The sequence below is a fragment of the Zalophus californianus genome, chromosome X, assembly GCF_009762305.2.
Source record: "Zalophus californianus isolate mZalCal1 chromosome X, mZalCal1.pri.v2, whole genome shotgun sequence".
Classification (NCBI taxonomy): Eukaryota; Metazoa; Chordata; class Mammalia; order Carnivora; family Otariidae; genus Zalophus; species Zalophus californianus.
Genome location: NC_045612.1, coordinates 31,532,074 through 31,676,252, shown reverse-complemented (window position 1 = coordinate 31,676,252; position 144,179 = coordinate 31,532,074). Strand labels below are relative to the sequence as shown.

At 40.0% G+C, this 144,179-nt stretch overlaps 3 protein-coding genes across 4 annotated transcripts; 2 read left to right on the top strand and 1 right to left on the bottom strand.

The window, feature by feature from the left end:
• Positions 1–9,516: 9,516 nt before the first annotated feature.
• Positions 9,517–11,452, bottom strand: LOC113930489 (histone deacetylase 2-like). The gene is given in 4 exon segments (XM_035725429.1): positions 9,517–9,987; positions 9,989–10,955; positions 10,957–11,282; positions 11,285–11,452. Coding segments are annotated over 4 exon segments (1,638 nt in total). The 3' UTR covers positions 9,517–9,810.
• Positions 11,453–33,133: 21,681 nt separating this feature from the next.
• On the top strand, positions 33,134–33,323 carry LOC113930732 (thymosin beta-4-like). The gene has a single exon (XM_035725560.1). The coding sequence runs from the start codon at positions 33,189–33,191 to the stop codon at positions 33,321–33,323; it is 135 nt and encodes a 44-aa protein (XP_035581453.1). The 5' UTR covers positions 33,134–33,188.
• Positions 33,324–55,810: 22,487 nt separating this feature from the next.
• WDR44 (WD repeat domain 44) lies at positions 55,811–141,556 on the top strand. 2 transcript variants are annotated; one of them, XM_027609368.2, is made up of 21 exons: positions 55,811–56,277; positions 85,309–85,342; positions 91,360–91,434; positions 96,511–97,147; positions 97,627–97,757; positions 98,855–98,950; positions 100,839–100,975; positions 101,884–101,967; positions 102,248–102,354; positions 103,113–103,264; positions 107,577–107,715; positions 108,969–109,033; positions 120,783–120,896; positions 132,702–132,824; positions 136,779–136,970; positions 137,151–137,252; positions 137,467–137,582; positions 138,457–138,584; positions 139,139–139,273; positions 140,437–140,561; positions 141,230–141,556. In XM_027609368.2, exons 1-20 carry the CDS (start codon positions 56,201–56,203, stop codon positions 140,529–140,531), a joined length of 2,739 nt encoding a protein of 912 aa, XP_027465169.1. In that variant the 5' UTR covers positions 55,811–56,200; the 3' UTR covers positions 140,532–140,561; positions 141,230–141,556. The 2 variants fall into 2 exon arrangements, with proteins under 2 accessions (XP_027465169.1, XP_027465168.1); XM_027609367.2 differs by having other exon boundaries at positions 140,437–141,556.
• Positions 141,557–144,179: the final 2,623 nt, after the last annotated feature.

Genomic DNA, 144,179 nt, shown 5'->3' with positions numbered 1-144,179 from the left:
TTGACTGTGGTGCTGGCTATAGATCTCTGTGAACACACCGAAACAATTAAAGTATACGCTTTGGATACATTTGGATACACAATACAATGGATAAATTGTACTGTGAACCATATCTCATGAAAACTGTTCTTTGTTTGTTTTAAAGATTTTATTTATTAATAGAGAGAGAGAGAGAGCACAAGCAGAGGGAGGAGCAAAGGGAGAGGGAGAAGCAGGCTCCCTGCTCAGCGGGGACCCCGGGATCATGGGATTGAGCCCCTCAGTGGGCTCCCTGCTTCTCCCTCTCCCACTCCCCTCCCTTGCTTCTGTTCCCTCTCTCGCTATGTCTTTGTCGAATAAATAAAATCTTAAAAATAAATAAATAATAAATAAAAACGCATTTTACAGACCTAGACGAAAATCACAAAACTGAAAATAGAAAAGTAAGCATAGAGATGAAATCAAAGAATTACTGTACAATAATTTACTCAATTCTATACAAATAAATTTGAAAACAGGTGAAATGGATTATTTCCTAGGAAAATTTGAATCACCAAAATTAGCCCAAGAAGAGATGAAAAATAAACTAATTACTATGAAAGAAACTGGAAATGTTGTCAAAGAATACCCTAACAATCAAGGAGCCCAGAAATGTCAGATAAATTTTACCAAATCTTCAAGTACTGAATAACTCTGATAGGATTTCACCCATTTCATGGCAGGGAAGAATCCAAATTATCTTCTCAAATTTCAAGGAAAGGTTGGGCTCAATCTCACTTATGAGTATCAATGCAAACAGATTATACCAGACATAAATAAATAGAATTACTTAGCCTACTGAAAGAATTACAACACCAATCACCAAGTGGTCTATTTATGAAAGAAAAAAATTTTTAATGTCACGAAATCCATTAATATAATTCACTATATTAATAGATCAAGGAAGAAAAATATTATGATCATCTTCATAGATGCCGAAAAGGTATTTGACAAAATTCAACATTGCGTATTTCAAATGCTCTTAATAAACTCGGGATAGATAGAGACTTGCTTAACATGGTATTTAAAACTGTTGGATACTGATGCATAAACAGAAAGACAGACATACCAACAGAACAGAATACAGTCCAGAAATAGAGACAAACATATATGGGACTTGAGGAATAAAAGCCACATTTCCAATCAGTGGAAGAAATGGTTATATTCAACAAATGGCATAGTGACAACTGGCTAGACATATACTAGATCCCTACCACATTCCTTGTACCAAAATAATTTACAGATGGGATTAGTTCTGAAGAAACTAAAATATATTAGGAAAAATTAACTGGATATGTTTATGACTTTAGAATAAGAAAAGTCCATTTAAACAAAGCATAAAATACAAAAGCCCTAAGGAAAAAATTTTATATTCTTTACAACAATAAAAATTAAAATTTTCTGCAGGAAAAAATACTCCTTACCTCACAATGATTCCAGATGGATCAAAGATTGAAACATTTTTAAAAATCATAAAAAATAATTTTTTAAAGGTTCTATTTATTTATTTGACAGAGGGAAACAAAGCTAGAGAGGGAACACAAACAGGGTGAGTGGGAGAGGGAGAAGCGGGCTTCCCACTGAGCAGGGAGCCGGATGTGGGGCTCGATCCCAGGACCCTGGGATCATGACCTGAGCCAAAGGCAGACGCTTAACGACTGAGCCACCCAGGCGCCCCCAAAATAAAGAATTTCTTAAAAATAATTCCAAAGTGGGGAAGAACTTTCTTAACCGTGCATAAAATCTAGAAGCCATCAAGAAAATACTGAGAAATTTGCATGCATAAAAATTTAAAGGTCCGCCTAGAAAAAAACACTATAACCAAACTTAAGACAGGTTTGACAAATATTAGCAATTCATATCACAGACAGCACTAGTTTCCTCAATATATAAAGAAGCCCTACAATTCAAAAAGGAAAAGATCAATAAAAAGACAAAGGATATGAACTGACAGTTCACAAAAAAGGAAATTGCTTTTAGAATGTCAAAATTACTGAAGTTCACTCATATTAAGAAGACGCAAGCTTACAATGAGATACCATTTCCCCCTTTTAAATTGTGAAAGATCCAAAAGTTTAATAACACTATTTTTTATGAGGGAGTAAGAAAAACAGGCACTCCTAAATATCTTTTTTTTATTATGTTATGTTAATCACCATACATTACATCATTAGTTTTTGATGTAGTGTTCTATGATTCATTGTTTGCATATCACACCCTAAGTATCTTTTTTTTAAGATTTTGTTTATTTGAGAGAGAGAGAAAGAGAGAGCATGAGCGGGGGGAGGGGCAGAGGGAGAGGAAGAGGGACAACCAGACTCCCCGCTGGTTGAGCATGCAGCCCAACGCAGGGCTCCATCCCAGGACCTCAAGATCATGACTGGAGCTGAAGTCAGACACCTAACCAACTGAGCCACCCAGGCACCCCACACTTTTATTCCTGATGGGAGTGTAAATGGGTACAACCAGAATAGAGAATAATTTAGCAATACCTATCAAGATTTAAGGGGCACCTGGGTGGCTCAGTTGTTAAGCGTCTGCCTTTGCCTCAGGTCACGATCCCAGGGTCCTGGGATCAAGCCCCGTATCTGGCTCCCTGCTCGGCGGGGAGCCTGCTTCTCCCTCTCCCACTCCCCCTGCTTGTGTTCCCTCTCTCGCTGTGTCTCTCTCTGTCAAATAAAGAAATAAAATCTTTAAAAAAAATTTTAAATAATTGACCTGGCAATTATATTTCAGAGAATTTATACTACTGTTATATTCCCATATGTATGAAATGACATATATATGGGGTTATTTATTGCAGCACTGTTTGCAACAGCAAGGGTTGGAAACAACCAAATGCCCATCAAATAGAGGACAGTATAAATAAATTAAAGATCAGGGCACTTGCTGGTTCAGTCAGTAAAGCACGCAACTCTTGATCTCAGAGTCATAAGTTCATGCCTCCACACTGGGCATAGAGCTTACTTAAAAAAAAATAATAATAATAAATAAATAGGGGCACCTGGGTGGCTCAGTCGGTTAAGCATCCAACCCTTGATTTCAGCTCAGTCATGATCTGAGGTCAGCTCAGGTCATGATCTGGGGTCCTGGGATCAAGCCCCACATTGGGTTCCCTGCTCAGCGGGGAGTCTGCTTGAGATTCTCTCTCCCTCTCCTTCTGCCCTTTTCCCTGTACTCATTCTCTCACTCTCTCTAGAATAAATAAATCTTTAAACAAATAAAAATATAAGTAAATAAAAGATCTATATGATTATACAAGCGATCTCTAGAGGACACATGAAAAATGGTAAAAGTAGCTATTTCTGAGGAAGGAAACTGATGGACTAGGCTTCAGTAACTACAAAGAGATTTACTTCCTTTAGCATACATTTTTCCAAAATACTCCTTGAGTTTTTTACTATGTCCATAATTTACCTATTTTGGAAACCATTTTTTATGTATTTAATAAGCAATTAGAAATTGGCATATGCCCGGGTGCCTGGGTGGCTCAGTGTTTAAGCATCTGACTCTTGATTTTGGCTCAGGTTGATTTTGGCTCAGATCATGATCTCAGGGTCTTGAGATTGAGCCCCATGGTGGGCTCCACACTCAGCAGGGAGTCTGCTTCTCTCTCTCTCCCTCTGCCCGCCTCCCCCCACCAGGCTCTCTCTCTCTCAAAAACAAAAAGAAAAAAGAAATTGGCGTGTGCCAAACACTACCAGCTTTCTAAATATTAATTTCAGGTATTTTTCATAACAACCTTATGAGGTAGGTACTATTGTTATCTCCACTTCACAGATGATAAAACCCAGGCACATGGGATCACATTATGACTTCCATGGGCCCTAGATATTTTGGTTGTTGTGGGACACTTCCATCATAAACAAATATTGAAAATTATATTTTAAAACTGTTTTTATATATAACAGATATAATATCAGGCTGGATTCATTATTATATACTCAGTTTTATATTCATTTTTACATCTGTTTTTTTAAACATTTATTTGAGAGAGAGAGAGCATGTACACGTGCACACACAAGCTGGAGAGGGACAGGAGAAGGAGACAGAGAATCTCCAGTGGACTCCCCGCTGAGCGTGGAGCCCCATGCGGGGCTAGATCCCAGGACCCTGAGATCATGACTTGAGCCAAAATCAAAAGTCGGATGTTTAACCAACTGAGCCACCCATGCACCCCTACTTCTGATTTTAAAAGAAATTAACATTTCACAGGCTCCTAAAAGTATAACAAGTCCTAGGCAAGGTGTCTCCTGTAGGCAACAGGGAAGTTAAGTAACTTACCCAAGGTCACACAGCCAGTAAGTGGTAAATCTGGAATTTGAATCCAGGTAGTGTGGTTTCAGAATCTGTATGCTAGATAAATAAAGCAAATCACAGGGGGGAAATTATGTAGTATATATATTGACATGGAATTACCTAAAAACAAATTAAGTGAAAAAATCATGGAGGAAAATAGTGTATATAATATGTTTTGTAAAAAAGTTTTCCACACACACTATGTCTGGAAGAATTTTTTTTTTTTTTTGAGTGAGTGCACAAGCAGGGGGAGGGGCAGAGAAAGAAGGAGAGGGAGAAGCAGACTCCCCGCTGAGCACAGAACCCAATCTGGGACTCTATCCCAGGACCCTGAGATAATGCCCTGAGCCCAAGTCAGATGCTTAACAGACTGAGCCACCCAGGCACCCCTGGAAGAATGCATTTTAAATGTCTGGAGGAAAGGACTGGGAGCCTGAGGAACTTACTTTTTCACTGTATGTCCCTTTGCACTATTGGATTTTTTTCTTTTTTACCATGAGCATATATTTACCAATGAGGAAACTGAGGCTCAAACAAGGTTAAGTAACTTGCCCAAGGTTACACAGGTAGTAATGAAACTAATAATACACAAGTAGGAACTATTCAGCCAATCAATAATACATTGCTGTTTCTAAGTATAGACCTTTGAACATATCCCTGTTAAATTTCATCATTTGTATCCATAGGACCAGTTGGCCAGGCTCTTTTTGTATCATGATTCTGGATCCATTGCATTCATCTTTATGATACCCTTAAATCTGGCAAGCATGCTTTCCAAGTTTCCACCCACATTATTTTTTTTTTCCACCCACATTATTGACGGAAATGTTTAACACATGACAAGGCTTTAGCAGAGCTCTGCTGGTGAGACTAGGATCCCTCCAGGATCTCATCAATCCATCTCTTTGGATAATGAAGGAGCTACCAATCCAATTGATTGTACCATCTATCAATTCCACTCACATCCCCCCATTTACCCTTGCCCAGAGGTTATCTGAAGAGCCAAATGTTTTACTACCAAGTGTCCATAGCATTCCCTTGCTCAGTGAGCTATTCTGAAACCTCTTTTATGGTGGGGATTTAAAATTAATAAATGATTGGTTTCTTTATTATGTTCTGCAGGCTTCTGAAGTTTACAACCTAGCCAATCCCCCAGAACTCAGACAGTTTCAGGAAGACTGATCTCCACCCCCAAATTTCTCATAACACATTTGAACAGAACATTTTAAAAAGCAGAGATATACAACTGTTTCCCCACTGGAATCAACCCACTGCCACCCAAAATAACCCAGACAACTGAACACAACAGCTGGCGAAAGGACAGCCGTCTCTAGTCATGGGGGGAAGGGAGCTAAATGCACGCTAGGGCAGAAGTGCTCTCTGCAACAACCCCTTGCTCTATTTCTAGCTATAACACACAGGCTATAGTCAAAGTCAAAGAAGACCATAGTTTCTGCCTTCCCCTCTAATCACACACTATGGCACTGAATGTACATGGGTAACCTTAACTGAACACAACTGCTAAGTTTCTGAAAAGTTTACTGTAAAGCAGAATTTAAGGAATTCATTTTTTCCTTGACTTGCCCACCAAATTGGAGTCACACTGCCCTGCAAAGAATTTTGTCCCCTGATGATTAAAAAAAAAATTACACTCGGGGCGCCTAGGTGGCTCAGTCGTTAAGCATCTGCCTTTGGCTTGGGTCATGATCCCAGGGTCCTGGGATTGAGCCCCACATTGGGCTCCCTGCTCTGCGGGAAGCCTGCTTCTCCCTTTCCCACTCCCCCTGCTTGTGTTCCCTCTCTCGCCGTCTCTCTCTCTGTCAAATAAATAAAAATTAAAAAAAAAAAAATGAGGGCAGAATAAATTATTTAAAAAAAATTTAAAAATAAAATAAAAAAATTACACTTACAAATGCAGCAGAATTTTCAATTACATATTTTAGAGAAAAACAACATGATTAATACTAAAATAAAAAATAACATGTTTTACTCAAAATGTCACAGAATAGAATGACTAAAAGCTAAAACACAGTAAAATGTCAGAGATTCCAGTCATAGGATGACTTAGCTAATATTGTCTCACATGTTGTTCCACTATGAAAGCTCAGTTTTGCACCATTTCTAATATTTTCCCCATTTTAGATTTGCTATCCCCTTCTCGGAACTCTTCATCAGATGAAGTCCGTATCGTTTGTTAAAGGATTTGCTTTAGGGGTGTCTGGGTGGCTCAGTCGGTTAGGTGTCTGCCTTCGGCTCTGGTTGTAGTCTCAGGGTCCTGGGATCAAGTCAATGGGCTCCCTGCTCAGCAGGGAGTCTGCCTCTCCCTCTGCCCTTCCCCGCCCTTGTGCGCAAGCACGCGCATAAGTGTGCAAACTCTCTCTCAAATAAATAAATAAAATCTTAAGAAAAATTATTTGCAGGGCACCTGGGTGGCTCAGTCGGTTAAGCCTCTGCCTTTGGCTCAGGTCGTGATCCCAGGGTTCTGGGATCCAGCCCCAAGTCGGGCTCCCTGCTTAGCAGGGAGTCATCTTCTCCCTCTGTGCTCTCTCTCTTGCTCTTTGTCTGAAATAAAATATTTTTTTAAACATTATTTGCTTTGATGGATGATAACAATGTATAAAATAGGTCTGTTTAGGGACGCCTGGGTGGCTCAGTCCGTTAGGCAGCCACCTCCTGTTGGGGTCATGATCCCAGGGTCCTGGGATCCAGTCCCGCATGGGGCTCCCTGCTCAGCGGGAAGCTTGCTTCTCCCTCTGCCTGCCGCTCCCCCTGCTTGTGCTCTCTCTCTCTGACAAGTAAATAAAATCTTTAAAAAAATAAATTAAATAAAAATTAAAAAATAAAATAAAATAGGTCTGTTTAAATATGCAGTTGACTGGCAGCTGCTTAATGTCCCAAAAATGATTAGTAAACTAAACTGTGACTCTACTATTCCCAACCTAATGGTTAAAATGGTTGTATTGCTCACTGAGCCATATTAATGTACCAAAACAGTGGCTGTTGAGACTGGCAAAATGCCGATCAAAGTTACTCTTTGCTGTCATTTATCATTCCGGGATAGAATAATGATAGCTAACTTTTACTGAGCATTCACTATATACTATATCCCAGATACTGTGGGAAGTGTTTTACGTGTATTTTCACATTTAGGGCTGATAACAACCCTATAAAATAGAAAGCACTGTTATCCCCATTTTATAGAAGAAACTGAGGCACAGAGGGGCTAAACAATTTAATGAAGATCACATAGTAAGTGGTAGAGTCTCATATGAAGCCACACTAATTTCAGAGCCTGAACTCAACCACTACTCTAGGAAAAGAATGGGGCCTTTCTTTCTTTCTCTCTCTCTCTCTTTTTTTTTAAGATCTCATTTTTAAGTAATCTCTACACCCAACATGGGGCTTGAACTCACAACCCTGAGACCAAGAGTCGCATGCTCTACCGACTGAGCCAGCCACGCCTCTCCGAATTGGGCACTTTTGTTGATGACGGATGGGGGAATAGATATAACAGCAGCAACTTTTTTTTTTTCTTAATGACGTTGCAAAAAATACACACACATACAAATGAAGTTGCTGTTTGTATTTACTAAATGAATTTCTTGATTTCGGAGTTTCTCTAAATCAATCAATGACAAATGAGAGAAACCCATCTACTTCAGTTGGACTCTGTCAATGTATCTGTAAAGGGCTTTTAATTAGATTACAGCTGAACTCCAGCACCTCCACTCCAGTATTGTAGCTCTGATGTCTTTAGGATAAGTGACCCACAGCACATTTTTTGAGAAGGGCTATAAAGAGAAATGGGAAAAACTGTTTTCCTGAAGCTTGACTGAGGGGTATGCCAGGAAAGGCCTGGATATACATTTACCAGGAGCACTTCAGTTCAGTGCTCTTAAGACGCAACTCTCTTTTGCATATAAATTATTGAAAATCCGGGGCACCTGGGTGGCTCAGTCGGTTAGGCATCTGTCTTCAGCTCAGGTCATGGTCCCAGGGTCCTGGGATCGAGCCCCACGTTGGGCTCCCTGCTCAGCGGGAAGTCTGCTTCTCCCTCTCCCTCTGCCCCTCCCCTCAGCTCATGTGCTTGCTCTCTCTCAAATAAAATCTTTAAAAAAAAAAAAAGAAAATCCTTACACAGCTAAGAATAACAGTCCTCCCTCTACACTATATTCAATAGAACACAATTCTAACTAAATATGTTAATATACCTAATACTGATATTTTAGATTATTGTTTTATAGTTAAATAGTCATATTAGAAAATAGGGATTCTAGGGCGCCTGGGTGGCTCAGTCAGTTAAGCATCTGCCTTTGGCTCAGGTCACGATCCCAGAGTCCTGGGATGGAGTCCCACATCAGGCTCCCTACTCAGCAGGGAGCCTGCTTCTCCCTCTCCCTCTGCCTGCCAATACCGCTGCTTGTGTGCGCATGCTCTCTCTCTCTCTCAAATAAATAAAATCTTAAAAAAAAAAGAAAGAAAATAGGGATTCTAAAACAATGATCTTTTTTTTTTGAGTGATGTACTTAAAAATATATATACTAACTTGGGCGCCTGGGTGGCTCAGTCTGACTCTTGATTTCAGCTCAGATCATGATCTCAGGGTCATGAGATCGAGCCCTGCATCAGGCTCCACATTGGGCATGGAGCCTGCTTAAGATTCTGTCTCTCCCTCTCCCTCTGCCCCCCCCTCTCAAAAAAAAAAAAATCTATATAGCTATAAACACACACACACACACACACCCCAATTGAGCTGCATCCTGACCTCTGAATTACATACAGGTCCTTCTTCCAACCCCCCAGTTTCCAAAATAACCTCTCTTCTCCATAAAGTCTCTCAAAGTCCCTCTTGAATAACAATTGCCTGACTAAAACAAAACAAGTCCTACATCTTTTCCCCTGAAGCATATGCAAATCACCGATCTTTCACTCTCGCTCTAAAATAAATCTACTCTCCACATCCCAAATCAGAAACTGCTTTTATGCTGTGTCTCTTGATTTAGGAGAGGTAACAATTATTATTATTTCTAGTATTAGTCATGGTTTCCAGAGAATAGCAAGGCTATAATTCACGCTTTACTGCAATTGGTAAATAGGGCAAGTGAAAAACAGCAGAAGCCCATAATTTAAATCCTCTTTAAGTTCTTTTTTTTTCCAAGTACAATTTTTTAATAAAGATAATTATAAAAGATGGAAAAATCAGCTCAGAAAGGCCAATTACTTCTTTAATAGATCAGTTTTTGACATAATAACTCACATCAATTTTAAATACTATCACATAAAGCATGGTGGAGAAAAGAAATTTTGCTTCATAATTAGAAAACTCACAATAAAACTTGCCAAGAAAAACAAAAACAAAAAAAGCCATTTTGAAAATAAATACAGTCCATGCCAAAGTAGTATAAAATGAAGCCAGAAGTCTTCAAAAAGAAAAAAATTTTCTTCCCAATATTTTCTCTTTTATGGTTTCTGAAATTGGTGAGACATTCAAATTCAAGGGTTGCTGAGCTGTTCTGGTTTGGCTCCCTTGGTATCTGTTTTTTCACCACTACTGTCCTTGGATTTATCTTCTTCCTTAACATCTGCTTTTTTGTCCTCTGTTTCCTTCTTGTCTTCCTCAATTCTAGCTTTCTTTGCTCCTTTCTTATGATCAGCCACATTTCTACGTCCCTCCTTCTCCTTCATCCTCAGAGTCTGAGAATTCTTCATCACAAGCTATCCATTTGTCCGATGCTCGAATAGAAATTCTCTTGTCTGGATCTTCTCCATCTTCATCTCTGCTGTCTTCATGAACAGCATCTTCTGGAATAGCTTGCATCTGGATGCCAGGTGCATGAGGTAACATGCGTAAATTTTCAAATAAACGCTGTTTTATCTTTTCCATGTATTCTGGAGTGTTCTGGTTTGTCATGTTTGAAGGACTAATATGCAGTCTGAAGTCCGGGCCAAAATACTCAAAGTAATCATTATATGGCAATTCACTGGGAATCTCACAATCAAGGGCAACTGCAGTCTCTTATGTCCAACATCGAGCAACATTACGAATTGTGTATTCACCTCCCCCAAGCATCAGTAATGGTAAATTGAAAGTTTTCACAACTTCTACACATTTAGCATGACCTTTGACTGTCAGATTGAAGCAACCAAGCCTATCACCAGATAGTAAGTCTGCTCCACACTGTAGCACCACAGCACTAGGTTGATACATCTCCATCACCTTTGAGATAATAGGCTTAAATATCTGCCCATAGGACTCATCATCTATACCATCTCTCATTGGAAAATTGACGGCATAGTATTTGCCTTTTCCTCCACCAATATCCCTCAAGTCTCCTGTTCCAGGAAAGTATTCCCCGTATTTATGGAATGATACAGTCATTACACGATCTGTCGTATAAAAAGCTTCTTCAACACCATCACCATGATGGATATCAATATCAATATATAGGACTCTCTGATGATACTTTAGTAATTCAAGGATGGCAAGTACAATATCATTAATGTAACAGAATCCTGATGCTTCTGATTTCTTGGCATGATGTAATCCTCCAGCCCAGTTAACAGCCATATCAGTTTGTTGTCGGTTTAACTTCACAGCCCCAGCAACTGAGCCACCAGTTGAAAGCTGACAAAACTCAGAGTCCATCAAACACTGGACAATCCTCTCCAACATTAAATCTCTGCATCTGCTTACTATACTCAGACATGTTATCTGGTCTTATTGAACGGAGAAATTTGATGTACTCATCACTGTGGTATTTTGTCATTTCTTCAGCAGTGGCTTTATGGGGCCTATATATTTCCATTTTTCTATATAAGCCATAATTTAGCAGCAAGTTATGGGTCATGCGGATTCTATGAGGTTTCATGGGATGACCCTGGCCATAATAATAATTTCCAATATCACCATCGTAATAGTAGCAGAATTTCTTCTTGCCGCCTCCTTGACTATACGCCCTGGGCTCCCCGGCCACCGCTGCCTCCAGGCTCTGGCTCCTCCTGCTGCTGAAGCTGCTGCTGGTGCCGCCGCGGCTCGGCGGGGAGAGAAAAGGGCTGGGGCGAAGGTGGGGGTGGCAGTCCCCCAAGGAACGGCTGGCCGGAGGGAGGAGAGGAAGGGACGCCGGGAGGACTCCATACCGCCCGGCCGAGGGGCCGAGAGCGCGGAGCGGGGGGGGGGCGGCAGCGGCACCAACTCGCGACACTGGGGAGGGGGAGGGGCAATCCTCTTTAAGTTCTTAATCTAAGCCTCTGACATTTGAATTAGGAACAGTAATATATGGTTAAAATTAAACCATGAAGCAAGCCTATATAAATTATTATAAAATCTAACTCTATCACCCAGAAACTCATAAATTAAGAGATTAAAACTCTGCTTTTAATTCTTAGTATTATACCTTAATACTGCAATATATAACATGTTAAATAGATGGATATTTTGTTTTCATTTAAATTGCCTGTTATATAGAGTAAGGCCTTTTGATCTTAACTAAAAGCCAGCAATTTGCAGCTGACAAGTTATTCCTCTGAAAACCTATTTTTCCAATTAATAAAATTCCAGAAAGCATTTTTATGTCATCAAATCTACACTCCACTTATTCTAAGTAAAAGGAATGATATCCTCTTTTCTCTTAGTTGTGATTTAGGTCTAGACTCTTTCCCATCCTCTCCTCTTCCCCTTTGATGCTGGCTTTCTAAGAAGCATGGATTAGCTAAATTGTATGAGATTGAAAACTATTGCTTATAAAAAGAAAAATTACCACACTACTTCAGAGGATGCAAGGGTAGGTGGTCTTTGATTCTGTGTTCCCCAAATTATGTATGGATGGCTGCCGCATTGGGGTGGCAGTCACCATTTCCTCTCTGTTCTATCACAGGACACCCCCCCCTTTACCAGCCCCTCTTTGTCCTGGGGCTAAGAGTACCTCTTCCACCCAGCCCTGGTCCCATCTTGCCTAAGTGCTGGCAGGCAAATGCAGACAGGAAAAAGAAAGGGATGCTACTGACGTTCCTTGAATACTTTTTGGTGCCAGGAGCTGGGCCAAGCATTTTTACATGTCACTCCACTTATTTCTGTATCAGCCCTGCGAAATTGGAGCTATTAGCCTCATTGGACAGGTGATGCAACTGAGACCAAATGGAACCTTTAAGAAATGTGCCTGACACTTAACACAGCTAACCAAGGTCATAAAGGAAACAAGGGCAATCAAAAAACTAAAAGGAAGGGACGCCTGGGTGGCTTAGTCAGTTGAGTATCCAACTCTCAATTTCAGCTCGGGTCATGATCTCAGGGTTGTGAGATGGAGCACAGTGTTGGGCTCCACGCTCAGTGGGGAGTCTGTTTGGGAATCTCTCTCTCCCTCTCCCTCTGCTCCTCCTTCCCCTACTTGCATGCGTATGCTCTCTCTCTAAAATAAATAATTAAAGAAAATATTAAAAAAAAAAACGAAAGGAAGGCAAATTCTGCCCACCTGACTCCTTACCACATCTCTCCAGCCCTCAACCCCGGGGCTCATCTCTGTGGGACTAGAAGGACCAGTTGTCTCCAGCCTAATGTTCTCAGTGAGCCTTCACCTGTAACTCTGAATAGTCTCTTAAAGTTAACTCTTAAATGTTACCGACAATAAAGCCGTACATACAGCCTCAGAGACAAATGAAGGGATGGAAAGGTCTTTGGACTTCCATTTTCAGAAATATGGAAGACTAAATCTCCTAAAAAAAAAAAAAAAGATCTCCTTAGGGCACCTGGGTGGCTCAGTTGGTTAAGGGTCTGCCTTCGGCTCAGGTCATGGTCCCGGGGTCCTGGGATTGAGTCCCGCATTGGGCTCCCAGCTCAGCAGGTAGCCTGCTTCTCCCTCTGACCCTCTCCCCTCTCATGCTGTTTCTCTCTCTCTTGCTCTCTAATAAAATCTTTAAAAGAAAAAATCTCCTCCTACAAAATAATTAGAAATGCTGTAGTTTTATTTTTTTTAAGATTTTATTTATTTATTTGACAGAGAGATAGAGAGAGAGCACAGGTAGTCAGAGCGGCAGGCAGAGGGAAAAGCAGACTCCCCACCGAGCAGGGAGCCTGATGCAGGACTCCATCCCAGGACTCCAGGATCATGACCTGAGCCAAAGGCAGATGCTTCACCGACTGAGCCACCCAGGCACCCCTGTAGGTTTATTTTTAATTTTTTCGATGTGTAACATAACTCAGCCATCAAGAAAGAGGAGGAAATCTCCAAAGGTCAAACACAAAAAAGATGCTGATACCAGAACAGTAAGCAGATGTTAATGCTTCAACAGCCCTGGTGTTTTTACACTTGTCTGTAACTAATATTCAAAGAGATATTAACAGAAATTTTCTGAATTTAGGAAAGTCATAAATCATCAGATTCAGAAAGCACAAACTATAAACAGGATTTTTTTTAAAAAAAGAGAAATTCCAAATTGTAAAGGAAAAACTCAGACTTGTCCTTCCTATGTAGGGAAAAACCTGTCTAGTCTACCTTGTGTTTTGGGAAAAACCCAGTTCTTCTCACCTGTGTTTCTTCTTTACTTTTACAAAGACGCTATCCTCACACAAGACTCCTCCCTTCCGACACTCCTGGTCCCCAAATGTGTGGAGGTTTTTCCCCACACCAAGCAACTCTCTGTGACACCAGCTTGATGTCCCATAATCTGACTCAATTCTTTTTTTTTTAACTTTTTAAAGATTTTATTTATTTATCTGACAGAGAGAGAGACAGCAAGAGAGGGAACACAAGCAGGGGGAGGGGCAGAGGGAGAGGGAGGAGCAGGCCTCCCCGCTGAGCAAGGAGCCTGATGCAGGACTCGATCCTAGAACCCTGGGATCATGACCTGAACCGAAGGCAGACGCTAAACGACTGAGCCACCCAGGCGCCCCAATCTGACTCAGTTCTAACACTATCTTTGAGATAGTGCCAGACCCCACAGGTTAAGGGCTCAGGTCCCACAAAACTGCTCACCCTCCCACTGCCTACTTCAGATGCCAATGCAAGTAGTAGGTGCCCAGATTACCCACAACTTCCATCCAATTTGGCTGCAAATGGGAGGTTGCCATGACTCCCTCCTCAGGTTCAATTAATTTGATAGAGTGGCTCACGGAACTTAAAGAAACACATTTACCAGTTTCTTTAAAGATATGACAAAAGATACAGCTGACCAAACCAGATGAAGAGATATACAGGGCAAGGTCTCGGAGGATTCCCAGAGCAGGAGTCACCCACCCTGTGTGGTTGTGTTTGCCAACCTGGAAGCCCTCTGAACTGCCTACTAGTGGGATTTTATGGAGACTTCATCATGTAGGCATGACCAATTATTAACTCCATTCCCAGCACCCTTCCCCCTCTCTGGAGGATGGGGTTGAGGCTGAAAATTTCAAGCTACTAATCATCACGGCTTCGTCTTTCTGGTGACCAGACCCCGTCCAAGAGCCATCCAGGAACCCACTCACAGTCACTCCAGTAGCACAAAAGATGCTCCTAGTGCTCTTACAACTTAGGAAAATACAAGGGTTTTAGGAGCTCTATGCCAGGAACCAGGGGCAGAGGCCAATATATATATTTTTTATTATCTCACACAAATCTAAATACTTTGCTGGGGCGCCTGGGTGGCTCAGTCATTAAGCGTCTGCCTTCTGCTCAGGTCATGATCCCAGGGTCCTGGGATCGAGCCCCACATCGGGCTCCCTGCTCAGCGGAAAGCCTGCTTCTCCCTCTCCCACTGCCCCTGCTTGTGTTCCCTCTCTCACTGTCTCTCTGTCAAATAAATAAAATTTTTTTTAAAAAAATCTAAATACATTGCTGTCAAATATCAAAGCAAAATATCAGGGTGCCTGGCTGGCTCAGTTCTTAGAGTGTGTGACTCTTGATCTCAGAGTTGTGAGTTCAAGCCCCACGTTGGGCATGGAGCCTACTTAAAAATACATATATGTATGTGTGTGTGTGTATGTATATATATATATATATATATATATATATATATATATATATATATATATATATATCTTAGAGCAGCCAGAGGGAAAAATAGATTATTATAAAGATAAGCTGACAACAGGCATCTCAACAGCAACAAGAAAAACCAGAAGAAGGGTGCCTGACTGGCTCAGTCAGTGGAGCGAGTGACTCTTGATCTCAGGGTTGTGAGTTCGAGGCCCACATTGGGCCAAGAACTTAATTTTTTTTTAAAAATTTTAGGGACACCTGGGTGGCTCAGTTAGTTAAGCATCTGACTTGGGCTCAGGTTGTGATCTCAGGGTCCAGGGATAGAGCCCTGCATCCGGCTCCCCACCAGTGGGGAGTGTGATTGTCCCTCTGCCCCTCCCCCAACTCATGTGTGTGCTCTCTCGCTCTCTCGCTCTCTCTCTCATAAATAAGATCTTTAAAAAATACATACATACATACATACATAAAATGAAAAAAAGTTTTAGGGGTGCTTGGGTGGCTCAGTCGGTAGAGTAAGTGACTCTTAATCTCAGGGTCATGAGTTCAAGCCCCTTGTTGTGAGTAGAGCCTACTTTAAAAAATTTTTTAAAGATATATATGTCAGAGGTACCTGGGTGGATCAGTCGGTTAAGTGTCCGACTCTTGATTTCAGTTCATGTCTTGATCTCAGGGTCGTGAGTTCAAGCCCCATGTTGGACTCCACGCTGGGTGTGGAGCCTACTTAAAAAAAAAAGATATGTAGGTCATATAACTTTCAACCTTTTTTCTCATTTCCAAAACTGCCTATATAGTGTACGTAAGATAAATCCTTATTTTATACAAACCCAGCAATTATTCTGAACAATTACACTGCACAGTATTGTCTGTCTTAAGAAAAAGCATTAATCTGTTAAATGCATACATTTGAAATATACTACAATTTTATCATTTAACATGTATTTTTTAATATATCCCAAAGAATAAAATTGGCCAGGCTTCTCTCTATCCAAGAGTCCTTGCTCCTCGTCACACATCCCTCTTCAACCACCTTTCCCTTTCCCCCAAATTTTGTTCTAATTTTTCACCTTTCTATTACCACCACCCCATTTCTTTCTACAGAATTCTCAGGCTAGGGGTCCTCAACTCAGGAACCTGTCATTTCTACCTCCCACCCCTACTCAGCCTGCCTTCATCTTACTGAGACAGAACTACAGACCAGGGAAGCTGTCACTAGCTGCTTGGACTTGGGCCATTTCCAGTCCCGCTTGTCAGGAATCGATACAGACCGTAGAACTGGCGTAAGGAGTGCCACCTTCGCAAGGTAGCAAGATTTTGAGAACATACTTTTGCATGAGGCTGAAGTCAAAGCTTAGTAACTACCTCCAGAGCGGGGAGGAAAACGCTGGTAGATCTGGCTAAAGTTCTCACTACACATTGGTAGGACAGGTCCCCCCCCACTTTTTTTTTCTGTCCAGAACACAATCATGGTCACTGTTAGGAAACATGTAGCTCCAGAGACCATAGGTTGGCTCAATGCGGTACTGCTAACAAATACTAGTCCTTAGTAGAAGTCAGGATAGGTTGGAGTGGATTCCAGATACACACGGGGTAAACTAGCAGCTTTGCACACCAGAGCAGAGAGGACCGATCTGAGTCCCAATGATGTATGTCACTCCCAACTGTTCTGCAGCTGGTAGAAGAGACACTGCTATAGCTTCATGAGTTGCTTGGGCCAGCGGTATCTAGAACCAGGCTTCCTCCCTTTGTGACCACAAAGCCAAGTTCAAGGGAGTACAATCTGTGCAGTCACAGGGAGCTCCCACTCACAAGGGCCAGTGCTTGATTTAAGGCTCTGCTATTGTCATCTTGAAATTCTTAATATTTTTATCTTTGAATTTCTGTGTTGTAAGTTAAGTTCAATGGGACAATGGACCATTCATGGGAGCCAAGAAGACAATATGGAAGAAGAAAGCTTTGTATTTTAGTACTTTTTTAAAAAAAGATTTTATTTCTTTATTTGACAGAGAGAGAAAGAGCACAAGCAGGGGGAGCAGCAGGGCACAGGGAGAGAGAGAAGCAGACTCCCCGCTGAGCAGGGAGCCCGATGCGGGACTCCATCCCAGGACCCTGGGCTCATGACCCGAGCTGAAGGCAGATGCTTAACCGACTGAGCCACCCAGGCACCCCTGTATTTTAGTACTTTTAACAGCTTTTTTTTTCTTGCTCTTGAAAAAAAGCATTTTCATTTTGTACTGAGCTCGGCCAAAGAGGTAGCCAGTCCTGCATGACCACCCCATTTTTCCTGAAAGACATCAGCAACTACCACAAATCTGCCAACCAGATACCCTAGCTCTGCTGCAAGGAATCTGGAACTTTAGGACACTTTTTGCTTTTTTATTCCCCTTCATTTCACAAAAGACATTTATTAGAAGGAAATTAGAAAATATGTTTCCTCAAAAAGAAAAATATAGGGATGAATGGGTGGCTCAGTCGGTTAAGGGTCTACCTTCGGCTCAGGTCATGATCCCAGAGTCCTGGGATCAAGTCCAGCATTGGGCTCCTTGCTCAGCAGGGAGTCTGCCTCTCCCTCTGCCTGCCGTTACCCACCCCACCCCGCCCAAGCTCGTGCTCTCGCTCTCTCTGAGAAATAAATAAATAAATAAAACCTTTAAAAAAAAAAGAAAAGAAAAGAAAAATATACCCAGATCATTGCAAATCCCAAGATCCAGAGCTAAACACTTTAATGTGTTGGCATCTCATTCCAGTGTTGTTTGGAGAGTAAGCTGGCTCATGTTCCCGTAACTTTCCAGAGCCTTCTCCAGATCTCAGCTACATCGATCTTAGTGTCATGGGAAACTAGGGGATGGTTTTTTTTCTTTCTTTCAATTCACCATACCATCATGTACTTTTTAACCTTTTATCTCGGTAGCATCATGTTGGACAGGATACTTCTCTAGGGGAGCCTACCATTTTCCCCACCTGCATTTAGGGTGCAGGCTGCTCTGCTGCTTTAAGAATCTCTCAAACTTATTTGGGACCGCTCCACTCTCCTTCCTAGGCCACCTCCTATAGGAACCCGAAAGGGTTATATTTTACTCCTTCCTATCTGGACAAAACAAAATGTCCCTTCTCAAAGTGGCATTCACTCCACTCTCTCCATTCCCTGGGCACTTAGTGATGGCAAGGTATCACATTATCCATAAGGAAACACATTGAGAGGTATTTCAAACACTATCCATGTCACATACATTTTAAGGTCTTACAACTTATTACCAGATTACCCTACAAAATATAGTACCAATTTAAACTGCCAGTAGCAATATATGAGGTACCCTTTCTCACAGTCCTTGAACAGTGGACACTAAACTTGGCCAAAATGTGCAAAATCTAGTTATTTCAATCTTTTAGTTTGCATTCCTTCAAGTATTAGTGAAGTTGACAAACTATGTTATGTTTATTTGTTCTTTTGTGAATTTCCTGCTCAAGATCTTTTCCTATTATTCTACTCACCTTTTTATGTTTTTCTTATTGATTTATGAGAGCTCCTTATGTCACCAACTAGACCCCAAGACCTGGCCTTTACTGCCCACCTGCTTGTACCCACTAATCTTTGTCTTACATTTTCCTCTAAGCTCTTCCTTCCAGCTTTCCTCTTGACTTGGGCAAATGAAACCCAAAATGACCCCCAGGGTAATGGCAACTGCCTGACAATACCTCACCAGCCCAGACCACCCAGACCTTTTTTTTTTCTTTTTATTAACATACAATGTATTATTTGTTTCAGGGATACAGGTCTGTGATTCATCAGTCTTACACAATTCACAGCACTCACCATAGCACGTACCCTCCCCAATGTCCATCACCCAGCCACCCCATCCCTCCCACCCCCTACCACTCCCGCAACCCTCAGTTTGTTTCCTGAGATGAAGAGTCTCTTATGGTTTGTCTCCCTCTCTGGTTTCGTCTTGTTTCATTTTTCCCTCCCTTCCCCTATGATCTTCCGTCTTGTTTCTCAAATTCCTCATATCAGTGAGATCATAATTGTCTTTCTCTGATTGACTTATTTCGCTTAGCATAATACCCTCTAGTTCCATCCATGTCGTTGCAAATGGCAAGATTTCATTTTTTTGATGGCTGCATAATATTCCATTGTGTGTGTGTGTGTGTGTGTGTGTGTGTGTGTATTATATATATATATATATATATATAATATATACCACATCTTTTTTATCCATTCATCTGTTGATGGACATCTAGTCTCTTTACATAGTTTGGCTATTGTGGACATCGCTGCTATAAACATTGGGGTGCACATGCCCCTTTGGATCACTACATTTGTATCTTTCCACCCAGACCTTTTGAACTAAACCTGACATGCCCCTGTGCAGATGGACCATGAAGTGACCCCTGGAATGACCTCCAGTTACCTTTACCTCATTATAATACTAAAATCTCTGCCCAAGGAGGAGCCTCAGCCTCATTTCCATAACATACAATGTATATATAAGCATGTTTCCTTAAGGCGCATGCATGACTTTCTGCCGGCCTCTACACAGGATGACAAGGCTTCCCTATCTAAATATTCATCCTAACACTAAACAAAAGGAACCCATTCACCCTCTCTCAGGAAGTCAGGGCTTTAGAAGCCATGCCCCATGATCTCATTTGCTGCAAATAAGGTTTCCTCTGTGGGACGACTCAACCTGGTGCCACTGGACTCACCAAGGAGCAAACTCAAGTTGATTCACTAACACTTATATATAAAAATATTAACAAGTTTGCCATTTGTCTTTCAATTTTATTTATGGTACGTTTTGCTTTTCAAAATTTTTAAAAATTTTATGACATCAAATCTATCATTTTTTTTCCTTTTACATTTTCTTTGTCTTTGTGTTTAGAAGGGCCTCTACACACTGATTATATGAATACGTATCTACATTTCATTCTGTACTCTTGTGTTCTACTGTTTTCATTTAAGTGTATATTTTGGTGCAAGATGTTAGGTAAGGCTCTTTGTTTCACCAAATGATTAACAAGTTGTCATAATGTCCTTGTGCTCTTTGTAAAGAAGAAAAATATAGTGCCCTTGATTTTCCAGGACACTGTGTCTTCAATGTATTAACTGTAAGTGACCACCATAAACTTATTTTCTGACATGATACCCACTCTGAGGCATCTAGGTCTAACCTAAATTCAATCTCCTAAGGCTCATGATCATCTGGACTTGAGTGAATGTGGTAAATACAAAGTGACCTTCCAGATGTATCTTAGAGAGGTAGAATATCTGATAACGCCCTCCACCCTGACCATTTTCCAAAGACCAGTCGCTGGGATTTCTCACAATGTCCTGGCCAGAGTCTCACAAATCTTGAAGAACTCTCTATATTTCTGCTGTCACAATGTATCATTCCCGAGCCAATCCAGAAATATTTCTTTTACTAGGCTTAGAAGTACAAAGCACAAGTTCTTCAGGGCTGAGGTATCCTCAGGATGCTGGACAAAGTATCATTATCTTGGGAGTGGAAAACCCCCTAAACTCTTAAGGACATCAAACAATTACTGGAGTTCCCCCAGTTTTCCATCACCACCCTAGTAACCTTACTAGCAGACCTTGAGAAGGAAAGCTTCTACCTAATCCCTGGCTGCAGTCACCACATGCCAGCAACTGAAATCTTTGTTTTCCTCTGCCTTTACCCTTGCCTCCCATACCCCAACGTGCTCCTAAGTTATTAAAACCAAACTCCAATTCAGGGTACCTGACTGGCTCAGTCAGAAGAGCATGCCACTCTTGATTTCGAGGTCATGAGTTTGAGCCCCATGTTGGGTGTAGAGATCACTTAAAGAACAAACTTTAAAAAAAAAATCAAAGGGGCACCTGGGTGGCTCATTCGGTTAAGCATCAGACTCTTAATCTTGGTTCAGGTCATGATCTCAGGGTCGTGAGATCGAGCCTCCGCATCAGGCTCCACAGTCAGAGGGGAGTCTGCTTGGGATTCTGTCTCTACCTCTCCCTCTGCCCCTCTGTCCTGCACTTTCTCTCTCAATCCTTCTCTCCTTTTCTCCCCCCCCATAAATAAATCTTTAAAAAAATTTTTTAAATAATAAAACCAACCTCCAATTCTATGGAGAGATGCATTAATCACAGGTTTCCTCCAAAATGTATTACCTTACTCTTGTACCTACATCTTAAAGAATCTGGCTTTGGCTGAAATTAAGAACATAGTATGAAAACAGGAATTCCAGTCTTTTAGCTGTAGACCTACTACTTCAAAGTCCTCAGGTCCTTGTGATCCTAAGGTTAGAACACCATTGGCTCAGGTAACTAGGCAAATCAGAAAACTGTTTTGACAAATAAGGAGGGCAGTATTTGTAGATATATTTGTTTCCCATCCAATATAGGCAGGACCACCCACCAGATGCCCTAGCACATAAAGCCAGAATACCAGGGAGTCTCAGAGATCACTCTACCCCCAGTGATCCCCTGGCCTAAAAAATTATATCTACCTAGCGTCATGTGGATGCATGGCTGAGGTACAGAGCTAGCCAGGGCATCATTTGTTGAGATGAAAGCAAACGGAAGGATGGGAGGGTAGATACTCTTTCCTAAGGACTTTCCATAGGTCTGAGAGAAGCCCACACATAACTGATGTACATCTGCCACAAGTAACTCCCCATTAGCTGCAAAAATTTCCTCCCCAAATACCTTCCCACGTACCCACACTTCCGAAACATGTACCCAGATCAAGAATGCGTTAATTCAACAAACACTTCCTGCGCATTGTTTATGTGCCATATACCAGGAGAGAGGGTGAGGATGCAGTGATGAACCAAACAATCATGGTTCCAGTCCTCACAGTTCAGGGGATAGTGAAGGTAAGGAGATATCAAATACATAATTATAATAGAGTTGATCACACTACTATGATTCAGAAAGTATAGGATAGACCCAGAAGGCCCAAAGGGTTCCTATTTGGGATTCTGCTCCCAATTCTAACGTGTGTGTTGGGGATGGGGGATGTTCCACCACACCACCAACAGGTAATGCTCCGGACATCAGCTGGGTGTCCTACCACTGAACTCAATTCTGATACTATGTAGCCGGAGATGACATCAGGTCTCCCAGGTTAAGGGTTCAGTCCCACAAGACTGCAACACACACACACACACACGCACACACACACACACACACACTCTTCAGACAGCAGAAGTGAGCACAGGTTGTTATCTGTGCTTCTGACCAGCGGGATAGAACAAGCCCCACCAACTCAGGATGCCAATTACAAGTCCAGGTTCTTACCTGTATATCTGATAGCTATAATCAGAAATTCCCCTGACCCCCTCCTTGGGTTCCTTTAATTTGCTAGAGCAGCTCTCAGAACTCAGGAAACCTGTGGTATCTCTCCCAATGGGATGGGGGCCCCCAAACATGGGGCAACGATCAGGTGGAAGCCTGTGGCACAGGCGGTGAAAGAATTCACCCACAACAGAACAAACGAGATAGAAGTTTATTGAATACACTGGAAAAGAGCTACTGGCAGGACAGCAAAGGAAAAACTGTCTGCAACAAGGAAGTGGGTGGGGGCTGTATTTAAAGTGGGAGGGTGAGGAGGAGGTATGGTGCCATATGCAATCTTCCCTTGTCTGGCAACTGTGCCTGGTTGTAAGTAGCCCATTGGTCAGTTCGGGCTGGATATTTTGAGATGGGTCACCTGATGGGCCTGTCTAGATTCAGCCAGGACTTGGCTGTGGGTCCTTTCTACATTCCATCGCTCAAGCCTGTTGCCTAAAAGCAGCCTCTACAAAACCCATTTACTTCTAGATTATTGGTTTAGTATGAAGGAATTAAATTCAGAAACAGCCACATGGAATGGATGCACAGGGCAAGGTATGGGGAGAGGGCAGGGAGCCTTCCATGCACTCCCAGTGTGCCGCTCTCCCCAGTTCTCCACAAATTCAAGACCCCAGAAGCTCTCTAAACCCTGTCCTTCTGGGTTTTTATAGAGGCTTCTTTACATAGGCATGACTGATTAAATCACTGGTCATTGGTGATGGATTCACCCTCCAGCTCCTCTCCTCTCCCTGGAAATCAAGGGGTGGGACTGAAAATTCCAATCTCCTATTCCAGGTTGATTCCCCTGGCAACCAGCCCCCATCCTAGGTGCATTCCAAAACTCACCTCCTTAACATAAGCCTAGTGGTAGTAGAAAGGGGCTTGTTCCAAATAACAAAACACCCATTTCACCTTTATGGCTCTGAAAAGATTTCAGGAACTGAGAAAAGAGACCAAATATTATAATGAAAGATGCTCCCATTACCCTTATGTTCAGGAAATTCCAAGGGTTTTGACAGGTGTAAGCCAGGAACCCGGAACAAAAACCAAGTATTTATGAGAATTATATTTTGGTCATCTGCATGACCAAATATGTTTCCTTTCTTTTTTTTTTTTTTTACAATTTTATTTTTAACTAATCTCTACACCCAACATGGGGCTTAAACTTCCAACCCCAAGATCAAGAGTCATATGCTCCACCGACTGAGCAAGCCAGGCACCCCTATATTTCTTATAAATCACAATATCATAGTTCCTCTACTTATTCTTAATTTCCAAATGTTCCAGAAAATTGTCTCTATTGATAATATCATGTAGCTCTCCTTAAAGCTATGATTCATCTTGCTGTTAGCAGAATCATCTTCCTAAAACACAAATCTGGTCATGATACAAATTTATTTCAAATTCTTTGGTGCCTACCAAATATATCAAGCTCCTTGGTTAGCTTGACAACCAACGACCTTCACAATTTGGCCACAATCTATTTTATTTTCAGGTTCTGCCATTTAGCACCAGATCTCTCTCAATCCACCATGCCAGCCCACACTAAACTACTCCCAAAAGATACTGTCAGGGAGTAAGACCTTCCTTTGCCCTATGGTTCTCCTAGATCGACTTAGAATCATAGTAACATGAGACTAAGTAACAGGAAAAAATCAAATTTAATAGGCGTACCTACGGGGGAGTCCACAAACACTTGGAAATTCCAAAAACAATTTTAGGCAAAACATGAAGCTTATCTGAGCTAAGGAGAGGGGTAAGGCCCTGAGGACTGTAAGAAGGTGAAAGGAAATATTTGGAAAAACCAAGTTTGCTCTATTATGCAGATAAGTTCCTTAGGTAAAGGGCAGTCTCAGTTAATAGCTCACTTCCTGGTACAGGCTCTCCTTTCCAATGTAAATTTAGGCATCTGAGGGGGAGGCAGAGAGCTTTTCCTGCATCAGCTGGGTTTTGATCACTTTTAACTCAAAATAATCCTTATGCCAAAGTGGCACCTTCTGGGGTGTCTCATCCTGCACCTCTCCAATACCATGTACTTTTAGGTTCCCAGCCAATCCTATCTTGGTGGTGGTGGGGATTGGTCATTGCTGCTGTTGTTTTAATTTTGCCATTCAAATCTATCCTCAACACAATGAACATGATGCTGTAAATGCACATCTGACCATGTAATTTCCCAGTGGTTCCCCTGCAAGTGCAGGATAAAATTCAAAATTTTTAACTTGCCATCCATGATCCAGCCTCCTCTGACTTCCCTAATTCCCTACCACTCTGCCTGGTATTTCATGCTCCGGCAACTCAAACTGCTTATAGTTCTCTACTTGTATTTTTCTCTCTGATTTGCTGGCGCTCTTGCCTTTAAGAATGCCTCAGCAACCATACGATCCAGCAATTGCACTACTGGGTATTTACCACAAAGATACAAATGTAGGGATCCGAAGGGGTACGTACACCCCAATGTTTATAGCAGCAATGTCCACAATAGCCAAACTGTGGAAAGAGCCAAGATGTCCATCGACAGATGAATGGATAAAGAAGATGTGGTATATATACACAATGGAATATTATGCAGCCATCAAAAGGAATGAGATCTTGCCATTTGCAACGACGTGGATGGAACTGGAGGGTGTTATGCTGAGTGAAATAAGTCAATCAGAGAAAGACATGTATCATATGACCTCACTGATATGAGGAATTCTTAATCTCAGGAACAAACTGAGTGTTGCTGGAGTGGTGGGGGGTGGGAGGGGTGGGGTGGCTGGGTGATAGACACTGGGGAGGGTATGTGCTATGGTGAGCGCTGTGAAGTGTGCAAGACTTGTTGAATCACAGATCTGTACTTCTGAAACAAATAATGCAACATATGTTAAGAAAAAAGAAAAAGAAGATAGCAGGAGGGGAAGAATGAAGGGGAGTAAGTCAGAGGGGGAGACGAACCATGAGAGACGATGGACTCTGAAAAACAAACTGAGGGTTCTAGAGGGGAGGAGGGTGGGGGGATGGGTTAGTCTGGTGATGGGTATTAAAGAGGGCACATTCTGCATGGAGCACTGGGTGTTATGCACAAACAATGAATCATGGAACACTACATCAAGAACTAATGATGTAATGTATGGTGATTAACATAACAATAAAAAAAGTGCCTCAGCAACCCCCCACCCCCTTGATCTGCCTCATTCCTACAGGTTCCTTAACACTCAGCTCAGATACCATTCCCTCCAGGAAATCTTCCCTGGTACCTTCTCAAGCATCTCTCGTACCTCCTCCTAGAATACAGAATGTAAAGTCCTATCACAGTTTGTCGTTCATTGTATTATAATTATATTTTTGTGCACCAGTGAGCCCACGTGATTGTAGTTTTCTCTAAAGGGAGACAGTGTCTCACCCTCCGTGTATCCCCAAAGTCTAACAATATGTGGCACACAATAGGCCTACAATAAATGCTTATTTATTAAATGAACAAATAGACTGTGTCCTCTCAATTGCTTGCCAAACCAATCTCCCTGCCCCAATACAAAACTGAAGAAATGCCTTGGGAGAGGTGAAAAAATGGAGGGGGGGAAGGGTAGGGAGAGGGAAGAAAGAAGTATGGAGAAAATCAAGGATGATTAAGGGTTTGAACCTGAACAGCTAGAACAATGGAGTCATTTGAACCCAAATAATAGAAATAAGGAAATGAGTACTAGGGAAAGGTCTGGGCAGGTGTGGGCAAATCGGACTTTACATTCAATTTTGGACATGCTGAGTTTAAGGTTCCAGGAAATATCCAGCCAACATTTAAAACCTAAATCTTAATTTAAAATGCAAGAGAGGCAGGGTGCCTGGGTGGCTCAGTCATTTAAGCTTCCATTCTTTTTTTTTTTTAAGATTTATTTATTTCAGATAGAGGGGGTGGGGAAGGGGCAAAGGGGAAGCTGACTCCCCACTGAGCGCAGAGCCCCACTCTAGGTTCAACGCAGGGCTTGATGTCCAGACATGGAGTTCATGACCTGAGCCAAAACCAGGAGTCGGATGCTTAACCGACTGAGCCACACAGGCGCCCCAAGCCTATTGATTTCGGTTCAGGTCATGATCTCAGCGTTGTGAGATGGAGCCCCACGTGTTGTGCTCTGCGCTCAGCGGGGAGTCTGCTTCTCTCCCTCTGCCTACCCCCCTGCGCGCTCTCTCTTTCTCTCTAAAATAAATAAATCTTTTTTTAATAAAAAAAATAAAATCAAGTAAAATAAAATGCAAGAGAGGGATGCCTGGCTGGCTCAGTTAGTAGAGCATGCAACCCTTGATCTCAGGGTCGTGAGTTCAAGCCCTATGTTAAGCCTAGAGCTTATTTAAAAATAATAATAATAAATATAAAAATAATTTAAAAAATACAATGAAAGAGATGCAAGCTTAACAGTCATCTATGATTGGAGCTATCAGGATTAAGTGACGAGAAAAAATATCCACTTTCACCATATTGATCTTAGTAAAAAAATTAAAAGAAGGAAGAAAATTGAGTGCTAAATATTGGAAAGTAAGAGACAACTTATTTGCTGGTAATATGATGGCCTAACTTGAAAAGGTATAAAATAAAATAAAAACTCATAAAATTATAGGAGTCAAGATAAAACATGAATACACAAAATCAATTGCTTTCAGTATAATGATAACTAACCGAAAACGCAATGAAAAAAACATTCATGACAACAACAAAACTATAAAATACCTAGAAAAACTGTAAAATCGATATCAAGAAAACTATAAAACGTCACTGAAGCACATAAAAGAACATCTTTAAAAGTGGAAAAACAGGGACGCCTGGGGGCTCAGTCAGTTAAGCGTCTGCCGTCAGCTCATGAGCTCAGGTCATGATCCCAGAGTCCTGGGATGGAGTCCCGCCCATCAGGCTCCTTGCTCATCGGGGAACCTGCTTCTCCCTCTGCCTGCCACTCCCCCTGCTCCTGTTCTCTTTCTCTCTGACAAATAAATAAATAAAATCTTTAAAAAAAATGGAAAAACAGGGGGGCCAGGCTGGCTCAGTCAGCAGAGCATGCAACTCTTGATCTTGGGGTCATGAGTTTGAGTACCACAATGGGCATAGAGTTTACTTAAAACAAAACAAAAAAAGAAGCCTAAAGAAATTTTTGGAAATGCTAAAGTTAATTATAGAATTCACCTGGAAGAGCATATCCCAGAAATTTTTTTTAAGATTTTATGTATTTATTTATTTTTTTATTTGACAGCGAGGGAGAGAGAAAGAGAGAGAGAGAGAGAACAAACACAGGCAGGGAAAGCAGCAGAGGGAGAGGGGGAAGTAGACTCTCCACTGAGCAGGGAGCCTGACACAGGGCTCAGTCCCAGGGATCGAGCCCCCGCATCTGGCTCCCTGCTCTGCGGGAAGCCTGCTTCTCCCTCTCCCACTCCCCCTGCTTGTGTTCCCTCTCTCGCTGTGCCTCTCTCTGTCAAATAAATAAATAAAATCTTTAAAAAAAAAATAGTTTCCTCAAATCAATAGGAAACCATCCAAAGAAAAAATAGGCAAACAGGTAATTCAAAGATGAAAAGCAGGAATTTCCAACAAGACATTTTTTTAATATTATTATTTTTTTTAAGATTTTATTTATTTGTTTGAGAGCGAGAAAGAGTGAGAGAGAACAGGTGCATGCGTGCATGAGTTGGGGGAATAGAGAGAGAGAGACCAGCAGACTCTGCGCTGAGCAAGGAGCCCAATATGGGGCTCAATTCCAGGACTCTGAAATCAGGACCTGAGCTGAAGTCAGTTGCTTAACTAACTGAGTCACCCAGGCACCCCACCAATAAGACATTTTTTAAAATTTTATTTATGTAATCTCTATACCCAACATGGGGCTCGAACTCATGACCCCGAATCAAGAGTCACATGTTCCTCTCACTGAGCCAACCCATCCAATAAAGCTTTTTTTTTTCATCTTTGAAAACTCATTTTATTATTATTCACTTTGGGATACTTAGAAATAACATTATTTAGAGTGTATTATGCGCTGGGTATTGTGGTAAGCATTTTTAAATGTTCAGCCTCACTAATAATGAAAACATGAAAATAGAAACAATGAGGCCTCTTCTTTTTACCATCACAATGGCAAAAATGAAAACAATCATGTAAACTAACTGGAATTTAAATAAAAACTAAAAAAAGGAAAGATAAAAGAAAAGAAAGAAAACAGCCATCACGGGCTTGCTCATATCCAGTGGTACTTACAAAGGTGTGGAGAAATGGACTCTCCTAAACCCTATTGATGAGAGTGACTGTAAATTGCTTCAAACTTATCAGAAGGCAAATTACCGACTATTAAAGCTCTACAATAAATTCTGTTAAAATGTTCATTATAGGGGCAGTTGGGTGGCGTAGTCAGTTAAGCGTCACATCCGACTCCTGACTGCAGCTCAGGTCCTGATCTCGGGGTCATGGGATCGAGCCCCATGTCGGGCTCTGCGCTCAGCATGGAGTCTGCTAAAGTTTCTCTCTCCCTCTCTCTCAGCCCTTCCCCACCCCCCACGCTGCTCTCTCTCTTTCTAAAATAAATAATCTTTAAAAAACACAAATAAAGTGTTCATTATATATTATCTATTTCAACTTCTCGTATGTATACCCACTCATCCAGCAGTTGCATAGTGTGTCTTATGGGTCCTATTTCCTTTAGTCACAACAGCGATCCAAACCTCTTGTTTATCATAATTTATATCTTAATTCACATACTGCACTCTTCCTCTTCTAAGATAACCAAAGCTCTCACTCTCCTTACCCTCCCAAAGTCTTCTACTGTGTCCTCTGAAACTCAATTATTATCAACATTAAACTTTGCTAAACCTCAGCCTCTTCCCTAAATGTTTCCTTCCCCTTGTTGTTCTCACTAAAATCTCACACTTGGGGCGCCTGGGTGGCTCAGTCGTTAAGCGTCTGCCTTCGGCTCAGGTCAGGATCCCAGGGTCCTGGATCGAGCCCCGCATCGGGCTCCCTGCTCGGCAGGAAGCCTGCTTCTCCCTCTCCCACCCACCCTGCTTGTGTTCCCTCTCTCGCTGTGTCTCTCTCTCTCTGTCAAATACATAAATAAATAAATCTTAATAAATGAATGAATGAATGAATGAATGAATAAAATCTCACACTTCCCTGAGCACACTGCTTTCCCCAAAGCCCTGTCAAGCGGAGGCTGTTTCTCTTCCACAGAAGTCACACAACTGGACTTGGACGTAAAGTGCTCTCCTTGTTGCCCATTGTCCTCTCGGCCATCTCCAGTTCGTTCCTCGTTCAAAATCACCCATCCCATACATTGTTGCTGTCATCTAGCCCTCAGTCATGATGACTTTGCCATCAGTCTGACATCTTGCTCTCCAAAGCCACTGCTGTCATTCGTGGTGACTTTGATATTCACACGACCATGATATTCACATGGATGATCACTGAATGCCTCTAGTCAATCAGTTCCTTGACCTGGTCACATCCAGCGATGTTTTTCTCCAGGCTACCTCAGCTGCCCACTTCTTCCGTCACAACCTAAACCTTGTAATGACTTTACCTGAACCACCTCTCCATGTAACACTGGAAACTGAAACACAATAGAGCAATGCCTTCAAAATTTGAAGGAAAACTACATCCAAGCTAAAATTCTATATGTGGCCAAACCATTAATCAAGTGACATGGTAAATTAAAACATTTCAAACAGGCAAGATCTCAAATAACCTCTGATGCCCCATCAGATGAGGATTCTCATCCCCCTTCTCCCGACGCGCACACACACAGAAATGTTACGTTTGTTTTTCTTTTGTTTTGTTTTGTTTGCCTTTAAAGATTTTATCTATCCATTTCACAGAGAGAGAGTGCCTGGGTGCACACAAAAGCAGAAGGAGCGGCAGGCAGAGGGAGAGGGAGAAGCAGGCTCTCCCTGAGCAGAGACCATCCCTTGTGGGCCTCGATCCCAGGACCCTGAGATCATGACCTGAGCCGCAGGCAGACACTTAACCGAATGAGCCACCCAGGTAAGTGTTACGTTTTGACCTTAAGAGCTGGAGGTTGACAATGGTGAGCTTAAAAAATATAGGGCAGCCTGGATGCCTGGGTGACTCAGTCAGTTAAGCATCTGCCTTCAGCTCAGGTCATGATCCCAGGGTCTTGGGATTGAGCCCCGTGTCTGGCTCCCTGCTCAGCAGGGAATCTGCTTCTCCCCCCTCTGCTCTTCCTCCCACTTGTGCTCTCTCTCTTTCTCTCTCAAATAAATAAATAAAATATTGGGGCGCCTGGGTGGCTCAGTCGGTTAAGCATCTGCCTTCAGCTCAGGTCATGATCCCAAGGAACTGGGTTGGAGCCCAGTGTCTGGCTCCCTGCTCAGCAGGAGGTCTGCTTCTCCCTCTCTCGCTGCCCCTCCCACAACTTGTGCACTTGTGAGCTCTCTCACTCACTCTCTCTCAATAAATAAATAAAATCTTTAAAATAAATAAATAAAATCTTTTTAAAAATCTTTAAAAAAATAGGGGTGCCTGAGTGTCTCAGTCAGTTAAGCAGCTGCCTTTGGCTCAGTTCATGATCTCTGGGTCCAGGGATTGAGCCCCACATCGTGCTCTCCACTCAGTGGGGAGTCTGCTTTTCCCTCTCTCCCTCTGCCTGCCACTCCCCCTGCTTGTGCTCTTTCTCGCTCTCTCTCAATAAATAAAATCTTTAAAAAAAATAAAAACCTTTTTTATTATTTTATTTTTAATTTTTTCCTTAAAAATAAAATCTTAAAAAATAAATGAAAGTAAAAAACCTATATCTGTGTGTTATACACATAAATAACATATATAAATGTTATATATATGCTATTTTTATGCTTTTTTCTATATGCTTTTCCCTCAAAATATTTTACTATGCTTTTATGTATGTGTATACATATGTTTTTTCAATATGGTTTTATATATGTATAAATATATAAAAACATATTATACACTAATATACAATAAAAATATATACTATATATGTATTAAAAAGCATATCAAAAAGGCAGATACATATGTACACACATAGATATAAAAGCATAGGACATTTTGAAGGCAACTCACTAAACTCTTATGGTTACCTCGTGTTGGGGAATGTGACTGGGTAACAGCTGGGGGAAGACTACCAAATACAACATTTAACTTCTGTATTATTTGAATCTTCATAAGCATGTACCTGAAGATTTCTTGTATAATTGTAATATAAAATGTTAATGTTTGCACAGTATTTGATAGGGAAATTTTTACAAAAAAATATGTTTGATAATTCTTAATTTAGTATAGCTTCAACTGGGGCTTCTTTTTTTTTAAGATTTTATGTACTTATTTAGAGAGAGAGAATGAGCAAGGGGAGGGGCACAGGGAAAGGGAGAAGCAGGCACCCCACGGAGCAGGGAGCCTGACATGGGGCTCGAACCCAGGACCCTGAGATCGAAGGCAGACGCTTAACCAACTGAGCCACCCAGGCGCCCCAAGTGGGACCTCTTTTAAGAGTAATCCAGATTAGTTTTGTCAAAGCAGCTTATGGATAATATGCGATCACAATCACAAAAGGGCATATCTCTGACGCCAATTCCTCTGCTCTGCAGAAGTTATAAATAACCCTTCTTAAGTTTTTCTCAGATATTTCTGGCAGTACGTCCTCAGAGGCTATCTCACATAAGCTCTATAAATGAGTCTGCTTTGCTGCTATGTGGTGCCTGCCATTTTTCTCTAGCAATGATGTCTCTTGTTCGTTTCATGACCAAGAATGCCTTGTATGCTAACAATGCCCATGAAGGCCACATGAGCTCATGTCTGAGCTGAAGTCACCGATGCTGGTTGTCAAAGACACTGAAGGTACCATTACTGAAAGAGCTACTGTCCTCAACAGCGACGCTGCTAATGTTGCTGTCACCATCACCTTCATCTTGATACCTCTCCCAAGCCCCCATGTCCCATTTATCTATAAGTTGTATGGACTCGGGTGCCTGGGTGGCTCAGTCGGTTAAGCGTCTGCCTTCGGCTCAGGTCATGATCTCAGGGTCCTGGGATCAAGCCCTACATCGGGCTCCCGGCTCAGTGGGGAGTTTGCTTCTCCCTCTGCCCCTCCTCACACTGGTTCTCTCAACCTCTTCCTCTCTCTCAAATAAATAAAATCTTTAAAATATATATATGCGCCAACTTTTTTCCAAGTCCACTATTAACATCCTAACCCAAGCCACTACCATATCTTATTTGTGCTATCGCAAATACCCTACTAAGTGTTCTCCCCATTTCCATTCTTTCTCCAATCCAATCCATTTCCCACAATAGTAGTAAGAATGGTCCTTTAAAATATAAATTAGGTTTTATCATTTCCTTGCTCAAAAACATTCAATGACTCTCCATCACGCTTAGATTAAAATTCAAACTTAACAACAACAACAACAACAAAACAAAATTCAGACTTCACCATGGCTTACTAGACTGCACATGATCTGGCTCACGACTACCGTTAGAACTTCATCTTATGCCACTTTCCTCAATCAATCCAGTCCAGCCACACGGCCTCCTTTCTGTTCCTTAAACATGCCAAGCTGCGGCATTCGGCAGCGGCCACTGAGCAGATCGGACTTCGCTTGTACGCGCACCTCGCTCCGCTTTCTCGGCAACCATGTCTGACAAACCCGATATGGCTGAGATTGAGAAATTCGATAAGTCGAAAGTGAAGAAGACAGAAATGCAAGAGAAAAATCCACTGCCTTCAAAAGAAATGATTGAACAGGAGAAGCAAGCCGGCAAATCGTAATGAGGCGCGCGCCACCAATATGCACTGTACATTCCACAAGCATTGCCTTCTTATTTTACTTCTTTTGGCTGTTTAACTTTGTAAGATGCAAAGTGGTTGGATAAGTTTAAATGACTGTGCTACCCCTTTTCACATCAAAGAATCGAGAACTACTGACAACGAAGGGCGCCTGCCTCTCCCATCTGCCTGTCTGGCTGGCAGGGAAGGAAAAGAACTTGCGTGTTGGTGAAGGAAGAAGCTGGGTGGGACGACAGTGAAATCGAGAGTAAAAACCAAGCTGGTCCGGGGTGTCCTGCAGGCTGTCAAATGCAGTTTAATCAGAGCGCCATTTTTTTTTTGTTCAAATGATTTTAATTATTGGAATGCACATTTTTTTTAATATGCAATAAAAAGTTTTAAAACCTGAAAAAAAAAAAACATGCCAAGCTGCTCCTGTCTTTGGGTCATTATATTTGCTATTGCCCTTGTCTACAATGTTCTTCTCCCTGAATTTCATATGGCTCCTTCCTTCTTGTCATTCACACGTTACTTTAGTTATTTGAGAGAGAGACAGAGGTAGCGAGAGAGAGCACATGAGTGGGGAGGAGAGGGAGGAGCAGGCTCCCCAGTGAGCAGGGAGCCTGACGCGGGGCTCGATCCCAAGACCTTAGGATCATGACCTAAGCTGAAGGCAGACGTTTAACCAACTGAGCCACCCAGGTGCCCCTCACACGTTACTTTAAAGGTCCCCTCTGCAGACAGCCACCTCCCTGACCTACCATTCCAAATAGACACTCATTCTCTATCATATCACTCCATTTAATATCCTGCATAGTACTTCTCACCACCTGACATTTTGTTAGTCCTTCTGCACCAACAAAACGACTAGAATCCATGATCCAAGAGAGAAAGGACCTCGCCAATCCTGTTTGCCACTGTATCCGTAACACCTAGACTAGCACCTAGCACACAGTACAGGCTCTCAAGAAAACGTTGCTAAAGGAGTCACTGTCACCATTACTGTCAGTGTTTCTGCCAATGCCAGAGCTGTTAACTCCTTATGTTCTAACAATCCTGCTGAGTTTTGGAGGACACTGTATTTTAGCTTTTACTCCTTTTTTTTTAAGATTTTATTTTTAGGTAATCTCTACACCCATCGTGGGGCTCGAACTCACAGCCCCAAGATCAAGAGTTGAACGCTCCACAGACTGAGCCAGCCAGGCGCCCCAGCGTTGATGCTTTTGTAGCTCCTTGGGTGTAGGTCTCAAGGATGGCAATTCAGGTATGGCCACAGGTAGGACTCCCTCCACCCCTCCAGGAGCTGAACCCAGGGGCGATTTGATTGGTAGAGCCTTGCCACACCCAGAACCACTCCTCTTCTGCAGCCTCAGCCAATATCCTTGACTCAACCCTGTGTATGGGTATGTTCTCATCCTTTGGAGCAGCAGTTTCTCAATCTCGGCTGTACAAAGAATTACCTGAGGAAGTTTAATAAATATTAATGCCTGGCCAATTAATTCTGATTAATTGGTCTGGGATGCATTGTGGGCATCAGAATTTTTTTTTAAGCTCTCCAGGTGATTCTGGTGTGTAGCTGAAGGTGACACCCACAGCTGTAGAATAAATTCTTCCATGGATGACTCCCTGATTTCTCATATAAATAGATTCCTGGTAGCTCAATTTCAAATCCTCTTGACTCTCCCAGAATTAGTATAAACAACAACTTCAAGCTCCATCTGAGACCCTTGCTGCATAGATGTGCCACCACACATGAATACCGGAATATCACTACAATAATATTTTGACCAAACTAGCGTTCTGAATATCCATTTCATGATCATAGTAACTAAGGTGAGGCACTTTTATGAAATGTAGTATGTACTTAATGTCACTAGAGGGCTGTCAGGTAAGGTAAGCAAAAGTGAAAAAAACAAAAGTTTCAAACTTCAGAGACTCTTGTTTACTCCTGATTCCTATCATTTGGATGAGTACAAATCTAAACTTTCTATTGCTTGGATCAACCACTTTTCAAATGTCCGGTCCTGTACATTCAAGTGCGTCCTGGCGATGCCTTCTTGCTCGTCCGTCCCTTCACATTTACCCACTGAAATCAAACATGTGCCTCCCCACACTGACTTCTGTTTCTGTCGTGATGTTTTTATTCTCCTAGTCACCCTAATGAGAAACTCTACAGTCCCATGCCTCCTTTTTCCATTTATTTCCTCCCTCTGTGCTCCAAGGTAACTTTACCTCCTAAGTATTTCTCACATCCATTTCTTCTACTTTATCCCCACTGCCACAGCCTTAGTCTAGCTAGACCCACAGGACTTCTCACTTGGATTTCTGTAATAACCACCTAACAGGTCTCTCTGACACAGTTTGGGTCCTCTACTCCTTCCTTAAAACTTCCACCAGAATAAGCTTTTAAAACCGAAAAGCTGGGGCACCTGGGGAGCTCGGTGGTTTAAGCATCTGACTCTTGATTTCAGCTCAGGTCATGATCTCAGGATTCTGGGATTGAGCCCCCCATCAAGCCCTCCACTGAGCCCCACATCAAGCCTAGCATCAGGCTCACGCTAAGCGGGGAGTCTGCTTGAGATTCTCTCTCTCCCTGTCCCTCAGCCCCTCTCCCTGCTTGCTCTCTCTCCCTGAAAAAATAAAATCTTTTTAAAAAATAAATAAAATAAAACTGAAAAGCTGACCATGATCATGGCAATCCCCTGCTTAAAACCCTTCAATGGCTCCATACCTAATAAAGTACATATCTCTTTAGGGCCTTTAAAGATCTGGCCCCTGCCTACTTCTCCAAATACAACTTTTTTTTTTAAGATTTTTATTTTTATTTATTTGAGAAAGAGAGAGAGTGAGCACGAGTTGGAGGAGGGGTAGAGGGAGAAGCAGACTCCCCACTGAGCAGGGAGCCCGATGTGGGGCTCCATCCCAGGACCCTGAGATCATGACCTGAGCCAAAAGCAGACACTTAACCGACTGAGCCACCCAGGCACCCTCAAATACATCTTTCATAGCCCCTTCTTTTGCACACTAGGATCTGATGTCTCCAGCCTTGCAGTTCCCCCATCTGTGCCTTTGTAAGTACAATTTCTTCTGCCTCTAAGGCCCTTCCTCTTCTTTTTAACCTGGTGAACTATTCATCCTTCAAAATTCAGCTACAGAGTTTCCTTCTCTTTCCAGGCAAAGGCCATCCCTCTGGTGCCATCTGGGCATCAGAATTTTTCCCAGCTCTCCAGGTGATTCTGATGTGTATCCAAGCTTGAGAACCACTGCCACCATATATCTCTAACACTACACTGCATTTCAATCACTTTTTAGCATATTTGTCCTCTTTTCTAAACTCTAAGGTCTTTGAGGAACTAAAATCTTACTCAACTTTGTAATCCTATGGAGAATAAATAAATGAATGAATGAATAAACCTTATAAGTGATATAAAAACACAAGTTTCCATTAATATTTATTTTGAGTAGGCTTTACACCAAACGTGGGGCTTGGACTCAACCCCGGGATTAAGAGTTCCATACTCTACCGACTGAGCCAGCCAGGTGCCCCTCCATTAATATTTTTGTTATAACCACATAAAGTTCTCTTTTGTAAAAATACGATACAATATTATCGTGTAAGAATGTAAAAATTGTCTTGCTGATTTAAACTAAATATTGTCACGAATAGTATAAAGAACATGACTGTCTTCACTGACAACTACCTCAATCTGCTCAAAGATACGGCCATAATAATTCTAGGTTCCTGTAATAATCTGTCATAAAACCATTGTAGGTAAACGAATAAATCTCTTCAGAAGCTATTTATAATTCTAGCTCATCCTATTTTGTGGGGGATAGATTTACTATTGGCATGCAGCAACATTCCAGGGCCCGGTACTAGACACAGAGTGCAACGAAGCCACCTAAAATTTTCTTTTTTAGATAGAACTTGATCCTGGCACCGAGGACAATTTATCCCCAAAGCAGCTTCCCTAGATGCCTTCACTATACCATCACATTCTTATCAACAGCTGCTTAGCTAAAAAGTCCTGAGGACAGCTCAGCCAGCCTAGCCCAAGGAACCCGAAGGTATTTCTAGGATTAGAAGGGAGCTAGTTGAGAGACCATGGAAATAGAGGACATCTGTTGTCATTCCACAACAAAGAAGACACCAGAAAACTTGAGCCTTTCTCCTAGGTAGGAGTGCCTAACCATGATTTGGAGGTCTCTAGCCACGGAGAAATGTGAAGGCCTCACCTGGGCTGGGTCTGAGACGCTAATCCGCATCCTGCTTTGGCAGGGGTGTCCCATTAAAGGGTCCTCTCAAATCCTTTCACCCCATTTACCTAGACACGCAAAGGGTATTTATGGACAGGGACCATTACCCCTTTCTAAAACAACAGATCCCTGAATATTCGACAAGGCCACGAACTGGCAGCAAGAAAGTGCCTTGGTGCATGTGTAGTCAGAACAAGAAAGCCTGGGTTCAGAAGTAGCTGGAATACATATCAACAAACTCACACAGAAGCTTTAGCTATAGACAGCCAGGAGGCTAGTTATTGGTCTCAGCCCTGGTCTAAGGAGGGCTGTTTGGATATAAAAACATTCTTCCTCTTTTCAGAACTTAAAGGGTGAGCATCTTGTTCTTCAAATGAAAGGTCTGTGGGGGTTGCTGATGGAATGAAATGGGCCTGGAGGGGTGTCTGGGTGGCTCAGTTGGTTAAGCGTCTGCCTTCAACTCAGGTCATGATTCCAGGGTCCTGGGATTGAGCCCTGCATCGGGCTCCCTGCTCAGCAGGGAGCCTGCTTCTCCCCCGCGCTCTGCCCCTCTGCCCCCCCCACCCCACTCGTGCTCTCTCTCGCTCTCAAATAAATAAATATGTAAAAATCTAGAAAGAAAGAAAGAAAAAGAGAAAGAAAGAAGGAAAGAAAGAAAGAAAGAAAGAAAGAAAGAGAAAAAGAAAGAAAGAAAGAAAGAAAGAAAGAAAGAAAGAAAGAAAGAAAGAAAGAAAGAAAAAGAAAAAAGGAAGGAAGGAAGGAAGGAAGGAAGGAAGGAAGGAAGGAAGGAAGGAAGGAAGGAAGGAAGGAAGGAAGGAAGAAATGGGCCTGGATACCCTCTAGCTGGGGTCCTCATTGTTTCTCTATTGACCAGCTCCCTTGGTCTATTCCAGATGCAAGTAAATTTAAAGCACTAAGAGGAAAATCGAGGGGGGAAGCTATTTACATTTGTAGTAATGGCAAAGTATCACTCAACTTGGCACAGCTTGAGCTACTAACTAGGTCCTTCCGGTAGTCGTGCTAATTCCTTAGAGTAGAGAGGACTCCCCATAGTGAGTAGACCCTGACCTGGAAGAACAATTTTTCTAATTAATTTTCCCTACTTGCACCTTCTAATCCCAGATTACGATACAAGCCTTTTGGTCTTTTGAGGAACAAAGTCTTTTCTTATCTCGCCTTCAGCAGACATGGTTTTGGGCTTTGGATTGAAACAGCACTAACTTTCTGACCACCTCTCAACACTCACAGGGCTACTTTCCCTCTGGCTGCTCCCAGGATGTCCTGTTTCTATCTCCTCCTCCCTGAGGCCCTGAACCCACACTGTTCCTATCCCTGCCCCTGGGATTATAGCATCCTGAATGGCCTGCAGTCTCTCTCTCTGTTGTCTCTCTCCAGGCTCCTTGGCTGCTGTACCTTCCAATTTCCATCATATATTCTGTACCCAGCTTTCTAAAGCTTCTTGCTGTCCCCAACTCTGGTTGTCCCACACATTTTCTGTCTCTTCTCTCTTTTTCAATAAACACTTCAGAATTTTGGATCCGTTTTTTGTGGGTTTTTTTGTTTTTTTTTTTTTTTTTACAAATCTACCCCTAGGTATCACACCCACCTCCCCCAACATATAGGGCTGCATTTCCTTACCTCACTCTAGTTCAGTTTTCCCCCTCATTCAGGCTTGAATGACATGTATCTTCAGAACCACCCCACATACATAGACTAACTGCCATCAACCATCTACAAAGACTTCAAATTCTTATATTTATATTTTAATAGTCCTGGGGTGCCCTGCTGGCTCATTTGGAGGAGCATGTGACTCTTGATCTCCAGGTCAGGAGTTTGAGCCCCACATTGGGTGTAGAGATTACTAATATATATATGTTTATTTCTAATATATATATGTTTATTACTAATATGGATATATATATTTATATTAATATATATAAAATAAGTACATTTATAAGTATGTAAGTACACTTCTATAAGAGTATATATATGTTATACTTAACATATATAAGTATAAATATACACTAAAATATATATATTTTTTAATAGTCCCACTTTTAGACCTCCCCTCCCCAATGTCACAGTCACTTTAAGAAAGGAAGGCATTTTTTCTATAAATGTCTCTGAGTATTTATGGCTGGACTCTTCAGTTCAATGACCAAATGGCAATTCTTAGGCGTGAAAACATAATGTGAAGCTTCTTCAAATCAACCTTGTTTAAAGTGTTGCCAAAGCGCCACCTGCATCACAGTCACTTGGGAGAAGCTTCTTAAAATGCTGATTTCAGGGACACCTGGCCGGCTCAGTTGGTAGAGCATGTAGCTCTTGATCTCGGGGTTGTGAGTTTGAGCCCCACATTGGGTGTAGAGATTACTGAAATAATTTTTTTTAACTTTTGAAAAATAAATAAATAAAATGCTAATCTCAGAGCCCTCTCAGAGATCAGAATTCAATAGGTCTAGGGTAAAGTCCCAGAATCTATATTTTAACAGGCTCCCCACATGAGTGTATAGTTTGAAAATCATTGCAGTAAGACATGCTGCTTACATAGTTTTGTTTACTTTAGGTGTCAGGATCTTGACTGTGGTCATCAGATGAGGAACCCATTAACAGGATGTGGAAAGGTTTGTTTCTTTCTTTGTTAGAGAGAGAGAGATAGAGTATGAGCGGCGGAGGGGGGCAGAAGGAGAGGGAGAGACAGAATCTTAAGCAGGCTCCACGCCTAGCACAGAGCCTGATGTGGGCTCGATCTCACATCCCTGAGAGCATAACCTGAGCCAAAATCAAGAGTTGGATGCTTAACCAACCGAGCCACCCAGGTGCCTAGAGTTTTTATTTTTTAATTTTAATTTTATTTTTTTACTTATTTTTTTTAGTTTTTATCTTTTTAAGATTTTCTTTTTAAAATCAGTTTCAAACACATAGAACCTCCATACTTCCTAGGCAGACTAGATACCCTTATACTCTTCCAGAAAGAATGGAGTCTCCCTTTCTACCCAAACAATGCTTGATCCCCTTTCTGCAATTTTCCATCCCAGAAAGTGTCCTCTTCAGGACCTGTTGCTGGTATAAGTAGTTAACGCACTACCTGCTCCAGGACCTCAAACATCCTTATTTTTTCAAAGACACTATAAAATCTGATGACAACATATCCATCACCACAACTATGTCATAGCCTGATCAATATAAACCCAAAGGCAGAGCTTCTGTAGAGTCAGTTTTACTCTTTGCCTGACCCACTGCCTCCATGACAATTCTCCCAGGACTTAGCCCACCTATCCAAAGCCCTGTCTTTCTGTGGAGCAGAAATGAATTGAGGTAATACAGCAACAGAGTTGGCTGAAGAAATACCTCTAGTATAGCACATCTTAAAATGATAGATGAGACAAAGAGAGAGGACAGACAATGTCCTTTTAAAGATTTTATTTATTTATTTTGAGAGACAGAGAGAGAGAGAGAGACAGAGAGAGAGAGCATGCATGCAGGGGGAGGGGCAGAGGCAGAGAGAGAGAGAGAGAGAGAAAATCCTAAGCAGGCTCCACGCTCAGCACAGAGCCCCACGCAGGGCTTGAGCTCAAGACCCTGAGATCATGACCTGAGCCGAAATCAAGAGCTGAGGGGCGCCTGGGTGGCGCAGTCGTTGGGCATCTGCCTTCGGCTTGGGTCATGGTCCCGGGGTCCTGGGATTGAGTCCCACATAGGGCCCCCTGCTCAGCAGGAAGCCTGCTTCTCCCTCCTCCACTCCCCCTGCTTGTGTTCCCTCTCTCGCTATCTCTCTCTCTCTCTCTGTCAAATAAATAAATAAAATCTTTAAAAAAAAAAAAAAAGAGGGGCGCCTGGGTGGCTCAGTCGTTAAGCGTCTGCCTTCGGCTCAGGTCAGGATCCCAGGGTCCTGGGATCGAGCCCCGCATGGGGCTGGCTCCCTGCTCAGTGGGAAGCCTGCTTCTCCCTCTCCCACTCCCCCTGCTTGTGTTCCCTCTCTCGCTGTGTCTCTCTCTGTCAAATAAATAAATAAAATCTTTAAAAAAAAATAAAAGAGTTGTAGGCTGAACCACCTGTGCCACCCGGACACCCCAGACCATGTCCTTTTAAATGCAGGCTGATGGTTGAGATGGTGGGAAAATAAGAGCCAGTAAGAAGACGTCAGCACTAATTCAGAGGAAAAAAGGAAGCTATAAAGCTGGCATTTACCTTGGGATAGCTACTGCTTCTTAGCAACCCCGGAGAGTAGTTTTAATGGGCCAATCAAGTACAAGGGACAAAAGGAACAAATCCGGGGGCCCAGGCAAGGTTACAAGTTGGATCAGGCACACAGCCTCTCCCTCCTTCTCTGCTTAAAGTCATATCCCCAAAGATGATGCCCTTAATGGATGAACAGGGGAAAAACAAAAAACAAAAAACCAACAACAACAAAAATACACTACCTAGAGGCAGATGGCAGAGATAGGCGCTTGTCTTGGTTTTGTCTCTGGATAGAATAAAAAAAGAGGAGAGAGAGAGAGAAATTCCCTTTAGACACCATAACCCCAAACCTGTACTCAGGCATGTTTGGGTCCAGAATTCATACTACCTATATGGTCAAAACACCGCACACCAGAAATTTAGCTCAAAATAGGTCTGTATTGGCAATGCAATTGATCCTTGAAAAACACAGGTTTGAACTGCATGGGTCCACTTATATGAAGATTTTTTTCAATAAATACAATATAGTACTGTAAATGTATTTTCTCTTCCTTATGATTTTTTTTAAGTAAACTCTACACCCAACATGGGGCTTTGAACTCACAACGCTGAGACCGAGAGTCACATGCTCTACTGACTGAGCCAGCCAGGCACCCCTCTTATGATTTCCTTTTTTTTTTAAGATTTTATTTATTTATTTGACAAAGAGAGCACACACAGGGGGAGTGGGAGAGGGAGATCAGGCTCCGCGCTGAGCAGGGAGCCCAACACAGGGCTCGATCCCAGGACCCGAGCTGAAGGCAGACACCCAACCGACTGAGGCACCCAGGTGCCCCTTATGATTTTCTTAATATTTTCTTTTCTCTAACTTACTTTACTGTAAAATACAGTATAAAATATGTATAATATACAAAATATGTGTTAATTGGCTGTTGATGGCATCACTAAGGCTTCTGGCCGACAGTAACCTATTAATTAACTTTTTGGGGAGGCAAAAGTTATACAGATTTTGACTGCATGAGGACTTGGTACCCCTAACTCCCAAGTTGTTCAAGGGCCAACTGGATTTCCAGGTGACTTGTAGGAGTAAGTGCAACTCTTTTCCAGGAGAATTCACTTCAAACCCAGATCTCAAAGAATCTCCAAAAAGAAAGGTCCAATGAAGGTGTGCTCACAAATAAATATCACATACACACAAGGAAAAATATGACGGACAGGTTAAAATATATAAAGGATATAATGAGAAGGACCGACATGCATCTAATGGGAATTCTAGAAGGAAATATTAAAGAAAATAAGAGAGATGCGGCACCCGGCTGGCTCAGTCAGTAGAGCATGCGACTCTTGGTCTTGGGGTTGTGAGTTCGAGCCCCACATTGGGTGTGGAGATTATTTTTTTTGAGATTTTTTTTTTAATTAAACAAAAGAGAAGAGAGAGACAATATCTAAAGATAATGGCTGAGGACGTTCCAAAAGTAGTGAAATAAAAAAAAAAATCCTCAGGTTTAGGCCACATTTAGGTAGCAGCCTTACTCTATCTACTAAACTTATTAGGCTAATGACAACCTTTCACTTGCCCACATGAGGTACCAAGTCATGTCTCATCCCCAAAAGGACGAAAGGACAATTAGTGCAGTTGCTTGAATAAGTCTCAGAAGGACTAGGCCATACCATTGTCAACCCACCACAGGGCACAATGCCTGGCGCATAGTAAGCCCTCAATATTAACATCTGTAGAATGAATGAATGGATGGATGATCACGCAACCACAGAGAAGCCAGATAACAATACTGGAAGGTCGGTAGTAAGATTAACATTGAAACTGAACCCAAATTCTGAATGCAAGCAGGTTCCCTCAAGAGTAAAAGACCACAGAAGCAGGGGATCAGACAGTCCCTAATATCACATGGGTAGCAGGATTACAAGGCTTCAGAGGAGATTTTGCAAATGGAGTTGAATTTGAGGTGCATTCTGTGTGTGAGTGTATGTGAAGCAAGATACTGCTTTCATATTGTAAATGTATGTTGGGTTATTTTTTATAAATTCACTGTTTTTCTTTTCCGTTACATTATATCTTAACGTTCACGCCAGTGTTACATTTATTCCCAAGTGCACTCAAGGACTTCAGAAAGCAAACAGCGTCTGTTGACCTATTACACTTGTTTTACCATGACCTACCTAGATCTGTCGTCCTTTTTTTTTTTTTTAAGATTTTATTTTTCAGTAATCTCTGCACCCAGTGTGGGGCTTGAATTTACAACCCAGAGATCAAGAGTTGCATGCTCTGCTGACTGAGCCAGCTAAGCGCCCTTAGATCTGTCATTCTTAACTGACAGAAGGAAGACAGAGATATTTATCCCTGTAATAATTCTGGTTTTGTTTTGTTTTTTTTTTTTTAAGTAATCTACGCCCAACATGGGGCTTAAGCTCATGACCCTGAGATCAAGAGTCACATGCTCTACCGACTGAGCCAGTCAGGTGGCCTTCCCTGTAATAGTTTTTATTGCTTTGTAACAAATCACCCAAAAGTTAGTGGCTTTAAAAAAATACAAATTTGTTATCTTGCAGTTGTGTAAATCAGAAGTCTGGGGACAGTTGTGGCCAGGGTCTGCTCAGGATCTTGCAAGGCTGAAATAAAGGTGTTGGCCAGTCTGCATTTTCATATGGAGCTTGGGGTCCCTTTTCCCGCTTGTTCAGAGTGTTGGCTGAATTCAGTTCCTTGCAACCACAAGACAGAGGGCTCCAATTCCTTCCTATCAGCAAGGGGCCATTCTCAGTTCCTAGAGGCCACATTCCCCACCTCATCAGCAGTTCACAGCATGTTTGCTTTCTTCCAAGCCAGCCAGAGTGCATTGCTCTGACTTCCTCTTCCCCACCAGCGAGAGAAAACTCGGCTTTTATAGGGCTCATGTGACTGGGTCAAATCCACCTGTATAATCTCCCAATCTTAAAGTCAACTGATTTGGGACTTTAATGACATCTGCAAAATCCCTTCCTGGCAGCACCTAGATTAGTGTTGAATTGAATAACCGGGAGGAAGGGTGAGCATACTAGGAGCTAGGAAATCTTGGGGTCTATCTTAAAATTCTGCCTACCACAACTCCCAACGTTGAGATGTACCCATTTAGATTAAGGATACCATTACAAAATGGGGGGGAAAAAAAGAAAGAAAGAAATATCAACTACTTGCTTTAATTTTTTTTTTTTTTTGGTAAGATTATAATTTCTGACACTTCACTTGTTAACATGGCTCAGTTGCTACAGGCTAGTAAGACTACAGCAAACTCTGGGGAGATAATGAATAAAATAAAATAAAAGTGTGACCTTGGGCTCAAATCTTAACCACTAAATGCTAGCTGTGAAACTTTGGGCATGTTACTTAACTGTTCTAAATCTGTTTCCCTACTTATAAAATAGCATATTCCTCATATATTATATGGATTAAGTGAAATAATATGTGCAAAGTACTTAATAAAGTACTTAGAACTAACTTAATGAGAGCAATTATTATTATTTTATTATCATTGAATGACATAAGAGATGTGACACTATCTCAGAAAGTATGGAGTTATTCTAATGTAATATAGAGTTATTCTAATATAAAAGTATACAGTTATTCTAATGTAATATAAAAAAGTAATATATTATTACTAGGTATACAGAGAGCATACCATTAGGCAGGTTCCCTATACATAGGTAGACACGTTTAGTATGTACACATATCCCATACTTATTTAATATACATTTGTGCATTTGAAATTCCCATTTGTCTTCGTCTCTGAACACATTTAGTGTAAACACATCAGTGTATATTCTCAAAATAAAAAATAATAAAGAGGACTGATAACCACCTTTAAATAGATTAAAGGTTTTGTATAGACTTAGTAACCAGAATTATAACCAGTAGATGTAAATTAGAAACACAGATTTGGGCTAAATACAATGAAGAAATTTGTTAACATTTATCAAAAGTGGATTGGGTCAGGGTGCCCTGGCTGGCTTAGTCAGTAGAGCATGTGACTCTTGATCTTCAGGTCATGAGCTCAAGCCCCACACTGGGTGTAGAGATTACTTAAAAAAATAAAATAAAATAAAGTAAAATAAAATAAGGGGCGCCTGGGGGGCTCAGTCAGTTAAGCATCTGCTTTTGGCTCAGGTCATGATCCTGGGGTCCTGGGATCGAGCCCTGCATCGAGCTCCCTGCTTGGTGAGGAGCCTGCTTTTCCCTCTTTCTCTGCCCTTCCCCCTCACTCATTCTCTCTTTCTATCTCTCAAAATGAATAAATAAAATCTTTTTAAAAAATTAAAAAATTAGGTCTATTCAGGTTTTCTATTTCATCCTGGTTCAGTTTTGGTAGCTGATACATCTCTAGGATCAATGGAACAGAATACAGAGCCCAGAAATGGACCCTCAACTCTATGGTCAACTAATCTTCGACAAAGCAACAAAGAATGTCCAATGGAAAACAGACAGTCTCTTCAACAAATGGTGTTGGGAAAATTGGACAGCCACATGCAGAAGAATGAAACTGGACCACTTCCTTACACCACACACAAAAATAGACTCCAAATGGTTGAAAGACCTAAACGTGAGACAGGAGTCCATCAAAATCCTAAAGGAGAACACAGGCAGCAATCTCTTTGACCTCAGCCGCAGTAACTTTTTCCTAGAAACATCGCCAAAGGCAAGGGAAGCAAGGGCAAAAATGAACTATTGGGACTTCATCAAGATAAAAAATTCTTGCATAGCAAAAGAAACAGTCAACAAAACCAAAAGACAACCGACAGAATGGGAGAAGATATTTGCAAATGACATATCAGATAAAGGGCTGGTATCCAAAATCCATAAAGAACGTATCAAACTCAACACCCAAAGAACAAATAATCCAATCAAGAAATGGGCAGAAGACATGAACAGACATTTTTCCAAAGAAGACATCCAAATGGCCAACAGACACATGAAAAAGTGCTCAACATCGCTCGGCATCAGGGAAATCCAAATCGAAACCTCAATGAAATACCACCTCACACCGGTCAGAATGGCTAAAATTAACAAGTCAGGAAACGACAGATGTTGGCGGGGATGTGGAGAAAGGGGAACCCTCCTACACTGTTGGTGGGAATGCAAGCTGGTGCAGCCCCTCTGGAAAACAGTATGGAGGTTCCTCAAAAAGTTGAAAATAGAGCTACCATACAATCCAGCAATTGCACTACTGGGTATTTACCACAAAGATACAAATGTAGGGATCCGAAGGGGTACGTGCACCCTGGTGTTTATAGCAGCAATGTCCACAATAGCCAAACTGTGGAAAGAGCCAAGATGTCCATCAACAGATGAATGGATAAAGAAGATATGGTATATATATATATACAATGGAATATTATGTAGCCATCAAAAGGAATGAAATCTTGCCATTTGCAACAATGTGGCTGGAACTGGAGGGTATTATGCTCAGCGAAATAAGTCAATCAGAGAAAGACATGTATCATATGACCTCACTGATATGAGGAATTCTTAATCTCAGGAAACAAACTGAGGGTTGCTGGAGTGGTGGGGGGTGGGAGGGATGGGGTGGCTGGGTGATAGACATTGGGGAGGGTATGTGCTATGGTGAGCACTGTGAATTGTGTAAGACTGATGAATCACAGACCTGTACCTCTGAAACAAATAATACATTATATGTTTAAAAAAAAAAAAAAGAAGATAGAAGGAGGGGAAGAATGAAGGGGGGGAAATTGGAGGGGGAGATGAACCATGAGAAACTATGGACTTTGAGAAACAAACTGAGGATTCTAGAGGGGAGGGAGGATGGGTTAGCCTGGTGATGGGTATTAAAGAGGGCACGTTCTGCATGGAGCACTGGGTGTTATACGCAAACAATGAATCATGGAACACTACATCAAAAACTAATGATGTAATGTATGGTGATTAACATAACATAATAAAATAAAAAAATGCAAAAAAAAAGAAAAAGAATTAAAAAATTAAAAAAATAAAATAAAATAAAAACAATACTGGGGCTCCTGGGTGGCTCAGTCATTTAAGTGTCTGCCTTCAGTCATGGTCCTGGGGTCCTGGAATGGAGCCCCGCATCAGGCTCCCTGCCCAGTGGGGAGTCTGCTTCTTTCTGCCTCCACCCCTCTCACTCTGCCCATCTCCTCACTGGTGCTCTCTCTCTCTCTCTCTCTCAAATAAATAAATAAATAAAATATTTTTTAAAAAAAACCAATAGTTTAAAAAAAAGTGGATTGTGTAAACAGTAAACTCCATGTCCCTGAATGACCATTTATCAGGGACGCTTGTAAAAGGAATTCATACTTCAGATATGAAGTCTGGACTAGTGATTTTAAAAGTCCCTTCCAGTTGTAAAAGTCCATGAAATTCTAGTTGTTGCTGTTGAGTGTGTATGCACATGTGTGTATTAGCCTGATGAGGGATATTTCTATATAAATGTTTGCCATTTGATTCAGTTTTAGCAATTAAAAATATATGTAAATGTCACAGGAAAAAAAAATCTTCTCTAGTTTTTGACCTTAAGTAATATTTTGAAGCATAAAGGTCACATGTTTTAGTTTACCCCTGCTTAGATCAGGCCATATATATTGCTTATTGTTCTGAAAAACAAAATTATGATTAGTTCATATTATTAGACGTGAACCTCTAATATTATACTTTGCCTCTAGAAGCTTCACATCAATCCATCATTTCATAGTTGCTTTGGAAATTCCCATTACCATTCTCTGTGTGTCAGGCCTGCAGTGCAAAAAAATAGTACTTTACACTGGTAAACTACCTACATTCCAAGATTTGCTTTGTGGGTATTTTTTCCAAGTTCAGCTTCTTAGTGGCACTTATTGAACTGGTCTAGAAGCTAAGTGTGACACCTGCAATAGGCCCAGGACTCATAGTTGTGTAGTATAAGGGCAACAAATCTCAGCTCTTTATTTTGTATTTAAGTCTACTGGTTATATATTTTCTTTTACTATTTTCCCTCACTTATTTTATTTCTTTAAATTTTTTAAAAGATTATTTATTTATTTATTTATTTGAGAGAGAGTGAGAGAGAGAGAGAGAGAGCATGAGCAGGGAGAGAGAAAGGGAGAAGCAGACTCCGCTGCTGAGCAGGGAGCCCAACGTGGGGCTCAATCCCAGGACCCTGGGGTCATGACCCGAGCTGAAGGCAGACGCCCAACTGACTGAGCCACCCAGGCACCCCTATTTTCCCTCATTTAAAAAGTAATATGGAGCACCTGGCTGGTTCAGTCAGGGGAGCATATGACTCCTGATCTCTAGGTTGTGAATTCAAGCCCTGCTTTGGGTGTAGAGATTACTTAAAAGTAAAATCTTAAAAAATAAAAAAATAAAAATAAAAAGTAATATACACTCACTGTAGAAAACTCAATCATTATATGAAGGTATAAATAAGGTACATATTTCTTATTACTTTAATCAGCAGCCAAAGACCATCATCATCAATCATTTCTAAGCATTATTCCAGAATTCTCTATGCTTATATATACATATACATAGATAAATGATTTTACATAAATGGGATTATTCCACATGCAGTATTTCATAACATCTGTTTTCATTTAACACATCGTGAGCTTTTGTCATGTCAATGAATACAGAGACTGAACCATTATTAACTGTGGTTAGCACATTGTTCCTGTCTGCTAGTAGCCCTCTTTTGGAAAAAACAGCCATTGCATATTCCATGTGGTCCTAGTGAGAAAGATACTCACAGTAGTCTCTCCCTACTTGGTGTGTAGCAGGGAATCAGCTGGCCTAGGCCTGACAAGAGTTCTCTATGCCCTTAGCTAGAGGAATTTCCTAAGGCCAATCAGCATCATCTCTGAGACTTCCTATACCACTACTGGGACAAAAAAAGTCTCACTTCCTTTGGGATTGAGAATTATTAAGACATTATAAACTAATGCCTGCAGCCCTCTTCACTGACTTCAAGAAGGAAGCTGTCTGTGATAGGAAAATTGAAGCCACATCACCAAAAGAAGCAGAGATAAGCAAAGATGAGAGATGGCAAGAAGAGAGAGAGTACTGATATATTGGACCCTGGATCCAGCCATACCTAAACTGCTTCATCTGGACTACAGTCAGAGCTGCCATGTGGTAGCATATGCTTTCCTAAAAATCACTCCACTACACAAAGTTGTTCAGTAGAAACCCCAGGGTTTATGTGGAAAATGCGGCTAGGAGTACACCATTCAAAAACTTTGTGTATAGACAGGGCACCTGGGTGGCTCAGTCAGTGAAGTGTCTGCCTTCAGTTCAGGTCATGATCTCGGGGTCCGGGGACCGAGCCCCACATCGGGCTCCCTGCTCAGCAGGGAGTCTGCTTCTCCCTCTCCCTCTGCTCCTCCCCCCTGCTCGTTCTCTTTCTCTCTCGCACTCTCTCTCTCTGAAGTAAATAAATAAAAAATATTTTTAAAAAAACTTTGTATCTAGAGATGTGAAGTCACTATATTGTACACCTGAAACTAACGTAACACTCAAATAAAACAATTTAAAAAAAAAACATACCAAGAAAACATGTGCTCTGAAAACTGAATAACACCTAACTACTCTAAAAAAAACCCCAAAAACCCAAACCAAAACCTTTGTCGGTGACACATACACAAAAACATACAAACCTAATAAAAATGGTAGTGACCGAGTTTTATACCTATTAACTGGTTGTGAAATAAACACATAAATAATGAAACACATAGAGCACTTTAGTTTGAAAAAGACCTGAAGTTTGCTTGTGGAAATGGGTATCAGAGGAGTTGTAACTTGTGAGTTATTGTGAAGTGGTAGAAGGAGGGTTATCTGAAATCAGACTCTGAAGGAAAGTTCTAACGCTTAGATATGGATGCGTGTGACTCAAAACACACACAATGAACTGAGGTAGCTGGTGGTTGTCTGAGGCAGATATATGTGTATTTTGTGCATTCCTATGTGACTTGATTCAGCTGGGTGTACTTTTCTGCTTTTACCTAGTGTTTCTGGCTGACAAAAATCACACTTAAGTGAATGCAAAATTCGCTTTATGCTCGAATTCTTCTCCAATACATTTATCACAAATGAACAGACAAGCGTTATAGCAGTCTATATTTGATTATGCAAATGAATAAATTCGTTTTTTTTGTTTTGTTTTGTTTTGTTTAAGATAATCCCAGTTAGCTTTATTCCAGAGTCCTGAACAGTATTCCACTACATAATAGTAAGACAATTTAAATCCCAAGCTGGCTTTTCTGCATCTTTTTTTTTTTTCTGCATCTCTTAACAAGTTTCTAGACTCTCTTTCCCTACTTTCAGTTCTCGTGCTCAGAGATTGAAAATTCATTTTAATATTAATATCGAGAAAACATCATTAGGAAAGTGGTATGGATGGACCTAAAAAAGATATAAAGATTCCAAAGCCAAATAGAAATGATTTTTTAAATATTTACCATCATAATCTGGAACACAGCTGACCTTTCAAACATAATTGAAGGTTGATGATTACAGAATTTTAGCTTGGTCCTGAGAAATTTTGGCCAGTTTCAGAATGATTTTCTTTTATGGATTCTGATACTTCAAAATCTATAAAAACTCTCCCAGAGATTGCAATATTAAATCAGTTCATGTCAATATTGTATCTCAAATCCTCTAACTTCATATATAAAAAGTTTTTCCCTGAGTTATCACTTCAGCTCTTGTTTGTAACAAAAGCCTACACCCGTGACAGTCTTGTCACTGATGTTCCCAGTGATTACCCTTGTGGTTGGAGGAAAATTGGCTCCAAGTATACTGCCAGTTTGTATTATTCTTGCCAAGTGAAGAGAGCAATCATCCCACAGACAAATTGTTCCATACACTGACTGTGACTTGTCGCCTTTGTAATTCCTAAGTAGAGTTTATGCTGTGCAGATAAGGAGACAGAAAAAGTTCCTGAAACCCACTTTAGCCTTAGACCTGGGTAGTTTTTAAAGCCACTAGGAATGAGCCGGGTGGGAAACAGTTTTATCCTCATTCTTATCTATATGTATGATTTTGTGGCATTATACAATTCTCTTGTGAAACTAATTCAAATAACCATTTAATATGCATGTACTTTCAGTTCTGGGGTACCCTAGAAAGTAGTATCCTATGGACCAAACGTTGGCAAAATTTTCTGTAAAGAGCCTGGTAGTAAATATTTTAGGCTTTGTGGGCCATACAGTCTGTCCTAACTACTCAACTCTGCCCTAAAAGCAGACATACAATACATAGACAACTAGGCCTGGCTGTATTCCAATAAAACTTTACAGTACTCCTCCTTTATCCATGGGGAATATGTCCCAGGACCCCCACTGAAACTGAACCCCGCAGTGCCTGAAACTACAGAGAGTACCAAACCCTATATATACTATGTTTTTTCCTATACACACATACCTATGATAAAGTTTAATTTATAAATCAGGCTCAGTAGAAGATTAACAACACTAATAATACAGTAGAATAATTATAACATACTAGTAATAAAAGTTATGTGAATGTGGTCTATCTCAAAATATCTTATTGCACTGTACTCACCCTTCTTCTTGTGGTGATATGAAATGATAAAATGCCTATGTGAGGAGATAAAGGGAGGTAAATGATGTAGGTGTTCTGATGTACTGTTAGATGACACGTCAGAAGGAGGAGCATCTGCTTCTGAACCACAGTTGATCTTGGGCAACTGAAACTGCAGAAAGCAAAACCATAGATAAGGGGGAATTGCTATATTTACAAAAACAGACAGTGGGAGAGATTTGTCCAGTGAACCATAATTTGCCTACCCCAGCTTTGGACCAGTAGCCTCCAGTTTTTTTAACGGTACCTTGGGGCAGTCTCTGGACCCTCAGGGACCTGAACTATTCCTGCTTCAGCTGGAGCAGTTATTCTTTTTATGATAAGTAGACTTTTGCCTGAAATTAGGTTTGATTAAAAAGTTTCATTTCTAATAAGGAGAAAAGCTTTAAAACTACTCCCTTGGACTAAACCTAAAACCTGCTGCTTTAAAAATTTAGATGATTCAGGCAAAGCATCTTTTATTTTTTTATTTTAAAAGATTCTTTTTTTAAATTTTTATCTATTGAGAGAGAGAATGATAGAGAGAGAGCATGAGAGGGTGGAGGGTCAGAGGGAGAAGAAGGCTCCCTGCTTAGCACGGAGCCCGATACGGGACTTGATCCCAGGACTCCAGGATCATGACCTGAGCCAAAGGCAGTTGCTTAACCAACTGAGCCACCCAGGTGCCCTGGGCAAAGCATCTTTTAAAATGATGACACGGGGTGGGGAGAGGTGGCTGGCTGGCTTACTTAGTGGAGTGTGTGACTCTTGATCTCAGGGTTGTGAGTTCAAGACCCACATTGGGTGTAGAGATTACTTAAAAAGAAAACCTTAAAAAAATTATGAGGGGTGCCTGGGTGGCTCAGTGGGTTGAGCATCCAACTCTTGGTTTGGGCTCAGGTCATGATCTCAGGCTTATGGGATCAAGTCACATATCAAGCCCCTGCCCCTCCCCCAACTCATGCTCTCTTTCACTCTCTAAATAAATAAATCTTTTTAAAAAATATTATGACATGTTGGGACGCCTGGGTGGTTCAGTCGGTTAAGCATCTGCCTTGGACTCAGGTCATGATCCCACGGTCCTGAGATGGAGTCCCATATAGGGCTCCTTGCTCAGCGGGGAGCCTGCTTCTCCCTCTGCCTGCCACTCCCCCTGCTTGTACTCTCACTCTCTCTCCCATGCTCTCTCTCTGGCAAATAAATAAATAAAATCTTAAAAAAAAATTATGACACTCAGTACACACGTGTTTTGATGTTACCAGAAACTCACTTCCTCACATAACTGATAAAAGCATTTAAACAGACAACTTTAATAGCTCTAAAATGTTTTCTGCTTACCATTTCTCCACTTTGATTTTTTTCTAAGCATAATGTTTAAGGTACCTTAAAAGGTCCAAGAGAGAAAAAAAAAAGATCCAAGAAAGGTGATATGGTATAGTGAAAAATAGTCACCAAATTAGGAATCCATATTTGGATCTGTTCCTACATTGTGAGCTCCTGGAAGACAGGAACTAAATTATCTTATTCATCTTTCTTTTTTTTTTTTAAATAATCTCTATGCCCAACGTGGGGCTCAAACTCACGACCTCAAGATCAAGAGCCACATGCTCTACCAACTGAACCAATCAGGCACCCCAACACCAAACTTAATTTTTAAGGCAAACATATATTCACTATTAGATGACTAGGAAGAGAATAAATTCAGGTAGTCTGTCTACTTTTATCTTTTCACAATCCATAAGGAAAAAAAGCATATCTTTTCTAGTGAGCAACAAAAATAAAAAGTTAGTAGTGGAGATACAGTTTTATACCTGGGAAATTAACATGGTTAAAACACATAAAAGCTAATAATTACTAGATTGTGACAAAAGGACACAAGGACCCAGAAATCACTTGTCTGCAATTTTGAAATCCAAAAGGCTCTGGAAACTAAAAATTTTGTTTTGTATTTTTAGTAACTTACTTGACAGTCAAATTGACCTAACCTAAGCTTATTTGGCAGGACTATCTGACCTGAACTGAATGAGGCTATTCACAGCTATTCATTTACTCCATATGAATAATTATATGGTTTGCTGCAAAAAAAAATATTACCATATTTGAACATGCAGTGTTTCCCCTGAATTCCCTGAGATGTTACAGAAGTTACAGTATACGGCATTTGGTTTTACTCAAGTACACCAGACAACGCCAGGTCTTTTCCTGGTTGCTTTACAAGGAGAAATTTAGAACTTCATTTCATTTTAGCCTCTGAGGCCAAGTGCCCAGACCCAATCCAGTCTTTCCTGCTGCCATCTTGAGCAGTAGTTGAGGCTGAGCAAACAGTTCTGAGAGCCTTCCTGTCATGACTTCAATGGGAAACAAATGTGATTCAGGGATCATATAGAAAGTCAATGTTATCACTCTGGTGGTGAATGATCCGAAAAAAAAGAACATCTGGTCTTTCCAAAAAGTACTTTCGCGGGGCGCCTGAGTGGCCCAGTCGTTGAGCGTCTGCCTTCAGCTCAGGTCACGATCCCAGGATCCTGGGATCGAGCCCCACATCGGGCTCCCTGCTCAGCGGGAAGCCTGTTTCTCCCTCTCCCACTCCCCCTGCTTGTGTTCCCTCTCTCGCTGTGTCTCTCTCTGTCAAATAAATAAAATTAAAAAAAAAAGTACTTTTGTATTTTCATCACTGGACATAGGGCAATCAAGGGTCAGAATTAAGTTACTAGCTCTTAGCTTTGCAACGGTAACTGTTCAATATATATTTACCATGGACTGATCCGCATCTTGGCCAGTCTGCAAGAATTTCTCTCACATTAAGTGTGGGCAGCAACAAATACTGTAGAGAAAGAGTAACTGGAGGCCTTATGCTGGCTCCGCTCCGGCAATAAATCCATCATTACTTCATGGAACTGGCACACTCCCCACGTATCTCTCATGGACCCCACCCTCTGGCCGGCAGGAGCGTATTTAGGGATCCCAATTAGAGATCCTGTAGTAAATAGGACGAGTTATTCCCGTAACACTCGAGGAGGTGGACCTGCCTACGCCCTAGGGTGGGATATTCCGGGCTGGGATAAATTAAGACGACGTAAATAAATGTAAACTACAGTGCCAATGCTTCCCGATAGCATTTCCTCTCAAGGGAAAAAAGCAGACTCAAAACCACCCCTCCGAAGATGCCTCTCTTTGGAACAGCAGAACTAGAGGTAAGACGATCAGCCGGACCCCACCTACGTCGGGCTCGCTCGCTCAGATCTAAGGCACCACGCCGCTCCTGCGCAGGTTGTAGGCTCCACCCTCCTCGGCTACTTCCGGCCGTCACCGAACGCCCTCAACGCGCTTGCGCCGTTTTGATAGGCCTCTCGGGTAGAAGAAATCTGAGCGCTGCCGCTCTGGAACCGCCCCCGCCTCCTCGTCGCCCCGCCCACGCTTTAACCGGCCCCTCCCGAAATCTCGCGAGGTTAGGTGCGCGTCGGTATTTTGCGGGCAACTGACTCTCCCAGCTGCTGTAACTGCTGCTGCGGGAGAAATTGGAGCTGCTGTTGTCGGCGCGCCCGCCCTCCCCCACAGAGAGCCACCGCCTCTTCTCTCGCTCTCCTTGTACACCTATCGCCCGGAGCGGCGGCTGCAACAGTTCCTGGACCCACCGCCGCCTCCTCAGGCTGCCGCTCGGCCGGTCATTCCCACAGCCCGGCAGCTGACGGCGGCCCCCCTGCCCCTCACCGGCTCCTCACTCTAGATCGTCTCCCCCGTCCCTCTCCTCGCCTGGGACCCACTTCCCCACGGTCTCGCCGGGGTGGAAGACGACGAGGAGGAGACGAAAGTCACCCTCTCTCCAGGCGGCGCCGGCCCCCTCACCCGCGGGTGTGTCCTATAAATGGCGTCGGAAAGCGACACCGAGGAATTCTTTGATGCCCCTGAAGATGTGCACCTAGGCGGCGGCTACCCTGTAGGGTAAGTAACTGGAGCTCTGGCCCAGAAGCCGGGCGCTCCAGTCCCCCGGCTTCCCCTGTGCCTTCCCCCGGCACCCCTCCCAGGTCCCTCTGTGTCCGCCACCGCTGCTCCTCTGTGTCTCACTCGGGCACTTCAGAGGGAGTCGGGGGAGGGGGAATCGCCCACCTGGGCCAAACCCCCTCCTTTTCTTGGTGAGCGGCCCCTGGGGCTAAGGAGCCCCTCTCTCGTCCTGTCCAGGCTTCTTCGAGGTGGGACAGCTTACGTGCCCGAGAGCCGGCGATTTGTATTTGTGGGGTTCAGCGCTTTACCTTCGAAACATCCGTTTTGGCCCTGGGGACCACAGATTAAAGGAGCAGTAACAGGAGAAATTGCGTTTCCCGTTGGTTTTTTTCTTTGCCGCTAACTTACCTGTTCGTTTCAGAGGTAGCTGTAACTCTGTGCCGTCCTCTTCGTTGCACAGAAAGAAAAGGAGCGGGGGAATGGTTGGGTATTTTACTTAGGAAAGTGCTCTAGCTGATGTTCTCTAGATCAACAGTGTTTTATTAAAATAGCACCTTAACGGTGAGGCAAAGGAAATCGGAGACAAGGTCCTTACCATTAGGGAGAATGCCATCCTAAAAGGGTAGCCGGACTCAGTTGTACATAACCAACTACAGAGATACAAACAAGTGCTGAGTAATCTGGTGGTTGGAAGGAGAGCCACAGCTTTGTTTTATTTATCTAATTCTGCAAGATGTTTTAGTGATGATTAGTATGAGAGATTCTGTGTAAGGAAGTGCAGTAGTTGGAATGCTTCGCTTGACTGAGACTTCTACTTACCCACTCTTCCACTTTTCAAAGTTGAAACAGGGTTTGAAGCTATATTGCCGAACTCTTCTACGGACTTGTGTGGAAGTAGAGGCAGTGAAATATATTTTCATGCTGTAAGAACTTGAGAGTTGGTAAAATTTGTATGTTAATGGAAGTAGACACTAATACGGTTACAGGAGTTCAACTGCCTACAATTCCCAAACTTACCCCCTGGAAGAAAGACCGTGTTTGATGCAAATAAAATTATCTGTACTTTCTAGAAGCCATTCTAAAGCCTAATATATTTTATATATAACATATACCAAAAAAGTTATAGCAGCAAAATCAGAAAGAAATGTACGTTGGTAGATCACAGATGTTTCCACCAACCTTCCTATCACTATTATGAGATTTTTGGGTGGCAGTGGCCAATCTTGAGGTGGCATTGAGTCTCCTTCAAGTTCAGCAAGTTAATAGCTAGATGTTAGAGGATTGAAAATACTTTTGGATTTCCAAATAGATTGGATTCCTTTGAAATTAAATTTTGTTTTTGTGATTTTCCCCTCAAAGTAGTGAACTGTTGATTTAGGTTAAATGACAGACCTAATCTTTTAGTGCTTTTGAGTGTGTGTATGTGGAGTGGGGGAAGGAAATAATCTATGTATATGATCGTAATCAGTTTAGAAATATGTGAATATTGTTTCTTTCAATGAATGAAACATTTAATTTTGAAGGACAGTTATATCAGGAGTGTCTATTGTCTAGCCAGCCTAGTACCTGGCACAGAGAAAGAACCCAAATGTCTATTCCCTTCTTCCTTTCTTGGAATTAACAAATTTAACTTCACACGGTGGTTACTTTGGGAGGAAGTATGCAGAACTTGGAGCTATTTAACTTATTTAAACCCAATGAGTCATTTTGATAGAATTGATAGAATGACTTCTTGGCTCATGGAATAATAGAGCTTCTCAAGCACTTTGATCCTTTGATAGTAGGTGAAAAGTAAAAACGTCTCTTGGGACCCTGCCTTCTCATTTTAACTGTGAACTCTCCAACCTCTCCAAATACTAATCCTGTTGAACTCTGTGGGTAAAGCTATAGTGTCAGTATGTGAATTTCATGGCTCCATTCTGTATTAGTGGGGGGGGGCGGGGAGCAGATTTGGATTCATCTGGAGACTTGCATCTGAAAAGAACTAGCAGTACTGGGAGGACTGATAAAGGTTGGCATCATTAACATTTCCTCTGTTCTTTGTGACTGGTTTTGTCTCTTGCATAAGGTACCGTGAAGAGAAATGCAGTGAGAAATCTTTTGATTTGTGGAAACAGATGCTATCACTAGATATCTGGTCATCAGAAATATCTTCTGTCCCTTGATATGAATTGGAGTGGCACACCATACAAACTCTTAAGAGGTTAACAGACTGAGTTTGCAAACTTTAAGAAATGTTCCTTGCTGTTGGGTGTGCCACGGTACACAGACCATCTTCATCAAATTGTAGTAAACTGATAGGCAAGTGAGAGTTATCTCATATGTTTTGTTAATCAGAATCCAAGTACACAATCTGTTTCCTAAAATTGTTTTATTTCTTGTTCCCCTCCAGTGGTGTCTTCAGCTTTGTTGTTCTGCTCTTTGAAAGTTCAAACTCAGCCCAGTTTTTAAATAGAAGGACTTGATTCCAGTACAGCCTCCTTTTCCACAGTGGCCGGTCTTCTCCAATCGCCCAGCTTTGCAATATTAGCACGTTTACTTTTTTTAATTTTTTAAAAGATTTTTTATTATTTATTTGAGAGAGAGAGAGCAAGAGAGCACAAGCAGAGGGAGAGGGAGAAGCAGGCTTCCTGCAGAGCAGGGAGCAAATGCGGGACTCGATCCTAGGACCCTGTGATCATGACCTGAGCTTGAAGGCAGATGCTTCACCGACTGAGGCACCCAGGTGTCCCTTATACCACATTTATAATGCTTTCTTTTGATTGATATATTAGGTCAGGTTTCCTTGTTTTCTCCATTTTAACATATGAGGAACCTTTGGCTCAGAGAGGTTAATGAATTGGCCTATGAGACACAGCTTGTGACAGAACTGGGATTTGAAGCCAGTTCTTCAGACTCCATGTCTAGTATTTTTTTTCCAATACATCATAGCTGTCCCACACTGTGTGTATGCATTTGTGTGTAGAGATTCTGGAGTAAAATGCTTTAGGACCAGCTTGCTGAATTGAACTGATGCATCTATTTAAAACTAGCAGCCCACTTTTCAGTTCTCTTGGCTAGAAATTCCCATTTTTCTCTTTCAGGAATGTTCATTTTGTTTTGTCAGATAGGAATTTTTTTTTTTTTTTTTTTTTTGGTGGGCAGCAAAGCAAAGTTTATGGAGCGATATTGAGTGAGAGTACAAAGCTCCCAAAGAGGGAGGGGACCCAAGAGGGTTGCCCCGACAGATAGGAATTTAATAAGATCATAGCATGTTACAGCTAGAAGGGGCATCTAGTTAAATTTCTGCATATAAATTATTGTGAAAACCAAAGCCTAAGGAGGGAAAGCGACTTGTCCAAGGTGCCACAGCCAATTAATGGCAATTAGGACTAGAATCCAGGTCAGTTTCACAGTCTAGTGTTCTTTTTGCTACTGTGCTGTCTTTTGATAAAGCAGGAAAGGGAGGAGGAAGTGTGGTATAGTAGAAAAAAGCCCTGGACTCTGAGTCATTTCATTTCCTCATCTTTAAATTGAGATTACACTCTGAGAACTCTTCCAACTCTAAAAGTCTCTCATCGTGTTGAGCTTTAATAGTGCTTTTATTGGTAAGTTTTTATTGGGAAATCTTGCCATGATTTTTTTTTAGTTTTTAGTTTTAAAAAGATTTTTTTTAATATTTATTTGAGAGAGAGAGAGCACTCGCACAATCAGGGGGAGTGGCAGAAGGAGAGAGAGAGAGAAGCAGGCTTCCCGCTGAGCAAGGAGACCCATGGGATCATGACCTCGGCTGAAGGCAGACACTTAACCAACTGAGCCACCCAGGCGCCCTTTTTTTTAGTTTTTAGTTTAACAAATGATGGTATTTGGTACATGATTCAGGACCCATAGATTTTATTTTATGTTTTTTTTTAAGGTCCATAGATTTTATTTTATTTTTAAAAATTTTTTAAAGATTTTATTTGAGAGAGTGAGCACGTGCATGCATGCACAAGAGGGGGGAAGGGGAGAGAGAGAAGCAGACTACCCGCTGAGCAGGGATTTTGATGCAGGGACCCAATCCCAGGACCCTGAGATAGAGACCTGAGCCAGAGTCAGATGCTTAACCACCCAGGTACCCCTAGACCCATAGATTTTAAAAAATGTTTACTGGGTAAATTATATATGAGATGAATGCTCTTGCTAGTTTGTGTGGATTTTACATACACATACTAAACGCTGGCAGTGAGAACATGTTATAAAAATAAATGTGACATTTTGAGCATTCTTTATTTTTTTAGTGGCAACCAAAATATTTTTGAGGCCTTGAAAGGATGGATAGAATGGTGACATTTTTAGGAAAGGATCAGAGATCATTCAGCCCAGCCCTCCCATTTAACTGAAAGAGAAACCTAGGCTCAGAGAGGGGAAGTCAACACATTGCTGATTAGTGGCAGACTTGAAACTAGAACCCAAGTATTCTGATTCCTCATTTATACCATATGGGCTGCCTTTTCTCTGGAAGGAGGGTAAGTATTGCTAGCTATCCCTGCTCTAGGTAACTGACACTTACCCTTTTGATGGGGGTCTTCCCCCCACCTTCTGTTAGTGGGATCTTAAGATGGTCTTCTATCTACTGTGATTCTATTTTGTTGCTGTCAGAGGACATGGACAGTTCTGTCTAGGATTCTAACTTTTGCCCACTAATTTTCTCCAAATGAGGATGAAAACTGGTGGCAGAATAGTTGCTTTAAGAATAGTGATTGTTATTTAGTTCAGTTTCAGTAGTCTAGTTAGTGTGAACCCCAGTCTATCATTTTTTTTTTTTTTTTAAATAGGCTCCATGCCCAACATTGGGCTTGAACTCATGACCCTGAGATCAAGAATTTCAGGCTCCACTGACTGAGACAGCCAGCTGCCCCAATAGTCTATCATTTTAGATTGGAGTAATGGTGAAATCGATTTTTAAGTCATGAGAACTGAGATCAAACTGTCCTGAAGAATTGTTCAATCTGAAAACAAAAAGTTGCATAGCCGCCTTTGTTGAAAACATAGCTTCTCACTTTATTTAGGCATTATTATTATTTTTTAAAGATTTTATTTATTTATTTGACAGAGCAAGAGAGCACAAGCGGGGGAACAATAGAAAGAGGGAGAAGCAGGCTCCCCGATGAACAAGGAGCCCGATGTGGGGCTCGATCCCAGGACCCTGGGATCATGACCTGAGCAGAAGGCAGTCGCTTAATCAGCTGAGCTACCCAGGTGCCCCTTTACTTAGGCATTAGAAACCTTTCCCTCTGAAGTGAAAATTGATACAAGTTTCAATAAAAAAATGTTTTTGCCATATGGGTTACTTTAGAAAAAAATCCTTAAAAGGGCTGTTCATGAGTTGGCATTTAATCAGATTATATTTATAAATCCTGGATTATTGTTGATTGCTTTTGGCTTTGTGGATTGATAGAACTGTATTTGTAAAAGCTGTTTATCACACCCACGTAACATGTTGAAGTTGGGGGGAACCTACATAAAAGGTAAATTCAGGCTCTAAATTTAGTGTCATGGAGGTAGGGCAGTCCGTTTTAGTATGGCAGTTTGGGGGCTCAATTTGAATCTGTACAAACTACTGTAAACTGAAAATTTGACTCGGTTCTTGTAATAACCTACTACATAAAATAGAGTAGATGAAATTTGATTTTTAAAATGTTAAAAACCTGTATAGTTTTAGGATGTTGACAGTTAAATGGTGGGCATACAGAACAGAAAATAGTTTCTAATTGTTGCTATTTGAGACTTACTGGGTGACCTTTATACTACACAACCATCCATGTTTTCTCTTTATTGTTTTAACTTTGACAAAGTCAGGTGAATTTGCCAGGCAAGCCCCTTAAAGACGCTGTTTGTTTCCTCCTCATACTCTGCCTGCAATTCTGGTAATTACTTCCTGGGATAGTGTAGGTGGAGGATGGGTTTGGTTGTTGGGGGTGTGGTGATTGAGGTAGAGGTGGCGAAGGTAGCCCCAGCAGCCGCTATAGAGACCAGGTTATAAGGCTGCTTCTTGGAGCATAGATAACTGAGATAAAACAAAGCACACCATTTAGTATTGTTTTAGATTCAAATTTACACAGTGTGAATTAAATAATCCTTTTTGTAGGAGATTAATAATAGCCCATAAGAAATACCTCAAACAAAATTTAGAGTAACAAAAATTATAGGTACTTTATGATGTCCTCCTGATAACTTGAATTGATAAATAACCTACATTTCTTTTTTTCTACTCAGAGCTAAACTAATTTCTATAAACTTTCACAAGGTCTATTCTCTTTTAGCTGTGGGATATTATTCAGCTAAACAGCTAAACCTTTAATTGGGTGCTTTCCTTACTCTTCAAGCAGAACCCCATTCTCTTATTTCAAACCGAGGGATCTTTGTGTTAGTTTGTCATCTCGTGATTCAAAATTGAGGAAAAAGCACATGAAACATAATGTGGGTCTCATACCTGATGGCAACCCCAATGTTTTTCCCCAGTCAGTATACAAATTTATCTTGGTTACCATAGCAACCAGCCTATCAGTTATTCCTCTAGCTCCTTTGCCTTGTCTCAGATACTAGGATTACCATATAATCAGGTTTTACTAAAGCTCTTCAGGTTTTAGCATTTTATTACCAGCTGCAGCTGTCGGGCGATTTACAGTTTGGCATTCCATCAGGGTCAATTAGTTTTAAGTCCGCAAAACCTTTTTGTCTCCAAACATTTTAAGCATACAGAATTTAACAAGAATGCATTTAGGCCACAGTTCTCACACTAATGTTCCCAGTTCCATTGTTAGTCATTGTCTTGAGGATTGAATACATGACATCACTGACATCCAATGGCCATCCTTTTGTAATATCAGCCAGAATAAATTTCAAGATCAAGAGTGACCATTTAAGAAATAATATTTGCAAATGTGATTTTAGACTCAGTATCATCAGAAACTAGCTGAAGTGACTTAAAAGCACCTTGATTCATCAGCAGCTACCAAATAAGTAATCTGGCTTCTAACAAAAATGATTTCTGTAGGTTATAGAAAGAATGGCCCTTAGATTAATTCATTTTAATTTGAGAAAATTGTTTAGAAATTTAATAGGAAAGGTTATCTTTCTTTTGCAGCCTTCAAATAAATAGGAAAGGAAAGGTAAAGACTGAATAGTGTGGGTCATTATTATAAGCCTTTCTATTTAGTTGACAAGTGCATTCTTTTATCTCTTAAAAACCTCAGAATTCATATAAATGAAATAGTTTTGAATTATAAATGTTTACTACTTGTCTTGCTGAGAATAAGGGGCATCTGGTGACTCTTGATCTAGGGGTCATGAGTTCGAGCCCCACGTTGGATAGAGTTTACTTTAAAAAAAAGATTTTGAGGACATATTTAGGATTGATAAACTGTTTATGTGTTAGTGTTTGTGTTACTGTTTGTTTTGGTGCTCATGCTTGTTAATACTGTGTGGTGTAGTAGTGACTTCTAAATATGCACGATTAATCTCTTGGGTTAACTGAATTGGACATGATTAATCTGATAATGATTTAGCCAGTATTGGTATCTGTTTCCATAGATAAGTAATGTCTTTTTAGAAATCAAAGTAGAATTTCAGTCTTAAGATTTTTTTTTTTACTTTTCAAAACATGTTTATCTTGTTGAACTAGAAAATTATGTAGTAAGATGATAAATTTGTGAAATGATTAAATTTTCCTAGTTTGAATTTTTGTTGAAATCATGATTTGAATGGCTTCATTTTAAGACTAGTATATCCTAATCAAAACTGTGGTTGAAGTCTGATAATGCTCTAGGGAGAACTTAATTTTAGTTGCACAAATAGATTTAGGGGCAGTAAAAGTTTTACTTTGTCCACAGGGCCCTAATCCTGAACATTTTTATATAGAAAGCGGGGGGGGGGGAGATAAAGAGTTTTGTTTTTAAAAGCGTGAAGCATAATATTTTTGGAAACTTCTGACAGAAAACCTTAACAATATTTTCCAGTAGGCAGCCTGTACAGAGCAAGCCATACTTGTGTAAAACCCACTTGAGCACTACTAATTGTCATAGACTGTTCCAGTACAGACTCATTGAATGTGGGCATTCTTAGGAACCACAGGTCAGACTTTCTAGAGAACCAATAAATAGAATGTAGAGCTGTATTCAAACCCACTTTCTCAGAAGCAAGCATCCTGGTTACTAAGTAGGCTCAAGAGAAGAGGTGGGAGTGTTTTTTTTCTGGCATTGCTCTCGAACTGGAAAAACGAGCCATGGATGAACTTAATATCCATAGTTCTCTTTCAAATTTGTTCCTGAAAGTCTGTTTAAATTGGGAGACTGAGGGAATCATTTTTCTGGTTATTAGCAGTACTATTAATAATTTGTGTGTTTTTAAAAAAATCTTTTAAAATGTGCTCATCTACTCATGTCAAACTGAAATGGCAGGTTGTTCGAACATTTCTCCAGCCCCAGTTCCACCCCATTTACCCCTATCTTTCTCCTTTGCTTACCCGATGTCATTAGTACAGAGGTTCACTAGCATATAATAACTTACTGTCCCTTAGGACTGAGAAGGGACCCTGATGGCTGAAATACAATGGGTGGGTCTTTGGGAAGAGTTAGGGAAAGATTGGTTAAATAGGGTATAGTGAATGTGTTGGTAAGTGGGATTGGTTAGCATCACAGGTGGGGGTAGGTTTATTGGGTTAGTGGAAGATAGGTGAGCAGAAAGAATAAATAGGTAGCTCGATAAAACTAGTACATTTGTGAGTGAAAGTGAGTAGGTTTGTCAATATTTTGCAATTGATATTTTATCTTTATTGGGTTGGCTTTAGAGATTAAAGCTAATGACTGAGATCAGTCTTTTTTCCTTTAGGTGAACTTTACTATCCCTATTTTGTTTCAGGTCATAGCTCTTGGCTGTTGACTTTTAACCTTTGCCTTATTTCCCAGCACAGAGATGTCTACAGCTGCTATGTAGTAGCAACAAAAGGTTTAGATGATGATAGGGATGGTAAGTAGGCATGCTTTGTGGTGTCCCACTTCTCTTCACATTTTCTTCTACTTTTGGACTTCCTAGTTCTCTCAAATCTGCACCCCCACCCCAGTTCCTATAAGAGCAAAGAGGGAGGAAATGGAGGGGGCTGAGGCAAGGACAATGGTTTGGATCTATGGAACGTTTGTAACTTGAGGACATCTTGTACTCAGCACATATTAAGTGTTAACAGTGAAACCTTGGGAGGCGTTGCCAGTTATCCCATAGTCATATCAATTTCTTGTTATCAACTTTTTCTTCCAGGGATGAATGGGTTCATAATAAGAAAGAAATAGTATAGTCCTACATGTTGTTACATATAAAGGATGGTAATGACAAACCATCAGCCAGTGTTGGGCATTAGTTTTCAAGGTACTTCTTTAGTCACATAATCTCTTCTAATTATCCTGCAGCTCTGTGAGACAGGACAATTTTTGTGAGATAGGTAGGACAATTATTATCCTAATTTTGCAAATAAAACTCAGCTCAGGGTAGTTAAAGGCCAGCCAACAGAAGTGGAACTTCACTACTTTGTGGTAATTAGATGATGGCTTTGAATGAAGATATAAAACATTAGGTCTCGGGGCACCTGGGTGGCTCAGTCAGTTAAGCGTCTGCCTTCGGCTCAGGTCAGGATGCCAGGGTCCTGGGATCGAGTGTTGCATCCGGCTCCCTGGGAGCCTGCTTCTGCTTCTGCCTGTCTCTGTCTCTCATGAATAAATAAAATCTTTAAAAAAATAAAACATTAGGTCTCTCCCTACTTTCCTTTTCTAAACTATAAACATTTGTGGTTATATTTTAAATGTGAATTATTAGAATGATAAGACTTACTCTCCTGCCATTTGCGTATGTATAATTTGTTTAAAACAATAAAAAGCAGTATTTTTTAAAAAGATTTTATTTATTTTGACAGAGAGAGAGCGTGAGTGCACATGCACACACAAGCAGGGGGAGTGGCAGGCAGGGGCAGAGGGAGAGGGAGGAGCAGGCTCCCCACTGAGGGAGTCTGATGTGGCAAGACCTGAACCAAAGGCAGCCACTTAACCAACTGAGCCACCCAGGTGCCCCTAAACAGTATTTTTAATGTTCTTTTTAAGCTTTGATGGTATTGATTATGGTACAGTAGCTAGGTCAGAAAATGACCTTGCTACTGCAAGAGCTGGAATCCCGGATACTGCTAACTACATTTCTTAAGGTATGTTCTTTGTTCCTAAGGGAAAACCACTCAAGATGTAAGCCACTGCTGATTGGGCTTCTGTACCACATCAGAAAGTCTTGATCCTAGATTTTTTTCCTGTATTTGTTTTGTAGATTGTCGTCAGTTGTTCACTTAGGCCACAGTTTTGTGGGGTTTTTTTTCTGTTTTGTTTTTGTTTTTGTTTTAGTATAACTGATTCATATTTTTGGCTATAAGCCACTAATTGGGAACACAATGCTTCTGTGTGTTTTTTTTTCCCTTCCCCTTCAAAGGTGTTTTCTAGCAGTCACAATGAATGCATGTGGTAGTTATTAATATTTTCCACCTAATCAAACCTCTGTTGGCTGTCAAATTAATGGGAAAAATGCATTCCTTGTAGCTAAGTAATTAGAAAAATAGCATCAGTAATTACTATTTAAGATCTAAATAAGATTGAATAACCTTTTTTATAATAAATAATAAACTTGCCACTCAGAATGTTTTATGTGGGTAAGCATTCTAGGTAATTTGAGATTTTTCTAGATTATTACCAAGTCTTTAATACATGTTTCATTAAAGAATGCAGAAGTAGAAATTCAAATACATAAAGCACAGTAATCAAATTTATAAAATAAAATGCTTAATATTAAATATACTGAAATATACTCCTTTTTCTATTATTGATGATATGGAAGGAGAACATGAATAATTAAAAGCTATCAGTTACACCAAAACCTTAGTTCAGTCATTAGTTTACAACCTCCTTTCCCATCAAGCCTTTTTGTCACGGATAGCAGTAAATTAAAAAAAAACTTAACAAAATAAATGGTTTGGTTTGATTTTTATTCCTCTGCCCATCTTTGGTGATGAGCAGTAAACTCCAAAAAGTAAAGAATCTCAAAGTCTGAATAATCAGTTCACTGATCATAGAATTGATTTATGTAAAAAATTTTAGAGCTGCCTGGGTGGCTCAGTTGTTGAGCATCTGCCTTCCGCTCAGGTCATGATCCCAGGGTCCTGGGATCAGCCCACATCGGGCTCCCTGCTCAGTAGGAGGCCTGCTTCTCCCTCTCCCACTCCCCTTGCTTGTGTTCCCTCTCTTGCTGTCTCTCTCTCTCTCTCTCTGTCAAATGAATAAAATCTTTTAAAAAAAAAATTTTTTTAAGGGGGGGTTGTGACAGATTCTTTAAAGCTCTAATTTTTATATAGGATGACCTTAGAAGTTATTGGCATTTACTTTTTTTTTCTTTTTTAAAGATTTTATTTATTTGACAGAGACAGCTAGAGAGGGAACACAAGCACGGGGAGTGGGAGCGGGAGAGGGAGGAGCAGGCTCCTGGCTGAGCAGGGAGCCCGATGTGGGACTCGATCCCAGGACCCTGGGATCATGACCTGAGCCGAAGGCGGGCGCTTAAGGACTGAGCCACCCAGGCGCCGCCGCCCTCCTTTTTTAAAAGTAAGCTCTCTGTCCAACATGGGACTTGAACTCAGAACCCAGGATCAAGAGTCGCATGCTCCACCGATGGAGCCAGACAGGCGCCCCTGGCATTTACTTTTTAAGATTAGTACACCATTGGATGTTTTAGATAACTTGCAAAATCATATCAGCACATTAACTTGCTAAAGCTTCTAATATGGCCTGTAGACCAACCTCTTGTTTGTTTACTTTTTAAAAAGTAAGTTACAGGGGCACCTGGGTGGCTCAGATGGTTAAGCGTCTGCCTTCGGCTCAGGTCATGATCCCAGGGGTCCTGGGATTGAGGCCCACATCGGGCTCCTGGCTCAGCAGGGAGCCTGCTTCTCCCTCTGCCTTTCTCCCTGCTCATGCGCGCGCTCTCTCTCTCTCTCTCTCTCTCTCTCTCTCTCTCTCTCTCTCTGTCTCTCTCTCTCTCTCTGTATCTCTTTGTCTCAAATGAATAAAAAAATAAAAAGTAAGTTACAAAGTGATTTAAGCATGACTGCATTGGTATTGACTAGGGAAGTCATAAATTTAGTTACCTGTTTCTTTATGATTTTACTGAAAATTACTTTAAATCATTAAGAGATGTGACTTTTATCCAACCCACTTTGACAAATTGGGGCATTGTGAGAGAGATGCCCTCTCCTGGAGTTATTGTTTTAATGTGGGTATTTATTGAATGTCTGTAAATGTGCAAAAAAGAATGTTTTTAGTTTAGAACTCTTGAGTAGGCCCAGAGAATGGATATATTTTACTGTTATTTTTGTCAGTAAATAGATTATCAAGATGTTCTTTCAGGAATATGGCATAAAACTACATGAATTATGTAAATGAGTTTTGAAAAATCAGGTTATCATTTTAGACAAAATACACATCCTTGCTTAAGGATCTACTTTAAGTTTGTAATTACTTTATATGTGACTAGAATTATATTTCTTTATGAAGTTTTCTTTGATTTTATTGCAAATTATTTATAAATGTTGCCGCAAAACCTACTTTCAAAAAACAGAACTGTTGTGCCAAATTTTCTTCACCATCTATTGCCATTAATATAATGGATAAAATAGTTATTAGGTATTTTAGATATGTTCTACTTCTTGGCTTTCATGGTATTTAAAACTTAAAATGGCCTTTCAAAGAGTAATCGAAGTAGTAATTCACATCTTGAGGATTCAGTTAATTCGCTATTTGATAATTATAACTATATTCTTGGCTTTTTGTTAATCTTGTTAATAAATCAGTGTTGCCATGTATCTAGGGAAATATGAATGAGTCCTATTTTCAACTGCTTAGTTAAAACATGACATTATGGGTTATACTAGGAAAATAAGACTCATTTGTGATTGCCTAACACCTTTTTTCCTGCTATTCCTAGACTTTTCAGGTTTAGTTGGGATTGTCATTTTTGGTACCAGCCAACTTAAAATAGAGTTGTGAGAATGGGTGTGGTGCTGTCACAAATGATTTGATTGATTTTTTTTTACAAATGATTTGATTTTGAAAGGCCAGCAAATGATTTTCTCTTAGATCTCATTTCTTTAATTTGAGTACTGTTATTAGTTGAAGGTGGTATTTGACTTACCACTTTTGTTTTTTAAGATTTTATTTATTTATTTGACAGAGAGAGACACTGAGAGGGAACACAAACAGGGGGAGTGAGAGAGGGAGAAGCAGGCTTCCCATTGAGCAGAAAGCCCGATGCGGGGCTCGATCCCAGGACCCTGGGATCATGACCTGAGCCGAAGGCAGATGCTTAACGACTGAGCCACCCAGGCGCCCCTGACTTACCACTTTCTATGGGTGATTTTATTGCTTCATATATGATTAGTAGAACTTACCATAAGAATGTACCTGGGGCACCTGGGTGGCTCAGTAGGTTGGATGCCTGACTCTTGATTTTGGCCTGGGTCATGATCTCAGGGTAGTAGGATTGGACCCCGCATCAGGCTCCACACTCAACTTGGAATCTGCTTGTTCCTCTCTCTCTGCTCCTTCCTGAGCGTGCTTGCCTGCGCGCTCTTTCAAATAAATAAATAAATAAAATCTTAAAGAATGTAATAAAATCAGTATATACACTTCAATTCTAATGAATAATACTGCATACCAAATTTTAAAAACAATACACTTAGAGCAAGATTTATTTATTTTTAATTTTTTAAAAAGATTTTATTTATTTATTTTAAAGATTTTATTTATTTATTTGAGAGACAGAATGAGAGACAGCACGAGAGGGAAGAGGGTCAGAGGGAGAAGCAGACCCCCTGCTGAGCAGGGAGCCCGATGTGGGACTCGATCCCGGGACTCCAGGATCATGACCTGAGCCGAAGGCAGTCGCTTAACCAACTGAGCCACCCAGGCACCCAAAGATTTTATTTATTTTTGAGAGAGAGAGCACAAGCGGGAGAGAGGGGCAGAGGGAGAAGAAGGCTTCCCGCGGAGCAGGGAGCCATTGTGGGACTCCATCCCAGGACCCTGGGATCATGACCTGAGCCGAAGACAGACGCTTAACGACTGAGCCACCCAGGTGCCGCTCCCCGCCCCCCCGCCTTTTTTTTTTTTTAAGATTTTATTTATAGAGCAAGATTTAAAAGATAAAACAGTATCATCTAAATTTGAACTATTTGCAATTTTTGTTCAACCCTGGGGTTTTTTTGTTTTTGTTTTTGGCTTTGTGTTTGATGTCATTTTCCTGCCTGACCTAAGTGGGGAGACAATCTTCACGTCAGGGTTTTCTGATCACCAGAACCCCTCTGATTCCTAATTTAGACCTAGCCATTTGCGTGTTGGTCTTTAGTCTACCATCAGATCTTCCTGTTTCAGCTTACTGGGCTTTAGAAATCAGAACTCTTGAATTACCTGCGTACTTTAATGACTTGGTAAGGCCTTATCTGTGCTCATATCCTAGTCACCTCAGGGGCCTTACAATCCCAGCACCTTCTTTTGTACCGGCAAACTGTTCTTTGTTCTGCTCGATTCCTTTCCCTGACAGACTGCTTAAGCTCATTTTACTTTTATCTTTGCCTGATGGCAAAGGCCAGAAGAAGAGGAGGATAAAAACAAAATCAAGCTATAGGGTAATTCTCTGTTAAGCCCTTGGTAGTCACCTTCCTATAAGAAAAATGTTTCCCCAGCTTTATTCCAGCTGACTCACTCTGTACTCCTCCTTCCATGTCATTGCCCCTTCTTACCTCTTTAGGAGTCTGTCAGGAATTTTGCAACCTGACAAGAGGCTTCTTCAGAGCCAACCACCTTTTTTTTTTTTTTCCTCAGAGCCTAGAAAAAGGTACGTCCTCTTACTGACAGAAGAAGACTTTGTCCATTTTTCATGTTGCCAAATTGTTTTGGTATATTCTTTTCACCCAGTAGAGTATAAAGTCTGGAAATGTGAATGTTAGGTGTGAGATTGCTCTTAATATTTTTTGTGTGTGTATTTTAGGAGGGGGGGGTCTTTGAGTTCCTAGTTGTTTAGCTGACTATGAAGCAGGTGGCAAATGTGAGTTTAGTTTGCACTCTCCTTCCTCCCTATTCTCAGAAGGCTTACAGATTGTGTTTGTTTGCTTTTCGGATAACCCTCAGGTAAGAGGTAAAGAAACACCAAGCCCAGAAGGCAGAAGGATCTGTCTTTAGCTAAAGGGTGAGAAACTAGAGGTAGGGTGGTTTAAGGGATCTGGCTCTTTGAAACCACAGAAATGCAGTGTTCTTTTCAAAAGCAGACTTAAGGGCGCCTGGGTGGCTCAGTTGGTTGAGCGACTGCTTTCGGTTCAGGTCATGATCCTGGAGTCCCGGGATCGAGTCCCGCATCGGGCTCCCTGCTCGGCGGGGAGTCTGCTTCTCCCTCTGACCCTCTTCCCTCTCATGCTCCCTCTCTCTCAAATAAATAAATAAAATCTTTAAAAAAAATTAGACTTAAGTGCTTTCACCATGATTTTAAGGCCTGATTACCCTAAAGCCATAGCACATGAGTGATGAAGATTTAACTTTAAAATTGGAAAAGGTGGGGCGCCTGGGTGGCTCAGTGGTTAAGCGTCTGCCTTCGGCTGGGATCAAGCCCCGCGTCGGGCTCCCTGCTTGGTGCGGGGCCGGCTTCTCCCTCTCCCACTCCCCCTGCTTGTGTTCTCTCTCTCACTGTCTCTTTCTCTGTCAAAAAATAAAATCTAAATAAATAAATAAATAAAATGTTTAAAAAAAAACAGTTGGAAAAGGTGATCCAATGATTGCCTGGAGAGAAACCACTTGCTGAAGCTCTGAAAAACCAAGACTCCTACCTATAGTCAGACATGTCAATACCTGATTTCAAAACGTGGGTTTTGCAGTAAGCCAGGCAAAACAGTGCATACAACTAGCTTCTATTTGGGGAATTTAATCTATAAAGGTTCTTAATACACACTTGTATTGATTGCCATTCAAATCTAGGAGCTATTAATGCTTCTGGTTGTGGAAGGATTTTGAGATTATGTAATGACAGACTTGGGAAGCAAATCCTTCATATTGCAGAAGACTCATTAGTATTTTGGTTGACAAATAATGTATCTGAAATATTTCTAGTATCCTTTTTATAAAATGAAGAGTGTTCTGAAAAGGTTTTATGTATATAGTAATTGAATCCCTTTTTATTTATTTATTTGGCACAAGAGCAGGAATGGGAGAGGGGCAGAGGGAAAGGGAGAGAGAGAGAATCTTTTTTTTTTTTTAAGATTTTATTTATTTATTTGAGAGAGAGGGAACACAAGCAGGGGGATGGGCAGAGGGGGAAGAAGCTCTGCACCGAGCCGGGAGCCCGACGTGGGGTTCAATCCCAGGACTCCAGGATCATGACCCGAGCTGAGGGCAGATGCCTTACCGACTGAGCCACCCAGGCGCCCCAAGAGAAAGAATCTTAAGCAGGCTCCATGCCCAGCACAGAACCCAAGCAGGGCTTGATCTCACAACCCTGAGATCATGACCTGAGCTAAAATCAAGAATCGGACGCCTAACCAACTGAGCCACTCAGGCGGCCTTACTTATTTATTTTTAAAGATTTTAGTTTTTTAAAGTAATCTCTGTACCCAATGTGGGGCTCAAACTCACAACCCCAAGATCAAGAGTCACATGTTCCACCTACTTAGCCATCTAGGTGCCACTTGAATCCCTTTTTAATGACAACATAATTATTTTTTAACAATTTTATTTATTTATTTGACAGAGACACAGCGAGAGAGGGAACACAAGCAGGGGGAGTGGGTGAGGGAGAAGCAGGCTTCCTGTGGAGCAGGGAGCCCGATGCGGGGCTCGATCCCAGGACCCTGGGATCATGACCTGAGCTGAAGGCAGACGCTTAACGACTGAGCCACCCAGGCACCCCATAATGACAACATAATTTTAATTGATATTGGCTATTGATGTTTATTTGACCTATATAGGTTAACCTCATTTTGAACATGTTGACTGAGGACAGCTTCAAAATGATATAAATATCTTTAAATAATGGTTATAAGTCAATTTACGTATCTAGAGATTTTGTCAGTTTGTTACAGTAGCCGTCTTTTTTTTGTGAGGTGACAATCTAAGCCAAAATAATTAAGCTATTAATATACCTTCCTACTCCTCACTGAGTGCTTTTGAAAAATGTACTTAACTGCATATGTACAGTAGTATTTGCATTTGGGCACATACACTAAATACACCGTCTGGGAAAGCTTTGACTGAATTCACAGATGTGCAAATTTTTTTTTTCTGGTCAGTGAATGTTGTTGAATACTTGGATGAATATTTATGCAATGATATTGGCCATTCAATTCCTCCCACTTTTTCCCTTTATCACACACTAACAGATCATAGGATTAATTGTCCACTTAATTAACTTGGGTGTGGGGTAGATTTGCCAGATAAAATACAGGACTGTCAGTGAAATTCCAATTATAGATAAACATACTGAAAATGTATTTGTTGTTTATCTGAAATTGGAGTTTAACTGGACAGCCTATATTTGTAGTTGCTAAATCTGGCAGCCCTAGGTGGGGGAGAAGCAGAAAGAGATTGGTGGTTATGGGCACAGTTTTGAGATTTAAATACAACTAGAGTGTGCAATGATAAAGGTAGCCTTTACTCTGACAGGAATACTAGAATTTTTATTTTAGTGCAATGTTTATTTTAGAGTCCAACACTTTTTTCTTTGTGCATCAGTGAAAACAAAGCTCAGAAACTTAACAATGTATTGTTTAGGGATACCTTACTTTTTTTTTTTTTAAGATTTTATTTAGGGATCACAAGTAGGCAGGGCAGCAGGCAGAGGGAGAGGGAGAAGCAGGCTCCCCGCTGAGCAGGGAGCCCGATGCGGGGCTCGGTCCCAGCACCCTGGGCTCATGATCTGAGCCGAAGGCAGACACTTCACTGACTGAGCCACTCAGGCGCCCCGATACCTTACATTTTTAAATAATAAAGTGAGGGAACAATAAATCAGATCTGGGCTAGTGGTTTCCTTTAATGGGAAGGCAGCCGATGGAATAGAGCAACACAGTAGCCGTACTGGTCTTGATGCTATTCTCATTCTCAGGTGACATGGTGAATCACTGTTCATTTTGTTATGCTTCGTAATTACATGCATATGCTACATATACTTTTTTGTACATATCAGATATAAAATAACAGTTTGGAAATTAAATTATGTTCAATGAGAAAATTAGACTATATGCAAAGTTTCACTTCCTGTACTCTCCAAAATAAATCCCAAATCCAGAGAGTAAAGAGGCATTCATTTCTTCCTTATCTTCTCCAGGTTAGCATCTGTAGTTCTATATATCATTCTACTTGCTTTCTAGAACATTCACTAAATTGGTTTCTCTTTTTCAGATAAGTTGTTTTATCAGTGCTTCTCTTAAAATGTATCTCAGTGGTACACAATATTCTTATATTTTTTACAGAGGGAGAGAGAGAGCGGGGTGGGGGGGCAGAGGGAGAGGGAGAGAATCTCAAGCAGACTCCCCACTGAATGCAGAGCCTGACGCGGGGCTCCATCTCATGACCCTAAGATTGTGACCTGAGCTGAAATCAAGAGTCGGACACTTAACTGACTGAGCCACCCAGGCATCCCTGGTACACAATACTCTTTATCAGTGTGAGGTAGATCAGAATTTACCACTCCCCTTGCCCTGGGCATAATAGTTCTGTTAACTCAGCCTAAGATTACACTAACTTTTTCGACAGCCATATCACAGCCTTTACTGAATCTAAGCAATCAACAAAAATAAATATTTTTACCTGGTTTGCTGTTAAGTCATGTCTCCCCAATCATGCATTTTACCATTACCCCTACTGCATTGCATTCTGTTAAGATTTGGCTTATTGTTCTAACGTTAAAATATTTTTGGGTCTTGTCAGCTAGTATATTCCCTATCTCTCCCACTTTCTGTCATCTGCAAATTTGGTAGATATGCCATCAGTGTCCATATTCAAGACATTAATACGAATAAGTAGGATAGAGGCGCCTGGCTGGTTCAGTCGGTAGAGCATGAGACTCTTGATCTCGGGGTTGTAAGTTCAAGCCACACGTTGGGTGTAAAGATTATTTAAAAAAAAAAAAATCTTAAAAAAAAAAAGGAAGTAGGATAGAGCCCAGGAGAAATTATTTAATAGTTCCTTATGGTTTTTCATTGATCCATTAATCAGCATACTTTGAATAATGTTCAACCAGTTACAAACCTACCTAAGTGTATTCTAGTCTACATCTCCTTGTTGTCTACAAGGATATTGTGGCTTGCTCAGTCGGTCAAGCATGTGACTTTTGATCTCGGGGTTGTGGATTTGAGCCCCACATTGGGTATAGAGATTACTTAAAAATAAAATCTTTTTTTTTTAAAAAGGATATTGTGTGAGTATTATAAAATTTAGTGCTTAAATCCAGATTTTTTGCATGTGTACAGTATTCCCTTTATATTCCAGGCCAGTAACCCTATCAGAAAAGGAAATTAGGTTAATCTCATATGATAGGCTTTCTGTGAATGCTTACTGACTATTAATGATTATCTTTTACCCACACCTAGGGCCCTTAAACCATTTAACAATGTGCTTAAGAATTTTGCTTAGGATTGAATCTGCTTATAGTTTTTAACATTTACCTGCTTTCCAGTGTTGACTGTCGAGTGTTTTTCTCATTTTCTTCCAGACTCTGATTCTTTAAAGGTTTTAGATAAGGGAGTAAGCTGTATAAATTCTCAGGGTATGCTGGGGTATAATTTGTCTTGGACAAGAGAACTGAACTCATTTAGATTATCTAGGTACTTTTATCTCCTTGAATGCTTTGGGATTCAGTTTCCTCATTCTATAATTTGTTTTTCCTTTTGTGGTTTGACCATCAGTAATCTTAATTGGGGAGAAAAAAGAATCGAGGCAGCCTTTTACATTATACTATTTGTCTATACATATAAGCAGACCTGTACCTTTTGTTTTTCTTGTTGTGAATATAAAGAAAATCTGTGTCTGATATTTTTTTAAATCCTAGCACATTCTGAGCACTAGTCTTTGTGATATTGTTCTTACAGGTTTTTGCAGTTTTCTTTGGATATGTGCCCATTCCATCCCTCCAATTTCTAAAATTTTTTTTTAAGATTTTTTATTTATTTATTTGACAGAGACATAGCCAAGAGGGGGAACACAAGCAAGGGGACTGGTAGAGGGAGAAGCAGGCTTCCCACGGAGCAGGGAGCCCAATGCGGGGCTCCATCCCAGGACCCTGGGATCATGACCTGAGCCGAAGGCAGACACTTAACGACTGAGCCACCCAGGCGCCCCAAATCCCTCCAACTTCCTCTGCATGTTTTCCTTTAAAATATTTTTTATGATATGGCATTGTGGAGATACAATCACCCAAATTCAGGCCATGAGAATTTCTACAGGATGAACAATGTAGTTTCTTTTGTTGTTGTTTGATTGGTTGGTTTTATAAGACTTTTTTTTTTTTTGAGCAGTTAAAGATTCACAGCAAAATTGAGAGGAAGGTACAGAGATTCCCCATTTACCTCCTCCCACTCACACATGCATATCCTCCCACATTATCAGCATCCCTCACCAGAGTGGTACACTTGTTACAGTTGATGAGTCTACACTGACACATCATTATCACCCAAAGTCCATAGTTTACCTGAGGTGAGTTCACTCTTGGTGTTGGACATTCTATGGGTTTGGACAAATGAATGACATGTACCCCTCATTATAGTATCATAAAGAGTAGTTTCATTGCCCTAAAAATCCTCTTCAGGATGAATAACATATTTCTTCAATACATGAACTGCAAGAAATAAGAGATTGGAGGGGAACCTGCTGATTGAGAGAGACATATCGACTGATTGTAACACATGGACCTTATCTGGATATTAATTGAAAGGAACCAACTGTAAAAAGTAATTGAGACACTCTGGGCAATATGAATTTGTGACTGTGTATAATAGGGTATTGTTAAATTTGATAATAGTATTGTGGTTGTGTTTTATATATATATATATATTTTTAAATTTTTTAATTTATTCGTTTGAGACAGAGATAGATCACAAGCAGGGGGAGAGGCAGAGGGAAACAGAGAAGCAGACTCCCCGCTGAGCTGGGAACCTGATATGGGACTCCACATGGGGCTCGATCCCAGCACCTGGAGATCATGACCTGAGCCAAAAGCTCAACCCTCTGAACCACCTAGGCGCCCCTGGTTATGTTTTAAATAGAAGTCTTTTTTAGATACGTAACATTTTTATGGGTAAAAATAAAACAATTGCTGGGATTTGCTTCAAAATAATCTGGCAGGGGTGTGGGGGAGGAGTATTCATATCATTATTGAACATGGTCAATATGTTGTACATATGGGTTCATGATATTCTCCAATTTTGTATACATTTGAAATGGCCACAATTAAAAGTTGGAAAAACTCCCCCAAAATGTATTTTTATGGTCACATTCATTGTTACTAGCAGATTCAGGACTAAAACTCCTATCTCCTGATTCCAGTTTATGTTATTTTACTATGTAGCTAAACTTCTAGCCCTTCTACTTCCAAATTGATGTCATGGTGCCCTTTCAGTCTCTGGGCCCCCCAGGTCTTCGCTGGGCAATTTGTGGTGATTCTTTGGATTATCAAGGCTTTAATAAGTGGCCAGTTTTACTTGATTGGCTACATACCCATGTGAAACCATGAAGCGTTTTTAGAATTATTAGGGTAAGTTCACAGGCTGCATGGGTTGTTAGAATCAGCCAAGAGACTCGTGTCCTAGTCCTAACCGGGCCTTTGATCTTAGCTTAAGCTCTAGGAGGGTCAGGATCATGTTGGCTTTGTTCACTGTTTTATACCCAGTGCTTAGCACTCTGCTGGTATATGGTAAGCAGTATGTAAATGTTAAATAAATGGATTAATGTCACCTTCTTTAGCCTCATTTTCCTCACATGTGAAATGAAATCATTGGTCTAAATGGTTCTTAAGCTTCCTTCAAACACTTAAAAAAAAATTATTTTTCCCATGGTACTGGGGTGGCTCAATTGGCCAAGCATCCGATTTCGGCTCAGGTCATGATACCAGGGTTGGGATATCTAGCCCCACGTCGGGCTCCATGCTCAGTGGGGAGTCTGCTTCTCCCTCTTCCTATGCTCCAACCCCTGCTAGCTCACCAACGTGCACTCTTTCTCTCAAATACATAAAGTCTTTAAAAAAAGTTATTCTCCCCTTTTGAGTGATTTTTTAAAAATCCTATTAGGATTTGGGGGTTTGGTTTTGTTCTCTTTACCTTTTAGGATTTTGAAAAGAATTACTGTAAATTTCTTTAACACTTGGTAACCTCAATAGATAGGTATACTCACTTCTGTCACCTGTGACAGGAAATCCACAGTTATGGTGCATCCACATCTCTTAAAAATAGCCTACGGGGGCGCCTGGGTGGCTCAGTTGGTTAAGCGACTGCCTTCGGCTCAGGTCATGATCCTGGAGTCCCGGGATCGAGTCCCGCATCGGGCTCCCTGCTCAGCAGGGAGTCTGCTTCTCCCTCTGACCCTCCCCCCCTCATGCTGTCTCTCTCTCTCTCAAATAAATAAATAAAATCTTTAAAAAAATAGCCTACTGCTATACATTTTCTGTAAGATTGATTTTGTTTTTCCAAAGTTAAATGAGTACTGTTCTTGAAATTACTAGAGTCAGGTTTAGCAAGTTCCAAAGTCAAGCTATCTAAGAGGGTTAATACAGCGTCCTGTTGCTTGCGTAATTTGTTAAGCTTTCACTGAAATTGTATTGAATGCAGTATTACTATATCAGAGCTTATAAAGGATTGGACATTGTGCTTCCTATGGAAACTTGGTGAGCAATTTTTAGGTAGATTGCAGTTAGACTTGGATCCAAGTCTAGTGACTGGGCACCTACCAGGGAGTAGTGACCTTATTATTCTAATGGAATTGTGCTGGAGGTATGTAAAGGCTATCGCTGGATCAGGTCAGAGTTTATAAAAGAAAAATAATTCCTGTACTGTCTTGCACAATAACAAAGCAATGTTTTGAAGCCATGTGAATTAAAAAAATAATATGCAGACATTAAAATGAATTGTTCTAAACACAAATGCCCTAGCTGCAAAAGGAAAACTATACTTAAAATGCTAAATGGATAGGGACTTTGAGAAAGCATCTGTCACACATTATTTTATATTCAAACATGAACGTTGTTAGTATAAACTCAACATAGCGAGTACATGAAAATAACTTTCTAATACAAAACAGGATATGATGAGGGGCGCGTGGGTGGGTGGCTCATTATATTAAGCATCTGCATTGGGCTCCCTGCTCAGGAGTGAGTCTGCTTCTCCTTCCTCTTCTCCCTCTGTGATCTCTCTCACTCTCTCTCAAATAAATTAAATTAAAAAAAAAATTGAATTAAGATACTCTATCTGTATTGATAGTTACTGAAGTACTAGTTTGAAAATTGCATTTATATTCAAAACGTAAGTGGCAGCACAGTAAAAATAATTTTAATGTTTGATCTGTAAGCCCTGTGGGGTTTTTTTTAGTAGAATACCAATACTTTTTTTTACAGCAGACTTTATTATGAAGCTGTCTTAGAAATTGCTTGTTTTTCATGTTTAAATTTAATAGTGCCATTGGTATATTGTATTCAATTTCAGAAACTTGCAAAATCAAAGATTTTCTGTGTTTGTAACTAGTATTAGTAATGTTGGAAGTTTTTCTTATGCTATTAGGTAATCAAGGAAGTTGAGCTTTTACTTTATATTTTTGTTCAATTTCATAAGAAGCACATTTATTATTTAAATTAAGCTTTGTCAGTCAGATATTTAAATGTGTTGAAAATATTTCATTTAAAAATACCCTATTGGGGAGCCTGGGTGGCTTAGTTGGTTAAGCATCTGCCTTTGGCTCAGGTCATGATCCCAGGGTCCTGGGATTGAGCCCTGCATCCGGCCCTCTGCTCAGAAGGGGGCCTGCTTCTCTCTCTCCCTCTGCCTGCCACTCTGCCTACTTGTGCTCTCTCTGTCAAAAGAATAAAATCTTTGAAAAACAATTTTAAAAACCCTATGATAAAATTTTCCAAATGAAAAAATGAACCTTTGAAGCTCTCATTTTGGTTAGGTTTTATTTAAGTGGGGTATACCACCAATACTTAAATATGTCTACCTGTTACTTCGGAGGGTTTTGTTGTTTTTTTAAAGCAGGCTCCGTACCCAATGTGGGGCTTGGACTCGGGACCCTGAGATTGAGTCCTTTGTTCTACTAGCCAAGTCAGCCAGGCGCCCCACTTCAGAAGTTCTTAAAGATTTCACTTGTGTGGAGTACAGTGAAAGTTATTTTATGTAGGCATTTAGACTTTTTCTGGGAAAAAATTACTGACCTTAACCTGTAAAAAGAAAGAGTCTAATTTACAATATTTAGTATCTACAGAAATTTTGAAGGAATATTTTCCTAGTTAACTAGATGTATCAAAATACTGGACATTTCTGGATGTGTATGTGTTAGATTATGTCAGTGTTTCCTACAGTATATCTCAAGTTTAAGGGAAATCAGAGTATAAAATTTAGATCATTAATCATGGTGTAAATTAACATCTTCAACTCCTGAACTAATGAAGGGTCTTAAAATTTCCTAAAATTATGGGAACTCTAAAAAACTCCTGCTTAAAAGGAGCTTAGTTTGTTGGGAAAACTTAGAGTAGAATTTAATTTTCTTGATCTCTAGACACTCATTTCTCCTGTCCCCAAACTTGAACATGAATAGTTTTCTTTAAGCACATAATCACCTTGAAATAGTATAATGTTGTTACCTCTACTTTGAAGTTAGAGACTGAGAAACAGAGAAGAGTTGAGCTGTTATCCAGGGATACCAAAGATTAGGGACCCCTCCCTTACCTGGCAGCCACTTCTTTGGTAATGGATTCTCCAGTACAGCTGAAAATAAAAAAATAATCACTTAAACAGTCTCTGACCAATCAAAAAAAGTGCCACAAAGTCCACAGTAAAGTCGTGTACAAAACTTCTCGTGGGGAGACCCTCACTCAGAATCTCTGGATTCTTCCTTTAGCATACAATTCCATTTTTGAAAACCTGGTTTCCCAGCTCAGTGCAGATTAGAAGCAAAAATTAGAAGGGGATGGGGCACCTGAGTAGCTCAGTCAGTTAAGCATCTGCCTTGGGCTCAGCTCATGATCCAGGGTCCTGGGATCAAGCTTTGTGTTGGACTTCCTGCTCTGAGGGGAGCCTGCTTCTCCCTCTCCCTCTGCCTGCCACTCCCCGTTCTTGGGCTGGCGCGTGTGTGCGTGTGCTCTCTCAAATAAATAAATAAAATCTTTAAAAAAAATTAGAAGGGGATGAGGAGAGAAGCTTTTAAAGGGAGGCACATGGCCAACTGTAAAAAGTAACCAATTAAAATGACCACTTAAATTGAGGAAAGAGATTCAAACTGTAAAACAGACATTCCAAGCGTGATAGCCTAGGGTCCTGTAGTGTGAAGACAAATAAATTTCCTGCAAATAAATGTCCCTCCAGGGCATTACTATATTAAAATGTAGTGTAATATTTGAGCATAATTACTCTGAGTCAGTAAGAAAGGGAAAATTTTATATCCTTTGTTTAAGAAGGTATTTTCAAGGGAAAGATTACTGAAATGGCAAGGCTTAGCCTATAATGTACTTATTTACAAGAAGCTTTTGAAATGGAAATTCAAAAATAATTAAAATACTTTCACAAGTTTGGCACTAAAAGAGAAGCTTCGTCTCTCTTGAAATTTTATATATAGAACATTTCATTGTTTTATTCCCTAGCAGTGCCAAATCAATTAGGTGTTAATTGTAGTGGTAAAAGGCAGATCAGGATTCAGAGCTTTTGACTTAATCAGTCTAGTCCAGCCGAAGAAGCAGCACTAATTGCCTCTACTTTGGTGTTCATTCATAGCACCAATTAGGTAAGATATTTTCATAATCATCATCTTTTAAGACCTTACCCAGAAAGGAGGCAATATTGCAAAGTATTTTAGAGAGTGGGCTCTTAGCATCAGACTGCCTGGGATCTAATTCTGGCCCTACTATTTATTAGCAGTGCAATTTAAATGACCTAATCTGACCCAAGCCTCAATTGTTTTGTTGTGTAAAGTAGGGAAGGTAATAAAACTACCTCATAGGAAAGTTGTGAGGACAAAAGAAGCTAAAACAAGTCAGGTCTTAGCAAGGTTTTGGTCACATGCTTAATAAATGATGGCCATTGTTTTATTATTATTACAATGCCCCATTAGGAACACTTCCTGTGGGAATACTAAATAATGATTTACTGTTTCTTAGGGTGAAACGAATTGTTCTTTTCTCATCTTGGCGCATGATACAAATCATTTTAGCCAACTTCACAAATTACAAATGGGCTTTCACTTGTTATTAGATGCCAATGTTCTATAAATGGTTCAAAAAATGAATCACAAAAGAATTCTGGTGTTACGGGCTACCCTGGTAAAGACAGTCTTAGGCTTGATTAGCCTAGAAGAAGGTATAGTAATCTGAAACATTTTACTGCCTACCAAGACCATAACAACTTCGTAACATTTAAAATATATTTCAAACATGAGTGTCTTTTGTTACTAGTTTTTTGTTTAACGGCATCACAAAACGTAAGCCAGATCCCATTTTAATCACCAGCTCAATATAATCTGACTTTTTTCACATTCCCTGTTGGTAAGTGGGCTGGAGTTTGACAGCCTGTAGGGTATCTTTTCTGTGTTCAGAAATTGGTCTCAGGCTCCCCACAGCTGACAAACTGCCAAAGTATCTTGGAGAAACTTGCTGAAGCTCATCATTTTTGAGTTTCGATGAAGCAATTTAATGCTGCTGAAGAAACTCCCACTTACTCTGCGTGCCCCATGGCTCTCACTTAATCCTTACAGAAGTTCTGTGAAGTAGAGTGCTTTTACCCTTTTACAGAGGAGATTGAGGCTTGGAGAAATTAAATGATTTGATCAAGATCACATGTAGAATAAATGGTATAAAGACTTTAAGCAGGGACCGTATGCTTGAAAGCTCTTGTTTTTTTCACTATGTCCCCATGGCTCTCAAAAGGAAGTAATAAATTACTCTTTATAGTTTGTACATGGCTATATGTAAAGTCCTGTCAGAATCAATCTGGAATATTTCCATGTGTGTCAACAATTGGCCTGTAATTTAGATCTGTGAATCAACAGCCAGAAAGTGTTCTTTATGAAATCTGTTACATAACAGATAAATGTGGCTCCCCATTCTGTTTTTTTTTTTTTTTTTTTTCTTTGACAGCTAAAAAAACCTGGTCAGATTTCTCAAAGTGAGGGTCATGGGGAAGGTAGATTTTCTTTTTCTTCCCTTCTTTACCTCATATGGGGCTTAAGTTTTTTTAAATCTTATTTCATCTTGCCGCTACACCTTTGAAGCAGGTAAATTTTTTTTCCCTAATTGGCATTCACAATATGTGCCACATAGAAATTCAAGCCCCTTCAAGGTGTTTTTGTTTTTATTTTTGTTCTTTTGATTGCACTTATATTGTTTTAGACATCCTTTGTGTGGAATCTTTTTTTTTCTTTTTTTAAAGATTTATTTATTTGAGAGTGTGCTTGAATGAGCAGGGGGAGGGACAGAGGGAGAAGGAGAGAAGCAGACTCCCCACTGAGGGTGGAGCCCAATGCAGGACTTGATTTCACCACCCTGAGATAAAATCAAGAGTCTGAGGCTTAACCTACTAAGCCAACCAAGCACCCCTCTTTTTTCCTTTTTTTAAAAATCAGAATAGCGTTGGTCCTAATTACCTCTGGATAAAGAGGATTTTGTTACATAGCAGTATAGGTTTGCCAGGGAAGTCATATAATTGGGAATATATTTTTCATTTCTGGAAATTGTCCTTTGTTAACATGAAGTAATATTGTCCAGGTACTACAATTAAATGGTAGGCACTATTTTATATAGCTACTGGGGGTTTTTTTGTTTGTTTTGATTTTTGTTTTAAAATTTACTTATTTTTAGAGAGAGAGAGAGCACATGACCTGGGAGGGGAGGGGCGAAGGGAGAGGGAGAGAGAGAATCTTAAGCAGGCTCCACACCCAATGTGAAGCCCTACTGGGAGCTCGATCTCAGGAACCTGAGATCATGACCTGAGCTGAAGTCAAGAGTTGGAAGCTTAACCGACTGAGCCCCCAGGCGCCCCTAGAAAACTTATTTTAAAGAAATTTATCATGGGGGCACCTGGGTGGCTCAGTTGTTAAGTGTCTGCCTTTTGCTCGGGTCCTGGGATCGAGCCCCACATCAGGCTCCCTGCTCAGTGGGAAGCCGACTTCTCCCTCTCCTGCTTCTCCCCCTGCTTGTGTTCCCTCTCTCACTGTGTCTCTGTCTGTCAAATAAATTTTTAAAAAAATCTTAAAAAAATTTATCATGGGGGCGCCTGGGTGACTCAGTTGGTTGGGCGACTGCCTTCGGCTCGGGTCATGATCCTGGAGTCCCGGGATCGAGTCCCACATCGGGCTCCCTGCTCAGCGGGGAGTCTGCTTCTCCCTCTGACCCTCTTCCCTCTCGTGCTCTCTATCTCTCATTCTCTGTCTCTCTCAAATAAATAAATAAAATCTTTAAAAAAAAAAGAAATTTATCATGGAGGAGCACAAAATTTTATTTACAAGGATGCTTGTTATAGTATTATACATCGTAAGTACCTGGGAAAACAAAAGGTACATACTCAGATCTCTAGATTGTAGGATTATGGGTCACTTGTATTTTCTTCTCTACTTTTTTATGTTTTCTACACTTTCTATGTGCACAGAAGACTTTTTTCAATCACAAACTATATAAATGTTTTTTTAAATGTGGGCTTCTCTTTAATAAATGTATAGAAATATTTCCCTTCGTGCTTCCACTATTCAACACCTCCTTCCTTTTATTTCTGTATAGGTCTCCAGGAAAGGTTGGGATTTCAACATTAAAGGTAAGTTGTGTTTTCTGAGAGTTATATTTCTATAAGTTGTGTACACTTCTCATTCATTTTACTATTTTATGTAAATCTTCATTTTCTTGCTTTTGCTGTTACTTATTTTTTGCTAAATAATATTGTCCCTGTATCTTACTAGGTGTGATTGGGTACTCTAGAAATAACAAATATTGTGCTATAAGGAAGGGACTGTAAATTTTTCAGATTTCCACCAATTTTGTAATTTTGGAATAGAAGAATACTATAAAATACATGTGTATGTTAATTGAAAAAATAATACTTGCATGACAAAAATGTGGAATAACCAAAACACTTGTATGGGCACATGCTTTGGTGTCATCACTCTATATAAAAATCAATCCCAGCCTTAGCTCCAAGCAAAGGAGTTCAGTATTGAGACATTATGCCAGTGAGAGCTATCTTAAGTCCAAGAATTTCCAAACAGAACTATTTACATCAAATATACACTGTATGTGTATGTTTGAGTATGTCTGTATATAATGTATGTATGATCTCAAACGTGCTGTATTTTTTTTTTTTTTTAGTACCAGTGTTCCTACCTTCTATTTATACACATTGGATACTGATCTCTTTGTTAAATTGTGGTATGTTCTTATGGCATAGTCTACAGCAGTAGATATGAATGAATTGGTTATATGCAATGACATAGATGAATTTGAGCACCATAGTGTTGAGTAGGAGAAAAGTCACAGTAAGATACATACAGTAAGATTCCATTTATATTAAGTTCAAAAACATGAAAAAGGAAAGAATATGTTGTTTAGAGATAGAAACACAGTAAAACTATAAAGAAGAGCAAGGGAATGATAAACACAAAATTCAAGGTATCCATCATCTCTGAGGGAGAAAGAAGGCAATGAAAATGGAGAAGGCTATGCAAGAGATTGAAAGCTAATGGTAATGTTCTTTTTCTTAAACTGAGTGCTTAAGAAAGGTTATATCATAATTCTTCATTCCTTGTATTTTATAAAAGTTCTCGTATTTACTCTATTTGATAAAAATAATTTTTAAAAATAATGCATGGACATGGTTAAAATTTGCTCAGTACAAAAAGTAGATGGTTGAAAATGTAGCTTCCCTCTCGTTCCTCATCCTCCACCTCCCAATCCCCATATCCAGAGACAATTGCTGTTTATGCCTGTAGGTTTTAAAAGCCACTTAGCTCTAAGATATTTATAGGTTATAAGAAAATAGATTTGTGAAATTTATTTTATCTCTAATTATAGATTGTGCTTAACTTGAATAAAATTAGTTAGAAAATATACATATTTAGTAAATAAACACAAAATTGGATATTGTTCTTTTTACTTTTTATTTTGAAATAATTACAGATTACAAGAAGCTGCAAATGTAGTACAGAGAACTCCCGTGTATCCGTCATCCATTTCACCCAGTGGTTATATCTTAATTATAGTACAATATCAAAACCAGAAATTTGACATTGGTACAATATGAGTTTATGGTTTTGCTTCAGTTTATTACATATGTATATTTGTGTAACTGCCACCACAAGATGCAGATCTTTTTCATCACCGCAAAGGTCTCCCTTGTGCTACCCTTTTATAAAGTCACACCCACGCCCTCCCTCACATCATCCCTAACCCTAGGCAGCCACTAAGCTGTTTTGCATTTCTGTAATGTCATTTGAGAATATCCCATAAATGCAGTCATATAGTGTGTGACCTTTTGAGACTGGCCCAAAGGATTGAGATCCAAATTGTTGCATGTATCAATGGTTTATTCCTTTTTATTATCAAATAGTAGTCTATGGTATTCAGACTATGTACTCAGACCATTGAGTACATATCATGTATAACAGCCTATCTATTGATATTAAGCAATCCAAAGAAAAGTTTGATATTGTCCTGAGTTTATGATTTTACAGTCTCACAGAAGAGGAATGTATATGAGATATTTGTGTTTGTAGAACAGAATAGACTTTAAGTGCTCCAAGGAGTTTGGAGGAGGAAGGGGGAGATAGAACAACAGGAGAGCGTAGGTACCTGGAATAGCAGAGAAAAGTTTCAGGGAGGAGGTAGAACTTGTGTTGGGCTTTGAAAATTGGGAGAGATCTGCATAGGCAGATAGAGAAAAATCCGGAAAGCATTGTATGTTAGGCAATAATATCAGCTCATTAATATGCAAAGGTATAGAATTTGCTGGGAGCATTGAAAGACTTGTGTAACCTATGTAAATGTTTTAGCAGTGAAATGATGGAAAAGTAAAGTTGGGCCAGATTTCGATGAACCTCAAATGTCAGCTTAAGAACTCTGGGCTTTGGGACACCTGGGTGGCTCAGTCGGTTAAGCTTCGGACACTAGGTTTCTGTTCAAGTCATGATCTTAGGGTTGTGGGATTGAGCCCCACGGGCTCCGCATGGAGTCATCTTGTCCCTCTCTCTCCCCCGCCCCCCACTTTTCTATAAATAAATAAATAAAATCTTTAAAAAAAGAACTCTGGGCTTTAAAATTTTGAAGCAAGACATTTTAAAAGTCAATTTTTATATGTCTTTAACAGTTGTGCTCTTCAGATTTTTTTTTTTTTGCTGGGGAATTAACAACAGCTAAGTGGTGGAAGGGTGGGAAGTAGTTTGGAAGAAAGACTAAGTGCAGAGAGAACTGTTAAGAGGCAGTTAGAATGTCAAGACTTGAGACTTGGACAAAGGGAATGTGTTGATAGGAATCGATGGACGGACGTGACCACTATTTAAAAGTTGTTTCTTGGTGATTTTTTCTTTTCCTCTTCTCAGCAAAAGAGAGTAGGGGTCACATCTCTCAAACATTTTTTAAAATTTCACTTTTGGGGCACCTGGCTGCTTCAGTCGGAAGAGCATGCAACTCTTATTTGATCTAAGAGTCATGAGTTTGAGCCCCATGTTGGGGGTAGAGATTACCAAAAAATAAAAACAATAAATAAACTTTAAAAAGTAAATAAGTAAATATATAAAATTTCACTTTAGTCATTGTGAATAGCTTTCCCTTCCTCACTAGTAAAAACTAGAAGTGACCTGAATTTTTTAATAACTGAATTTTTAGCTTTAGTAGATAATAATGAAAATTTCCTAGAGTGTAGGTTACTTTTTTTTTTTTGAAGATTTCATTTATTTATTTGACACACAGAGTACAAGCAGGGGGAGCAGCCGAGGGAGAGGGAGAAGCACGCTCTCTGCTGAGCAGGGAGCCGGTTGCGGGACTTGATCCGTAGACCCTCGGATCATGACCTGAACCGAAGGCAGATACTTAACCGACTGAGCCACCCAGGCACCCCAAGTGTAGATTACTTTTGTACAAATTATTTGTGAAAATGATTTTTTTTGTTGGGTGTGCTTATTAAAATTAAAAAGCTCAAATTGTAGAACTGAATACTATGAGAAGGGTACAAGCAGCTCTCTAATATCCAACAGAGATGGAGGGAAACAGTGGAGTGAATTGCTAGAAATTGAATGATCTTACCATATCTCTCTTTTTTTAAAGGTTTTGTTTATTTGAGAGAGAGAGTGCATGAGCAGTGGGGAGAGAGGGAGGAGGAGAGGGGCAGAGGGGGAGAGAGAAGCAGACTCCCCATTGAGCAGGGAGCCCGATGCGGCTCGATCCCTGGACCCTGAGATTATGACCTGAGCTGAAGGCAGACGCTGAACTGACTGAGCCACCCAGGCGCCCCCCGCTACCATACCTCTTAAGGAAGTATATTTCTGAGGTTGTGATAGGCATGGATTAAAGAAATGGCCTGATGGTGGGAAGCTGGGATTTGGTAGGCCCCGTGCTTTAATAATGCGGCAGCCCATCTCCAAAAGGAGGTAATAAATGAGGAGTGTCTGAAGTCTGAGTTGGTGTTGGTTGTCTGCAGGCACATTCTTGGCTTCCATTGCTTTACCTCCACAGCCTGATCAAGGTGCTAGGGAAAGGACCTGGACCTTAGACATCACTGAGAGAGAATCATAGATGACTATATATGCACTAAATCAGGTTTTACTAAGAAACCTTCTGATTAACTTCTCTAGAGATTAGATCCTCTGGTAGGTGCCCATATCGCCCCATTAAGCTTGTGACTTAACCACAGTTTACCTTGTAGAGGTTGATACCTTTCAAAGGTTCAAAGTCCAAGAGAGTTTTGTTAAAGCTACATAAAATAGAAGTCTAACCACTGCTTCCAGTTTTGATCAGTGTGAGAATGTTAATCTGTGATGGTTGTAAGTACTTAATTCAAACAAATTAAATTGAGGTACAGGAATTATTAGTGTGTATTTTTGCTTAGGTTAATTTCGGGAACATACCTATGGAATTAATATTGTATAGTGCTTCTGATTTTCCTACTAATGAACAGTTATTGGAGGATATTTGGATAAATATAGTTAATTCGTAAGATAGTTGAAGGTGTTTCTCTAATATGCATTAATTATACTTAATGACCATCAGCCTTTCAAGTATTCTCTGTCCTTCATCTTGTCAAGATTATCTTACTAATTGGTTTTGATTAGAGTCCTTTTTCTTTTAGTTTAAAACCAGGATTTGATTAAAGATATATAAACTTAAGATATGTGTATTTACTGAAGAAAAGCCAGAGCCATGCATTATTCAACATTCATTTAGAAATGATTACTTTTGCCTGGCACTCTTTTAGGTGTACTGGGTACATAGTAGTAGACAGAACAAAGCCCTTGCTCTCGTGGAGCTTACATTCTAGCGGGGCAGGGAAGAGACAAAAATATAAGTAAGTAGACAGGGTCATTTCAGATGGAGATAAGTACAGTGAAGAAACAGATAATGTGATAGACAGTTAAGCAGGTAAGGCTATTTTAAGGTGGTCAGGGAAGGTTTTTCTAATGTGATAACCCTTGAGCTATCACCCTAAGGATGGTAAAGAACCATCCAATTGGCCAAAGTGTGATTGTGGGGTTGTGGTGGACAAGGGAGGTGAGAAATAGAGATGTCAAAGATGTAGGCCCTCATGGGTTGTGGTAGAGTTTGGATTTTACCTGACACTTAAAATTCCATGAAACAACTTTTCAGCTTGAAGAGATCGGAAGTTCTACAGAAATTTCTTTAGCACATTAAGTCTTCAGCATTATATTGATCTGGAGTAATTTTATCACAGCACCTATCATGATCATATCCTAACATTTGTATAAGTGCTACCTTGATACTTACATACATCGTTATGTGCCTTAGGTTGCTTATCTGTCAGAAGTGGTTATTGTGACCTTTAACTCTGTGATGTGTACCAAAAATTATGAAAAGTTTTTTTTTCTCAGTATCATTACTAGCATTCAAATTGTTATACTTCTGTAAACATAATGACAATTTAGGATGGAGGTGAATACTATGTTTACATTTGCAAATGTATAATTGTCTTATTTTACCAGAATTTTTTTTTCCAGCAGAAAAGCCGTATCCATTTCTACCTTCTCTAACCTCCCAAATATATATATATATGTACGTATGTGTATATGAATGTATACGTAGATATATATGTATTTTTGGTGGGTTTAATTTCTTCTATTACTGTTTGGGGGACTTTAACTTCTGGTGTCTTGATTCCTTTCATCTAAAGCATGTAGCGTTTTTAAGAAAACTATTCTCTGAATGTGGTTTTCTGCATTATGTACTTTTATATTTATGCATTTTGTGGAGCAATATTCTGAGAAAAATAGCATTTCTGATTCAGCCGTTTGCTTTAAATCCTTCATCTTTTTAAGCTACGGAGGTACTTGGTAGTTTTTATCTTCCTATACAGTTTTTAATGTTAAAAAGATGAGCTCATTTATAGGAAAATAACCTATTGCTGTAGAAATATAGAAAATTGCTGACTTGGTAACCTTATACAAATCACATTGTCCCACTTTGCATAAAATATCTGGGCATCTTTCCTTAGACAAACATCTAAGCCCTTTATGGGCTTTGCTTTGTTAATGCTATGTTTTCTAATTTGTACCCATCTTAAACAATTTTAAAGAAAAGATGTCATCATTTGATCTCTTTTTCTTTTTAATATAGGAAACTGAGAATACTGCACACAAAGTTGGAAATGAGTCTCCTGTACAAGAATTGAAACAAGATGTGTCTAAAAAGGTTGGTAAGATTAAAAAAAAAAAAAAAGATACAATGTCAGCATTAGTTTAACAGATGTCATATATATGTATATCGTGTATTTAAAGAAAAATTTTCTATATTCTTTTAGTATAGTGCTTTGTACTTGGTGGATGTTCAATAAATGTTCCTTGAATCTTGAGTTTGAGATTGAAGACACATCAGGCTTTTTAGAGGTCATTTCATAAGCAAACTAATCCATAATTGTTCCTTGAAACAGTATTTTGAAAAAATGTTTTGTAATGTATTTTTATTTTTTATGCTTGTATTTTTATTAGAATAAGCTGTAGCTATTCTTGAAGTTACTACCAAGAGTTAAAGGTATTGAAAAGCTCAGCGCAGCAAATTCTGACGTCTTTAGCAGTTAGAGGTTACAAGAAGTCATTACTCTGAAAGTGCCTTTGATACCTTTTAAAGAATTGTTGCTTTAAAGCTTCAGAGTTTGGTTTACTAGAAGAGACTGAGCACAAGATAAAAATTTTGACAAAGGGTAGTTCACAGTATCAGGATAAAACCCAAGGAGAAAGGATGCTGTGTGTTCATTCAGTTATACTACTTGTGAGTATTTTCTGTGCCCTTGGCCCTGTTCTAGCCAGTGGGTTTCTGGAGACGAGCAACATAACACATTCTCTATCCCAGAGTTTCTCAATAGTGACACTTTGGGCTAAATAATTTTTTGTTGCAGAGGGAAGGAGAGACTTTTCTGTGCATTGTAGGATATTTAGCAGCGTCCCTGGCTTCTACCCACTAGATGTCAATAGATTCCTCCCTACCCGCACACTATCATGACAACTAAAAATGTCTAACAGACATCACCAAATGTCTGGGGAGGAGTGCTGGGCAAAATCGCCCTTGATAAAGATCCATTGTTCTACCCTTATGGAATTTATAAATTTAATAGACTCCATATTTTAAGTGTTATTTTAGTTTAGTTTAGTTTATTAGAGAGGGAGGGAGAAAGAGGGGGGAGGAGCAGAGAGAAGAGAGAGCATCATGCAGACTTCACGCCGAGCATGGAGCCCAATTCCACAACCCTGAGATTATGATCTGGGCCAAAATCAAGAGTCCGATGCCAAGGGACGCCTGGGTGGCTCAGTTGGTTAAGCATCTGCCTTCGGCTCAGGTCATGATCCCAGGGTCCTGGGATCGGGTCCCACATCGGGCTCCTTGCTCAGCAGGGAGCCTGCTTCTCCCTCTGCCTGCCACTCCCCCTTCTGTTCTCTCTCTCTCTCCCTCTGTGACAAATAAATAAATAAAATCTTAAAAAAAAAAAGTCCAATGCTGAACCCAGGCGCCCCAATGAACTCTCTCTATATATATGTTTTTAAAGATTTTTTTTATTTGTTTGAAAGAAAGAGTGAGTGAGCACCAGCGGGAAGGAGGAGCAGGCAGAGCAAGAAGCAGGCTTCCTGCTGAGCAAGGAGCCCCATGCAGGACTCAGTCCCAGGACTCTGGGATCATGACCTGAGCTGAAGGCAGACACTTAACCGACTGAGCCCCCCACGCGCCCCTGGACTCTATATTTTAATATTGATCAACTTTTTTCCCTCAAAAGGAATTTTTGGGGGAGAAATGGTATTGTGTATCAGTATAAATAAGATAACAAAAGTAATGCCATCTTTTTTTTCTTTTTAAATCAGAAGTTGCCCACAGTTCTACACTGTAACAAACAGCTGTCTTAATTTTTCAGCATTCCTTTCTGGGTCTCACCCATTTGCATGCATTTTTGTTTTGTTTTGGTTTTCTTTGCCTAATAATAGTGTAGATAGAATTCTATATTTTACTTTTTTCTCTTACCATTATTTTCATCATATTTCTATACAATTTCAATACTCAGTTTTCATTTGATGTGTCAGTTTCTATCAAGCAAGTATATTACAACGCATCTAGCCATTTTTATTGTTGAAAACTTGAAATGTTTCTATTTTTTTCCACTAGAGTTTTTCTTTTCCTTTTTAAGAAATTTTTCTTAGGGTAAGTAATAGTGGCTAAAAATGATTTTTAAGGAGACTTTAGAAACTGAAAAAATAGTAAACATTATGGAGCAGTTGATTGAAGCTTAAGACTAGGTCTCACTTTTTAAGTTCTAGTCTTTTTAGTTGATTTAAGTATCACATATGAATGAGATAAAGGCTGTGGGGATTTACGCTGCTCCAGGCAGGACACAGTCCCTGTCCCCAGGAGCTTATGTTTTAGTAGAGGAAATTAGTTAAACACAAAACTGAATGTAAAGTGTTCATATACTTACAAACTATTATAAGAACAGAAAGGGAGACTTGACTTACTGCTTGAGGATAGGAATGGGGAAGACCTCATGGAGGAAGTAACGTCTGAGCTGGTTCTTGATGAATGGATAAGATTTGGACAGGGAAAGATGAGAGTTGAAAGGCATAACCAAAGGCATGGAGAAGAGAGATGTGCAGAATGGTTGCAAATCAGACTAGAGCCCAAAGTTAGGGCCAAACTATGGGAATGCCTCTTATGTCATACTAAAACATCTGATTTCTATTTTACAGTCACTGGAAGATCAGTGAGTTTTTTGAAGCAGGGAGGCGATGTGAAGCTAACAGTTGCTTTAGCATGTTCATCTCTATGTTGGTCTTGATTTGCACTGTTCTCTTGGTCTTTCCCTGTTTGCTACCTCCTGAAACCCAGGGGGGGAAAAAAATACAGGGTTAGGTACTATACGTAGGTGCTATGAGGGCGTATCAAGAGGGAGAAAATATGGGCCTTGTGTTTCAAAAGCTAATTATCTGCTATGGAGAAAGTATTTATATAGAGCTAGCCCATATACTACTTTGTTTATATTATAGTTCATACTATAGTGAATGGTAAGATTGATAGTTCAGTGAAAGGATAAGGGATTGGGGAAGACTTGTGATTTTTAACCTCATTTTAATCCCTCTCTGGCATTAGCCTTTCCATTATGCATAGTGATTATTTCAGACCTTTACAGTCACTTCATGCTCACTGTGCCCACATGTATCCTGCTTGCTTTCAGCAGATAACCTTGTTTCTGACTGCACGTAGACATTAGAGACTAAGAAGCCTGTATTCACTCCTTTTCATCTGCTTTCACTTCCCTTACCTGCAAATTTGTTTTCATCTTTTGCCTCGTTTTCAAGTCTGAGAACTTAGTATTATTTTTTTTCCCTGTCCAAAGTAGCATGGTATAATATACAAAACACTGGATTTCTGAGAAAAACCTGGATTTCAATTTTGACTTTGTAGTTAACTAGCTGTGGGACCTTGGACAAAATTTTTTTTTTTCTTGGACAAAATTCTTAATGCCTTTACCTCAGATTCTTGTTTCTGTAGAAGGGAGATAATCTAGCTACCTCAAGGCCTGTGTGATGATTAAATAGAAAATATGTGTACTGGCCTAATTCTTTTCCTCTCCAGAACTTTGTTATCTTACTTTCTATTGGCTCCTTCCCCTCAGCTTTAAAAATGCTGGATCACTTTCTTGCAGCCTTTTCCATTTGTAGCCAAGCTTTTTGAAAACATAGATTGTGCTGGCTATCTCTATGTTGTCACCTCTTACTCATTCTTAAACCCACTGGCTTCTGTTATCACTAAGGTTCTCAGTGCTCAGTAACCACCGAATTGACAAAGTAGGTGGATTCTAGTTAATATTCCTGTGCTAAAAGTGTGATTAAAACTAAGATAAGGGGTGCCTGGGTGACTCAGTTGGTTAAGCATCTGTTTTCCACTCAGGTGGTCCTGGGATCCAGCCCCATGTCGGGCTCCCTGCTCAGTGGGGAGCCTGCTTCTCCCTCTCCCTCTGCCACTCCCCCCACCCCCGCCCTCCTGCTTATGCTCTCTCTCTTTATCAGATAAATTAAATCTTTTTTTTTAAGATTTTATTTATTTATTTGACAGAGAGAGACACAGTGAGAGAAGGAACACAAGCAGAGGGAGAGGGAGAAGCAGGCTTCCCACTGAGCAGGGAGCCTGATGTGGGCCTCCATCCCAGGACCCAGGGATCACGACCTGAGCCGAAGGCAGACGCTTAACGACTGAGCCACCCAGGCGCCCCAAATAAATTAAATCTTAAAAAAAAGAGACTAGGCTAAAAATTTGAAGGTTGAGAAAAATCATTATGTGGACTATGCTGGGAAATCAGGGAGGAGTATCCCTGAGCAGCAGTCATGTCCAGTTCAGGTCAGCATGAATTTGTGGTAAGCCCAGTCAGGATGGCTGTGTGACACGTTCTGTTAACTTTCTGGAGCCAAGGAATTGAGAAAGCAGAAGTCATCCATGGTTGGGCATGGTGGAAAGATAAGTAGACTGGGAGATTTTATGTGGTAATAATGACAGTACTAGGTAGAAAATATCTTTTCTTCTAAATGTTAGTAGAAGATATAGAAACCCCATCTGTATTTTTCAGCTACAGAAAAGAAATAAAACAGGGAAAAGGCAAGGTGAGCTGAGTGTCTGAACTCTCTTCATGGTCCTGCCATTTCTCTGAATAGTGGGGTATTAGGTGTAGTTTGTTTAAGAATGTTAATCTTCCTGCATCTGCTGGCTTTTTCTGTCTTAGGCTTCAGTTCAGAACTAAACAATCCGAATTCTTGTGCTAGGTGGTTTTGATTCTCATGGTTATGTTAACTAGGCCCAAAGCAGTAGGTTGTTACTGTAACTAACTTGGCATAAGTATGTAAATGAACAATGACATGAAGAGTCTGAATGTAAATTTAGGTCTGAACTTTATTTTACAGGGTTGGTTGAACTTTTGTAATTATACATACTAACAGATTCCCTATTATAATGGTTAAGAGTTCAGATTCTGGAACCAAACTCCCAGGATTTTTGCCAACTTATCACTTACTAGCTCTTTGTCCTTGGACAAATCACTTGATCCCTCTATACCTTTGTTCCTTCATTTGTGTAATGATAATATTAAGAGTGCTGTCTCATACGGTTATTGTAAAGATTAAAAATGTAAAGTGTTAAGAACATTCCCTGGCACGTAGTAAGTACTATGTAAATTATTAGCTGTTATGTTCGTGGAAATAGCCTCATTTTTTAAAAAACTGCTTTTTAACCTTTCATTAGATTATTGAAAGCATTATTGAGGAGAGTCAGAAAGTACTACAGCTGGAAGATGACTCGTCGGATTCCAAAGGAAAGGGACACTCTGACCAGGCTACTGGCAGTTCTCTTGTAGCTGGAACAGATCTTAGCAATATACCTGGACTGTTAGCCATAGATCAGGTACTACAGGAAGATTCCAAAAAGGCAGAGAGTCAGAATGCAATTGAAGAAACTGAATTAGAATCTAAAAGATGTTTTCCTTCTGATGACACCTATGAGAAGTCAGTAGATGAAATCACTAAGTTAACTGAAATAAGTTCAACTGAGCAGCATAATGTGCCTGAAACTGAAACAGAAGTATTGAACAAAGAAGCCATGGAAGTCAAAGGAAGTGATGTTCTAGAACCTGTGTCCTCAAACTCTTTATCTACTAAAGATTTTGCTGCCATGGAAGAAGTGGCTCCCGCTAAACCCCCAAGACAGCTTACTCCAGAACCTGACATTGTGGCTAGTACAAAGAAGCCTGTTCCAGCACGCCCTCCCCCTCCAACTAATTTCCCACCTCCTAGGCCCCCGCCTCCATCTCGACCTGCTCCACCACCAAGAAAAAAGAAAAGTGAATTGGAGTTTGAGGCCCTTAAAACGCCTGATCTAGACGGCAAGTATTTAATTGAGAAATAACTTTTTGTGAAGAGATTTTGGAGTTGAAACTATCTGACTTTCTGGTTTTGTTTCAGTTTATGCTGTATACAACCACATCGATGACCATGACCAAGTTACAGAAGTTATTTTAGTAATAAAAAGTGAAAATGTTTATATTGGTAGTAAGTTACTATGTTCGAACATTTTAGTAGACTTCAAACTTTCAAATCTGTTACCATTGGAAACTTAAGATCTGAATTCAAGATGTAGATCTCTTCGTGTATCAGTTGTATAGCTTTGAGGAATTGAAATAACTTGTTTGAACCCTGGTTTCTCCATATATAAAATGAGTAATAAAACCACTTTCTCATGGGATTGTTGTAAGAATCAGACAAAGGTTAAAGCACTTTTCAAGCTCTATATAAGGTCCTATATAAATACTAGTTGTTGCCATTATCATCATCACCATTATTATTATCATCATCGTCATTGCAGTTCCCAAAGAGAATATTACATCTGATACTCTCCTAAGTACGAACATGGCTTCAGAGAATACAGTCAAGGATTCTCAGCCTTCTCTTGACTTGGCAAGTGCTACCAGTGGAGATAAAGTAGTTACTGCCCAGGTTGGTGAATTCATGTTATATTTGATAGAGGCTTTAACAACTTTCTGTAGCTGTCTGGTTTGTTGCTTGTTGAACCTTCTTCTCCAGGCAGAATATTTCCTTGTCCTTAAAACCTGGCCTTACATCCCTTTTTTAGCTCTGCTACTATATAGCTAGGTGATTCTAACAAACTATTTAATATCTAAGTTTCAGACTTCCCATTGATAAAAATGAGGGGAAAACCTTCCTTGAAGGTATCTTGCAAGGATGAAATGAGCTAAAGTATGCCAAGTACCTGGCATGCAGTAGGCAATCAAAAAAAATGAAAGATGCCGCTATTTGTAATATTATTATGTTAATAAACATCAACTACAGTCTTCATTTACCTTACCTATGGTGGTCAAAACTGAGGACTTTTATTTATAATTTCCTTTACTAATCATGAAAAAAACCCTATACTAGGCTATATATCCATATATGAGGCAATAGAAAACACGTGATAGCAGGATTTTTTACTATAGCCCAGTTTCTGGGACTCAAGGCTTACTTACACGGTAGCAGTGGTAGGGACAGGTTAGCAGACTGGGAGATAAGGCCCTTCAGTCTTGTCATAGCCTTAGAGCAGAGACTGGCAGTAGCCTGTTTATCTAGAGTCCCTGAGCTAAGAATGGTCTTTACATTTTTAAAGGAGTGTAAGGAAAAGAAAAAAAAAAAAGAATATGTGACAGACACTATATGTGAAGCAGAAAGCCTAAAACATTTACTCTCTGGCTCTTTATAGTAAAAGTTTGCCAACCCCTGCCTTCGAGATAAGCACAAGTATAGCCCTGATTAATGGCACTCTGCTAATAGAGAACTGCTTTTGGGTCACGTTCAAGTAGAACATTTATTTGCTTTCAAGACTAAGACATTATTTCATGGGCAGCAATGGTTTTGATACCTAATGTTTTTCAGCATGCTGGGAATAATAAAGGACCGAAATGGAGTGTTTCATTTAAATTTTCAGTAGGCTCCATTATGTGAATTATGGGATTCTTTAGAACTGTGTGGTAATGAATAATTGAATGTTTATAGCAATTGACTCAGTCTACTTTCTGTTTATAAAATTGTAATTTTAGGAAAATGGAAAAGCACCTGATGGGCAGACCATAGCAGGTGAAGTGATGGGCCCTCAGAGACCTAGATCCAACTCTGGGAGAGAGCTTACTGATGAGGTATAGTTAGATTCTTTTTGTTCTTAACATAAAATATAAAAATCATAATGAGAAGATGAAGAAACTCTCAAGATGAATGGTGGTAATGGTTGTACAGCATTGTGAGTGTGCTTAATACCACTGAACTATACAACTAAAAATATTTTACCATGATTAAAAAAATTTAAGTTTATTGCTGTTAAGCAAAAAGAGAAAATGAAAATTGATTTTCTCAGTTTTTAAAAATTTATTATATTTCATTTATTTTTAAGTAAACACTACACCCAGTGTGGGGCTCGAATTCACAACCCTGAAATCAAGAGTTACATGCTATACTGACTGAGCCAGCCAGGCATCCCAGTTTGGGGGGGGTTTTTTGTTTGTTTGTTTGTTTTTGTTTTGTCTTTAAAGATTTTATTTATTTATTTGAGAGATAGAGAGAGTGACAGAGAACACAAGTGAGGAAGAGAGAGAGAGAAGCAGGCTCCCCGCTGAGCAGGAAGCCTGACTCAGAACTCATGATCATGGGATCATGACCTGAGTCAAAGGCAGATGCTTAACTGACTGAGCCACCCAGGCGCCCCAGTTTTTGTTTTTTTAATATGTTGGAGTTTGCCACTCTAACTTAAAATTACCTTTTTATACCATTATGTGGTAGAAGAAATGTATTGAAAACAAAGCCCAAATTTAATAGAAGGTGGGTTTAAAAAGAATTGATGTTATATGTTTTTATACTTGTTAGGTGATGTACAGTGTATGCAGACTCAGTGCTTACTTACCATTAAAATTTAGTATACATTGATTGACCAATTTATTCTGAATAAAGTTTTGAAGCAAAATCTTAGTTTTCATGTCTTTTTTTCTTTTTTTAAGGATTTTTTTTAAGTAATCTCTACATCCAACGTGGTGCTCAAACTGAACCCCAGTATCATGAGCCGCATGCTCCACCGACTGAGCCAGCCAGGTGCCCCAGCTTTCGTTTCTTTTAAATGATACATTTTAAAAAATTATTGTACTTTGGAAAACAGTATGGCATTTCCTCAAAACATTAGACATTGAGTTACCATGATCCAGCAATTCTACTCCTATGTATACACCAAATAGACATGAAAATATATGTCCACACAAAAAACGTACACAAGTGGGGCGCCTGGCTGGCTCAGTCAGTTAAGCGTCTGCCTTTGGCTCAAGTCATGGTCTCAGGATCCTGCATGGGGCTCCCTGCTCAGCGGGGAGTCTGCTTCTCCCTCTGCCCTTCCCCCTCCCTGCCAGTGCTTGTGTGCTCTCTTCTCTCTCTCAAATAAATAAATAAAATCTTTAAAAAAAAAAAAGTACACGAGTATTCATAATAGCCAAGTGTGGAAACAACACAAATGTTCATCTCCCATGAATGGTTAAATAAAATGTATATCCAGTCCATATGGACTGTTTTTTTGGCAATTAAAAGGAATGAAGTTCTGACACATGCTGCAGTGTGGATGACCCTTGAAAACGTGCTAAGCAAAAGAAGCCAATCACAAAAGACCACATACGGGATGATTTGATTTATATGAAATGTCTGTAATAGGCAAACCATAGAGACAAAAAGTAGAATAGTCGTTGCTAGGGGCTGGGAGGAGAGGGGAATGAGGTATGACATTTAATGGGTATGGGGTTTCTTTTTGAGGTAGTGGAAATATTCTAAACTTAAATAAAGGTGATTATTGTACAACTCTGAATTTACTCAAAATCATTGAATTAAATGAGTGCATTTTGCAATGTATGAATTGTATGTCATGAAAAAAGATAAAAATTATTGTACAGAGTACTGAAGGTGTCTAGAAAGTCCTTAGCTTAAATGTTTGAGGATTTTGCAGACTCAAAAAGATAATTAAATTATAGGTCCTCTTGGTGTTATTTTTTACCTCAGGAAATTTTAGCCAGTGTCATGATTAAGAACCTGGATACTGGAGAAGAAATACCTTTGAGTCTTGCGGAAGAGAAACTGCCAACAGGTATTAATCCTCTCACTCTACACATCATGAGAAGGACTAAGGAATATGTAAGGTATGGCCTATTGTTATTCTTTATCATTCGTAGTATTTCAGAGTGGTGAAGATTTCTCTGTTTATGAACTATAACAGTCCCTAATTTGGTTTCATTCAGTCTTCTTTTTTTAAATATGGAATTAAAATAGAGTTAGTTAATGTATGTATTCTTCAACATTATTCTCTCTTAAGACCATACAGTTACTTGGGGAAAACAGTATATATCTGAAATCTCATAGTATTTTGTTTTTCTTTTAAAATGATTTATATAATACTAGAGACATTAGTGAAACATATTGAGGGTAAAAAGCCATGTGCAATGAAGATCTGGTTTCTGGAACCTTGCTTTAAGACCACAGATTTTATAAGTATTATCTTATAATACTTATTATCTACTTATAGTACCTATTACCTTTGTAGGTCAGAAAATGGCTTTAGAGTGAGGTGATTGACTTTACTGTGAGATGTATGTAGATCGAAGAAATGATTATTGTGAAAGCAAATCTCAATAAAGTGTAATACATGATGTACCTGAAGAGTGAAGAGGTAGTTAATTTGTCATTTCTGTGCAGCACGTTTTGTCCAACAAAAAGCCTTGTTGGTAGTAGGTTTTCCATAAGTTCCTAAATTGCTTTCACTTACATTTTGTACGTTACATCATGCTTAAAGATTCTTTTCTTTGATCTCTCAAGTCTTACATTCTGAGGGTCATCAATAAAAGTAAACTTATATAGAACACTACATTAAAAACTAATGATGTAATGTATGGTGATTAACATAATAAAAAATTAAAAAAATAAAAGTAAACTTATATAAAGTATGTTAACATAGTTTTATTCTGAGTACCTGAGTATATAGTATACCTGGATTGTTGAGAGGTGTAGGGGAAATGGCTTCTTTTAAAATGCCTTCTTCCCCTTCTTGTAGTAATGACGCGGCACAGTCAGATGATGAAGAGAAGTTACAGTCTCAGACAACAGATACTGATGGTGGAAGGTTAAAACAGAAAACGTGAGTTACAGTACATCTCCTTTATTTCAAGCTTTTTAAAAAATACGAGAATTCGGGGCGCCTGGGTGGCTCAGTCGTTAAGCATCTGCCTTCAGCTCAGGTCATGATCCCAGCTCCTGGGATCGAGCCCCACATCGGGCTCCCTGCTCCACGGGAAGCCTGCTTCTCCATTTCCCACTCCTCCCGCTTGTGTTCCCTCTCTCACTCTCTTTCTGTCAAATAAATGAATAAATAAAATCTATAAAAAATAATAATTTTGGCTTTTTGTATCTTGGGTAAGGACTCAACTAAAGAAGTTCTTAGGAAAATCAGTAAAGAGAGCAAAGCACCTTGCAGAAGAATATGGTGAACGTGCTGTGAATAAAGTTAAAAGTGTTAGAGACGAAGGTAAGTGAAATAGAACATTGCAAATGAATATTTAATTGATTTGTGATCATCCAAATTTAGCCTATGATTTATAAGAAGCATTCTGTTTTATTGAAAGTAAGAAACCTTTGTAGCAGACATCTTAGCAGTTCAATAAATCATGTTATTCTAGGTATCACTTAATTTTATGAGCAGAAAGAAAAATAAATTTGTCATATTAAACATGAATTTGTACATATTTTGTAACTGTGGCAACCTAGAAGAAATGAGTGTTCATTAATCAATTGTAAATTAGTTTTATAAGTTTATTTAGTTTTTATAAATAGTTTCAAAATTTGGAAAATTTTCTAAATTTTACAGATCTTAACTTCCTGTGCCTTTGTTGTAATTGTACTCATTTATTTTATTTAATAAGCACTAATACAGTAGTTATTTTGTGCCAGACACTCTTCTAAGCACTTGGACCTGTATTCATTCATTTAACCTTCATAAAAACCCTATGAGGTAAGTACTGTTATTATCTCCCATTTTATAGATGAGAAAACCAAGGCACAAAAAGGTCCAGTGCTTTGGCTATGGACACACAGACAATAAATGACAGCTGGATTTGGACCCAGACAGTCTGGCACCAGATCCCGTGCTCTTAACCAATATTGCTATTTAGTAATAGCTATGCTTTTCCATTTAATAAATTTTCTTGGTAAACAGTAGAATGAAAATCTGATAGTAGCTTTATCTACATTAGCTAGTGATGATTTCTATATTGCTTTTCTATTCAGTGTTTCATACTGATCAAGATGATCCTTCATCAAGTGATGATGAAGGAATGCCATATACAAGACCAGTCAAATTCAAAGCAGCGCATGGTTTCAAAGGACCTTATGATTTTGATCAGATAAAAGTGGTGCAAGATCTTAGTGGTGAACATATGGTAAGCAACCTTTATATTTTTCAGGATTGTTTTCATTGAGAGAAGTACTTTGGCTTGTACACAGCCAATCTCTTATGTATATAATTTTGCTAACCTGACTCAAGAAGAGTAAATTAATATTAATAATGGTTTAATGCCTAGGTAATGCAGAGTCTGTCTCTGAATTATTTTTCAAGAACTGAAAGGTTTCTAAAATTTTTATTTAAATTTAACATGCTGTGCAGTATTGGTTTCAGGAGTAGAATTCATTGATTCATCACTTATATACAACACCCAGTGCTCATTACAGCAAGTGCCCTCCTTAATATACCCATCACTCATCAGGCCATCCCCCCTCCACCTCCCTCCATCAACCTTCAATTTGTTCTCTATCGTTAAGAGTCTCTTATGGTTTGGGGCACCTGGGTGGCTCAGTCAGTTGAGTGTCTGACTCTTGATTTCAGCTCAGGTCATAATCTCGGGGTTTTGGGATCGAGTCCCTCACAGGGCTTTGTGCTCAGTGGGGAGTCTGCCTGAGATTCTCTGTTTCCCTCTCCCTCAGCCCCTCCCTACACTCATGTGCTCTCTCTCTCTCTCTCTCTCTCTCTCTCTCTCTCTCTCTCAAATGAATGGATAAATCCTTAAAAAAAAAAAAAAGAATCTCTTATGGTTTGTTTTCCTCTCCTTCCCCCCCATTACTTCCCTTATGTTCATTTGTTTTCTTTTTAAATTCTATATATGGGGACGCCTGGGTGGCTCAGTCAGTTAAGTGGCTGCCTTCAGCTCAGGTCATGATCCTAGAGTCCTGGGATTGGGCCCCACATCAGGCTCCTTGCTCAGTGGGGAGTCTGCTTCTCCCTCCCCTGCTCTTGTGCTCTCACCTGTTCTCTCTCTCTCCCTCTCAAATAAATAAAAATAAAATCTTAAAAAAAATAAATTCCACATATGAGTGAAATCATATGGTATTTGTCTTTCTCAGATTGACTTAATTTTGCTTAGCATAATACATTCTAGCTCTATCCACGTCATTGCAAATGGCAAGATAGCATTCTTTCTGATCGCTGAGTATTATCCCATTGTGTGTGTGTGTGTGTGTGTGTGTGTGTGTACCACATCTTCTTTAGCCATTCATCAGTTAGTGGACATTTGGGCTCTCTCCATAGTTTGGCTATTGTTGATAATGCTGCTGTAAACATCGGGGTGCATGTACCCCTTCGAATCTCTATTTTTATATTCTTTGGGTAAATACTTAGTAGTACAATTGCTGGATCGTAGGGTAGTTTTATTTTTAGTTCTTTGAGGAACCTCCGTACTGTTCTCCAGAGTGGCTCCACCAGTTTGCATTCCCACCAACAGTGCATGAGGGTTCCTCTTTCTCCACATCTTTGCTAACACCTGTTGTTTCTTGTTTTGTTAATTTTAGCCTTTCTGACAGGTGTGAGGTGGTATGTCATCGTTTGTTTGATTTTTATTTCCCTGATGATGAGTGACGTTGAGCATCTTTTCATGGGTCGTTAGCCATCTGGATATCTTCTATGGAAAAATGTCTATTCATGTCTTTTGCCCATTTCTTAACTGTGTTGTTTTTGGGGGTGTTGAGTTTGGTAAGTTCTTTATTTATTTTGGATGCTAACCGTTTATCAGATATGTTGCTTGCAAATATCAAGAAGTGAAAGGTTTTCTTTTTTTTTTTTAAGATTTTATTTATTTATTTGACAGAGACACAGCAAGAGAAGGGACACAAGCAGGGGCAGTGGGAGAGGGAGAAACAGGCTTCCCGCTGAGCAGGGAGCCCGATGCAGGGCTCGATCCCAGGACCCTGGGATCATGACCTGAGCTGAAGGCAGACGCTTAACGACTGAGCCACCCAGGTGCCCCAAGAAGTGAAAGTTTTTGTTTTTAAAGATTTTGTTTATTTGAGAGAGGGGGGGCATGAGCGGGGGACGGGGGCAGAGAGAGAGGGAGAAGCAGACTTTGTGCTGAGTGTGGAGTCCGATGCGGGGCTTGATCCCAGGAACCTGAGATCACGACCTGAGCCAAAGTCAGATGCGTAACCAACTGAGCCACCCAGGCGCCCTCAAGAAGTGAAAGTTATTGAATAAGTAAACTCTAGGCCCGTATCATTAAGAAAGCGGTGTAAAGGTACCAGACTTTAAAGCAGTTAAATTTACAGGGTGGTCTGTGTCTTTGGAAGACATTTAAAGTATTCCCTGGGTATATTTTTAAAAGGTTTTATTTATTTATTTGAGAGAGAAAGTGAGCGATAGGGGAAGGAGCAGAGTGAGAGGAACAAGCAGATTCCATGCTGAGCGCAGAGCCCAGTGCGGGGCTTGATCTCATGACCCTAAGATCATGACCTGAGCCGAAATCAAGAGTTGGATGCTTAACCGACTGAACCACCCAGGTACCCTTCCCTGGGTGTATTTTTTTTTTTAAGATTTTATTTATTTATTTGAGAGAGAGAGAATGAGAGATAGAGAGCACGAGAGGGAAGAGGGTCAGAGGGAGAAGCAGACTCCCCGCCGAGCAGGGAGCCCGATGTGGGACTCGACCTGAGGACTCCAGGATCATGACCTGAGCTGAAGGCAGTCGCTTAACCAACTGAGCCACCCACGCACCCCCCCTGGGTGTATTTTAAATAATTAACACAAATATTACAGTAGGTCAGTGTATTTTGTTAAATGGCAGCTAAAGCTAGGAGAGAGAGGTACAAGTTTTCTACCAGAGTTAAAATGTACCAAAGTGGGTATAAAGTGCACAAGTGATAATCCAGTTACCCTTGAAAATGCTGGGAACACAGGGAAGCTGGTAATAAACTCCTGGACTGGACAGATGATGCTGTGGGTCTTTGATCAGGGAATCTATGTATCTATTTAGATTTTAATTCCAAAATGTGGCTTAACTGGAAGGAAGCAACCATAAACATATCAGACGGCAGCCAGATTGGAATTTAAACTTTGGTGCTTATAATCTCCATATAAAATATTTGACTTGATTATAGTAACTTCCTTAAGGAACTGATGAACTTCCTTGTACTGTTTTGATTCACTTTCGTTATTTCCAGTTTTAAGTAAAGTCTCATTGTAGTAGGTTACCAATAACAAATTTCTTAATGTACTTGAATTTTATGGAAATGAATGTTATTTCAGTAAATGAGCTACTGCCTCTAACTTGGATAATCTTTTTTTTTTAAGTTTATTTATTTTTAAGTAATCTCTATACCCAACATAGGGCTCAAACTCACGACCTAGAGACCAAGAGTTGCATGGTCTCCCAACTAAGCAGGTACCCCATAAGTTAGGTAATCTTTTTGATCTGCATAGATATGTGTTGTAATAGTAGTTATGACAGTATTTGTTGTAGTAGCATTTGGCTTTTCCAATTTAAGGGTTCATGTTCTTAAATCGTGCCACCCCCACCTCCCAACACATACTCACGCACTTCCCTATTATTAGCAGTATCTGGGAATTCTAACCATACACTGTGAAATCTTGTATCTGGGGGGAAAAACAGGATGAGACCACACCATTCCAACACTTGTAAATGCCCAGTGCCATGAGGGTCACTGCTAACATGGGCCTATGTTTCCCTCAGCCTTGATCAAGGGTGGTAGTAGTATCCTGAGGGCTCTGCCTCCTCCGATGTCACTCCCGCTTGTGTTCAGCTAGGAGACTGATATCCCCAACTAGGATTTTTTTTTACAATGATTTCTGGCCACCTTGGAACTCCATTTCCATTAATTTGTAGACAAGGCTTGGGGCTTTGAACTTGTTAGTTTAGATTATGGTAAACTGCTGCTATCTTATCCTACCTTTCTCCTAAAAATTCCTCTTTGTGCTGTTGTGACATCATTGAACTGTTGGCCTTCAGTGGTGTTAGTAATATGAGCATGATCTTAATATGTATAATTCGGAATAATTCTTTACTTTGGCTTTAAAATAATGTTTCAGGGCGCCTGGGTGGCTCAGTTGGTTAAGCATCTGCCTTCAGCTCAGGTCATGATCCTGAAGTCCCGGGATTGAGTCCCGCATCGGGCTCCCTGCTCAGCGGGGAGTCTGCTTCTCCCTCTGACCTTCCTCCCTCTCATGCTCTCTCTCTACCATTCTCTCTGTCTTTCAATAAATAAATAAAAATCTTTATATAAATAAATAAAAGAATGTTTTAACTCTTAGGGGTGCCTGGCTAGCTCAGTCGGTAGAGCGTGCGACTCTTGATCTTGGGCTTGTAAGTTCGAGGCCCACGTTGGGTGTGGAGATTACTTAAAAATAAAATCTTAAAAAAGAATGTTTCAACTTTTAAAGTAGTAATTCTGAACCTTCCTTTGTTTTCATAGGGAGCTGTTTGGACCATGAAATTTTCTCACTGTGGCCGATTACTTGCCTCAGCTGGACAAGACAATGTAGTGAGAATATGGGCTTTAAAAAATGCTTTTGACTATTTCAACAATATGCGAATGAAATACAATACCGAAGGTATTTTGATTTACTTGTGGGCTTTAAAACTCTAGAGACATCTGGCATTTTTACATTTTAGGTATAATGATGCCCTCTTCTCTGGCAACCATTTGCAGCAACCACTATTTTTAATAGGGGCCACAAACCTAAAAGTAGGACAGAAGTCAACACCAAAAAAGTATCTAAATCCCATGGAAAATGCTACCATAGAGCTTTTGACTTTATCCCTTTTGAAGTATAGTGCAGAGTTTAATTCATCAACTGTTGAGAACAAAGTCACTTGGTTTCCCCTGACAACCTTTAGTTCTCTCCTGGGTTTAAATGAAATAACCTGATTAATTTAGAAAAAGAATGAGGAGAATAATATCCATGCAGTAAGTAAAGAAAAAAAGGAGACCCAACCATGAAAAGGAAATGTGATTTGTCAGTACATCAGAGGTATATGAAAAAAGGTTAAATGGCAAAGAGAAACCTCAGAATGTGATGTATGTACACCGTGATTACAACTATGTAAAATATTTCTGTATATTGGTAACTTACCAGGAAAGCATGTGGAATTGATATAAATAAGAGCTTTATATTTATGGGATTCTTCTCTTATAATTATTTAACTGTAATAAATTTTCTCCACAAGCCCCTCCATTCCACTCCCATCCTCACCCTAGCCAACTAAGGCTGAAACCAAGAAGTTAAGGGATGGGAGAAAGGAGAATAGGTGGCCACAGGCTAGAGTAGAGAGTATGTTTGAATTACCAATTTGAGGAACATAGAAATCTGGGGAGATCCACTAAACTGGTAAATGAGGCCCTGTATACTTTAGTGGCCCTGTGGGTATTGCTTTTATTATGTTATACATACCTGAAGATGATAATGGGTTGGCAAAAACTTAAACTATGTTTACAATACATTTTTTTTTTATTGCCCTGCCTAGAGCAGAAAGACTACTTTCAGTGGCCCTTGAGACTTCTACCACCCCAGACCCTTTGTGCCCCTTTATTGTTCATCTTATTTGTATTCACTATGAATAATGAGGATTTTAACAATATTTTATTAAGTTGACGATATGGTTATAAAGATTTTATGATAAAAATGATAAAACCCGTTATTTTGTTGCCCAAAGAGTTAATGCCTCACTTATTTAGAAAATGTGTTTTTTTCAGAATGTTACATTGTATGACTATTAATTAGGTGTTCCTGTGTCATTATTTCTGATTGATGTTTTGTGTGTGTGTACATACATGCCTTTTTTATAATTATTATTTTGTTTTTAGGACGTGTGTCCCCGTCACCTTCTCAGGAAAGTCTGAATTCATCAAAGTCTGATACAGATACAGGGGTATGTTCACTATTTTATGGTTACTCTTGTTAAGTACTATAATTTGATTTGTTTACCATGAAATACCTTATTGTCTATCAGAAATTAAAGTTACATGAAAGCAGTTAATACATTACAAACAAGAGGTTCTTCTATTAGAATTGGTAGATGAAAAATTGTGATATTTAAAAGCTGTCATGATACTACAGCTACCAAACTACTAATGTAAACTTAAATAAAACAAAATCCCTTCCCCTCAAATCCATGTTACAATTTAAAAAAAATACTGGATACTGAATAAGGAGTGAAGAAGGAAAGAAAAGATACAGAAATATTTTAGTTTTTCCATCTTCTTGGTTTAATAAATGCTTTATCACAGTTTCAGGTAGTTTAAAATATCTTAATGGTTTTCCTTTGGTCTGATAGGTGGAAGGTTAAATACAACCAATTTTACACCTAAAAAGCAAACTGGAGAATATTATTCTAAGCTGTCCCATGTGCTTCTTGTGTATGGTGATGTAAACAAAGAACCTAAAATGTCCACCTGCTCAACAGTATTTTCCTGAAATTTCATTGTCTCTATGGTATTTGACACTAATGTTTCCCTACTCTAAACATATTCCTCTCAGCTTTCTATGGTTCTATTTTTCCTGTTCTCTTCCTACACCTTTGCTGTCTCTTTCTCTTTCTCCCATTTAAATGGTGCTGTTTTTCAGAGCTGTGTCCTTGACCATCCTTATTTGGTCATTTGACATCGGCTAATAGTCTAAAACTGAACTCCCTCAACAAATGTTTTTTGAGTGCCTGTCACATGTGCCAGATACTGCTAGCTTCTGCAAAATCAGATGAGACATAGTCTTTGCCCTCAGGGACTCTGCTGACTGGTAGAATAGATACATCCACAATTCTAGTATTGGATGGTAATATTCTACAGTAGGTACTACACAAGTATAGGAGTTATCCCAACAAATCAGAGCGTGAGGAAAATGTTCTGGAGGCTTTGTGTGTGAGCCAGGAGTTAACTGTGTGAGACAAGGAAGGAAGGAGCTCATCAGAGTGAACAGCCAGTGCAGAAACTGGAAACTGAAACGGCATGGCATGTTAATGATGCTGCCAGAAGTTCCATGTGGCTGGAGCAAAGCAGGCATGTGTGAGTTGGAGGAGAGGTAGGCAGGATTAGGATTTTAAATGGCCTTTTGTGTTAAACCAAGACATTTGGACTTTGTCCTGTAAGCTGCAGGGGAGGGGGGAGGGGGCTTTGAGGGGTTTCAATCAGAAGCTTAATTAAAATGTTCAGATTTTTGTTTCAGGAAGAGCATTGTGGTAAACACTGTAAACGATCGATTAGATGGGGGCTCCAGACTAGGGACGGGGAGACCACTTAAGCGGTTATTAACCCAGGAGAGAAACGGTACTTCGATTATGAAGCAGTGGGTCTAGAAACCATAATGATGAGCTGAATTTGAGAGATGTGGAAGAGGTAGGGTCTCTGGCACTTGGTGACCGACTAGCTGGGGTGGCAGGTGAATAGCCTACTACAATCCCCAGCTATCTGGCTTGAGTAACTGGTTAGACGTTAATGTTCACTCATGGAAATATTTTTATTACCTACCCACAACCCTGCTTCTCTCTTTGAGCTTTTAATATCATCACCATCCATAAGTTACTTTTTTAACTTCGTCAGAAAATACTCCTTTTTTTCCTTACATACATATCAAATGAGTTATAAATTTCTGTCCCCTTGCCTCCACCTACAAATGCCCTTGGAATCTGTCCCCTCATTCGCCATTGTCACTCACATTATCTAGGCCCTCAACATTCATTGAGGTGTTTGCTGTAGCTTCCTAATTGCTTTTTCTGTCTCCAGTTTCCACCCAATTTATTTTCTATGTTGCCACCAGCTTTTTTCCAAAATCCAGATCTGATGCCATTTTGTGGTTTAAAATCTTTTGCTGGTTCTTTGGCACCTATAGAATAAGGCCCTTTCTGATATTGCCTCATCTTACCCTTTTTAAAAAAAAAAATTTTATGATAGTAAATGCAGATTTTTTTTAAAAAGATATTACCTATTTGAGAGAGAGACAGAGCACGATTGGGGGGGAGGGGCAGAGGGAGAAGCAGACTCCCCACTGAGCAGGGAGCCTGAGGTGGGGCTAGATACCAGGACCCCAGGATCATGACTTGAGCCGAAGTCAGATGCTTAACCGACTGAGCCACCCAAGAGTCCCCACATCTTACCTTTTTAACTCAGTTCTAATTCCCTGGTGCCTATGCATCCTACTCACCATGCTGGACATAGGTCTGTACCCTAACCATTCTTTCACTTTCGTGCCTTTGTGCTGTTTGCTTTGCCCACATTGCCCTCCCTGTCCCCTTTTGTCACTGGGCAGAGCCCTATTCATCCTTCAAGATTCAGTTCAAAAGGAAAAAAAGATTCAGTTCAAATACCTTATTTTCTCTTAATATTTTCCCTGAATCAGGCAGGCAAAATTGTTCCTCATTTGTGTTCTGACAGAACGTTACAGGTATTTTGACACTAATATACTTACCATGTCTTCTTTGGCAGTTTGTCTCATTGGCTAGACTCTGGGCTGATTTAAAGCAAAAAACAGTACTTCACAGATTTTAGTGTTCTTGGAACCTAACCCCATGTCTGACTATGGTGGGCCTGAATCAGTGTTGAATTCCTGCTTCTGTGCCTCTGTTCCTATCCTCCTTATCTGGATACCTGTAATCTCCCTTCTTCCTGTTCAAAGCTTGCCCATTCTTCAAGGCCCACTTCCTCCATAAAGCCTTCACTGACTAATGTAGCGGTAAAAATTTTAACCACTTTGCTTTGGGGAAAAGGGTTTGCTTTTATTAGTTTAATTCACCATAAAGCTTCCAGGCATTAATTATTATTAAAAACAGGAACTATTTGTACCGTCTTGTATTATGCTTATTTCAACAGTCCTACTAACAGATTGTTTTATATATTTTTTAAAGATTTTATTTATTTTAGAGAGAGCGCAAGTGGTGGGGAGGAGCGGAGGTACAGGGAGAGAGAGAGAATACTAAGCTGAGCTCAGAGCCAGATGCGGACCTCAATCCCAGGACCCTGAGATCATGACCTAAGGTGAAATCGAGTTGGAAGTTCAACTGACTAAGCCACGCAGGTGCCCCTCTATTGACAGATTCTTAACTACGTCTATCCACCCCACCTCATCCCCCAAAAAACCTAAGTACCTCCCAATCTTGTTTGAATACAGGCCTTTTATGTATGTATTTATTAAGATTTTTTTATTTATTTGAGGGGCGCCTGGGTGGCTCAGTCATTTAGCGTCTGCCTTTGGCTCAGGTCATGATCCCAGGGTCCTGGGATGAAGCACTCATTAGGCTCCCTGCTCAGCAAGGAGTCTGCTTCTCCCACTCCGCCTGCTTGTGTTCCCTTTCTCACTGTGTCTCTCTCTGTCAAATAAATAAATAAAATCTTATTAAAAAAAGATTTATTTATTTGAGAGCAAGCGTGCGAGTATGTGGGGTGGGGAGGGGCAGAGGGAGAGAGAGAAAGAAATTCAAGCAGATTGAATGCTGAGCACAGAGCCCGACGCGGGTCTTGATCTCACGACCCTGAGACCACGACGTGAGTCAAAACCAAGAGTTGGATGCTCAACCAACTGCATCACCCAGGTGCCCCAAATACAGGCCTTTTAAATGAGGAGCATAGCAGTTCTTTGATACAAAAAGTAGTGACCCCTGGAGTACTGAGCTTTTTTCCTGTAGTAGTTGAGTATCATATCTGTTGTTTTCGAGAATAGATTGGTATTTCTTTTGCTTTTGTCATTTTGATTGGGGATGGTTAGAAGCGGCCTCTGTTTCATATGCCTTTGGATTATGGTATCTGGTATTACCTTTGAACCTAGTGCTAGCTATAGTGAGGGGCAGTGTACACAGTGTAGTTGATTAATTTATTTTCCTGATGTGTGTGTTCTTTTTTTCTTTTCTCATGATAGTGATATATTTATCTCTTTTGAACTATATCCTCAGTCTTGTTAGCATTCATGTAAAAGAGAGTACCTACAAGTACCTATAGTACAGTTGGGTATATAGAGTGACACACCCAAGATCCCTAACTTATTCATTGGTCCTGCCGAGTATTTTCCGTGTGTGTGTGTGTGTGTGTGTGTGTGTGTGTGTGTGTGTGTATCATTTTCTCATATATATATATATATATATATATATATATATATATGAGGCCTTCATAGAAAAACACTGAATACCTAAAGAAGCCATTAGACTCAGGGGCTTATATATGATTTTAACGAAGAGTGGTAAGTTTGTGGAGAAGTGACAAGAAAAAAAGGAGTGGGGTTGGGCTTTAGGGGCAGTAAATTGTGACCAGGTAAAAACATTGGGGGAAACTAATGGAGGATAAGGATTACTTACTACTATCTCCAGAGGTAAGATTTATTTTCCCCTTCCTGGCAAGGAAGAGCTGAAAGGGAGATACTTTCACAAAGAGAATTTCATGCTCTGCATTTAAGAAGAAGCAGGGAGGGCAGAGACTTTTTCTTGGTTCTGTTTCTTCTCAGTTGCCTTCAGCTCAAAATAATCTTTATGTAAAGGGAATATTTTGGGGTGACACAGTCTGATCTCCTTTAAGATTATTAGAATCTAAAACTTGGATGAAAGGAGTTAACTATAAGGGGTGAGAGGTAATTTTTGTGAAATCGTACATGTACAGCATTTTATTAAAAACGCGTTGAGGGGCACCTGGGTGTCTCAGTTAGTTAAGCGTCCAACTGTTGGCTTCAGTTCATCATGATCTCAAGGGTAGTGAGATCGAGACCTGCATCAGGTTCTGTGTTCAGCAGGGAGTCTGCTTGAGATTCTCTCCCTGTCCCTCTGCCCTTCCCTCCACCCTGCACGCATGCACACACGTGTTCTCTCTCTCTCTCTCTCTCTCTCTCTCAAATAAATCTTTAAAAAAATAAATAAAAAATATGCATTCAGGGGTGCCTGGGTGGCTCAGTCAGTTAAGTGTCCGATTCTTGGTTTTAGTTCAGGTCATGATCTCATGGGTGGTGAGATCAGGCTCTGTGCTTAGAGGGGAGTCTGCTTGAAGATTCTCTCCCTCTGCTGCTCCCCTCATGCATGTGTGCACTCTCTCTCTGTCTTGTCTCTGTCTCTAAAATAGATCTTTAAAAAATACGCATTGATTTAGATTTGGGTCAGTCAACAATTATGAACATTTCTACCATGTGTTAGGCACTGAAAATATAAAGATGCAATGGACAGTTCATGTCAAGGAGCTCTGCATGGGGAAAAACAGGCATCCATGATGATAATATATGTCCAAAGCAGAATTAAGTATCATTTTCCCTAGGTAACCCCTCCTTTGATAGTGTACTTGATGTCAGTTAACACCCATACCATATACTGAGTTAGAAACTGATCACTTTTTACTCTTCTCCCTTCAACGTTTGCTTACGAAATCCCGCCCACTTGATCTCAGAAATGTCTTTGGAATCTGGCCATTCCTTTCATTTCCACTGCTGTAATCTGGGCCTTTGTATCTTATTTGGACCATGATAGCTATTCTCCCAGATTCCAATCTTTCATCTGCATTGCTAACAGAATTACTTTCCTATAAAATACATCTAATCATGTTCCTTTCCTGTTTAAGCACTGTTTTTGGTTCTCTTTTTTTTCTATAGATTTATTTTTTTTTAAGATTTTATTTATTTGAGAGAGAGAGCACAAACGGGGAGCAGCAGAGGTAGAGGGAAAAGCAGGCTCCCATCAGAGCAGGGAGCCGGATGTGGGACTTCATCCCAGGACCCTGGGATCATGACCTGAACTGAAGGCAGATGCTTAACTGACTGAGCCACCCAGGCGCCCTTCCTATAGATTTAGTCCAAATTCCTTAGCATGGCTCAGTCTTGCAGAGATCTCATTATCTTTCACCCTTCCCTCTCACAAACCTTATATTCTGAGCCACTCATTTGTTCACTGTTACCCCAATAAAAATGTCAGACCCTTTGTTGATTGCATGTATTTACATATACTATTCCCCTTTGCCTGGCCAATTGGTTTAAGACTCAAGTCTCCTCTCTGAAGCATTTCTTGCTTCACCCAGTGCATAATTATTCGTATGCTCCCTCACTGCCCCCATGGTATTTTGCTCATATTTCTGCTAAAGGCACCAGCTAACATTTTATGAGCCCTTACTCTGTGCCATGTACTTTGCTTAAGTACAATTTATATCTTATCTCATTTTACCTCACAATAGCCCTGATACTGTTGTGAGGTGGTACTGTTAAGAACCCTATTTTACAGATGAAGAAGGCTTAGGAATGTTAGGCAACTCACCAGTTTCACACAGTTGGTAAATACAGCGTCAGAATTAGAACCCAACTCTGATCTGTCTTTGGAAAAACTTATGCTGTTAATCATTATGCTCCACTAGTTGGCATTGTAAGGTCTAGCACGGTGTCTTCATTTAGTCCACAAATATTTACTGAGTGCCTACTTTGTATTAATCGCTGTTCTAGGAAATTGAGGATATATAGTCGTGAACAAAAGTGACAAAAATATCTTGTTATGAAGCTTAAGTTTTCATAGTGGGAGAGAAGCAAACTAAGTAGTTTTGTAATATATTAGAAGGTGATAAGTTACATGGATAAAAATAAAGCAGATAAAGTGGGGTAACAGGGAGTAAAGGTGGATAAGCAAAGCTTTACCCAGAGGTTGTCATTTGAGCAAAATCTGAAAGTGAAGGAGTGATCATATGGCTGTCTGAAGGAGACATGCATTCCAGGTAGAGGGAATGGCAAGTGAGTTCTGGTGTGTTCAAGAAATGGCATTATGGGGGGGAATGGGTGAAGTAGGTGATGGGGATTAAGGAGTGCACTTCTGATGATTACTGGGTGATATACGGAATTGTTGAATCCTTATATTGTGCACCTGAAACTAATATAACACTGTATGTTAACTAACTAGAATTAAAATAAAAACTTAAAAAGCGAAAAAAAGGAGAGAGAGAGAGAGCATTGAGGCCTGAGTAGCCAGTGCTGGTGAGCAAGGGAGAAAGTAGAAAGTGAAGTCACAGGGGCACGTGGGTGGCTCAGTCAGTTAAGCCTCCCACTCTTGATTTTGGTTCAGGTCATGCTATCAGGGTCGTGAGATCAAGCCCCGTGTCAGGCTCCGCTCTCAGTGCAGAGTTTACTTAAGATTATCTCTCTCACTCTCCCTCTGCCCCCCATCTTTCTCTAAAAAAAAGAAAAGAATGAAGTCACAGAGGTGTGGATGGGGCAAACAATGTGTAAGCCATTACAAGGACTTCAGCTTTTACTCTAAGAGAGATGGAAGCCAGTGGAGGGTCTTTGAACAGAGAATGACCTAACCTGACATATTTTATCTTTTTTTAAAGATTTTATTTATTTATTAGAGAGAGAATGAGAGAGAGAGCACGAGAGGGAAGAGGGTCAGAGGGAGAAGCAGACTCGCCGCTGAGCAGGGAGCCCGATGCGGGACTCCAGGATCATGACCTGAGCCGAAGGCAGTCGCCCAACCAACTGAGCCCCCCAGGCGCCCTAACCTGACATATTTTAAAAGGTTCATTCTGGCTTTTAAATACTGAGACTAGATAATTTAGAAACTAAGAAATTTATTTTGTTATCTCAAATAACTAACACAGTATCTGGTATATAGTCAGTGCTAATAAATATCAAAAGCCTTACAAGTTTTCATAGCAGTCCAACTTTAAAATGACTTTTTTTAGGGGTGCCTGGATGGCTCAGTTGTTAAGCATCTGCCTTTAGCTCAGGTCATGATCCCAGGGTCCTGGGATTGAGTCCCATGTCAGGCTCCCTGCTCAGCAAGGAGTCTGCTTCTCCCACTCCCCCTGCTTGTGTTCCCTTTCTCACTGTGCCTCTGTCTGTCAAATAAATAAATAAAATCTTTTAAAAATAAATAAAATGACTTTTTTAGGTGTGCTAACAGCATAGTAGTTATATTTAAAAGAGGGCTTATTAGTTAGAAATACATAAAGAATATTTACTGGTAAAATCAATGGCGTTCAGATCTTGCTTTAAGTGCTCCAGCAAAAATAAGCACATACGTAAAAGTGGGAGGATTGCTAAAATAAGCTGTAAAATACTGATAACCATTAAAGCAGGTGATGGACGTATTGGGTTTGTTCTACCATTATTACATTGTTCTACTTCTGTGTATATTTGGAAATAGTCATAATAAAGTTGTATATATGTTTATATAGAGACATAAATATATATTTTTATATAGAACTATAAATATCTCTCTAGATGTAGATATCTGTTTATAGAGATGTATACATATAGATAAAATGCATAACATTTTGGTGATTCTACCTTTAATAATTCTACCTTTAAAAATCTATCATAAAGAAGTAATCAGATAGGGGTACCTGGCTGGCTCAATCAGTAGAGCAAGGGACACTTGATCTCAGGATCCTGAGTTGAAGCCCCACCTTAGGTGTAGAGCTTACTTTAAAAAGAAAAAAGGACTGGTGCCTGGGTGCCTCAGTTGGTTAAGTGGCTGCCTTTAGCTCAGGTGGTGATCCTAGAGTCCTGGGATCCAGCCCCAGGTCAGGCTTCTTGCTCAGCTGGGAGTCTGCTGCTCCCTCTGCCTCTGCCCCGCCCCACACTCGTGCTCACAAGCACCTGCGTGCTCGGGCCTGCACGCATGCTCTCTCTCTCAAATAAAATCTTTTAGAAGAAAAAAGGAAATCAGATAGGCTTGAGGAAGTAAATAAAAAGATTTTCATCTTAGTATTCTAACGATAGCTAAAATTTAAACAACTAAAATTTTTTAACAATTGGAAAATAAAAACATGGTATAATTCTTGAAGTAGAATACTATGCAGTCCTTAAATTGTTTTCAAAGACTATTTAATGACATCAAAAATATTCAAAATAAAATGTGAAGTGAAAAACAGAATGGAAAAATTGAATACAGTATTATCCCAGTTTTGATTAAAAATATCTAAATATATATTAAAATTTCAAAGAAATACACTAAATTTGGGGCGCCTGGCTGGCTCAGTCACTAGAACATGTGACTCTTGATCTCGGGGTTCTGAGTTCAAGCCCCACAATGGGTGCAGAGATTACTAAAAAAATAAAATCTTTGGGAAAGAAAAGAAATATACTAAATTATTACTAGTAGTCATCTCTAGGTGGTGGGATTTTAGGTTTTTTTTTTTTAACTCCTGTGTACTTCTAAAATTTTCTTTAAGATTTTTACTTATTTATTTGAGAGAGAGTGAGCACAAGCAGGGGGAGCGGCAGGCAGAGAGAGAGAGGGAGAAGCAGGCTCCCTGCTGAGCAGGGAGCAAGGCACCCCTAAAATTTTCTTTGGTAAACATACCTTTTATTAAAATAAATAACAGAAGATACTGTCAAAGTCTCCAAGTTTAAAACCTTTTGACCATAATACCCTTTATATTAGGATAAATAAATAATAAAATAAACATAAAGATTCATGTTGCAGGATGTTCATTGAATTGCTCTTCTAGCAAAAAATTGGAAGTGTCTAAATGACCAATCAACTGGAGAATGATTAAATTATAGCATATTGATAGCCAGCTAGTAAATGTTTTCAGAGAGTGAATTACTGAAAATGCTCATGGTATAATAGAAAGGAAGATACTGAATCCTCTGTGATTTAAATGAATATTTTTAAAAAAAATGAAAGATAAGGGGCGCCTGGGTGGCTCAGTTGTTAAGCATCTGCCTTTGGCTCAGGTCATGATCCCAGGGTCCTGGGATTGAGCCCCGCATCAGGCTCCCTGCTCAGCAGGAAGCCTGCTTCTCCCTCTCCCATTCCCCCTGCTTGTGTTCCCTCTCTCACTGTCTCTCTCTCTGTCAAATAAATAAGTACAATCTTTAAAAAAAAAAAAATGAAAGATGAAGGCAGTCATAATGTTAGCAGATTATTGTTTTAATTTTAGTTTTTCTACTTCCTGTGCTTTCTGAATTATCTACACTGGCCATGTATTTATAATCAAAAAGATGTGTTTAAGTATTTTGAAAGAAAATATAGAATACAAGGAGAAGAACATGGATGTTTGAGGAGAAAAATAAGATCTGGAATCACTGCTAGAGGAATGATGCTGAGGACTTAATGAAATGTAAATGATTATTAAAAGGTTGAGTTTTATGCAATAGGTCAAGCCTGTTTAGTTTTATGTGCGCCAGCTGTGCTCACTAGGCTGGGCGTACAAGAAGAGGCCCAAGCCGTAGTCCTCTAGGATTAGGAGCGCTTGGCAAAAGGTCAGGGCATCCCGTAGCTGCTCTCCCTCCACAGTGGATAGGAAGATGTTTTTCTACACTGTAAAGTTTCAGGCAAATAGTGGTGGTAGCTCTTACCTGTGCCATGGCTCCTGGCCTAGTTCGAGCCCTCCTTATTCTTATTTACACTTCCGGACTGCTCTTCTGCCTCCACTCTTTCTCCCCGCCATCTTTTACCTTACTGCCTAGCTTTCTCTTCCTAAAGCACCGGTCACGTAGTGTTGTCCTTTCTTTTCGGAAGCCTGTGCTGGCTCTCCATTGCCTTAGAATATCCTAACTCTTAAGCCACAAATGCGAGGCCCCTTATGATCTGGTCTCAAAGTACCTTTCCGCCCTAATCCCCTGCTATATCTCCATACAACTTCTTCCTGGTCCACATCATCCTACCTGTCCTTCCTTAAATATGCAGGGCTTATTAGCTAACAGCTCCGTATTTTTGCTCATGCTACATTCTCTAAAACATTTGAGGGACAATCTTTGGACTTAGAGTTGTGTTTCTGCTTTGGTTCTGCTGTTTATAGGTGGCTGTGTGAGCTTTAATGTGTTATTTTGATCTCTTTGAGCCTCAGGTGTTTTTCTTAATTTCTTCATCTCCATAATGTTACTACCTACCTGACAGAGTTGTTAGGATTCATTTAGATAATGAATACAAAAGCATGTTGTAAACTAAATGCATGGCACACACGTATGGCATTATTTTCTACCTACCTCTGTCAGGATGCTTTTGACTTCAAATAACAGAAATCCAACTGAAAATGGCTTAAACAATGAGGAAGCAAGTCTGGAGGTAAGGCGGTTCCAGGGTTGGTTAATTCAGCAGCTCAGTAGTGTCATCAGGGACACAGGGTTCTGCCAGCCTCCTGCTTTGCTCTTCTTTGTCTGTCCTTAGGTTTGTTCCCCTCATGGTAGTAAGATGGCAACGAGTCATAGGTGTCACACAGACAGCAATGTTCAGAGGAAGGAAAGAACATCCCTGTAGTATGCCCCTTTTTAAGAGTGAGGAAATCTTTCTGGAAGCCTTTCCCCTGTCTCCACGCCCCACCCCCCAATAAACTTTCCGTCATGTCTAATTGAAAAAAATTGTAGCACATGCCCATGCCTAAACCAGTCATCACTGGGAAAGGGAATGAGCTCATTTTGATCAGCTCAGACCAATCATTTACCCCCTGGTGCTGGCTCCCACCCCTCCAGAAGGAGCAAATGCTCAGAAAAGGACAAAGTGGGAGCTCTGTTAGGGAGGGAAAGATTGTGATAGCACAGTCTTCAGGGATGATCCTGGTTTATTGGAACAAGGAGGTGAATGAGTGATAAGTCGTAGATTCATCGTAAAGGGGAGTTTGGTTTTGGTAGATCAAGATTTCAGTCAGGCAGCATACAAAATGATGAGAGAATTGATGGGGTGGGAAGAGTATGAAGCTTTTGTTTTTCTAGTTTTAACATTTGTCTTTATATCTAAATAGGTATGCAGTGGAGCTGATGAAGACCCTGATGATAAAAATGCACCATTTCGGCAGCGGCCATTTTGCAAATATAAAGGACACACCGCTGATCTCCTTGATCTTTCATGGTCTAAAGTAAGAAATTCTTACTTGAAGAGTGTATTAATTCTATGTAACTATGACTTTAGGATAAAAACAAATGTTTTGTTTTTCAAGTGTTTGAATGGTTATATATACTTCATGGGAGTTAGCTACAAAGTAATCGGTTAAAAGAGGAGCAACATCAAGTCAGGCTAATAAAATGTTTATATTAATAGCTCCTGTCTGGTTCTGTCTATACACTTGTACTTTTTGCTTCTTTATAAGGTAATTTTGCAGAGTAACTATTCTCGCATAATGGATATGACTTCAGCTACAATGCTGATGTCTGATCTAATCAAGACTGTTTTGGTTAATCTCCTATATTTATTAAATCATTAAGTTTAACAATATATGACTCTTTGATAAGTCATCACTTTGTTTTTTTTCCCCTTAGAGCAAAATTATTTCGGAAGTAGAGGGCCTGTTTTGCCACCAAACAAATATCTTAGCAGTTTTGCAGAATTTTTTTTTTTTTTTAAGATTTTACTTATTTATTTGACACAGAGAGAGTGAGAGAGAGAGAGCATAAGCAGGGGTAGGCAGACAGAGGGAGAAGCAGGCTCTCTGCTGAGCAAGGAGCCCGATGCGGGACTCGATCCTAGGACTCTGGGATCATGACCTGAGCCGAAGGCAGCCGCTTAACTGACTGAGCCACCCAGGTACCCGGTTTTGCAAAAATTTAAAGAGGTACTGGGGGCGGAGCAAGATGGTGGAGGAGTAGGAGACCTGGATTTCATCTGGTCTCAGGAATTCAGCTGAGTAGGGATCAGACCATTCTGAACACCTACGAACTCAACAGGAGATCGAAGAAGAGAGTAGCAACAACTCTCTGAACAGAAAAGTGACCACTTTCTGGAAGGTAGGACGTGCAGAGAAGTGAATCCGAGGCGATAGTCAGGAGGATAGACGGCGGGGGAGGGGGCCTCTGTCGGCCGCTTCTGGCAAGTGATAGAGCCGCAGAGCACAAAATCGGAACTTTGAGAAGCCGGCTCCGCTGAGGGACGTCGCTCTAGTGGCTAAGCGGGGGGGTGGAACCCTCATGGGACAGTGTGGTCTCAGGACCCGCGGGGTCACAGAAAGACCGGGGGTGCCTGAGTGCGGCAGAGCTCCCAGGGATCGGAGCAGGGAAGCCGGCTGCAGAGACGGAGCCGAGGCGCGGGCGCTCAGCTCGGGGTTGCCATAAACTGTGATCCGCGGCCCAGTCGGGCCTCTGCTCCTCCAGCAGGGACCCAACAAGCGGCAGAGCTGGGGAGACTCCCCTTCCTCCCCGGGGAGGAGCGGCGCGGGAGCGCACCGCAGGGATCTGCTGGGTTTGGAGACTCCACACGGGGTCGGGTGCCAGAGATAGAAATGCTCGGTCACAGGCCGGGTGAGCACAGAGTGCGGCCAGAGACCGGGGAGACGGGAGTGACTGCTTTTCTCTGGGGGCGCACTGAGGAGCGGGGCCCCGAGTTCTCAGCTCTTCCAGGCGGAGATTGGGAGGCCACCATTTTCATCCTGGTCCTCCAAAGCTGTACCAAGAGCTTGCAGGGAACAAAAGCTCCTGAGAGCAAACCCAAGCAGCTTGCTTAGCCCAGACTGACAAGGGCGGGGCAGTTCCGCCTCCCGCAAAGACATTTGGGAACCACGGCAACAGGCCCCTCCCCCAGAAGATCAGCACGAACAGCCAGCAAGCCAAGACCAAGTTTACCGATTAAGGAGAATGGGAGAACTCCAGCGCTAGGGGAATACTGCACATAGAATTCATGGCTTTTTTTTACTATGATTCATTAGTTTTTCAAAGTTAATTTTTTTTAACTTTTTTTTTTATTTTTCTTTTTCCCTTTTTCAACCAACATCTTATCAATCCCTTTTTTAAAAAAACATTTCTTATTTTTCATTTTTAGAGTCATATTTTATCCCTTCATAGTAGTTACCCTTATTTTTGGCATATATATATAAGTTGTTCTCTCTTTAAAATTTTGAGATACAGTTTCTTCTAACAGATCAAAATATACCCTAAATCACAAGTGTATGGCTTGGTTCTAGTCTCCTGCCTGATCACATTGTCTCTTTTTTTTTTTTAAATCTTCTTTCTTTTTTCAAACAACTTCTTATCTTATCAATTCCTTTTATAAAATCTTTTATAATTTTTATCTTTACAGTCATCTTCCATCCCTCCATGGTATCAACCTTTATTTTGTACATATGTCTTTCTTCCTTTAAAATTTTAGGAGGCACTTTTTTTCTAACAGACCAAAATATACCCAAAATCTAGTGTGTGGCACTGATCTATGCACTAGACTGATCATATTTGATCATATTCTGTTTTTTTTGTATTGTTCTGTTTCTGTTTTTATCTTTTTGTGTTTTTTTTCCTCTTTTTTCTTTCTTTCCCTTTCTTTTCCCCTGGTTTCAGGTCTTTTCTGGTTTGTATAGAGTATATTTGCTGGGGATGTTGTTAACCTGTTAGCATTTTGTTCTCTTATTCATCTATTCTCCTCTGGACAAAATGACGACGAAAAAAATCACCTCAGCAAAAAGAACAAGAAGTAGTACCGTCAGCCAGGGACCTACTCAATACGGACATTAGTACGATGTCGGACCTAGAGTTCAGAATCATGACTTTAAAGATACTAGCTGGGCTTGAAAAAAGCGTGGAAGTTATTAGAGAAACCCTTTCTGGAGAAATAAAAGAACTAAAATCTAACCAAGTCGAAATCAAAAAGGCTATTGATGAGGTGCAATCAAAAATGAGGGCACTAACTGCTAGGATAAATGAGGCAGAAGAGAGAATCAGTGATATAGAAGACCAAATGATGGAAAATAAAGAGGCTGAGAAAAAGAGAGAGAAACAACTACAGGATCACGAGGGCAGAATTCGAGAGATAAGCGATACGATAAGATGAAAACAACATTAGAATAATTGGGATCCCAGAAGAAGAAGAAAGAGAGAGAGGGGCAGAAGGTATACTGGAGCAAATTATAGCAGAGAACTTCCCTAATGTGAGGAAGGAAACAGGCATCAAAATCCAGGAGGCACAGAGAACCCCTCTCAAAATCAATAAAAATAGGTCAACACCCCAACATCTAATAGTAAAACTTATGAGTCTCAGAGACAAAGAGAAAATCCTGAAAGCAGCTCGGGAGAAGAGATACATAACCTACAATGGTAGAAATATTAGATTGGCAACAGACCTATCCACAGAGACCTGGCAGGCCAGAAAGGACTGGCATGAGATCTTCAGAGCACTGAACGAGAAAAATACGCAGCCAAGAATACTATATCCAGCTAGGCTCTCATTGAAAATTGAAGGAGAGATAAAAAGCTTACAGGACAAACAAAAACTAAAGGAATTTGCAAACACGAAACCAGCCCTCCAAGAAATATTGAAAGGGGTCCTCTAAGCAAAGAGAGAGCCTAAAAGCAGCATAGATCAGAAAGGAACACAGACAATATACAGTAACAGTCACCTTACAGGCAATACAATGGCACTAAATTCATACCTTTCAGTAGTTACCCTGAATGTAAATGGGCTAAATGCCCCAATCAAAAGACAAAGGCTATCAGATTGGATTAAAAAACAAGACCCATCGATATGCTGTCTGCAAGAGACTCATTTTAGACCCAAAGACACCCCCAGATTGAAAGTGAGGGGGTGGAAAACCATTTACCATGCTAATGGACACCAAAAGAAAGCTGGGGTGGCAATCTTTATATCAGACAAATTAGATTTTAAACCAAAGACTGTAATAAGAGATGAAGAAGGACACTATATCCTACTTAAAGGGTCTATCCAACAAGAAGATCTAACAATTGTAAATATCTATGCCCCTAACATGGGAGCAGCCAATTTTATAAGGCAATTAATAACAAAGCGAAGAAACACATTGACAACAATACAATAATAGTGGGGGACTTTAACACCACCCTGACTGAAATGGACAGATCTTCTAAGCAAAAGATCAACAAGGAAATAAAGACTTTAAATGATACACTGGACCAAATGGACTTCACAGACATATTCAGAACATTCCATCCCAAAGCAACGAATACACATTCTTCTCTAGTGCCCATGGAACATTCTCCAGAATTGATCACATCCTAGGTCACAAATCAGGTCTCAACCAGTATCAAAAGATTGGGATCATTCCCTGCATATTTTCAGACCACAATGCTTTGAAACTAGAACTCAATCACAAGAGGAAAGTCGGAAAGAACTCAAATACATGGAGGCTAAAGAGCATCCTACTAAAGAATGAATGGGTCAACCAGGAAATTAAAGAAGAATTAAAAATATTCATGGAAACCAATGAAAATGAAAACACAACTGTTCAAAATCTTTGGGATACAGCAAAGGCAGTCCTGAGAGGAAAGTATATAGCAGTACAAGCCTTTCTCAAGAAACAAGAAAGGTCTCAAATACACAACCTAACCCTACACCTAAAGGAGCTGGAGAAAGAACAGCAAATAAAGCCTAAACCCAGCAGGAGAAGAGAAATAATGAAGATCAGAGCAGAAATCAATGAACTAGAAACCAGAAGAACAGTAGAACAGATCAACGAAACTAGGAGCTGGTTCTTTGAAAGAATTAACAAGATTGATAAACCCCTGGCCAGACTTATCAAAAAGAAAAGAGAAATGACCCAAATCAACAAAGTCATGAATGAAAGAGGAGCGATCACAACCAACACCAAAGAAATACAAACAATTATAAGAACATACTATGAGCAACTCTGCCAGCAAATTAGATAACCTGGAAGAAATGGGTGCATTCCCAGAGATGTATCAACTACCAAAATTGAACCAGGAAGAAATAGAAAACCTGAACAGACCTATAACCCCTAAGGAAATTGAAGCAGTCATCAAAAATCTCCCAACAAACAAAAGCCCAGGGCCAGATGGCTTCCCAGGGGAATTCTATCAGACATATAAAGAAGAATTAATACCTATTCTCCTGAAACTGTTCCAAAAAATAGAAATGGAAGGAAAACTTCCAAACTCATTTTATGAGGCCACCATTACCTTGATCCCAAAACCAAAGACCCCATCAAAAAGAATTACAGACCAATATCCTTGATGAACATGGATGCAAAGATTCTCACCAAAATACTAGCCAATAGGATCCAACAATACATTAAAAGGATTATTCACCATGACCAAGTGGGATTTATCCCTGGGCTGCAAGGTTGGTTCAACATCCGCAAATCAATCAACGTGATACAATACATTAAGAAAAGAAAGAACAAGAATCATATGATCCTCTCAATAGATGCAGAAAAAGCATTTGACAAAGTACAGCATCCTTTCTTGATCAAAACTCTTCAGAGTATAGGGATAGAGGGTACATACCTCAATATCATAAAAGCCATCTATGAAAAACCTACAGCGAATATCATTCTCAATGGGGAAAAGCTGAGAGCTTTTCCCCTAAGGTCAGGAACACGGCAGGGATGTCCACTCTCAGCACTGCTATTCAACATAGTATTAGAAGTCCTAGCCACAGCAATCAGACAACAAAAAGAAATCAAAGGCATCCAAATCGGCAAAGAGGAAGTCAAACTCTCACTCTGCAGATGATATGATACTGTATGTGGAAAACCCAAAAGACTCCACCCCAAAACTGCTAGAACTCATACAGGAATTCAGTAAAGTGGCAGGATATAAAATCAATGCACAGAAATCAGTGGCATTCCTATACACCAACAACAAGACAAAAGAGAGACAAATCCAGGAGTCGATCCCATTTACAAGTGCACCCAAAACCATAAGATACCTAGGAATAAATTTAACCAAAGAGGCAAGGGATCTGTACTCAGAAAACTATAAAATACTCATGAAAGAAATTGAAGAAGACACAAAGAAATGGAAAAACGTTCCATGCTCATGGGTCGGAAGAACAAACATGGTGAAGATGTCAATGCTACCTAGAGCAATCTACACATTCATTGCAATCCCCGTCAAAATACCATCCACTTTTTTCAAAGAAATGGAACAAATAATCCTAAAATTTGTATGGAACCAGAAGAGACCCCGAATAGCCAGAGGAATGTTGAAAAAGAAAAGCAAAGCTGGCGGCATCACAATTCCGGACTTCCAGCTCTATTACAAAGCTGTCATCATCAAGACAGTATGGTACTGGCACAAAAACAGACACATAGATCAATGGAACAGAATCGAGAGCCCAGAAATGGACCCTCAACTCTATGGTCAACTAGTCTTCGACAAAGGAAAGAATGTCCAATGGAAAAAAGAGAGTCTCTTCAACAAATGGTGTTGGGAAAATTGGACAGCCACATGCAGAAGAATGAAACTGGACCATTGGGACTCCTGGGTGGCTCAGTCGGTTAAGCGGCTGCCTTCGGCCCGGGTCATGATCCCAGGGTCCTGGGATCGAGTCCCACATCAGGCTCCTTGCTCAGCAGGGAGCCTGCTTCTCCCTCTCTCTCCCTCTGCTTGTGCTCTCTCTGTCAAATAAATAAAATCTTTAAAAAAAAAAAAAAAAAGAAACTGGACCATTTCCTTACACCACACACAAAAATAGATTCCAAATGGTTGAAAGACCTAAACGTGAGACAGGAGTCCATCAAAATCCTAAAGGAGAACACAGGCAGCAACCTCTTCGACCTCAACCGCAGCAACTTCTTCCTAGAAACATCGCCAAAGGCAAGGGAAGCAAGGGCAAAAATGAACTATTGGGATTTCATCAGGATAAAAAGCTTTTGCACAGCGAAAGAAACAGTCCACAAAACCAAAAGACAACTGACAGAACGGGAGAAAATATTTGCCAATAACATATCAGATAAAGGGCTAGTATCCAAAATCTATAAAGAACTTATCAAACTCAACACCCAAAGAACAAATAATCCAATCAAGAAATGGGCAGAAGACATGAACAGACATTTTTCCAAAGAAGACATCCAAATGGCCAACAGACACATGAAAAAGTGCTCAACATCGCTCGGCATCAGGGAAATCCAAATCAAAACCTCAATGAGATACCACCTCACACCCGTCAGAATGGCTAAAATTAACAAGTCAGGAAACGACAGATGTTGGCGGGGATGTGGAGAAAGGGGAACCCTCCTACACTGTTGGTGGGAATGCAAGCTGGTGCAACCGCTCTGGAAAACAGTATGGCGGTTACTCAAACAGTTGAAAATAGAGCTACCATACGATCCAGCAGTTGCACTACTGGGTACTTACCACAAAGATACAAATGCAGGGATCCGAAGGGGTATGTGCACCCCAATGTTTATAGCAGCAATGTCCACAATAGCCAAATTGTGGAAACAGCCAAGCTGTCCATCGACAGATGAATGGATAAAGAAGAGGTGGTATATATACACAATGGAATATTATGCAGCCATCAAAAGGAATGAGCTCTTGCCATTTGCAGTGACGTGGATAGAACTGGAGGGTGTTATGCTGAGTGAAATAAGTCAATCAGAGAAAGACATGTATCATATGACCTCACTGATATGAGGAATTCTTAATCTCAGGAAACAAACCGAGTGTTGCTGGAGTGGTGGGGGGTGGGAGGGATGGGGTGGCTGGGTGATAGACATTGGGTAGGGTATGTGCTATGGTGAGCGCTGTGAATTGTGCAAGACTGTTGAATCACAGATCTGTACCTCTGAAACAAATAATGCAACATACGTTAAGAAAAAAGAAGAAGAAGATAGGAGGGGAAGAATAAAGGGGAGAAGTCAGAGGGGGAGACGAACCATGAGAGACGATGGACTCTGAAAAACAAACTGAGGGTTCTAGAGGGGAGGAGGGTGGGCGGATGGGTTAGCCTGGTGATGGGTATTAAAGAGGGCACATTCTGCGTGGAGCACTGGGTGTTATGCACAAACAATGAATCATGGAACATTACATCAAAAACTAATGATGTATTGTATGGTGATTAACATAACAATAAAAAATTTTAAAAAGAGTTTTAAAGAGATACTTTAAATTTTATTTAAGGCATTTGAAGCATGAATCAGTGTTTGAAATTCCTGCATAATACCTTACACTGCCTTTGTGTCAACATTTTTCAGTAGTCAGGATCTAAAATATATTTAGAATTTGGGCAGAAAAGTAATATCTAAAAACCTTAAACTGAGAAAAGCCAACTGAGTTAACACTAGCAGGGATACCAGTGTTGCCCATGTATTTTCACCGTGTCAGGAGAACCTCTTGTACCCCCAAAGTTACTGCTGCTGTATACAGGCAAGGCAGGCTTTCCCTTACAGGCAAGTCACGCTTTCCTTGAGCTCCAGCTTTGAATCACTCCATTTATGAATTGCTGCTCCTGTCATACTTGTTTAGATATTCTGGATGCTTTTCATAACCCATCTGTCATAATGTCTTTCTCTAACTCGGAAGAAGCTTAGACCTCACCTGGTCGTCTCGTCTGGTTTTCAACTGAGCCCTAATTGTGTCTTTATACTATTCCTGCACCCTGTGTGAAATCTGAGTTGTTAGAAGATGAAAATCTGAAATTTCCTTAATCTGATATTCATACTCATCTGGGATAAGAAGTACAAAGCACATAATTGGGAATGTTGTACTTCTTTTACTTTCTCAAAGCAACCCAGTATTTTTTATGGTATGTAACGCTGACTGAAAGAAATGAGCTCTCCATTGACCACTTATCAGTCAAGGTTCTCCAGAGTAACACAACCAACAGGACATCATACATAAGGAGATTTATTTTAAGGAATTGGATCACTCAAGTGTGAGTGCACACAAGTTGAAATCTGTAGGGCAGGTTGGCAGGCTAGAAATTCAGCAGGAGTTGCACTAGAGTCTTAGGGCAGAACTTCTTCTCCAGGAAACTTGTTTTTGTTCATAAGGCCTTTATCTGTCCCTATGCTCTTTTCTTTACCTTTCTTTTTTACCTGTTTACTTATGTACATTTCTAGGTATTGTTTGTAACAGGATCCTAAGACCCTCCAGAGTAAGGACCAGATTTTATTTTACTATTGTTTCTCTTCAGTATCTAGCAGAATCAGTATTTATAGTGAGTTTTCTATGTGTTGGAGACTTTGTGCCAGGCAATGAGAATTACCTTGTTAATTCTTTTTTTTTTTTTTTTTAAGATTTATTTGAGAGCGAGTGCATGAGAAGAGGGAGGCGGAGAGGGAGAGGGGAAGCAGAGTCCCTGCTGAGTGCGGAGCCTGCCACCGCAATTGAGGGGCTTGATCTCCAGATCTGGACCCCGAGATCGTGACCTGAGCCTTGACATCATGATCTGAGCTGAAACCAAAAGCCAGATGCTTAACCAACTGAGCCACCCAGGCTCCCATCTTGTTAATTCTTAAAGTAACCTGTGAGGTAGATGATATTTCATTTTGTAGATGAGGAGACTAGGTCTCTGACCCATCCGAAATCACAAAACTAGTTATGGGTAGAATTAGGTTTGAATCTAATTTCTTTGACTCTGAAGATCATGCTTTAGTTCAAGAAAATTATTTAATTTCATTTATTCAATAAGTATTTATTGAACAGAAATTTCTTGGCATAACAGAACAAGTCTTAACATGTCTTCAGTCTTCACTTTTAGGGATGTTTTCGTATTTCTTTCATATGCTTAAAGCAACAGACTATTGCAAGAATTGAATAAAATCAGGGCACCTGGGTGGCTAGTCGTTAAGCGTCTGCCTTCGGCTCGGGTCATAATCCCAGGGTCCTGGGATTGAGCCCCACATCGGGCTCCCTGCTCAGCGGGAACCTTCTTCTCCCTCTCCTACTCCCCCTGCTTGTGTTTCCTCTCTCGCTGTCTCTCTCTCTCTCTCTCTCTCTCTCTCTCTCTCTCTCTCTCTCTCTCTGTCAGAGAAATAAATAAATCTTTAAAAAATTTGAATAAAATCAGTTTAATGAAGAGCAGACCATAGATTTAGGGTTCTTTTTATATTTTTCATCTGAGTATTGTTGACACATAGATTTGGTTTTATACAGTTGTTATTAATAGAAAATATAAAACAAACTGTACATATTCTTCAGAACTCTTCTGGAACTGAGTGGAACTTGAAAATGAAAATAATTGTAACTAGATGTTTCAAAAGTTATAAATCTTTCAAAGTTTTTTTCCTGTGTAGAAACCATCTTTATTTTTTTAATTTAAAATCAGTTTGTTAACATATAGTGTATTAGTTTCAGAGGTAAAGTTTAGTGATTCATCAGTTGCATATAACACCCAGTGCTCATTCCATCAAGTGCCCATTACCCAGTTTCCCCATCCCCTACCCACCTCCCCTCCAGGAACCCTCAGTTTGTTTCCTAGAGTTAAGAGTCTCTTTCTCTATTTTGCTTAGCATAATACCCTCTAGTTCCATCCACATCGTTACAAATGGTAAGATTTCATTCTTTTAAGTGGCTAATATTCTATCAAAGTTCTGTTTTTTAGTTGTATATTACACTATCTATTTAAAAACAAGTAGGGGCACCTGGGTGGCTCAGTCAGTTAAACATCGGACTCTTGATTTCAGCTCAGGTCATGATCTCAGGGTCCTGGGATTGAGCCCTGTGTCAGCTGGGAGTCTGCTTGAGGATTCTTTCCCTCCCTCTGCTCCTCCCCCCATGTACACAGGCAGCACACACGAGCTCTCTCTCTCTCTCTAATTAATTAAATAAAAGCAGGTATACCACATAAAACATGCTTTTATTTATTTTTTTTTAAAGATTTTATTTATTTGAGAGAGAGAATGAGAGATAGCACGAGAGGGAAGAGGGTCAGAGGGAGAAGCAGACTCCCCGCTGAGCAGGGAGCCCGATGTGGGACTCGATCCCAGGACTCCAGGATCATGACCCGAGCCAAAGGCAGTCGCTCAACCAACTGAGCCACCCAGGCACCCTAAAACATGCTTTTACAACTAGCCCCAAATAGCATATATTTATCAGTGCAGCAACATATTCAAATCAATATTTGCACTTAGTATTTAATATCTTTGTGCCTCTGTGTTCTCATTTGTAAAGGGGGATAATTACCTACCTCATAGTAGAGTGTTAAGAACAATTTTTAGCACATTGCAAGTACTCAATAACTGTCATCATTGCTTTGATTTATCACCTTTAGGCATAACAAAGAATACAGGGGTCTCATTTGTGTTTCCTCATTCAATATAACTCATAGTTCTCCTTAAATAGATTATGCTGAAAAGTTAAAGAACTTCTGCCAGCTGGAAACTTTTGACAGATGTTTGGTTCCTGGGTGATGGGCCATCACAGTGCCTAAAGCAGTTACACTACCCTCTTCTAGCTTTTGAAAATTCTATGGTATATTCTGAGATGTTTGATGATTTCTCTCATTTTCTTGCCTTGGATGTGACAGGTGTACAATAACTTTTCATTTCCAGGCTGCATTATAGGATAATCTTTTTGAAGGTATTTTAAGTGACAATTAGGGAATTTGTGTGAGTTAAAATTCGCCAGTGTTGCCAATGTCAGAATAACTGAACTGAAGTGACAATCAAATGAGTGGATGCCTTATAGTCATAGCCTAGTTTCAGTATATGGGGACTATAAAAACTAAGGCACACCTTAGTCCTCTCTTGGTGCTTAGCAGATTTCTTTTGACCTAGATCATAAGATTATCCTAAATTTAGAACAGGTAATATAAAAGAAGTCTTAGAATCGAAGAAATATGGTATGTAACTGGGAAAAAGTGCAGTCTTCCAAGTGAATTGGATAATCTTTTGTTCTTTCTGATGCTAGGTGTAGCAATAGTAACAAAACTGTTGAGATACTGAAAGAACTGAAAGTTTGCTTTTATTGTGCAAATAGTGTGTTTTCATAGGGTGATAAAATGATCAATGTCAATTGCTCAATAGAACTACTTCCTGCTTTCTTCTTCGATGGATAAAACGGTCAGGTTATGGCACATTTCCAGAAGAGAATGCCTTTGCTGTTTTCAACATATAGATTTTGTCACTGCCATAGCTTTCCATCCAAGAGTAAGTAATTGTTTATATATATTTTTATTAGACTGTAAGGAAGGTGAAGGAACCTGGTTTCTCTGGAGGGCCGTAGGACTACAGGAAAAAAAATTATTAACAGCACATAGTTAAGAACAACTTAATTTGGTCTTTTGCTTTACTTATGTATGTATTTATGTATGTATTTATTTTAAAGTAGGCTCCACACCCAGCATGGAGCCCAGTGCGGGACTTGAACTCATGACCCTGAGATCAAGACCTGAGCTGAGAACAAGAGTTGGACTCTTGGGGCACCTGGGTGGCTCAGTCGTTAAGAGTCTGCCTTCGGCTCAGGTCATGATCCCAGGGTCCTGGGATAGAGCCCCGCATCGGGCTCCCTGCTCAGCGGGGAGCCTGCTTCTCCCTCTCCCACTCCCCCTGCTTATGTTCCCTCTCTTGCTGTGTCTCTCTCTCTGTCAAATAAATAAATAAAATCTTTTTAAAAAGAAAAAAAAAGAGTTGGACTCTTAACTGAGCCACCCAGGTGCCCCTCATTTTTTTTTAAGATTTATTTATTTATTTTGAGAGAGAGAGATACATGAGCGCGAGTGGGGAGAGGGAGAGAGAGACTCTCCAGCAGACTCCCCACTGAGCACAGAGCCGGACAGTGTGCAGCTCAATCTCACAACCCTGAGATTGTGACCTGAGCTGAAACCAAGAGTCAGATGCTCAACCAACTGAGCCACCCAGAGGCCCCTTAAGCATTTGACTCTTGATCTCAGCTCGGGTCTTGATCTCCAGTTTGTGAGTTTAAGCCCCACATTGGGCTATAAGCGTGTAGCCTACTTAAAAAAAGAGAAAAGGAAATATTCTGCTAATCTGTATTAGAACTGGAAATGTTATAGTCTAACTCTAAGAATGAAAAGCCATCCCAAATCTTTAATAAGATGTTCAGGATATAAATAAAATAATGTATCATAGTAAAGATGAGAGGTTGGAGATGGAAGAAGAGGAGACAGCAGGTGGATAAATAAGATAGGGAAGCATATAGGCAAGAATAGTGGGCGGGTTGGGGTGGGAAGAGAAAGGTGGAGAGGTTGAAAGAGGCAAAGATCAAAATTCATTACAAGGTATACTGAATTCCTATTTAATGTCTGGAAATAGAAATACTGTTTTGGGGTTTTTTTTGTTTTGGGGGTGTTGTAGGTTTTTTATTTGTTTTGTTTTGTTTTAGTGAGCTCTGCACCGAATGTGGGGCTTGAACTCACAACCCCAAGATCAAGAGTCACATGCTCTACCGACTGAACCAGCCAGGCACCCCTGGAAATATTGTTAATCATGAGATCCATCTTAATTCATTTTCAATTTAGAAAATCCCTCAATATCTTTCCTCTGAAAAGGAAGTGTTTCATATAATTTCAACCAAAGGAGGAAAATTCATCTTGGAATTGCTGACCTATCTTATGTTCTTGTAGGATAGAGCCACCAAATGAGTAAGGCTAAATTAATTTTTGCTCTTTGCAACTATAAGCACAAGAGAAGTCCCATGCTGGTGCTGCTCCACTAGCTAGGTTGAAATAAGTGGAGGACTTGAGCTGACCTGACTTATCTAACTCCCCCATGTTGTTGTATAAATCCTATTTCTATTCATGTCCTCATCTCTCTAATTTTAACACCCACTGTCATGTTAATGCAACATTTTAGTTATATTCACATTTCTTCCTCTTTTTCCCCAGATTAAGAAAGAAGAATGACATTTTTCCCCCCTCAATATAATTTTCCTCCCTGGGCAGGCTTATAATATAGACAGTAATTTTGAACCCTTAGAAGACTTTGGTTACAAACTTTGGCAAATTAAAAATGCTTAATCTATACTGATACCTTATCAGTTTTGACCATCAAGCTTTTTGAGGCTTCTTTCTGAATAACACTCCCATCCTGTCAGCCAAGGATGCAGCAAAAAAATGGTTTTACTCCTGTCAGCAACTGTGAGCAAAATCCTTCCCTCACCTCTATTTTAACTATAATGTGTCAGGGTGGAAAGAAAGAGGTATTAGGTTGTGATAGTCATCTATGTAGTACTTTATTATTAAGGTTCCTGTTTTGTCAGTAGTTTTTCTATACTTATATTTGGTTTTATTTTGGAGACTGAAAAGCCCTAATTCTAAAATTCTGTAGATCCGAAGGATTTTTAAGAGGGGTAGCAAAGGATGGTGTGGTGTTAACATTTTCTTAGGAAACATGACTCTATTAAATAATGTTATCTGGAAGGAAGGAAGCAGAATTACAAAAGAAATAGCAAAATGAAGATAATACATGCACACACATACACACGTATGCATGTATGTAAATAAAATTCTGAATTGTAAGAGCAACATGAAGTTATTTTTACTTGTTCCGCTCTTCTTCTGGTAATCATTAAGTAGAGCTTACTATACCACAGCCATAAGAACGTCCTTTCTGTGTAGGCTGTCCTTGACAGGCTTCAGAGGTGAGGAAGAATGATAGTCTTGAGCAGAGAAGGGAATACTTCTTGTTTTGGCACCCCAATTATTTTACTCTTAATTCTTTTTTTTTTTAAGATTGTATTTATTTATTTGAGAGAGAGAGAGAGAGCATGAGAAAGGGGGAGGGTCAAAGGGAGAAGCAGGCTCCCTGCTGCGGGCGATTCGGGATGCAGGAGATTTGGGGTGCGGGACATGCGGGACTTGGATGCGTGCAGGACTCAGATGTGGGGCTCCATCCCGGGACTCAATCCCAGGACCCCAGGATCATGACCTGAGCCGAAGGCAGTCGCTTAACCGACTGAGCCACCCAGGCGCCCTTACTCTTAATTCTTATGTTATCAAAAATTAGACCAGCTTTGGTGATCATTTTTGCAACATATACAAATACTGAATCATTATGTTATACACCTGAAACTAATATGACATTGTCTGTCAATGATATCTCAATTAAAAAAAAGTTAGACCAGCTTAGTGGTATGCCTGGTTTAGTGTATAGCAGGGTTTCTCACCCTTTGTACTGTTGACATTTTGAGCTGGATAATTCTTTGTTGTAAAGAGAATAAAGTCTGTCCTGTGCATTGCAGGATGTTTAACGGGGTTCCTGTCCTCTACCGATGCCAGTAACATCCCACCCCCAGTTGTGACAGTCAAAAATGTCTCCAGACTTTGCTAGATGTCCCCTGTGGGGCCAACTTGCCCCCTGTTGATAAACCCCTGCTTTGGGATTGAGAATTTGAATATTGAAGCAATTTCCTAACTGACATGATGTCAAAATTCCCACAAAATAACTGGTTCTGTGGGCTAATCGGCATTAGTCTTTTATCCAAGTATTACGTGGATCCCAGAGGAAGATACGGATAAACGTATCATTACAGGATAGTTTTTCCCAAAGCATGTTCCTTGAAGGTGCTAGCCCTGCTAAGTTTTCTTACCGATTCCCTCCCAACCACAACACCCACCGCCCCCCCCCCCAAAAAAAGGTCCCTGGTTATATAAGTTGGAAAATGCTACCTACTTTATTCCTCTTTTGGAGATTGAGAATCCTCTTTAGCTTTCTGTAACCCAGAATCTCTCAAACTTACTTGAACCATTCTCCTACATGACCATTCTCCAACACATCATCCATTAACATCCATACCTTGGGAAAAGCAGTTTAAGGATATAATAAAGTAATTAGAAAGTCATTTTTCCAAAGTGAATACTGAAGTTTCTAATTGTCATTTTTCATGAATAAAATAATGCTTGCTTGGGGGTGCCTGGCTGGCTCCATCGGTAGAGCATGTGACTCTTGATCTCCTTGGGGTTGTGAGTTCAGGCCCCACGTTGGGTATAGAGATTACTTAAAAATAAAATCTTGAAGAAGAATATTTCATAAATGGGATTTACATATTTTAAACATTTTTCTAATGGGCTTTATGTTTTGATTTGCTAATGAATTTTTCTTGATCTGGTAAAATGAGAGCTTTCTCTTTTGCAACATTTTTAGGATGACAGGTATTTTCTAAGTGGGTCATTGGATGGAAAGCTCCGTCTTTGGAACATACCTGACAAAAAAGTCGCTTTGTGGAATGAAGTAGATGGTCAAACAAAATTGATCACAGCTGCAAATTTCTGTCAGAATGGCAAATACGCCGTGATTGGGACATATGATGGCAGATGTATTTTCTATGATACAGAGGTAAATGATATCTTGTGTAAATTATATAATGAAATACTCAGCAGTTTCATATAAGTTGGTGTATCCTCTCTGGGCATTACAAATTGGGGCAAATAATACTATGCCTCTCTGCAAGTTGGATCAGATGATCTTTGAGGTTCTTTCTAATCCTCATATTTTAAATTTATGATTTCTTTTTAGCATTTGAAATACCACACACAAATACATGTCCGATCTACCAGAGGACGCAACAAAGTTGGAAGAAAAATTACTGGCATTGAACCTTTACCCGGAGAAAATAAGGTACTAAGTATTCAAAACCATCTCTCTTCACGCTATATATAGACTCCTGAAAATTCTTACTGTCTTGGCTTAAGAATATATTTTCTCTCATGTGGAATACAGCCTTTTCTAGTTTTGAGGTATATTCTCTCCGTGTATGTAATACCCTTTCTGATTATACCTTAACTTAGATAAAAAGATGGTACTTTTAACTTTTCTTTTGATTTCTTTTTAGATACTGGTAACCTCAAATGACTCCAGAATCAGACTGTATGATCTTAGAGATTTGTCACTGTCCATGAAGTATAAGGGTTATGTCAACAGTAGCAGCCAGATCAAAGCAAGTTTCAGGTAAATTGGCAATGAGAAATTCCCAAAGGAGATCAGAATATTTCTCCTCTACTCCCGTATTTTCTTTGATCTATGCCTTATGTTTATAGGGTGTTTTTCGTTTCTTTGCACTTTTACAACTGATTGCTCACGTTATCATCATGCAGTACTTACCTTATCCACCTGTTTAGTAGACAGAGTTGGAATTGCCCCTATTCTGCAGACAAAGAAACCAAGACTCAGAAAATGAAGTACAATCACTGGTAGTTGCAGAGCTGGGATTAGAAGACTCACTCCCGGCTCTCCAGCATTCGTGCTTTTGTACTTCTGTGTCAGCTTTCTAAGAGGAAACTTACCTGCCACCCACCCGTGGTCTTTATCCTTTTAGGTACTGAAGCTCATAAAGCATTTTAACATCCTAAAGTACGGTATCCTGTAGTCACCCCTTTACATAACGTTATTATTTGAACTCTTAATTTGGGGTCTGCAAGCTCTCCTGAAATAGCTGCCTCCTCTTCCTTAGAGCCCTCTTTCATTCGGCCCTGTTCTTAACGGTCCTCCTTTCTGCTTGCGTTACCCAGTAATTCCTGAGAAATGTAATTGGTAACGTGTTCTGCTTCTCTCTTTCATCTCTTAAGTAGGCGTTTCTCCCTGTGTGGGTTAACTAGCAGCACAGTTGTCTCGAGCTTTAATGAACATCCTTGTGCCTCTGGGCTCCATGGCAGACCTGCATGTCCAGAACCTCTGGAGTGAGACTAGGAGTCTGTATGTCAACAAGCTCTCTTGGGTGTTTCCTTATGTATTTTAAAGCAGGAAGTGCTGATAGAGGGAAACCTAAAAAAAAAAAAAAAAAATCCCAAAACTGATTTTTTTTTTCTTTCTTTCCCAAATTTAGCCATGATTTTAGTTACCTTGTTAGTGGCTCAGAAGATAAGTATGTTTATATCTGGAGTACTTATCATGACCTCAGCAAGTTTACTTCAGTCAGGAGAGATCGTAATGATTTTTGGGAAGGTATTAAAGGTAAGTAAATGCCCACTTCTGTGTGTCTTCTAAGTGAATAGAGTTAATGTGGAGATGTATCACAAGTAAATTTGTATAGGCATTATTTCAGACAGACAGTTTGGCAGTTATAACCGCTCTTGCTTTGTATTTGGCTTTGATTTTTCTGTACCAAGGAAGAACTTGTACAGGCATACCTCATTTTAATTAAGGTGTGTACATTGTTTTTGTAGACCTAATTCTATTGCACACTAATTGACTACAGCATAGCATAGACATAATTTTTATACATGCACTGGGAAACAAAAATGCATTTGACTTGCTTTATTGCAATATCTGCTTTTTTACAATGATCTGGAACAAAACCTGCAATATCTCTGAGGTATGCCTGTATGTAGTATTTTTTTTTTACCATAAATTTTTGGATTTTAAATAGTTCTTAATTACTTATGTGTTAATTTTAAAGGATATTAGCTTATAACATACACTATTGTATTTTTTGCATATGATACTTTCTGTCTTGATGTTTAGAATCAAATTTATTAGTTATCCTGAAGTAAATTTTTTTTCCCCAGCACATAATGCAGTTGTTACATCAGCCATCTTTGCTCCAAACCCAAGTTTGATGTTGTCTTTGGATGTACAATCTGAAAAATCAGAAGGGAATGAAAAAGGTGAAGATACTGAAATTTTGGATACCATGCCCTCTGGTAGGTACTCATATTTTATTTGACCTACATTTTTTTCTAGTCAGCACTTAGTAGCCTCATTGACCTACATTGGGTATTGTGAGGTTTTCATGTGTATGAAGAATATTTCTTGTTTACAACATAATTGTTGTGAGTATCCCTTTCTAAACATTTCAGTAACCTATTTCTTGCAAGTTTTACTTCATTTAAATCTACCTTCGAATTAAAAATGAAAAATTTGAAAGTTCTTTTTTTTTTTAAGGTTTTATTTATTTATTTGAGAGAGAGCACAAGCGGGGGTGGGGGAGGCAGAGGTTGAAAACAGACTCCCCGCTGAGCAGGGAGCCTGATGAGTGCTCCATCCCAGGACCCTGGGATCATGACCTGAGCTGAACACAGACACTTAACCAACTGAGCCACCCAGGTGCCCCTATTATTTTTTTTTTTTTTTTAAGATTTTATTTGAGAGAGAGAGAGAGAGAGAGATCATGAGCAGGGGGTGAAGGGTAGAGGGAGAAGAAGCAGACTCCCGCTGAGCAGGGAGCCCAGTGTGGGACTTGATCCAATCATGACCTGAGCTGAAGGCAGACACTTAAATCGACTGAGCCACGCAGGTGCCCCAGAAGTTCATTTATTTTTATGGGCAGTTGTTCCCCTTGGAGAAATGCAAACAAGACATAACAAATACAAAATTTCTTTATTATCTGTCTTCTCATAGACTGTCATTCTGAGGACAGAGACTTATGTCCTATATATTGTTGTAATGCCAGTGCTTGCCTGCATATAGTTGGTCCTAATAAGCATGTGTTGAACAAATGAATTAAACCAAATGGAAGTAGTGTCCTTTTCTTCTTGCCACAAACTCCCCAAGCCAGGGAAAGACCGGCTAAGACACGGTAAGTGGAAGTAAGCCTCAGAGAGGAGGAGAGTACCGGAGAATGAAAGGATTACGTAGGAGCAAGCTGAAAAAAAGAGACTGAGGGGCACCTGGCTGGCTCGGTCAAGGGAGTGTGCGACTCTTGATCTTGGGGTTGTGAGTTTGAGCCCCACTTTGGGTGTAGAGATTACTTAAAAACAAAAAATCTTGGGGAACTGAAAACTGGGGGGAAAGGTGTAGGATCATTGGCATGTGACACAACAGCAGGCTTTATATTCAACTCAAAACTTTTTTTTATGCTTTTAAGGTATTATGAAGACAGATAATACAGAAGTTCTTCTTTCTGCTGACTTCACTGGAGCAATCAAAGTGTTTATTAACAAAAGGAAAAATGTATCTTAATTTGAAATGACATTTAAAATAAAAATATCAGTAAGTTTCTATATGTATTAGAACTGAAAAAAGTATATTATAGTGTTTCAGGCTAACATCCTTTTTTTTTTTTTAATTTTTACTGGAAGTTGTTCAAATATAATATATTTTTTGAGCGGCAGTGTTAATGATCTATAAACCCTGGACTGATAGACAGAAATGTGGCTAGAATAACATTGCCAAACATTAGGCTTTATGTTTTGTTATATTTGTGTTTTTGTTATATAATTGTGAACATGCACAGGTTTCTGCATGAAAATATATTAATATATTAATCACATGTGTGTGCCTTTTGGTTACATGCACTAAATCTAACAGAGTTAAATTATTTCAGTGGCCCTTTTGGCCTCATACAGGGAGGGGTGAGTCTTGTTTCTAGCTTAAATGATTTCTTTTGCACAAAACTTCATTTTTCAGGAAAGTGGTATTGACTGAGTTACTGTTTTGAAAATGTTATACAGGTTTTCAATAGGTCAACAACCATGTGTAAATGGTTTTTATAAATTTCTCAATTTGGGGACAAGATTTTTTTTTTTTGGTCTAAATTGTGGACTTAAGATTCTTTTCTTTGTATGTATATATAATCTTTCTTTCTTTTCTTTCTCCCTTTTCTTGTTTTTCTTTCTTTTTTTTCTTTTCTTTTTTTTTTTTTTTTTGCCACACTGGAGCACAATGTTTCTATGTAAAGAATTCTTTTCATTCTTTATCCATGAGCACCAGGCTTTGCTCACTTAAAAAAATTAAGCCACATTAAGGAGTGAGTCTTCTTTTTTACAATAATGTAAAAATGAACTGTTTACATTTTTTTAAAGCATTGTAGTTTTAAAAATTAAGCTGTTTTGTTTTGTGTTGTTGAATTTGAAAGCCTTTGTAAATATTGATATAATGTACCAATGAAATAACATCGGGGGCAATGGAACCCTGATCATGTTGTTGATGGTTAGCATATGTTTCTGAAAATTGAATATGTATTATTAAAAGTTGGTCGCCAAACACTTGTTAAATATGTGACTTTATTTTCACATGACTTTGGTAAACTGAGGAATGTAAGAAAAACAAAGTCTTGTTTTATACTTTGATTTTTAGTAAGCAGAAGACCAGATTTTGGACCCCTAAGTTATAATGCATTAGCCACATGCCTTTAAGAAAAAATTTTTTTCTAATTCTAAAATGAACACTGCTAAGAGTTCATCTGTGTGCTTATGTGTTCTTTACTGCATTTGTTTTCGGTATCTGAGTGAGAAGCTGGGAAGCCATGATCATATCCTTATTAATCAGCATGGTCTTGGAGTGTTCTGGATATTCTAGTTCATTACGTATTGTTTGCCTTGGTTTCACCCCTATGCTGCTTTCCTCCTCTTGCCAGTGCTGTGCTCTCCCCACTCTCTGCTTGCTCTTCTGTACCCTACCTGACACATGGAGTTGTTAAGCCATTGGCTCTGTAACCAGTCTGTTTTTTTAGTCTCAAGATCTGGCTGGCAAATGGATTGATCTAGTTTTCAGAGAATTTGATGTCTTCAACTTTTTGAGGCAGCTTGGCTTTCAATGACTGCTGCCTGAAGACTTAGAGTCTGCTGTGGTGCTAATCATTTCGGTTGCGGATAATTGGGGCATTGCCATATGAATATTTCCTGAGGGGTTTTATGCGGTTTCCGGAACCAAAAGGCAAAAAATAGTTGGGATGCAAGTTTGAAAGAATAATACTAACATTTCTAAGTTTAGTTTTTAAAATGTTTGCTGTCACGCAGATTTACAAGTCAGAAGGTGAATTTCAAAACATAGAATCAAGGTGTATACTAAGAAAAACTGATTAATATTTCTCCCTAAAATGAGTATTAGAAACTCACTATAATATGTGGTGTGGAAGAAAGAGCGCAGATTGTAGAATCAGATGAACTTAGATTTGGCCCCTCTATTAGTACATTTTTTGGATAAGTTATTTATCCTGTATTAATTTCCATTTCCTTGTGTTTAATATGAGAACACCTAACTGAAATTATAAAGATTTACTGAGAAATCATGTATGTATGTATAAAGCTTGGTGCCTAGCAGGTAAGTGTTCTCAACAAATGTACATTTCTCACTGCCTTTCCCAAATCCCTGGGTGCCCACTAGACCCTCTTCCCCCATAAAAAAGTATATAGAAGTGCCTTCTAGACATCTGAGATTTCATTGATGAATAGCCTTTTAGGGATTGACATAAGGCACCAACTTTTTTTTTTTTTTTTGCCAACTTGACACTTCAAACCATCTACCATCACCTCTTCAGAAAAGAGAACACTTTAATAGTTAAAAAAAAAAGTTAAGTACAATCTTACCATCTTAGAGCAGTGAACAATCTATTAAAGTGAATAAACCTAGCTTTTGAAAAAAAAGAAAGTAACCATATTCTCTTATTTTCCAATTTCTCCATCTGTGTATTAAAAGCTTTTTGAAAAGTCATTTTGAGCTTTTTTTTCTCTCATTTACCTTAATTGGAATTAAAATATTAATGACTCAACATAATTTAGCATGCCACTTTCTCTGATCTTCAAATGGTACAGCTGGGCAGTGACTTTTTATTCTTTGAAATATATGTTTAACAATATATTATCCCTCAGATCCCGATTTCAATTGTGTAATTTTGAGAATCAGAGGCCAGATAGCCCCACTCGTGGAAAAAAATCATCAGAATATTTTTTTAAGCATTTCAGTTATTTTTAATTAAAGAAAAACAGCCTTTTCCAAGGGTTAGACTATTTTTAAATAACTTCAATTACTATGGGGATTCAAGGTAAAGACTATTTGGGATTTAATGTTTCCCCATAACTTCTCAAAAGAAAGGCCTTTCCAGTTTTACTGGTGTCTAGCTCTCTGACTGATTTATTCATTAAGCAAATGTTCATTGAACACCTACTATATACAGAGCGCTGCTGGGACTAGGGAAGAATAAGGCAACATTCCTGTGCCAGAAGAGCTCACAGTCTGGTGGAGAAAGATGCACACAGAAACAAGTAAGAGGCTTGGAACTGTCTTGTGGCTGTGGCCCTAGAAATGCCCCTTCTAACCCTAACCCGTCTGCTCCACCCTTCCTAGTAACTCGTGGCAGCCACTTGATCTCAGGCCAATCTTCGTTCATCTGATATTACCAGCAGCAAGCATAATATGGGCAACAGAGTTTATAAGTAAGCCAGAGGTAAGGCAGAGAAAACGGATTACCCACCGTGGCGACATTTTCCCTCGTCTCTCGTCCTCTCCTCCCAGCCTGAAATCTTTGTCTTATTTCCCCCCAAAAATCTTAACTGTCTTTTCCTTTGAGCTGACTCCAGCTTAATAGACCCCTCCCCTCAACTGCTCTCTTCCCTTCGGTTCTGAAGCTTTGCCTGTTTTGTTTTGTTCTGTTTTGTTCTCTAGATTTGAGTCATCTGTGCTCCTGGGGAACCCAGGCTCCCTTTGTTAACCACAGGCACTCTTCTGGCATAGATTTATGCACATGAAATACATTCAGGTTGATGCAGCAGGGTCAAGGGAGGTGGGAGTGTAAACATGAAGGGAAAGATCTATCGCAGAGTCCCAAATGCCATCATGTGAGTTACCTAGGGTGGTCCCAGCAGATAGTTTGCTCATACATCCGGCTAC

Excerpts from the sequence above, each read along its gene's own strand:
- LOC113930732 (XM_035725560.1), top strand. The coding sequence starts at position 33,189 with ATGTCTGACAAACCCGATATGGCTGAGATTGAGAAATTCGATAAGTCG.
- WDR44 (XM_027609368.2), top strand. The coding sequence starts at position 56,201 with ATGGCGTCGGAAAGCGACACCGAGGAATTCTTTGATGCCCCTGAAGAT. Across the intron at positions 102,355-103,112 it reads TAAAAGTGTTAGAGACGAAG|TGTTTCATACTGATCAAGAT; the intron begins GTAAGTGAAATA and ends TTTTCTATTCAG. Across the intron at positions 103,265-107,576 it reads ATCTTAGTGGTGAACATATG|GGAGCTGTTTGGACCATGAA; the intron begins GTAAGCAACCTT and ends TTGTTTTCATAG.